Source organism: Megalobrama amblycephala, linkage group LG2 (assembly GCF_018812025.1).
Source record: "Megalobrama amblycephala isolate DHTTF-2021 linkage group LG2, ASM1881202v1, whole genome shotgun sequence".
NCBI classification, from domain to species: domain Eukaryota; kingdom Metazoa; phylum Chordata; class Actinopteri; order Cypriniformes; family Xenocyprididae; genus Megalobrama; species Megalobrama amblycephala.
In genome coordinates this window covers 43,114,848-43,259,026 of record NC_063045.1, presented here as the reverse complement: position 1 = coordinate 43,259,026, position 144,179 = coordinate 43,114,848, and the positions used below count along the sequence as shown (strand labels likewise).

The following is a 144,179-nucleotide window of genomic DNA, read 5'->3' as shown; positions in this document are numbered from 1 at the left end:
GACAATATGAGAGTCACACCAGTTTTGAGCCACAGCTCAAGATAGCCCAACATATCTGAATCAATTTTAATGTGAATACAATGTGTGGTTAGAGTTCAGGGGAAATTTTGTGCTAAGGACACCCTTTCTCTTAAGGTGCTGCTCACGGCAAGGTGAAGGTAATGCCTTCGGCGGCAGATAATACCCTGACACTGCACTCCCAACACTTTCCGTTACAACATCAAAGAGGTACAGATCATGTAAACACAGAGCACATTACATCAAAGCAGAAGACTTCATGTTTCTACCCCCTGACTCCCTCTTCCTCTCTCTTTCAAACACCATGGATTCCTGCATTTACTCTGCAAATAGGGCCAGCCATGCTTTTTTTTTGTTTTTCCACTCTCCTCGGCTCAGAAAACTGCGCTTGGCCTGCTGGGGAAATGTTTTCTTTGTTCCTAGCCAGAAGACAATGAAACTCCTCAGAGCACATTTGTGAATATTAACGCAAACATCCGACGGTACACACAATGTACATGAGGATGCCTGTGAAATACCACATGCACCTGGGAACACATGTACCATATATTAAAGTCTGAGATAAACATATGCCGCAAAGTTGGAGCTAGTGAATTCGTATATTATAAGGATGTTCCGGCAGTGAAATGGGATGATATCTTCAAAGCTGGTCTGGATTGACATTCAGCTACTTCTGAGAGTGTGTATGTGATAAGCTGGCAAATGAGACTGCGAGAGGCGTGCAATTCAGATGAAAACACGTACGCAAACTTGATAATCCGCAAAACTAGGTGTGATGTATTTGGAAAATACAACAGGGTAACAACGTATCAACAGCTGAGGATTTGTGGAAAGAGCCAATTGTTAACAACTAATTACAGACGTGCACCGCGATCATAAATTAATAGCGTTCCAAGGGGCAGAATTAATCCTAACGGAAAAAAGCAGCTTAAAATGATACCAAACCTAGAGAAATGTGCAAATAGACACCGTTTGCGCTAATCCACTCAAATCTGTAATATTGATTCAAAAGCATTTTTCTCTTCCTTTCCTTTTCTCTTTTTTTTGACAAACCATTTCATTAGACCACTGTATCATTAAGAGGCTTAATATGCTGTTTTCTTGCCGCCTGTCTTCTCTGTGTTTGGTGCGTGGGTAAAAAAATGAGCATGATAGACATTAAAGCAGAGCGCTATCACTGTTGGCCATGTCGGTTTGACAAGAGCCCCACCGCAGATCCACACAGATGTAATCCCACTAAACAACCCAATGGCAGATAGCCTAGAAGGTAGAAAACAAGCATCTGCTGGAGGAGTAAACAGCACGGCAGGGAAAGAGGTGAAACGTGGCTGGGAGCATGTACACAGACATTAAACATATCTCTGAGAATGCAAGAAGAGAGTGAGAACTCAAAATGAAGTAAGATGACTAATTTGTATACCAACCACTTTGGTTTGCAAGTGAAGACATGTTAGGACATGCCGTATTTTTCCTGTTTACTCAGTGGTAATTGCTGTGTAAATGACATGAGCAGTAGGCCTATGTGATGTGCAGGACTGCAGTGTTGGGGTAAAATTACTGTAGCTCAACTGCATAAAGTGCTACCAATACCCAAGTCATGGGTTCAGTTGCAAGGGAAAAGATATGAGCTGTTCACACAGAAGTTGTTGCAAAATAGACGCAGTAAAAACTTGTTGACCACACACTAATATGTGTCAAAAAGTGCATGTTTACCTAAGCCAACAATCCCGTGAGAATCATAAGTTGCTTTGGCAACCTGGGAGACAGGAGACAAAAAACAAAAAAAATAATTAAATCATAATATTTAAAGGGTTAGTTCACCCAAAAATGAAAATTTTATTTTATGAAGCGACGAAAATACTTTTTGTGCGCAAAAACAAAACAAAAATAACTTATTTAACTAAAAAATTATTCAACAATATCTTCTCTTTTGTGTCATTTTCATACGTTGTTTACATCCAGCACTTCCAGGATCTAAGTCAAAATGCTGACTTATTATTGGTCGGCTTCTGCGTCAGCATCACACGCATGCGTCGTGCTGCTCACGTGATCAGCTTTGGCCAATACTGAGTCAGCATTCGGACATAAACACAGAAGTTTTCACTGTGCTTACTGCGGCAACTATGTAAGGACAATGACAGGGAAGAGACGAGATTGTTGAATAAAGTCATTATTTTGGTTTTGTTTTTGCGCACTAAAAGTATTCTCATCACTTCATAAAATTAAAGGTGATAGAGAGGATTTTTCGTCGACTGAGAATCCAAAGACTGTTACTGAGTTTTTGAAATGAGCGCCTCCCAAAACTCGTGCACGAGTATTGGAACACGAGTGTTTACCACTGGCATTCGCTGTGTCGTGTTTGTGGATTCATTATGTCGGACTCACCGCAGGTAACTCATAATCTGCAGTTGTTACTCCTGTCTCCTGACAAAAACATTGCATGCGGAACGTCATGGCAGTGATTGACAAGCCAGAGGGCCAATCGTTTACGCGATGATCGCGTAAACGATTGGCTGATGTTTTTAAGGCCCTACCTCGTGCACAGATGATGTATATTAATATTATTACTTTCAGTGCACCTAATAAATAGTCTTTTATCAGTTAGTAAAGATATACATATATAATTGAATAACATTAACAAACAAACAAGAATAAATGAATGAATAAAAACCTCACTTCAAATTTGAATACCCATCACCTTCAAGCCAAATGTAACATTGCTGTTAAAGAATAATGTGACATTTTACTCCCAAAGTAACATTCTCCAACACTGGATGTTCGGGACACAGTGTAACTGAGGTTATTCTGTCTGCACTCATGTTCTTCTCAAAGCTGCTCGATGCCTAAAGCACAAAGTCACGACATACAGAATTCATAAGTCATCTCTTTCTAGTCTGATACTCTCCTGTCTGTCCAACAACCTACAATCAGCTTCTGCCCTGTTAGCCCCTCCAGAGGAACCAAGGTGGGTCATGTCCTGAATCCGGCCGGAGGAGGGTCAGGCCTTTGTTTGACACCCCAAGCACCAAAGCTGAAGTCCAAAAAACAAAACTACAACAAAAAAAAAAAAAAAAAAAAAACCACGAGAGATATTTCACACATATTTCACACAGTGGAACATAAATAATATAAAAAAGCCTGAATTTGTATTGAATTCACAGAACTTAAAGTTTATCCTGAAATGTCAGAATAGATGTCTGAGGGGGAAAAAAATGAATCTCCCTCTGTCTGTTTTTGCATGCCCTCTGTCTCTACTGACATGTTTTACCAACCTTTACAGGGCATATATGCTCTGACTACCCAGCTTACATCTAGACTAGCTCTTCTTTAATTAACTCACAGGATGTTCTGTTTGACCTGCTGTGCTAGAAGGGCTGACGGCTCATGTTGGTAATTGTCACCCAAAGAGGGGAAAAAAAAGGCTTATTCTTTGTTCTCTCTAAATTAAGTCATCTCTCTTTTTCTCCTAATTAATCAACTCCATCTAAAACCGACTGTACCTGGCCCCTCCCCCTCGTAACAAAACCCCTCCCTTTTACTCTATTCCTCATGCTCATTAAATTATAATGTGTTTTTAATCAGCTCATCACCTCTGGAATAGATCTGTGGAGATGATTTTCTCTGCCCAGAGGAAAACTGTATGGCTCAAAGGGTCTTTTTTTATAGCACACGAGACTTTAAACATGTGTTTCATATGAGTATCAACATTGGTGTTTCTCCTACAATTCTTTTGAGAAATACAATATCTGCACACTTGCCCCCATCTCCCATTGGCTGGCTAAACAGACAACCCTGTCACTACACTGAAAGTTAATGTGCATTTTAATATATTAAAAGATACACATTTCATCTTTAAAGGAATATTGTGTTCAATAAGAGCTCATTTGACAGCATTTGTGGCATAATGTTGATTATCACAAACATAATTTTGACTCATACCCTTTTCTTGGTTGGTAGACAAAATATTGTCAAAAATCTATCAGGCTTTTATGGCTCATATTGTATGATGTGAGAATATGGAGCTCACACTTAATCAAAGTCCCTTTCAAGGAAAGTCTGTTCACTCACAGGCTATATTTGCAATGCCTCCGGGCAGCTATTTCGGGCATCCAAGACCAAGTCCTATCTATTTGAATGGGGGAATCCTGAAATCTCAAAAACTGCTTGACAAACTCACAATTAAATAACATATTCCAAATCAGCAACAAAATCTGACATGCACTGTCCCATAAATGTTGTTTCTTATGCTCAAATAATGTTAAAAAAGCTTATTTTTCAAGCTAGACAAGCCAATGTGCATGTGCAGTCCTAAGTGCAAGTCTTCAGGTTTCTATGGGAACTCTATGAGCTTCTAACGGCAGCTGCAGTGATGCAATGACTTTATCAATCAGCGATTGGCTCTTTTACTTAGAAGGCAGGACGTATTCCGCCATATTGTGAGTTTGCAGTTTCTCCCATTCATAACTCTTTTTGTCTTTTTTCAAAGACTTGATTGATGAGGGAAAAAAAAAAAAAAAAACATTTTATTCAGAAGCCTAAACTGTGCAGAAATATGCAATTTGGTGCAGTTGCTGATATTTATGTCCAAAAAGATGAAATTCTGATAGCTTGTAATGTAAATCATTGAGATCTCACTGAGAGAGCAAACTATTTACATAAAATGCATATAAATATCAGTTGTCAAATATCTCCAAATAATATGTATTATATGACTGAGATAATTTACAAGCTTTAAATATTGACTGTTGTATTAGCGTGTCTGTCTTTGTCTTATTGTGTTGTATATAGTTTTTCCTTTCTTTCTTTTTATGTGTAACATCTACCTGCCAGGGGGTCTGCAGATGGAAATTAGCCTAAGGCTATAATCTGGCATATTTACATTTGTCTTAATGTTCATTAATATGCATTGTTCCCCCTTTTCTTAAATAAATAATAATAATAAAAAGATATACAAATAAACATTCCTCAAATGCCTGTGGTATCATATTTGATATGCACATTTTAACATGAATGTTTATAAAAAAATTATGTACATAATAGACAAAGTTGCTTTTGTGTATACAATATGATACAGTATGCTTTAGGGTTAAGATGTAAAGATGTGTAAATGATAATTTATACAGTCAAGTTCAGGGTTTATGGTGTTACGTGTCATGCCAACAAAGTTAGAAAAAGTTAATAATCATTTTTTACAATGTGTATCGTTTATGTCTTGGGTATGTTTATGAATTAGCCCCATTCACTTCTATTGTAAGAGCCTCGCTGTAACAAAGATTTTTTAAGGGACAAGTCGAAATTCATTTTTTGTGGTAATCAATATTATGTCAGATATGCTGGTGATTATATAACCCCTATATCTCTGAGCCTCTATTTCCTTTCCATTTAATCCCATTGCTGTCTAGGAGAAACAATTGAGATATTAAGATCCCATTTGTGATTTTTCTTTCCTACGGGCTGTTTTTCCTCCTGTGAGTTAAATAACCACTGTACACTGGCTGAGAAAATACAAGGCCAAACCTTTCTTCACTCTTTTTGACCAAACTTATATCCGGCCCATAAATGAAAGCACCCAGAGGCAGGAAGCGTAAATAAAGTAAATTGCTATAGGATGCCATAACATGAGGCTGTTTGAAATAGAGGGTGAAGTGACAGTCATTTAAAAGCTCATCTGGCTGGGCTGGCATGGTGTTACTCAACAAGACAAATGGCTGGAGTAGTCAGCTTGCTGTAGAGGCTTCACCAGCAGCCAGAGGAAACCTACTTAATAGATATTACAAAGCAGAGTGAGAAAGTTCTGCAATGCTCTGCTCACACAAGCTATTTCTTAAAGGCCGCCCCTGTTTCTTCCCCACAGTATCTCTCCTCTTTTAGCCATCACGGCATGCTGCGTTTTCTCTAAACCTTTCATCACCTCTCCTCCCCAGCTGCCTTCAGCATCGCCTACACACAGCTGCCTCGAGCATGACTTCCCGGGCAGATGCTTCCTCTGGACACTAGAATAGAGAGAGTATATAAGTTCAATGTACATGATACTGACAAGGACAGCGCTGTATATTTAACCGCAGTCAAGGAGGAGGAAAATATAGAGACTTCATCTATTATAAGGAAAGGTGTTTCTTCAGCTATGGGCACTTTGGCCCTGACTAAACTCTCTTAAAACAAATTTTTCACACTCTCGCTTGTTTAACTTGTCTAATAACAAAGTTCAACAGTAGATACCCTTATGGAACAAAAATATATGAGAATATACTGCAAAATATAATGCGATATATTACATAAAACATTTTCATACGTGGGAAACTAGTGCTTATGTTTTTCAATATACTGCAATATGAATTGACCATGCATGACTTCGCTTCAGTGTTACTTTTTAACACCCGGTAAGATGGACTCATATGTACACTTTGGGTGTTAATTTATCACTGGGGATTTTACTGTGTATATATTGATACATATATAAAAATGAAGACAAAAACAGCATTCCATGTAAAATTCATAGTTTTATCCTTTATCGTGTACATATATTGCACATACATGTTCCCATGTAAATGTGAATGTATTGTACACACATATACACATTCACCGAATGAGTTGCAACAGATTTCTAGTTCCCAGCATGCTTTGCTTTTGTGTGTTAAAGAAGAGTAAATGGTAAAATGAAATGTTCTTTCATGTGTTTTTGCTCGATATCAATATAGGGGGAGATCTTCTATTATTTTGAAATTTAAAAGGTTTGATATATGTTTTTGGGTTTACCATTGCGCTGAAGTTAACTAGCTTGTAACTTTTTGTTAATATTGTAAATATTGTTAACTAGCTTGAAAATATTAATCATTTATAATGTAAGTAATTATAAAATATAAGAAATATATTATTTCTCTATATATGTGTTTATACTGCATGAGTAAATATATCTGCAATATTTTACACACGCAATACCATATACAAATACAAAATTATATACATTATATTATATTAGTAAATATATTGTCACATATTTTTCAAAAGCAGCAATTCCTTATTTATTATTCAAAATATTGTACTCAATTAACACAATATATTATTCTGTATATTTTCACATATACCGTTAAATCATTTAATATATTGATCATTCATATAGGGAAATATATTTTCTTTGCATAAGTCTATTCATATATCGTAGGAGAATTCTGTGATTTTTTTTCCTTTCTTTTTTTAATCAAGAACATTACCACCATACCTCAAATTATCTATTGTGTTTAATATCATTCCGAGATGGAAATGATGATGGCAGAAATGAAATGTTAAAAAGGCCATATTACTTGATTTTGTTTTTTGGGGACTACTAGAATAGTTTTTTATGCTTGAATGTTCAAAAAACACAGTATTTTTCACATATTTTACATTGTTGCAGCACCTCTCTTCCCAGTCTGTCAGTAACGCTCTGTTTAGTTTCGGTCTCTATGAAGCTCCTCCTTCCGAAAAACGCATTGTGCTCTGATTGGTCGTCCTGACCAGTTGTGATTGGTCAATCGCTTTGAGCATGTTTCAGAAATGTCACGCCCCTTACCATAGTGAGTTTCAACACACTACTAACACAAATCAAGCAGGCCTCGCCTCTTTATTGTGCATATGCCTTGGGCATGAATTATTTGAATGAGGAATGTTGTGACGTGTTCGTTCCCCAAAGAAAGCTACAATCGATGTCTTTCAGGGAGTTCAGAAACAGTGTGCACTGATAAAGAGAATAACTCCCTTTGGAGTGACTTTGTGCTTTGTAACTTTGCAGACATTTTTCATGCTCAAACAGCAACATTACACATTAACAAGTTGTAAACAAAATGTAAAAAAAAAAGCATAACCTCTTTAAACATTTTTGTTGAACAAAATGACCAACTCCTTTGTCTTCCTAAGGCTAATGTCACAGCTAGCACATTATGTATCTGAAATACATGCAATGAAATAATATTTTCACTCTTTTTGCATAATTTGACAATTGCAGCTTGATTGGAAATGAATAAAACTTGTGAAATGTTCCTTGATTTCCCTTTGTTTTCTTCACATATTACATATCTCATATTTCTCCTCAAGCAAACTGCCACTGAAAGTTTTGTTTCCATGGTAACCAAGAACACTAACTTCTGAAAAAAACTTTATTGTGAACAAAATTGTTTGTTTTTGAAGAAATGGTGCAACAGGTGAGAGATAATTGTCATTTTTTTTTAAAAAATCATGTTTTACACACTTTCTTTAATCAAACTTCAAAAATGCATTAATTTTCTTATTATGTAGTCTATAAGCATAAACAATAATATCTATACATTAAAAGGTTTAAAAGTAGCAACATAAATCATGATGCATGGTAATTATGATCTAATTAGACAGCTGATCTTCATTTAACAAAAAAAAAAAAGAATAAAAATAATGTAGAAAGCATGCACTCAGTTTTTTATAAACAGATTCTATATAGATCTCTAGGGTACTTGACACATAAGATATATAAGGAGAAATGTTTTAAATGATTGCATAATACTTTCATGTTTAACAGGTCATTTATTTTTTTCTAGTGATAAAGTATGTTTACATGCTGTTTAATTCACAAAATTTAATTAAAATAAAAAAATGAATGAGAAAAAAATGGTTAATTATAACTAAATCCATAAAATGATCCTACACTGTAAAAAAAATCCCAGTAAAATTTACGGTAAAAAAACGGCAGCTGTGGTTGCCAGAACTTTACCGTAAAAAATACAGTAGCGACGTAAAAAAAAGAAAATCTGTTAAATTTACGGTAAAATAATGTATTTCATTAACTGATATAATGTTAATTTACCAACCTAATGAAGTACTAATATCTGTTTTGTACCTTTATAATACACTGACAGTCAACAAACACAGTGGTGATAAGAGTCACATGATGAATCAAAGTTCATCACAAGCAGCTTTTCCACAAGCTGAGAAGGTCAATACTAATATATAGAAGGTGCACACAGTGTCATTCACACACACACTAAACACCATCATGGTAACATGCATTAAATTTTAAAAATGCAATAAACCTTAATTTAACAACATTAGATGTAACATAAAACCCTAATGTACATAACTGATTAGAAAAAAAAATGAGAAAAACTAAGAAGAAACAGAGTTATTTCAACAAAAATATATCAAATGTGAAGTGTCACTCAGGGAAATGTGGGAATGTCAATTTACGGTTTTTCACTGTAAATTTTACAATGAATTGTTATTTTTCACTTCCAAAAACTGTGAATTGAACAGTATTTTACCGTAAAATTACATTAAATGTACCGTTAGATCGATTACAGTTATTCACCGTATATAGTACGGAAACTTTCTGTAAACCAATTGACAGTTTTTCACCGCAGCATTTTTACAGTCTTTTACTGTTAAAATCACGGTCATTTTTTACAGTGTATGATGGGAACCTCTAAACCCTTTAAGGTTCTATATAGAAGCTTTCTTTAAAAAGTGAAAAATAAAATGCCCAGATCCAGATGTCTGGGCATTGTTTACAGATTTACGAATCAAATCTGTGTATGTGTACAAGAGAAGAAGGGAGGTGAAGATGTGGAGGCTATTCGCGATAAGGGGGTTGACATCAGTTGATAACACTGTGTGTGAGGCAAAACACCAGACTCTTTGAGCTGTCACTCAGGTTTACACACAGACACAGATACACACACACACACACAACTCCCTCCTTCTTTCTCAAACCTATCTGAGATGTCAGATTGGATAGCCAATAGCCCCATCGATGTGGAAATAGCATCTCAAAGCAAATAAGATGCTGATGTCTCTCAAACAGGAAGAAAATCAATTACACACCGTTTTTAGTTTTGCTGCTCTGAGACGTAAAGGCCAAACACAATTATCAACAACACGAAAACAAATACAATATGAACTGACAGAATCACATGAGCAACTATCTAATAGATGTCAGTGGAGACTGACCAACAGAAAGCAATTATATTACATAAATCAAATACCACAACAATGTTGAAGGAACTGCAATCTTTCTTACCTCGGATGGAAACAGGTTTTGCTTATAACTTGTTTACGTTCAGAAGTTTTCATTTTACATGTAAAATGAGAGATAAGGTAAAAAAAAAAAAAAAAACTAAAATGAAGAAATTGAACAGTCTTTTCAAATTAAAGTCTTATCAATGCAGAGTTAATTTTGTGCAAGACAAATGTCTCTATACTTATTTATTTATTATATATCCATGGAGACATATAGCTTTAATTATCTTACATTGTATTTCGTTTTAAGCCAGATTAAATTGCACATTTTGTCATATACTCACACGGTCAATGGTGTGACATTGCTCCGCCTCCTAAGAACACTAATTGTATATTTCTTGTTAAAGTCTATTGTGCACTCAGCGCAAGGTATCGAATGTCTTTTTCCCCTTGAGACTCTCCATTTATCTTGTTCTTGTTTCTTTGATTGCGGTTTTTATTTTGACTAGAATGTTTAATTGTGCTTGCTGCCCTGTTGCCCTTATTTGATGTCATCCTGTATTTGAATACTGCAGCACTTGGTAACTTGGTGATTTGGGTTGTGCAGTGAAAATTTAGCACTTCTGATTCCATTGGGTTTGTGGTTAAATGCCTGAAATATGGTGTGTGGTGAAAACAAGCTCAAAATATTTTCATGTTTTATTCTACAACAAAATACATTTGTATCCCCTTCCCCCCCAACACCCACCTCCCTTGAAAATGGCGGCTGATGACAAGTGGCTAAATGGGACTAAACTAATCTAAACTAATCTACTCACTAGTCTGCTTTCACAGCCTCTTTGTGTTTATAATTGCACTCTCGTGAACTATTCCAACTCAGACTTCCAGGGAAAATGCTTTTTGAAAAAGAGTTGATGATGACGCTGAAGTCTTGCGACCATGGTGTCATTCGTTTAAAGCCTACATTTAGCTATTTACTTCCGGTGTAATTTTATTTAGGCTTCAAAATTCATACAAGTTGTGTTCATTTGTGAATATTATCATGATCAACAAAATGTGAAAGAATCATAAACTTTAGCAGGTCACAGAGCTTATTTTCTGCAATAATCCAAAGCCAACTGAAAAATCCTATTGGGACAAGTTGTGTTGGCCTACAAAAATACGCCATCACTGGAGCACTTTATTAAAGTCCCCCTGTAGTGAAAATCAAGTTTTTAATGTGGTTTATCTATGTGGTGTTTTTTAACATGCTTTAAGACAAACCATGTGCAAATTCATGTCAACACCATTGCTAAGTATTTTCTCTTTAAAATGGCAATGAACCAAAGACAGCCTCAAACCCGCGGTTTGAAATCAAACTACCTTGTAACCAATAATGTCAGCGTGTCGGCGGCTTTAGCATATCATTAACTCACCGTGCAAGGGAGTCTCAAAAGAAGGTTATCCCAGTATATTTTTCTGTTGATATGAAAAAAATCGGGTAGATTTAGCAATATGGCGGGTGTATGATGCATATTACGATGTTATGATGAACTATATACCTTTTTCCACTGACGTTCTGAGATGTTCAAAGTGTTTCTAAGGATGCTGATGGCAGCTGTCTGACTCGTGAATGTGATAATGGTTTGTGTATCATTAGCAACACATTAGCTGTTTGATAACATATCGAAGCAAAATGCTAATCATATTAATTGCCGTCATGTGTCCGACGTTGTAAAAAGTGATACCATTGTGCAGCGTTTGCCTCAGTAAGTTCACCGAGTGAATCTTGCCTGAGCTCGTGCGAGTGAGTGGAGGCGGGGCTAATTATCATATTCATAGATCTGTATATATTAAATGAGGCAAGGGTGTAGAGGTACATTCAAGCTATTTTAAGGCATTAAGATTTTTTTTTTTTTTTCACAGGAACATTTAAATATACAATTTTGGTGATCAAAGATGAGTTTTAAGGGATAAAATTATTGACTAAAGGGGGAATTTAAACATTGGTGCAATATAAACTTTTTCACAATATCTTTTCACATAGTGACATTGTATATACTAGCAATGCCCTGGTAACCACCCTATTAACACCTTACCATAGTGGTTTATGTAGACATCAAGAATACATCTGCAAGCATGATAACACAATAAAAGACATTATCTGATTTGGCCTAACATGTTCTTGGTACTCCTCCAACATTCAATTCTATTGTTTGGACATATCAATTATAAGACACTTTTGTTGCAATCAGTAGCACTTGCGATGCAAATGAGCTCCTCTGTTTTTAAGATCCCGTTGTGACCGAAACAAAGACAATGATGACAATAATGCATGTTGTTCCATCAATTTCTCTTGTGGTATTTTTGCTACAAGAATAGACGCATAATCACTCATCTCCAGTACACTATTGTTACTGTGAAATTTCTAATCGTTCCCATTACAGATTGTAGCCCACTGATTTACAATGGACATAGAAGCCAGTTATAATTACTCTGTGATATATGGGGGTTATTATACCATATTGAACACTATAATACGATAAAAGGCCTCCATGCCATCCACTTCTGTCACAATCTGTGGGGGCGTGCGCCTTAGAGCATTGAGGTGTGACAGACCTTTGATGAAGGACTTCATTTAGACCTGTTTGCGCAGTGGCTGGTCAGTCTGAGCTGAAAGAGACCTGCGGGGGATCACGTTAAGAGACCTCTCATTAGAGAGAGTGAGGCATTATGGAGTCTTCAAGCCCGCTCGATGACCACATATGGTTTCAGTGTTTGCTTTTGGAATTTCTGTCTCGCAGGGTTAGATCACAGAAAAGTGGCGGTTAGACATCAACAATATGGAGTCGAGGGGATTATGCCACCTGTTCATGCTGCCAAGACTCTTATTGGACAATGCTCAGTTTAAGTGAAGACAAATACTGGCCTCTGGCGAAACTGGCAAATTTAAATAGCACACTTGCCATGGGAGAAGATGGAGACTTCCAAACTGTTACATAAAAACGTATTAGGTACAAAAACATATTCAATCCAAGTCCTGAAGCTGATTCAATCTTTGGTTAGTATGTGGGAAAGGAAGGAGAAATTGTCTACAGTTTTGAGCAACATGATAATTGTGTGTAATTAAAGGGTTAGTTCACCCAAAACTGAAAATTCCAAACCCCTAAGACTTTCGTTCATCTTCAGAACACAAAAGATCTTTTTAATCTGAGAGCTTTCTTTTCCTCCATTGGCAGCCTACGCAAATACTTTCAAGCCCCAGAAAGGTAGTGAAGACATCATAAAAGTAGTCCATGTGACTTTAACCTGAGTGCTTTTTTTTTTGCGCAAAAAGCATAATTTACCACTTTATATACAAAGTATTAATCTCAAATGCGCATTTACGAGAGCATGCATGTGTGCTGTATTGATGCTGGAGCAGATGTTGCGTGAAAACGAGTTGGAGATTAATATTTTGTAAATATAGTGGTAAATTATGTTTGTTTTTTGTTTTTTTTTGCGCAAACAAAGCACTTGCGTCCGTTCATATGTTGTGATGTTTAAATTCACATGTAGAATTTAAAATGGTTTTAGCTTTTTCAGTGTTTTATTTGAAATTAATTTAGGCTTTAAATATCAGCCATAACACAAACAATAATTTTTAGCTTATTGGTGTCACTCCAAAGTTTAAGGTTGGTGCAGATCTCTTCCAGCATTCTTAAAAATAAAGGTTCTTTATTGGTATCTGTGGTTCCATGAAGAACCTCCATGGAAACTTTTCAGTGCACAAAAGGTTCTTCACAGTGTTTCTCAGATTATTTAATGATTGTTCACACTAATAAGGCCCCATTTACACTAGTGCAATTGTGTTTTAAAACCCATAAGTTTTGCTAAGGTTACGCCCGTTGTTTACACTATGCCGGTGGTTTTGAACCTCGAAAACGAAGACTTTCGAAAATGCTGCAGAGCCCGTTTTAGTTTGAAAACGCCGGGGTTGCGTTTCAGTATAAACAGACCAAAACTGAGACTTTTGAAAACGATGACGTGGCTGCCCACGTTTGCTCTGTGAATCCTTGACGACCGTGTAAACAATAACATGGAGACTGAGCTGCAATCTTTGCTGGCTTTGTTGTAATTGTTGTAAAGGATCATTTTCATTTTAAAATGCAAAGTTTTGTTAAAAACAAAAATGCACTTGTGTAAACGGGGCCTAAGAAATTAAGAACTGATTCTTTTGGGGAACCCAAAATGATTCTTCTATGGCATCACTGCAAAACCTCCCTTTTATTATTAGGATTGAAAGATATATTGAAGAATGAGACACCATTGTGTCCAGCATGAGGAAAGGGCATCATGTGTAGTCATTGTGATACTAGGGAAAGGAGAGAGACAGATAACACCAATATTTGTTTTCTAACAATGCTAACCACCAGTAGAAATATAATGCAACCAGTGCAGTTTCTTTTCCAAGCAGCATTGTCTGAGGCACTCTAATGAAAAATAATTATTTTAGCTTGTTCTCTAAGCGGGAATATGCAATTTTACATTGTGTTGGCTAATGTTCCTTTGGATGAACGCCATGCACATTAATCCTTGTCTTTGCATTTAACAAAGCTAAAGGTTTATAATCGTCATTACTATTTATTCATTTACATTTTTCAAGCATTGCTTCAGCAATTTGAGCTACTGTGAAAATTAGTCCTCCACTGAGGTAGCCAAGACATCAGCTCTGTTCCAAAACCTATGAGATGCTTCTGCAGAATTTTAAGGCATTATAGACACGCTCTCGACGTGAAGACTGTTCCAAAATGTAATTTATTAAACTTAAACTTAATTATGCTGGCTCCTAAGACACCTTCTTTTGCCCAAATTGAAAGGCAACATCATATATATCCTTCACAGAGAAAGTAATCCCAGAATGCACTGCAATGAACAAAGTTGATTATAAACAAGTTACTGTATGTTAAGCTATTATAAAAGGTATGTTTTTTTTGTTGTTGTTGTTTTTTAAAGGACTATCCCAATTGTCCTGTATGCAATGTATATTTACGCTAATTAAAGTACTGTGTCTTTCCATTCATGCTAATTTAAATCAATTGTGTGTTGAGTCTTGCGGTTCACTATTTGTATGACACAGTAAGTTGCTGCTTAAATTAGTCACTTATGAGGTTCCATTTCAATTAGAATGCTGCCTTTGAAGGCAGTATGTAGTTCATGTGAGTTTAATATTTTCGAAAACTCGCTATAATTTGCTCATGCGGTTATAGTATTTTTACATTGCTGTCAGTGATTTTTGTCTACTGTATGTGGCATAAAACTGTTCAGCACTCTGACACAGTGAAGCCATCAAGCCTGCACAGAGAAACAGCCAATGTCAGTGATTTTTCTAACATTATACAATCTCTATACTTTCAAGGCTTCAGATGATAGGGTATTTGATGGTATTGTAGGAAGTGTTATCTGTACTCTGTGAAGCTTCCTTCCATAAAGGCAGCCAGCTTGAAAAGAAAACTTGCTGAGTTTTCAATCATTATGCCTGCTCTGTTTTATTCAAAGTTTTCAGGTGCAGATCATAGGTTTAGCAGTCATGACAACTCACTGTGTGTTCTGTAGAAGTCTACAGAACATTACAGGGTGTATATGTATTCTGCAGAGTGTTTATTATTTAATATTGTAGAACAACATCTGCAGTCAGTAAAGGGGCCTTCACACTGACAGTGATTTACAGAGACGAAGCAACCAGAAGTCATTAATTTTCAATGAGAGTTGGTGATTTCTGTCAACGTGAGTAACGGCGGCAGTTGTGGGTGTGCCTAGTGATGTGACAAAGGTGACAAAAGTTTGACTTTATTCAAATGAACAGCAACTACCATAAGGTCTGAAAGCAATGTACAGTAGGCTAGCTCATGTGATCCGTCTATATATGAGAGATTTTACTGTTCCATATGATTTGTCTCTGCTCACATGGCATGATATAATTATGCATGGAAATTGTGTCAGAAAGTGTCAGCATTGAGTTTGATTCATGCATTGATAATTGTTCATCTTGTTCATGATACGATGAATTATGCACTGCTATAATTAATATACTAACATTTTCCCCTCCAGAATGAAATTTGAGCAGCAATAAAACAGATTTCTGTTGAAGTCCCCCTGTAGTCAATAATTTTATCCCTTAAAACTCATCTTTGATCACCAAAATGACATAATTTAACGTTTTTTCCTGTGAAAAAAAAAAAAAAATCTTCATGCCTTAAAATAGCTTGAGTGTAACTCTACACCCTTGCTTCATTTAGTATACCGGATCTATGAATATGCTAATTAGCCCCGCCTCCACTCACTCACATTAGCTCAGAGATCCACTCGGTCAACTTACTGAGGTAAACGCTGCATAATGGTATTGCTTTTTACAACGTCGGACACATGACGGTAATTAATGCGATTAGCCTTTTGCTTGACTACATTATCAAATAATAATGTGTTGCTAAGACAGCTGTCTTCTTAAAAAATCTGTTTCCTTTAGAAATGCTTTAAACAACTCAGAACGTCAGTGGAGAAAGGCATATAGTTCATCATAACATCGTAATATACATCAAACACCCGCTATCTAAATCTACCTGATTTTTCATATCAGCAGAAAAATATACTGGGATAACCTTCTTTTGAGACTCCCCTTCAGATCAGTCATAGTTAATGATATGCTTAAACCCCCTGGCATGATCACTTTTTATGATGAACAGATTTAATTTAGGCTTTTACTCACATATAAATCTTGATCAATGAACATGAACAGAATCTCAAACGAACCTGAATGACGCGTGAGAACAAACCTCTTGAATGAACCGCAGCACTTTTGAGCTTCCAGAAGAGGTTTGTTCTCGTGTTGTTTGTTTGTTATCTGCGTTGAATTTCTTTGAATTACAATTCCTCAGTTCTTGAATTCTGAATTTTGCACAACCCTGCTAGTTACACAGCCAACCAACAATGTTAGCGTATCCAGTGACCTCCAACAATAATATCGCTGTCAGTGTGAATGGGGCATTAAGTAATGTTTTTTTGGGGGGCTGACAGAGCTGAAAGTGGTTGGTCATCCAAAATATAGCTTTTACATAAGGTCAACAAACCCTCTGAATATAAATGTGCTCTTACATTCAGAGATTCAGTCAGCTAAAAGAGTTTGGCCTTTCTCTTAACATTACTCCCCTGTATCGTGTTCAAGGCTGGATCCACCGCTTCTTTTGAAAGATGCAACTTTAGCAGGTTCTTTGGGTGGGAATGTCTTGTTCTTCATGCACTGGCTCTGCGCTGTCAAAAAGCTGTTGACCCTGAAATGTGTAGAAATGGTTCCTGCCTGGTTTCGTTCCTAAGCCCAGTTAATTGTTCCCTGCGGTCTTGTCACGTGAGTCAGCCTCAGGGCTGAAGCATTAATTCACATGAGTTTCTCTGAAACAGAGTCGTTTTAATGTGTAAATGTTGGTTTCTGGAAACAGAAAAAATGGCCACACACATTATGCTTTTCCATTCCAGTACTTAATTCATCAGAGGGAAAGAGGGAAAAAAGAGAGTTTCAGCTGCAGAAGAACAATGCGTATGTCATCCGCATGCATATTGTGTGAAGTGACTGTGTGGAAATGTCAAAACCATCTCATGCTCTAAAGAGAGGAATAATCAAACTGCTTTGCTTGTGAAATAGAGCACTAACCAAAGCAACTCCTCTGCACCCCCTCTGAGTTTCCTATGCCATTATGCAGTTTTATCCCCTTTGAATATTTCTGAATATACTGATTGACAGTAGGGGGTGTCATTATGGCAAACTCTGTGAAGAATGAGTCACTGCTATTACACAATCAAAGAACAAAAGATGGGTGATTTTAAAGTCTCTCACCTTTCATTAGAACAGGTTTCAGGCTATACAACACCTGGATGTAGACTTTCTTTTGTGAGACAAGCTGCTTTTGTCTGGAATATTTAACAGAATTCTGTGAAAGATGTTTTTACTACTGTTTGGGTTTCTAACACTTCTTTAACAAGAAAAAAACTAACAATTAAACATGCTCTTTGTTACCTTTGTCTGTTGTTGTTATAATGCTTGTAAGTAGGGCTGCATGATTTGGGTAAAAAAAACGAATTACCATTTTTCTGATAAAAATGTGCTTTCAAAAAAAGAAGTTTGCTATACTTGTTTGTAGAGCTGCGTGATTTGACCAAAATTTTGTGATTATATATCAATATGGCTTTAAAATAATAATAACAACAATAGTAAAAATATTCATTAAAGGTCCCATTTTCCGTGGTTTTTGGAAGCTTTGATTGTGTTTATAGTGTGCAATATAACATGTGTTCATGTTTCGCGTGTAAAAAAACACAGTATTTTTCACATAATTGACTTATCTGTATACCGCTGTTTCCACTGTCATAAAAACGGGCTGATGACTTCCTTGTTCTATGAAGTCCCTCCTTCAGAAATACGTAACGAGTTCTGATTGTGCCAGCGGTTCCTGTGTTGTGATTCGACAGCAGCTTAGCGCTCCTTGCCCGGAAAGGTCACGCCTCTTACCATAACGTGGAGATGCACGCGCTCAGTGTTATTGTAAACATGTCTTTAATTTTACCCTATTAATTTGAGCCGGAATCAGACCCGGTGATTGGACTGCGGGATGAAAATAACAGCGTTTCGACGACATGGCGACAAACACACTCTACAAACGCAACTCTTGTGTATTCCTGTGGGCGGAGGTTAGTCAAAAAACTGTTTTAGTGACGTCATTAAAGAAGGAAGTAGAGGGATGTAGTCCAAACTGGCCATTCCATGTAGGCGACTTCTGTTAAATAAAATATCTCGCTTGGCATTGAACTTTGAGCTTTAAAATTTTACAGATTTTATTTATACTCTAACAACAACATTACACACTAACTAAAGTTTGAAACATGGGATCACGAAGAACGGGAGCTTTAATTACTATTACCATAAAATATACAAAAAAAAAATTCCACTGTAAAATAAACAAATTTAAAAAATAATTATAATTTATTTTACATTACAACTGAAAAATTACAATACTAATTTTTACGGCTGTCTTAATAAGAACACATTCAAACAGCACTTCACTCTGAATCATGCAGCACATATATTTATTTAATTAAAACGCAGCCTTCGCGGTTTGATAATCACACTAAGTCATATCCAGTGCTGAGGAAAGTTACTTTTAAAAGTGACACGTTACAATATTGCATTAGTCCCTAAAAAAGTAACTAATTGTGTTTCTTTTTGTGGAAAGTACTTTTTTTACGTTAGTTTTTCTACGCTGGTTGTTTGTTTTTTAATAATAATAAAAAATATATATTTATTTTTGGCAAATGTAAAGGCCCCTTTACACCAAAAGAAAAATGAAAAAGCCTCAGGCTGAAAGAATTTCATACCTGTGCAATAGAGGGCGTTCAACACTCAACAAAATAAAGATAATACAAAAAAAAAATAAACACAAATGTGATGTTTATCTAAAGCAATTTTTGCTTATGAGTAGGCCTATTGTTGAATTGGATCACCAAAGGTAAGCAGCAATGACACTGGTTAAATAAAGTGAGATTAAATACATAAAGTATATTTGTTAAATTTAACATTTAATTATTGCAGGTTTGTGTAATATTCTGGATTTGCATTTTACTGTTTTTATTTTCAGGAATACTGGATCTGTTTTTGTGCAAGTGAGATGAGTAAATGCACACTCACATTTATACACGACACCGTTTTCAAATAAAAACAGAAAACTTTTTATGCATTTTGGCCATTCATTTACACGACAACGGCATTTTGGTGGCCTGAAAACGTAAACTTTTGAAAACGGGTTTCAAAGTGCAAGTTTTTGAAGACGATCTCTGTGTAAACAATAAAAACGCAAACCTGTGAAAACGATGACGTTGTGCATTACACGTGCAGTCTATAGTGTTTCATCGCCATCTAATGGCCTGCCAGCAGAATACAGCGTTTTTGGTCATATTCACAGATTCATTTGAATCGTTCATTATCCTCATGTCACACTATGGGATCTCAGCCATCATATATGTCAGACTGTACGACAGTCAAAACACGTTAAAAATGGACGCGCATGAAAACTTGTCCAGAGTTTTACATCATCAACCCACACACATTCGGTAACAGTGAGCTGCATTACACACAGGACTAAAATGGTGGCTAACAAAGACATCTCTAGCGTTCATTTTGATCACGGCTTGTTTTGACAAATGAAGACAATTTGACATTCGTCGTAGGAGAAGTCACACTGCAGGACTGTGTGCCAAATCATCTGACACACTAGCGATCAAAGACTACAGATTTTAGCCTAGGATTATAGGAATCTTTTAGGATTCTCAAAATTTGTCTCAGACAACCAAATCGTTACTTTAATAGTTACTTAGAAAAGGTAATCTGATTAAGTAACTCGCATTATTTGTAATGCACCCAGGTCATATTGCGATTTTGGTTTCATTTCGATTAATTATGCAGCCCTACTCATCATACACAAAGATATAGCGAAAGACTGCCTTATACGCAGCTGACCTCTGACCTCCTCCCTGTTGCATGAAGGCGGGCACAGCGTGGGTAGAAGCCTCTCTTTGATTGGCTGGCGACAGGCTTGTGAATGATTGGCAGCTCTTAATGAGAGCCCAAGAGAGGTAACCCGACAGCTGTTTGTTTGCTGCTAATGAGAGACTGGTAGAGGAGAGAGAAAGGCTCACACACTGGAACTCTTTGAAAGAGGCAGTCTTCAGAGCGCCTGGCAGAAAAGAAGAAGTCCTACCTCTCCCTGAGGGCCAGGCTCGGGGTCTGCTGCAGTGAGCCGCTCTGGAAGCTCCTGGGTTCTGTCACCACTGTTCACCATGGATCGGATTTGATGTTTGCACAAAGACCAGGGAGATGTGGCTCGACAAAGCTTTGCTGTGTCTGTGATAATTAGGTTTAACAAGTTTGTATTGATCTTTCATAAAAGATGTCTATATAAAGACGACTTTATGAAAAGATGATGAACCATTTTTAGCATTTAGGTCAGACAAAAATTTGATTTTTGGAATGATGCGAGGTGGATGTGGTTATTGGCTCGGTTTTATCTATACAGAATCCAACTTCTATTGTTCTTCCCCTCTGAGCTTTTATAAACCCCCCACAGCATGGTGGAAATAATTAAACGTGTAGTTTCCAACCAAAAAAAAATCTTAAACGTCTGTTGCACTCTTTTCGAAGGACAAACTGCCTGCTGTCTTTCTTTCATACAGACCTCCCCTCGGCTGGTGGGAGCTGCGTGATTTTAACAGACAGCATCAGGTGGCATGCTGTTACACCCAGTGCAGGAAACATCTACCGTGTTGAAAACATACAGGGCTAAAAATATCGAGTTGAATCCTCAGTTTTGCAATGTAAACACTGAATTAAGCATAGCAGGTTCTACTTTCTACTCCGCTGGTCTCATGACAATCAATAAAGGCCTTGGCAGACTGGGTACTTAAAGGGATAGTTCTGCCAAAATTGAAAATTCTGTCATTGTTTACCCCCATTTGTGTTGTTCTAAACCTTTGAAACACCACAGAAGATGTTTAGCAAAATGTCCAAGCTGCTTTCTTCTGTACAGTGAAAGTGGATGGGGACAAGGAGCTGTTAAACTGCAATAAAAACCATAAAAGTAGTTCATACTTGTGTTCAAACCAAATTCAAATATCATACGGTAGCTTTGTGTGAAATCTTGCTTGACAGCTTCAGTTATTTTTCAGTTGTATTGTATGGAAAAGACCAACTTGGAAATTCTGCCATAAATAACACTTTTTGTGTCAAACGAAAGTTTTAAGAAGACACAAGTAAGGGGCCGTTCACACAGAACGCGTTTTTCTATTCCAATGCGCTATTTTCCCATTGTTTTTCTATGTAAACACGCGCTTGACGGACGTGCATGAATGACCGTTACGCTCGCGTCTCGCGTCTTTTGCAGCGCCTCTCACATGAGCGCCGCGTTTTTAAGACGCCGTGTCAAGTTAAAAGAATTTCAACTTTTACACGCAGCGCCGCTCATCAATGTCAGTTCCAAAACAATGGACCAATCAGAAGAACTCGGGGGCGGGGCGAACGTTGCAAGCTTCTGTTTACAGTAGCAAGTTGGCATGACAACTGTTTTATATAACGGCAACATGGCGGAGGAGGCGCTCATTATTATCTTATTTTCTTTTTTTCCATGTCAAAACTTGTACCAGTCAATTCTGCTGTTTACATATTTCTATTATTTCCGTTGTTGTCGTTATTGCCTCACGTCTCAAAAGCGAGTCTCGAGACACTCGCGTTCTACGCTGCGCTTTTTTAAAAACCACTTCTGAGCGCCGCGTCTCGCGTTTTTAGACGCAAAGACGCGATCTGTGTGAATGGCCCCTAAATGTGTCAGTTTTAGGTGAATGATAACTTTAAATGAAAGACAAATGAAGTATGAATGAAAGATCACAGGATCTTATGTTAATAATGAGATGAAGCTAAACTGTTTTGGCCTTGGCTTGCTATCTGTAATGAAGGACTTGAGCATGAAACATTATCCAAGCTCTAAATTGTCCTCCTGACTGCCTAAATACAGAACTTATAAAATAAATGCGTAGAAATACACAATTTATAATAGAAATGAATGAGCAGAATTACAGGTGGAGTTAATTCCAAGATGAGATAACTAAATTTCAGCATATAATCAGGACTACCAAATCACTGGTATTTGCATGACATTCTCATGGCTCTTAAATGATAATACAGCACTGATGCTAACAAAACACTGAGTTTTAGACACTATGTTTACATTAATCCTCCTCAATTGGAATTCAGATCTGATTTCAGATTCTGAAAGTTCTGTTTATTTAAACCCTAAACTTCAGAATCTGATTCACAGTCACTGAGTTCACAACCGGAGAAAACCACCAGAGTATAACTGTCATTTTTGTTTTGATGGCACATCTAAAAAGAAGCCTGACATTTACATCAGAAGACCTTTATATAGCAAATAAATATTAAAGCCAGTGAGTGCAATTTTGTAGAGGCTAGCAATAGAAGCTAGCTTTGAAAGCATAAGATCTCACCCTCCTAAGCCATGCCTCCTTCAAAACACATGGATGTGCTCAGCCAGAGCAGAGTCTGCAAATCGTCACAAGAGATGGTGTTAAATTACCTCATGTCTCAAAGCATGTAACATTACAATAATAATGAACGTAAACAACTTAAAGAGCTCTGAGGATGTGAATAGCTCAGAGTAGAACTTCACGAGCTAATATTTCATAATTATGATAATTACGACATGGCGTGAATGCAGCATAAGCTCAGTGTTTTGGTTCAAGAGGAACTGTAATAGGTGGCTGCTGTTTGTTTGCGGCACTCTGTGACTGTTGCTACGTTCAAAATTGCATACTGTATAGTAGGTACTACATTTGGCTTGAAACTTACTTCGTGACCGTTAAAAAGTACATTCTATATCGTATGAATATGTGTAATATAAATGAGATTTTGGCATAATATCGGTTCAGTTACGGATGTATTCTGGTGCTTTTCTGGCTGACATCTGGGGATTCTGGCACTGTTGTGGGCCAGTTATGGTTAATTTCTAGGACATGGAAGAAGTTATGGGTGAGTTTTGGTCTATTTCCGGTGTTGGTCTGCCTCACTTTCGGTAAGTAGCTTTTGAGCCAATCTTGGACTGTAATTCCATGCGGTATGTGGGCCAAACTCTCATCCGAAATTCAACTGGATTTGGCCCGACACAAATTTGCTATCTGGGTTTTGCCAAGCCTGCACAGAAGTGAGCTTTGCAGCTGACGTCTACCTGACAGTCAAAGCAGTGTTACGTGACAAAAGTGCGGAATCGAAGGAAGACCGTGATTGTTTAGGGTGCCATTTTGGACATGGTTAGCGCAGTTCAGTATCTTACCAGAAGTAGTAGGTCATCCAGGTACTTTTCGTCTGTTTTATGAATACTGTTAATTCATACTACTTGTGTGTCTTTAAACCTGCATGGCCTTATGGAACATGCTGATAATGTGTGACCTCTGCACAGAGGTATTTTTGGTCCTGAGACTTCCACAGAAGATATATGTACTTTTTTTTTTTTTTTTTTAATATTTAGACCACTTCTATTATTAATTGCTATCAGGATGTGAAGAAAGTGTCAGCAGTATGACAAAAAGTGTTTATGAAAAACATTGCCTACCCTTTTTAAGTCTCCTCCACTTCCCAGTTTGTGAGACAAAGGACAAAAATAAATATGGGAACAGTTGTAAGATCTAAAACATGTAAATATACAGATCACTGCACTGTGAATGTGTGCTTGCAAGGTGTTTTTGAATCTGATATTCAGGTTCGAGCATGTAGCCTACATGCTTATTTTTTTCCCTATTGATCAGATTATTTCAGGTCTACACCACCCATTTCAATCCAAACAAATTTTAAGTCAGATCAAGCCCAATTGGATCGATTGAAGTGTTTACATGAAGGCTTTCCAATTTGATTGAGCCAGTATTTGATTCATTTGGCTGCATGTAAACGCATGCAAGTTACCTCACCCACCCTAAAAGAAATAAATGTAGGCCTACATGATATAGATGCAGCAGTAGATGTTTCCTGTCTGTTGTTGGTGTCTTCATTCATGTTGCCTTACAGTGGATTTCAATGGCTACCAACAGATTGAAGGTCAAAATTACAGTTTCAGTGCAGCTTCAAGGGCTTTAAACGATACCAGATGAGTAATAAGGGTCTTATCTAGCGAATTGATCGGTCATTTTCGAAAAAAATACAACCGTTTATGCTTTATAAACAAAATATCGCCTTGAACGTACTTTCCGCTTCCGCATTCTTCATAACGCTTACGCTGAATGTCCTACGCCTTCCCTCTTCAAGTTACGGAAAAAAACTAAACTGGCGCCGCGTTCGTTCCGTAAGTAGAATAGGGAAGGCGTAGAACATTCAGCGTAAGCTTTATGAAGAATGCGGAAGCGGAAAGTACGTTCAAGGCGATATTTTGTTTATAAAGCATAAACGGTTGTATTTTTTTCGAAAATGACAGATCGATTCGCTAGATAAGACCCTTATTACTCATCTGGTATCGTTTAAAGTCCTTGAAGCTGCACTGAAACTGTAATTTTGACCTTAAATCTGTTGGTAGCCATTGAAATCCACTGTCAGGAGAATAATCCTGGAATGTTTTCCTCAAAAACCTTCATTTCTTTTCGACTGATGAAAGAAAGACATGAACATCTTGGATGACATGGGGGTGAGTAAATTTATCAGGAAAAGTGTATTTAAAAGTGGACTAATCCTTTAATTTCTAATGCTCTCATTTTTATGTAGGCTGTATTCATGGATGAGGTCTAGTCTTTCTCTTCACACAAACCGTTACACAATCTAGCATTCTGTTTTCAGCATGAGAACAACAACAGCGGCTCTGTGTGTGTGTGTGTGTGTGTGTGTGTGTGTGTGTGTGTGTGTGTGTGTGTGTGTGTATGCGTGGGCGTGGGCGATGGAGGAGTGGATTTATGGGGTAGATTAGAGGCAACGTGTACACGCTTTGCCAGCCGTGTGTACATGCCGCCCGTGGGTGGCGCCAAAAGAGCAAAGAGCGCTCAGCTCTTAACTGTTGAATGCATCAAACTGTATTTGTTCATTGGATGCGATTCCAACTCGATCAATACTCATCACATTTTACGACCCAATTGCTCAGGATTATGATCCACGCACGAGAAAGTAACGACACAACGAGCAGAGCTCCGTGAATGACCCTTGGAGGGGTCTGATGCTTAAAGACTCTGAAGCCACACACCCTTTAAATCTAATAACTCATTAAATGAAAACAGATGAAATGGTGATTTGACTCATCTCTACGTGAATCGTTTTCCCTGAACCGTACCGTTTCAAAGTACCGGTTCAAAGGCAATGCTAACGTGATCCTAACTTGTTCTCTAAAACGCCACTCTTTTTTTTTTTTTTTTTTTTTTTTGTTGTTGTTGTTGTTGTTTTTTTCATGTAATTTTATGTGTAGCTACCAGTTCAGTTTTTCTTACAGCCAAACATTTACAACACGAAGGCATTTGGCAATTTTCATTTGCATTTATCATTTTTGATTTAAGCAAGTACCTCATTTTAATTAGTCAAATTTTCAGTTTAGTCCAAAGACCACATGATTTCTCAGTTCGACAGAGAAGGCGTTGTTTTGGAAATGCCTGTTCAAAGTTCAATGACTCGTGAACTGCTCGAACCGATTCGGTCAGATTCTGGTTTTGTGAACCGGTTCAGACAATTCATTGAAATGTTCCGACTAAACAACAACAAAAACGCTAATAGGAAGCAATGAAACACAATTAAAACATACATGAGCCATATATTAGGCTATTAACAATTATACTATTTTCCTAACCTAAATGCTTTTTTTTTTCATCAAACAGCCTGTGGCGCGTGAGAGCCCCACCTCCTCTCGCTCTGCGCGTCCGCCTGCGCGCGCTTCTAGAGGGGAACAGCGCGCGGTGCTGAGAAATCTCTCCACTCACTCCCTCACATGCATAGAAATGCAGGATTAACCCTGTGCGGAGAAGATCCTTGTGCCAAAACTGCGTTGATAGTCTACTTCTGAGGAAAGCGAAGGGGAAAACCCGAATCCATACGTTCTGCCATGTACTGTTACATTTTTACATTATTTCCGGTAGATTATGCTATCATTCCGTAAAAATAACGAGGAGCACTATCAAATTTTGTGAAAAGCTGTACTCTCTTAAAATGGGTGTTTGAGGATTTATGGACTGAAACGGGGGAAGTTGCTCGTTTTAAAAGCGTTTCTGTGTTGAGAAACATCAGCAAAGACATTTGAACAGTCATCATCAGCCGTAATTTCTGATTCATTATCACTTAAATGAGTGCCGATGTTATCAAACTGACGCGGAGTCGTGGGAATGGCGTGGAAAATAGCTCGGCTACTTATGGATTGTTTTCCAACGGAAGGATTTTATGTTTTCTTGATGTCTGGATTCTTTAAATCAGGTGTTTAGGGGTCCGCGTAACCTCGAAGGAAACATCAGCTGTAGTTGATCCTCAGACAAGAAGCCTCGGTCTTGGCAGGAAAAAGTGATCGACGAAGGTAGGCAACGAACTTTACTGTCGCCACTGGAAAATGAATAAAGCTGAGAGGAAGGTTCGATATGTCGACGGGTCACATTTAAATATTCGATACACGGCGCCACTGTAGAAACTATAGGGGTTATGAAAGATTACGTATTGATGTCAGTGATTTGTGTGCGAGCCCTTATTATTTCGAGATTCTGACCACATTTGCATGGCGTTGATGTTTTCCTGAATCAATCGGGCTGTTTAGGTTTACATACAAATAACCAAATGGCACTTGTTTGTTACCGCTTAGCCCATTTAGTACGTCGCGAATTCAGGGAATGTCATTTTTATTATGCAGTAAACGGTTTGCAGGTCTTTTGCTACGCATTTTAAGGTGCAGAACATTTATTCGTAAGCCAGCTGCGATAAAGATAGTTGACGAACGACCAGTTGAATGTAGGCTACTGTTTGCTGCGCGCAACTGCAAGTCATGTATAACATTGTTATCGTTAAAACTCGCCATCTAGTCGCACAGGGTTAGATTTTATTCAACAGGACTGCAGATATAAAGGAAATCGCAGTGGAGCGCCCACCTGGGTTGGCTGGGTCAACAGCAGGATCAATGTTTGGTCAAATCCCTGTAAGGCTGATTACAGGATTCCCCCTTCCACCATCTCCACCCACAACCCTATCTGAGCTCAAAGGAAAGGGTGATGTGCATCTACAAAATGGGGTTTAAAATCCAAAACAATTGATTGATTGAATGAATAAATAAATATAGAATCACTTCGTACCCCCATGAAGAAGACAATAATACTAATTATTATCATTGTTGTTGTTGTTGTTTTCACCAAAAAAAAAAAAAAAAAAAAAAAAAAAAAAAAATATATATATATATATATATATATATATATATATATATATATATATATATATATATACACATACACACACATATATATATTGCAGTTATCAAATAGGAAAATATACTATTCTTAATGACGTTATGCAAAGGATATTTAAAAATCCTATGTTGGTCCAAAAAAAAAAAAAAAAAAAGAAGTATGGTCTTAAACAGCCAGTTGCCTGTGAAATTACTCTGCATTTGTCCATAGGGTGGACGAATATGGGTAACTGATTTAATTTGACTGAGCTGAAATGCTAAACCTGTTGAACCTGAATGAATGTGATAACAGATGATTTACAGCACTGCAGAAAAATAAAAGGTCACAATACTTCAGGGAAAATGAAATGTCTGCATGAACTATCAGTCAAAAATGACTTCAGAACTTGTTTAGGGTGGATTTCACCCATATTAATTTCTGAAATTGTTGCAGACATCTTGTGCAGTGTAAGCAAGGCTTGGCATTACAACTGAGGGTTCTGTCTGAAAATGCTTGTGCTGTAATTTCAACAGACCTCTGAATATTCTCAGCGCTGTGTGAGATTGATACACTGGCTGAATGTGGCTGGTTCGTTTAGATTGTCTATGTGTGCTAGCGTTCACCAGGGAGGCAGTCAGTCCATGGTGAGCATATGTTCTGTTCATTGCTTCTCCACAGCGTGTAACCAACTGATGTCTTTGAAACAGACTGTATATTTAATGCTTTCATCCACATTTTCCGGCTTACTCTTGAGTTCAGAGCTATTATAATAACCTTTTGTTCATGAGGCACTCTGAATAGTTGAAAAAATCAACAGCCCTTAAATAGTTTGCTGAGTGTTTGTAGACTCTTATCAGGATGAGATGAAGTGCTTATGCTCTTGGGGTGTTTGAAGAGTCTCTTATGTAAAGTGTGTTGCTGTGTTTTACATTTTTAATATTATTTTTATGATTTCCTGGATTCATGTATGAATCTGTGTCAATTTGTTGTAGCTGTTGAGGGAGTGAAAAAAAAAAAGAAAAGACAATTGTTTCTACAACCTGTCAGTGGTGGCCTGAAAAAAGTAAGCAAGCAAGTGAACCTCCCCTTTACACATTTCAACAAAATGTTCTCACTTCCCTGTGAACCACCCTACCAAGGCAAAATGCAATAACTGTCAGAGCTAGAACTGAGGAAATAGCTTCAAAGTTTTTTTGATTGATTTTTTTTTTTTTTAATACCCCGTTTTCTCTGAATCTGAGGAGAGTTCAGCCAAATCTGTCTGTTAGAGGACAGATCATAGACCCAATTTCGGTCATAACCCACTTTTAACAGATGTGTAGTTATTGTGCTTTGTCTTTGTAGGGCAGTGCAGTGTCAGTGGATTTCTATTCAGTTTGAATAGTGTGGTTACAAATAATTACATGCGCTAGCCAGTGATTTGCAGCAGCATACTTAAAGCCCTTAAGGTTTATAAATTCTCAAATGAAGAAAAAAACAAAGAAACATAATGCACAAAAAGCCACGAAATGGCATTTTCTCCACTGGGACATAATGAATGGGCCAACATATAACCGTTATGAGTATTTTCACACATCTACAGTATAGCAGTAGATCCAATGTTCCAGTCTTACCACATTACTAGGGTCCACCTTCCCACTGCCATGAGTGCAAGTTATTGCCTGGGCCTTCAGAGGCTGTGCTTTATGCCACAGTCCCTAATCATGTTTTTACCCTATACACTATCAGCACAGCTAAATCGACAGGAGGCTGCCCTGCAAATGCAAAAAGAGGACACATCAATACCTGGGCAATTAGTGCATCAATACACTGCACTCCCAATCTTAACAGATACGGAGGAATTGGATTTCTGATTGGATTTCTATGCATTCTTGTGTTTAGCTATTTTGTATAACACTTATTTACTTTCCTTTGGATCATGGTCACTTGCAAATCCTGTATTGATTCTGGTTTGACTTATGCTTCATTCTAGATGTTACATGAATGTTTTGCATAAAAACATACAGGGTCTTTAAAGACAGCAGCATTAAGTGCCACAGCTCAACAAACTGTCCACTGTCCTTTAAAGGCGCAACATCTTCTCACTTAGAAAATAATTAAACTCCAAAACCATTCGGTGCTTAAAAAGGAGAGAAACCTGGATCCAGGGGAATACAGATCAAAGCAGATGCTAAAATAGAGGATAGTGATTAATGAGGAAGCCTAGCAGGTTGAAAATCAAACATGAGCATTACAGTGTGTAAATTAGCCTGAAACTTTTGAGCCTTGATAGGACAGATATTTTTTCATCTGTCTTGAGTAAATCTGTACTGTGAGATAAGGGCTGGCCTTCAGGTGCTCTGTGACCTGGGAGTGCAGCGTCTTAATATACCGGTGTTTCACAGAGGGGAATCTTTCAGCCTACATTCTGTGATGCTGAATGGTTCCTTTGCTGTGTTAGCAGTCTTCTTCGTACCTTTTGTCTCATCAGCACTTTGCATTGAGAAACTGCCTATTTTACGTTATGGGCCAATCAAATGAGTGTAACCTTCATTAAAGGGAAGTCATCCAAAATAATAGCCCCATCACTGGCTGTGAATATGTATAGGATTAAGGTTATGTTGAGGAAATGCATTATAAACTGCATATAAGATGGTTTAATTTATGTTGTAAATAGTACAAAGCTTGCTGAGCTGTTGTTTTGAGCCTAACAGTAAACCATACCTTCTTATTAAAAAGCCCATTAAGAAGTGTCTTATTACGTGTTCTAAATCATTAATTTTCAAAAGCAGCTTAGCTTGGACAGGCACTCAAAAGGGTGCTAATTAACATTTTCCTGTGTGGTATTAATAGGGATGATTTAACTTCCAGATTTAAGCAAAGAAGCATTGTTGTAACAGTAATGCTACTAAATCATTGGCTGAAGTTGAAAACATTAACATGGTTTCAAACACCTTTGTGAACGACATTTTTACAGTAGGCCTTCTTTTCCATTCTTTACATACAAGTAATTGTCTGCTCAAAAATGAGGATGATAAATAATGTAAGATAATGAGAGAGGAGGCTTTTAGTGGTGTCGGGGGAAGAGGCATTTTCCGGAGAGCTTTTACAACTCTTAGCCTTGGATTTAGTGCTCACAATGTGTACACAAAACAGTGTGTGTGAATTCTTTTTCACCCTTGCCTAGTCCATCAACAGTAAAGTAAGTTAAAATAAAAAAATGAAGTTTGTTTTTCTATGTTTATTCAAAAGAGTACCGCACGGCACACTTGTTGATGATTTAACATGTTTTTCATGCTGTTTTGCAGACTGAGGTGTTACCTCTCCGAGGGCCCATGGATCTCCCTGTGGTGTTGTTTCTGCTGTGGGGACTGTTACTGGACTTGCTGAGTGGTGCGGTGGGAGGCATTCTATACCGCGTACATGAGGAACAGCCTCCAAGCACACTGATTGGCAGCCTGGCGGCTGACCAGGGGCTACCAGACACTGGACACCTGTACAAACTGGAGGTGGGCGCTCCCTATCTGCGGGTGGATGGCAAAACTGGAGATATCTTTACCACTGAGATCCCCATAGACAGAGAGACACTGAAGGATTGTCGTAATAAAGGCAAGCCCTGCTTCCTGGAGTTTGAGGTATCCGTCACAGACCTTATTCAAAATCAGAGTCCACGGCTGATAGAGGGAAGGATCGAGGTGCAGGATATCAATGATAATACACCACAATTCCCCTCACCTGTCCTTACCCTCTCAGTTCCAGAGAACACCCACATGGGGTCACTCTTTTCAATTCCACTGGCCACTGACAAAGATACAGAGAGGAATGGAGTAGCTGACTACACCTTAACGGCAGGACCAGAGGCTGTAGCACTCTTTGGTCTGCAAGTTGCAGAGGACCGAGGTGAAAAATTGCCTCAACTCATTGTGTTGGGAAGTCTTGATCGAGAGCTGAAAGACTCCTATGACCTCACCATCAAAGCTGTGGATGGAGGCAATCCACCTCGCTACAGCAGTGCCTTGCTGAGGGTTGTCATTGCTGATGCCAACGACAATGCACCCACGTTTGAAAAATCTTCCTACGAAGCAGAGGTTGCAGAGAACAGCCCAATCGGACATTCTGTGTTACAGGTAAAATGGCAAACATGCTAGGTCAACCTTTAGATCCAAGGCAAGATAAATTGTCTGTTGCATCATGTCTGAGTGTGAAATGTTAATGAGCACTGCTGTCCCAACCTCCCAGCTGTCTGTTCTTCACTTTGATGCTTTACACCAGTGAAGTATGGCCTGACTACTACATGCACTTTCTTAAATTATTAGAATAATCCATTTTGATCATCACATACACACACATTTGGATAAAAAATTAAACAAGTATAAATTAATTTAAATTTGAAAGAGATTATTGAGATGATCTGTATAGTTTGTTTTTAAGGAACCCCACTCTCTATAGATAGCCTATGCCCCAGAAATCCTGTTATGCAATACGTTGACTATGTTCCCAGTTTTGCACTATAAATAGGTTCCCTGTGTTCAAATACACAATATTTAATGCCCAATGTCTGATGAATGTTGTTTTGCAGTCTTGTCCTATTTTTGTAAATCGTCTTGTATATGTGTAAAATCTATTTTGTTTTTATTTTAGTGTTTTACATATTCATTTGTTTCAGTCCAATTTATTTTATTTTTTTATTGCAGGTGAAGGCTAATGATTCAGACATGGGTCCTAATGGCGAGATTGAATACACATTACATCAGGCCATTGATCCTGTGCCAAAACTGCTCCGGATAGACCGCTCATCAGGCATCATATATGTCAAAGGCCCATTGGATCGTGAGGAAATCAACAATTTGAAATTTTATGTCGTTGCACGAGATAAAGGCCCCTCACCCAAAAGTTCTAAAACGTATGTTTCTATTGATGTGACGGACCAGAATGACAATGCACCAGCAGTGGAGATTCGAGGCATTGGTCTTGTGACTCATAGTGATGGGGTAGCAAACATTTCAGAGGATATGCCAGTTGGCACTGCAGTGGCATTGGTACAGGTTTCAGACAAGGATGAGGGAGAGAATGCCGTGGTGACCTGTGTGGTTGCAGGTGATGTTCCTTTCCAGCTTCGGCCAGCCAGTGATTCATCAGTTGACAACAAGAGGAAGTACTTTCTGCAGACGACAACACCTCTGGACTATGAAAGAGTTAGGGACTACCGGGTGGAGATAGTGGCAGTGGATTCAGGCAATCCAGCTCTGTCCAGCACTAACTCGCTAAAAGTCCAAGTGACTGACACAAATGACAATTCCCCCATTTTCTCACCAACCCTGTTTGAAGTGGAGTTTGCTGAGGAGAACCAACCAGGAGAAAAGGTGGTAGATGTAGTTGCCTCAGATGCAGACAGTGGCACTAATGCAGAGCTTGTCTACAGCATTATTGCAGACTCTTCAACAAGGGGGCTTTTTGAGATTGACCCCAGCTCAGGCGAAGTACGTGCTCGAAGCCCTCTTGATCGTGAGCACAAGGAGCGCTATGAGTTCCGTGTTACTGCAGCTGATAAAGGGGTTCCCAGTCACAGGGGTACTGCCACAGTTGTAATCAAAGTACTTGATCGGAATGACAACGATCCTAAGTTCATGCTGAGTGGCTACAGCTTCTCAGTCTTGGAGAACATGCCACCTCTTAGCCCTGTTGGCATGGTAACCGTACAGGACATGGATGAGGGCGAGAATGCTCAAGTTCAACTTTCTGTGGAACCGGATGTGGGTAAATTTGTGATCCAGAATGGTACTGGCACTATTCTATCCAGTATCTCATTTGACAGAGAGAAGGAGAGCAGTTACACATTCCGGTTGAAAGCTGTAGATGGAGGGGACCCACCCAGGTCATCCTACGTTGGAGTGACAATCAATGTCCTCGATGAGAATGATAATGCACCTGTTGTCACCAAACCATCTAACTCATCCTTTATGCGTCTGTCTCCCATGGCTGCTCCAGACAGTGTTGTGGAAGTGGTTGAAGCAGAGGACATTGATTCTGGTTCCAATGCTGAACTAGTATACAGCATTGCTGGGGGAAATCCACATGACCTTTTTTACATCTCTCCATCTAATGGCGAGATCACACTTACCAAGGAACTAACTCGAAAACATAGTGGTCTGCATCGACTGGTGGTAAAAGTGAGTGACAGGGGCAAACCAACCCGTCATGCTATTGCCTTGGTACACATTTACGTAAATGAAACCATTGCTAATGTAAGTCATGTGGAAGCACTTGTGGGGCATAGCTTGTACACCCCGCTGGATATGGACATTGCAGGAGACCCAGATTATGGTTTGGCTGCCCAGAGGAGCAACATTGTATATGGCAGTTTAGCTGGAGTGGCGGGAGTGGTCACTGTGATTGTTGTGGTGGTCTTCATCAGGCATCGCCTTCAAAGAGAAGCTAAGAGTGGTTATCAGGCTGGCAAGAAGGAGACCAAAGATTTGTATGCCCCCAAGCAAGGGCCAAAAAGTGGCAAGGGGAGAAAGGGTAAAAAAGGTAAGCCACCAAAGTCACCTAAACCTCTTGGAGAGGATGAGGAAGTCAGCCTTCAAAAGAGTCTGAAATTTAACCTTGATGGGGTCAACGACAGCCCCAGGATCCATTTGCCTCTGACATATCCGCCTGGAAGCCCTGACCTAGGCAGGCACTACCGTTCCAATTCCCCATTGCCCTCCATCCAGCTCCAGGCCCAGTCCCCATCTGCCTCCCAAAAGCATCAGGCTGTCCAGGAGCTCCCTGCTGCCAACACCTTTGTGGGAACAGGCGGTGATGACAACTCCACCGGCTCAGACCAGTACTCGGATTACAGCTACAAGACCAATCAACCAAAATACAGCACAAAAACGGTACCAGTCTTTATTTCTGATTTTATATATATAATGTGGTGGAGGAAAAATGGATTTTGCTTGCAATTACTGATATAGGTCATTCCAATTTTGTTTAGAATGGTGTTGATATTTGAATATTTTACTATATATGTGCTAAATATTATTCTCATTTTAATACGTGTGTTGTGGCTGAATTCCTAGCATATAATATAAAAAAAGACCATCTTAGCATACAAGAATCTGTCTGTTTGAAAGATGTCAAAAATGGCTCTTGTATTACATCATGCTCCCTCTCTATACTTTGGTCACCAATTCACTGTCAGAAAATACACTTCAATTTACTTTGTGAATAGACAATTACAAAGGTCCAGGCAAGAAATGATTTCATAGTATTTTTGTAGCGTGGCAGAGTGTAAAATGGTCATATTTTCTAGAGTTCATGCTTTCTCGGATTGCTCATGTAATCTGATCTACCCAGTGAGAGGTGCCCATCTGACCTGCTGCTATTGAACAAGTCCAAAGTCACTTTCTTTGGCTTAGATGGAATTTCAGTCTGACCCATTCAGCATGATAATTTCAGATTGAATCCAAGGGGATTGAGGGGAAATGTAAGAAATTTAAAATTGAGTATAATGTCCAGTGAGAGTGGTAGTGAAGTTTACTGTGCAGAAGCTTAAGACGGAAAGCTAGGGCACATGGGTCCTGACTCCGTCAGTACCAGTCTGGTGTTTGATAAAGCCAGCAGATGCTAGATGACAGTCAGGGTGAGTGCAGGCCTTGCAGACTCACTGACTGGGGAGAACAGTTACCCACGGCAGCTCCCACACCGTGATGGACAGCATATGGCATGGAAGTGACAATAGACTCCAGCTATGGAGAGCGTGCTGCATTGGTGTGTATTGTTTGTGTGTGTGTGTGTGTGTGTGTGTGTGTGTGTGTGTGTGTGTACTTCTAGGTTTCTGCGTGCACTCATGTAATCCGTTTGTGTGAATGTGGGCTGAGGTTCCTGTGTGTGGACTGGCTTCAGCAATTCAGCCTATCTGATCAGATTCCCGCTTGACGACATGCGTTACATAAATGGATATTTGTATCTGTGAGAGTTGAATGATAGGCATATAAACAAGGGACAGATGTTGACTCATGTGACATCTCTTGGCAGATGTGAACTCGTGAGGGAACCCCCTCCATCCCATCTGAAACCCACATCAGGCTTAACAGATTGACCAAAATAAAAAATTAAAATCTCAGCCAAACTGAGTGACAGATGTGGAGAGTGGAGCGTGACGGAGCGAATGGTAATACGCTCACCGATGACTCAGTGCGTGTGGCAATGTGCTCAGGTGCGTGTGACAGCCTTGGCTCAAGCTCTCCCAGTTTAAGCTCTGATGAGTGTAAACACAGTGGCCTTGTTTGCCGTTTATTGCCAGTGAGGATTGAGCGTGATGACTGGCTTCACTGCTTTCCTTCCTGGTCCGTAAAAAAACTCATTAAGAGGAGTTTGTTTGTTCGGAAAGACTTATCCTGAGGTGTGAAAAAACCCTCAATGCTCAATTCACAGTGGCATGGCCTGACTCCGCGAGGAGAGATTTGTTTAAATGTGTTGCTGTGTGGTGTGTTTGTGCTCATGTCTTTCACAGTTCATGGATCTTCCCAAAACTCTCTCCCTATAACCTCCAAATGTGTTAGACTGTGTGACAGATACCGAGGGGACTGCATGGATTCATCAAGTACAGTGCTGATAATTAGCTTGGTCATGGCAAAGATCTAACACCTTTTTAGTGACTTGTTCCTCTCTTTCCGGAACAGCCTTGAGTGAGAGACAGTCAGGATTAAGGGAGAGACCTTCCCAGTTATTTTTAAATGGGCGTGATGAGAGCTTGCGAAGCTGTAAATCTGTACTTAAATTAAATCCATACAATTAAAATGCTTTATTAGATGGAGATAACACTCTGTTTTCCCCCATCTTTACCATGGGCTGCCCTTCATTTCCAACTGGGAGGCAGGGATTCAAGTCTCACATCTCTTAAATTTGCAAGAGCCAGTGTGTTAGAAGAACACTCATAAAAGCCTTATACTGGGAAGGTGATGGTATATATTGTGAGATGGTAGTAATGTTTCATCTGGCAAAGATTTTGATCTATACTTATTAGTAGGCATGACTGCTTTGTTTTTATTAATGAGGATGAAGTTGTTAAAAAAGGTTGCAATGTGAAGCACAGTTTAATTGTTTATGTTTTCCTATGTGTGTCACTACTTTCCAGTAGAATTGAACTAGATGCTGTCACAGTGTTGTACTGATAATATATTTTTTTAAATGTCAACAGAAATAACTGTTTTATACTTTAAACCCTGATCTCCTAAATAACACTATAAGTATAGCTTTCTAATAAAACATTGTGAAGACTTTATGCTTTTTTAAACAGAAAGAGTGTATTCACAACTGACTTACACATTCTAACTTGCAATTAATGCTAATGCACAAATTGACTAAGATGTTACATGCAGATGTTACAGCAGTTGTAATATTCTATTTATGCTGTGTATATATCTGATGTGTAGGATGCTTTTGGGTTTGAGTTAAATAAATTCAGTTTATCGATGTTCATTCTAGGGCTGGTTCGAATACCATTTTTTGAGCTTCGAAGCTTCGTTAGTAATCAACACCAAATATTCGAAGCTTCAGAGGGAGGGTGCTGAACATATTCTTCTCTAATAAAGGCAGTATAACGAGTAGAAATATGGTGTGCCCCTTTTAAGAGCTGCGCGCTCCCGGTTGAACTGTCTGCATTGTATGTGCGACTCGAGCACTGCATGTATGCAGGTTATTTCTGTTTTTCTGTTTCTCATTTAAAGTAAGTTTCTTTATTATGTAACACTGTAGATGGCATAACATTTGTGAAGGACAGTTACACGTGTTTCATGGGGAATAACGCGCCAGTTGTGAAATGTCAGTCGCCTCCGTAAAGTCTGTCTGGTATCAATAACTCAAGCTAAGTGAGCTAACGTATCCCTGTTTGCTCCATACACAACGCGTTACAGTAGTACAGTCTCTATCTGTCTGTTCACATTTTGATTATGTCAAGAACTGTTCATCCAATTGACTTCACTCGTGGCGGGTGTGTTGCTGCGGACCCAAGGGAGTGCAGTGTTGCATTTGCCGCAATATGGACAAGCGACACATTCAGAATGAATAAACTTTTGATAAACTACAGAACAGCGATACAAACTAGCTGAAAGTGGCGCGCCTCGTGTGGGCAGGGCTTATGCTTCGAGAACGGACACTGCACTAGTGATATAAAACACTGTCTGTTCAGAGCGATACTTTTAATAAGGTAGCCTAACGTTTTTCTAAAAAAACAAGGTTGGGTTCCTTCAACTGTACATCCTATTAAAAACGGCTAGGCTATACAAGATAATTGTAAAAAAGAGTATTGTATTTCGCGTTTTGAGCGCGAATGAGAACCTTTTCGCGAGGGGATGCCAGGTGTGCGGGAAAAAAATAAAAATATTCAAATCCCATAATTGAAAATCAAATACCAACCCACCGCCCTAGTTCATTCATTGGTCACAGCGTCAGCTTACACAACTCAAGTGGAGCAATCACAGGCATTAGTGACTAATAATTTACATAATGTGAATGATAGGAATTTATCCCTTGTGTTATTCAGACACAACTCCAAAAATAATGTTTGCCCTTAACAAGTTTAAAACACTCCCCCACTGGTTAAACAAATGGGTTAATTCTGTCCCAAACGTCGGGTTGCTTAAACAGATTGCAACTACGTGTGATGCAGCTAATGGTGCAGAAATATCACACTTCAACTTTAATTCACTAATCCATTTTTTACTTGATTTCCCAGCAAAAATAAGTATTGTGATACAGTCAGACAATACAGATAGCATGCTATACAAATTCCTCATACTATGATTTAAGATTTATAAGATTCATTTCACCCTTACTCTGTCAAGACTGTTTTGACCATCCAGGGTACGGCAAAACTAAGCAAAAGCAGTGAAGTGAAGGCTAGCAAAGCACTGAAGCTGAAAAATAGCTCCAAGCCAAGCATTTTCTTGCTATCTCCACTCCATCTCTCTATCTTCATATCTACCACACACGTCTCATATTCTCTGGCAAGCAAAGCTTTAAGATAAGAGGATCTACCATCAAAATGTTGCCTTTCTACAGAGCATTCTTCTGTTCTTTTCCTCTCCTTTTCTTTTTCACTTTAGTAAATTATGCACCCTATATAACGAATCCAACGTGGCTATAAATCAGCCCTGGCACCAAGATATTCAGTACCTTTAGAGCGCCCTGCTCTTTGTATGGCTCATCTCCTACTCACATATTCTCTATGTGAAGCAGCCCTGCCTTTATGGAGGCTGCCTCAAGGCCCTTCCCAGAATCCCACATTTCGAGCATCTGCTCAACCCAGCTCTGGCTAATATCCATAGCAGAATGCAGCCGTAAACCTCAAACCTGGCGCCCACCCTCTCAGATCTCCCCTCAGTGAATACAGCCCATAATACCCTCAGACTGCTCCTCATTAGAGCACAATACTGCCGGCACTCAGCTCCCTCTCGGTGGACCAATCTTCTGTCAGGTGCGAAGGCCTCACAGGCTCTTGCTCAGCGTGAAGACAACTGCTGCACTTACAGGAATTTGAGATTTCAAGGCACCCTCCCTTCCCCCAGCCTGCAGGAGCAAACAACTAAGCAATTATCAAGAAATACTTTGCAATGATATTCTACAGAGATCATTCATACTGAGGGAAATTAGCACAATAAGGCAGTGCATTTGTGTCAACATGGCAGATGCCATCAAGACAACAAGGAGGGTCAGATGCATTCTTGTTCATACAGAGTCTCGCTAGAGGTTCTCTCTGGGACTAACAAGTCTCTGCAGGCACTTATGGACTGACTGGTCTTGGCTGACACTTCAGAATCGATTGACCTGGACAAGTGCTCAGGGATTTAGTGCACTGGGCAGACATATTCCAAATGAGTAATCTTGTCCAGTAGTGATAAGACTGTATAACCACAAAGTTCTTTACAGTTCCTTCTTAGCCATTTTGTAGTCGAACCACATTTTGGCCAACAACCAATTTTAGTATGTTCAAGCCTGTTCTTCTGCCAAAATGATTTACTAGATATCACCACCCAGTTGGATCTCTACTTCAAATAAATGAGACTGACATGACATTTTGAGTTTGGGCTAATCGATTCTCGTGATCTTGACAAGCACACTGGGATGGGCCTTGCAGAACTGACACAGTAGAATTGGATCATCTCTCTTTGTCTCTCTCTCTCTCTCTCCCTCTCTCCCTTCATCTCAAAAGGACACAAACTCTTTCAGAAACTTGGGATTCGAGTAGTGGAGGGGCTTGCGTAAATCTTCTGGCCTCTGGTCCAGTCCTTATATGGTTTGTTGGCGATTTCAATCTAACATTCCAATGATTACCTGTTAAAAGGGATTACAGCCCCAACCCAGGAGGTGCTTCACTGGCAGGAGACCATTTCTCTGAGATGGCTGATTTTGTTGAGCTGTTCGACAGCAAGGCGCAGTGCACTGCAGCAGCACACAGATGTGCGAGTAATGATAGTGTCGTCGAAGACGAGGATGACAATAATGATAATGATTATGGTAATATGCAAGTGTTCACAGTCAGATTCATTTCCTCCCAAATATATTTCTGCACACAACCACAAGGAGCTTGATTTATGCGAATGTTGTCTTAGAACCATTTTTCTACATGGGTGTTTACGAAGCCATGTCACTGAGCCGGAGGCACAGCATCTCTGATTTCATCATATTACATTCTTGCTTATGATATGAGAAGAGAAAGCTACGATAAGGATGAATATAGATAGGGTGGGTTGACACAATTATGAATAATTGTTATACAAATAATAGCAATCATTTTAGTCCACTTATTTCTACGTTGGCTTTTATAAATTTGGATGGTAATATGTGATTGGAATTTAAAGTGCACAATAATCACAATCAGCTAATTATGTAATAATCATGACAAGCTTATAGACGGTGACGTTCTCCCTTCATCTCTCTAGCTGTTTTCCTGAGCAGATGAAAGGCAGTGGCAGTTGTATTCTGTGCCCTGTCTCATTTCACTGCTGACAGGAATGCGTTCTGTGAGCCGACGATGGTCAGAGTTGCACTTAATAAAAAATGAGAAGCTCCTTTAGGTAAAGCTATGTAGAGGCTCAGCTCCCTGATGGCAATTCCTTTAGCTCAAATATTTTATCACTACTCATTCCAGCCTCCTTTACCTTCCGCCAGGCAGATTAGTGCTTTTATCAATAAGCAGCTTAGCACCAATGCCTCTCTCAATAATGTGCAATGCCGTTTCTCTCCTGCTGCTGTAACTCTTAGATGCTTCTCTTTCTTTTGGTCTTCCTATATCCCGTCTGAGTGGTTTTACTTGTTTTCCTTTACATTGGTAGAAGTACACTGTAAAAAGGAATTGGTGAAAAAAAGTGCCGTTTTTAGGTTCTCTCAACACTAAAAGTTGTCTTTAAGTTTGTCCTTTGTTTAGCCAAAAACGCTCAACGTAAAACTATGTAAAGTCTCTAATTAAAGGAATAGTTAACCCAGCAAAGTATATTTTATATATTAGGGTCAGGAATTAGAAAAATGAATGCTGCATCAATTGTGTTAATTATTTTAATGCGTTAAACAGTCCATATTTATTGAAGAAATAAGCACATTCATACGTCCCCACATCTCTCTCTGTGTGTATTTTATATAAAACACTCTAACAAAAATTGTCACAGTGCCAACCATAATTTGGTGTTTTGTGGCTGTAAGGTTTTATTTAGACTTATTTTGTTGAGGCATTTTTCCAGACCTAGATGCTGGTTTTTATAACGAGATCTGGCAACATTGTCTCCGAGCACTGAGAAGAGAGAAACATCTCTGATGTGCAATTTTAACGCATCATTGACACTATTGTATGAAAGTCTTTGTGAATGCAACTTTATTTAGGCTAGTTGAGGCAACATTTGAGGGAATATTGTCAGTGTTTTAATGTAGGTTCAAAGAAATTCACACATTTTATTATCTGTGACTCAAAAAAGCACTGTACGCTAGATAAAATATAATTACTTTTTACAGTGTACTCTTGCTTCAGTTTTCATTCTGTCTTTTGTGTTCTGTTTCCCTGGCTTTCTCTCGCTTTATCTTTCACTATGCAAATATAAGTTATTTTGCTCATTCAAAGGCCAACAAGGCCAATCAGATTTCAGAGGTGTCAGTAATGAAGTGGCTCATTCTCTCAGTGTGAAAAATCAACTTTGCATGATGTAATTGTCTCGTCATGGGCTTTGCATGATAACTGTGAAGCACATTTTTCCATTCGATGTGTTGCCATGGAGAAATGAGCAACAGCTCTGCATTTGCTGAGGCTTATTTGGAAGTATTGATGATAGTAAAATTGAAGACGCTGTAAATAAAAAGGCAAACAGTCTCCCGAAGACTGACGCTTCCCTGAGTCTCATATTTCCATTTCTTTAATATGATTTTCATATTTGACAGACTGAGAATATCTTGTTTTGCCATCTCGCTAACAATAATTCATTTCAGCAGGCACTGAGGAAACCACCAGGCTTGCTGATAATATATGTTTTGGAAGTTGACCTCCCCACCAGGCTTCATAACTCGCTTGACCATCTAAACTAACCAGGTAGAGCAGCACAAAACCAGCATGAATCAACCTGAAGATTCATGCCAGACTAAGCTGGTTTTGTCAGAAAGGAGAAAACCTCTAAAATGGCAGCCACTTTACTGCATTTTCAAGAAACACCTTGCTTTTAAATTCCAACAGGAAACAGTTTAGTGGACACTAGCCTCAGTCTCGGCTGTGGGTCAGTGGGAAAGTTTCAAATGCGGAGAGTGAAACAAGGACAAAGTCCTCTCAGACATCTCACCCCATTAAAGTGGTAGAGATCTGAACACAATCCATTAAGTTCCATTAGAGAGGTATACATTCACACACACATTCACACCTTAACAGCCTTGCAGTGGTGTGTTGTTACACTTACAATCAAGTTTCATTATTCAGATGCTTCATTCATACATAATGCAAGTTACAAACTACCGAGAGAAAACGCGGTTTCATACGCATACGCGTGCCACAGCAGAAAAGATGCCTGGGGGCAGACTTGTTAGAGCTTTACTTTTATAAACCTACGTTAATATCACTTACTGCAAGCATACTCCTATCATGATAGCAATTGATAGCAATTTGCATTGGAAATCAACAGGACATGCTTTGTGTACAGGAAGAATGGCAGGAAATGAAGAAACCGTCCTGCAGCCATGACGTGATGCTCTAATTCTCTGGTTTTGAGCTGTCAGTGACTCAATCATGCATCACACCCTGGCACAAACAAACAAGAAAATACAACTAAATCAATTCTTCAAATCCAGCGTTCATCGTCAGAGGCTTGTCAGTCAAGCCCCTCGACAGCCCCAAGACGGCCTCGCTCGTACTGAGATGTCAACGAGCAGACTCAACTCCTGACCTTGTCAAAATACAAGTCCTAATAAGATCTTCTACTCTTTATCTGCACCCCTGAAGAGAACTGCTACATAGTGCAGTTTTGGAGAAACCGGCAAACCAATTATGTTGAAATTGTTCAACCCACATCTTCAGCGGCAAGCGTGTTTAAGGCCTAGTTTAATATCCGAAGCTTCAAAACTATGCGTAGTCATGATGGAAAACATTAATTTTCCTGTGTCCTGGATTGGAGAATAATCCACTTACCGGTAAAAAAAAAGTGCGAAACCACAAAAAAAAAGTGCAGAGGAGATATGCTGTTGCATAATTCTCTTTCCTGCTTTTGCTGGCTGACATGAGCAGTGATCATTATTTCTCTCACTGTCTTCACCCCACTGGGAAGGTAGGATATTAGAATATTTCATGAATATTGAGCTCTCCCTGGCTTTTTGGCAGTGGCAGAAATGATGTTCGCCCCTGTTTCATGTTGGCAGTAAAAAGGAACAAGGCTTAATTGCATAAGTCTATAAAATGGGGTGAGAAAGAAGAGCTTCTGACAATGTGAATTGTTCTGATGTGCCTCCTTGTATTAGTCTCAAAAGCAACAGCGTCAACCTGTATATATTCCAGGATGAGGGCGGGGGAAAGAAAGGAGCGTTGAATGCGTTCAGACACAAGCCGGCTCTTCAAATGTCCCGCAGAATCAGTCTTCGGTTGTAGTCGCCTGCGAGATAAACTTATGTTCAACTTGTCGATGAGGCGAAACATGTTCAAATCCCCCTGGGATCGAGGAATGGTACATTTGCAATTTTATATCGGTCTGTGTATGTGGTGTTGATTTCTATTTAAATGGATGATATTTCTTACAACATTGATTCCGGAAGCTTTTCCCCCACCCCCCTGTAGAAATGGTCACTGGTGTTGAATAACGTGGCTACACTTGATCCAGATCCAATATTTTCCACCATGTTGGAATCCCTTGTCTGACTAATAACTACGCACTGGTGTGAAAGAGAGCAAGAGAGAAAACGAGAGAAGAGAGCGTCCACTGCAGTCTAATCCTTTATTTCCCGTGGTAAGAGATTCTTCGGGTGAGTGCTTTAAAGCGTGTTCAGAGATGATTATTTGCATGGCAGTCTCACGCACTTATCTGGATAGAAGGCATGTTTAAACACAAAGGCCACTGAGAAGAGAGGCAGAGATAGCACTGGACAATGCACCAGTGATAATTATCTGTCCAAAAGCACTTGTCAGGATGATGAAATCCAATTAAAGTGCTTTAAAGAAAATAGGATAAAACCACGGAGTCAATGCACAGATGGTGGTCCTTTAGGGAAAAAAAGGAGTGTCATCATTAGCTCTGTCGTCTCGGACATGTTTTGCGTGAGATTTTCTTTCCCTCGCTTTCTCAAGCCACGAACCTCGGCAATACAACACAGACACGCAATTGCTGCACTGTCACCACAGATTAGACAAACATCCAATCTCTTTTACTCATGTTTTTCTGTTTCCATAATATGAGAAGATAATTGATGATAATAACACATCATTATCAGTGTTATTTCTATGACTGTAATCAGAATGCAGAGCAGATGCCCTTATCTGCAGTCCCTGACATGGCTCTCAGTTGTCCATTATGCGCTTGGATACACAGAAGAATTCAGGTTAATTATCTGGCTGCTGGAAAACACTCTATTCGATCCCAGTTGGGGTTTGAACCGGCAACCAGCATGTCACCTGCTTGACCGTGCACCATGAAAGAGAGGAAGAAAGGATTGTGTTATATTCAGAAATTGCTCTACATTTTGTTGGTAATATTTTAGTTTGGACAGTCACATCATTAAAGCTCCATTGGATGTGAATTTGAAAGACAGAGAGAGAGTTTACTGCAATAGCTGTGCTCTGCCATTCATTACACAGTGATGCTCTTTGAGTGGACACACAATACCAATAAACAAGTTTATCCAATTCTGCCGGCAGTGCATTCTGGACTGCTACCTCAGCTCTGGCCTTCCTCACATCCTACAGCCATATCAGTCCCAGCAGGATAGAGAAAGTTAGTGAGAAAACATAATAAGGAGAGAGTGAAAAAACTATTTTTCTAGTTGTTACCACCTCTGTAAAAAAAAAAAAAAAAACCTAGGCTTGTATATTGAAAATGTTTTAAAATCAACTAGTCGGTGGGTTGCTTGAACCAAAGAGGGTTATAAAACCTGGAGAGCTATCTGTTAGCATTCCCGTTCATCTCAGTTGCACCTGGTACGGGACCCCCTGGAAGTTCCCAGTTTGAAATATGCCATCTTTGCTCATGGGCTCAGTCCCAAACTCTTTACTAGTGACTAAGCTATGACATGAAAGGCAAGAAACAGTGAGGGGGAAAAAAAGCTCTTTCAAAAGCCCAGCAAAATAAAAATGTTCCTACTATAATAAGATGAAATATTTGTGATTTGAATGTAGCTTTTTTATTATTATTATTATTTTTTTTTTTTTTAACCAGAATACAAATATATTTTAATGGCCATCAATGGAAAAATAAAAATATTTTGTTACACTTTATTTTACAGTTCCTTAGTTACATTGTAATTACTCAAATAAGTACTGAGTACTATTAATTAACTACATGAACTTATTTTAGAGTTACAGTTAGGGTTAGGATTTGGTTTAGGGTTAGTCACTTGTAATTTACTGTTATTACTATACTAAGTACATGTAGTAACGTGTAACTACGGCACTGTAAAATAAAGTGTTACCATATATTTTATGCTTTTTGTGTATTTACGGCATCTACCAGCAGGGGGCTAACGGGGTCATGTTAACTAGTGGAATCTTGACCTTTTAGTCTGAATGGTTAATCCAATCTTTATGAAGTCCTGTAACAATTTTCTTACGGACATTTACAGTGCAGTTCAAAAGCAAGGACACATTAAATTGATCAAAATTGACAGACATTTACATATCAATTAAGTATTTGCATACATTTATATTTTAATGTTGTTGTTTTGAACTTTCAGTTCAAGGAGTTCTGAAAAAATGTATCAGTTTCTACAAAAATATGAAGCAGCACAACTGTTTTCAACATTGTTAATAATAATAATAAATGTTTCTTGAGCACCAAATCAGTACATTAAAATGATTTCTGAAGTATCATGAAGACAGAAGAATGATTCTGGAAATTCAGCTTTGAATTTAATTATTAAAATAAAAAATAAATAAATAAATAAATAATAATTAAAAAAAAATTATATATATATATATATATATATATATATATATATATATATATATATATATATATATATATACAATTTCACAATATACCTTTTTTGCTTTATCTTTGATCAAATATCAGCTAAAGCACTAACAATTAACAACAAAAATCTAGACAGTCAACCTCACTACCATTGCGGCCCAGCCCTAGTCCTGTACTTCCTCTACAGCATGACAGCTGTCCAGCTCACTATTTGTGAAATTAAGAGGTTTGTCCTCCATGTAAAACAAATATCTTTTCTATTTTATCGAGTTTAAATAAACTATTTAGCCATGATAAAGACAATCAAAAGAATCCTTGAGAAGCTCTGTAGAATAGGATAGAGGATATAAAGCCCATCTTCAGGCTAAGAGAGTGTATGTATATCTGTGTGTGTGCATGTGCGCATGCACACATGCCAGTGGGGGGACTTTGAAGGGGGTTTTAGGGGAAGGATTCATGCGTGCTGTTATGAGGAAAAGGCAAACCAATCGGACAGTGACAAATGAACCATAACCTTTTCTCCTCAAAGTGCTGTCCCCTGTTAACCCCCTCTTCTCCCTCTCTCACTCTTTCCCCTCTGTCTCCTGCTTATATTGTCTTTGTCTGCTTCTTTTGAAATGTCTTTGTGTTTAGCGTGTCTCTGAAGAAACGGCCCAAGGCAAGGTCTCATTGTGTGGCATGAGTAACACTAAACACTTAATTCAATAATAAATCTGAATCAGGGTTGTACACTATTCTGAAGTGGTATATTTAATAAAATGCCACCTCCATAAATGTGTACATGTAATATTATTATAGCTATATTTGTATTCATTTACTTAATTAAAATTTATTAAATCACTATTATCAATAATAATAATAATAATGCCCTTGATGCTCAAAAATTCTAATGTCTTAAACATGGAGCTAAGATACAAGAAACCTTTAATTCAGTTCAGATTCCAATTCATAAATGGGAGCCATATTGTACTACCAGTGTTGGGCATGTTACTTTAAAAAAGTAATTAGTTATAGTTACTAGTTACTTCTCACAAATAGTAACGGAGTTACATCATTATAAAAGTAACTAATTGCCAGGAAAAGTAACTATTGCGTTACTTTAAAAAAAAAAAAAGTCAAATAACTTGAATGCCCCCAATATTAAATATAAGTCTAAGAATAAATTATATTTGATCTGACTTGTGACTCATGATCCGCTCTTGCTTATGAAATGTCTCTGTACTGTACTGTACAATACGTATTGGTAGCCATTAAAGAAAATGTACTTTCATATTTATGTTTAAATAGTCCTGTGTTATGTTTTAAATTCATTTACTTGATTATGAAAAGTGAACAGCATGAGTAAGATGCATCATAAGATATGCAATATATCGGGAGACATGGAGTGGGTCAGACACGATTTTGACCACTTCATTAAGTTATGTTTTGTAGAAAGCCTTTCTTTAAAGTGAATTTCGTTTTGTAAAAATTCTATCTTAATTTTAATCAATGTTTTATCAACCAATTGCCTGGATTTAATAAGAAGCAAATATAGCAGACAATATAATCATGGATGCGCGGGCGCAATCACTGGCGCATGAACTGTAGCGCGAAATGAACCGAAACTCAGCAGCTGCTTGCCTCGCAGACATGAGAAATATATCTGCAGAAAGCTTGAAATATCTAAAAATGAAAAGAAATAGGCTACTCTGATTATGAAGCCTAATCCGAACGAAATGTGCATTCTCTCTCTAGGCGCGTCCAGTATGCGGAGATGATGAGAATCAGCAATGTCAACTTAATCTTCGCAGCCGACACTGATTCAGAAAACATTACTTTATTAATAAACAATTAAAATGTCTCCTTGCTGTGTTTTATCACATTCATAATTATTACTTTTGCCAGATCTTTATGGCAACCTTTATGCTTGCGCTTGAGTGCTATATAGGCTAGCCTATATTATAGATAAACGCTCATTATTATGGTTTATTCTCTCCAGTATTTAAGAAATTAAATGAATATAAATGTGATTAGTCAACTAATGGCTTAAATGAGTAACTACTAGTCGACTAGAAAAACTTATCTCACATATTCGATCAGGGCCGGATTGGGACTCATTTTCAGCCCTGGAGTTTCATGCCTTAGACCGGCCCACTTTAATTCACGACTGACTATATTAAAATAATGTAATTAAAACCTCAGTATATAAGTCTGCAATAGTGCACTGTTCTCTACAGCCTTGTAAATAATTGTATTTTTCAAAAATATCTTCAAATACCCATGATAGTACAAATGATAGTACAAAAAATGCTAAAATTTGATATAGAGTTATTTTTATAGTTATAATAATGATTTTATAATGTGCACCATTGATTAATTCTCTAGCCATCTAGTGGCTGTAGTTAAAAATTCATGTTATTTTAATTTTAATTTAATTAAGTGTTTGCTTTCCAGTAGATGGCAGTAATCGTCCACTAAACCCAGGCACATTTTTCACTATGAATGAAATTTAGAAATGTAGATCTTTATTAAAGTGGATTTAACATAAAATTTAGCTATTTTATATAAATGTATATACTTAAATTATTACAAATTGAGGCAAAAAATAACACAAAATACCATAAATCCTAGGCCATAGGCCATATTTTATTATTTGCCTACTATTATTATGATATGAGTAAGCTGCATACATGCCTTTATCTTTTTTATTTATTTACGTTACTTAAATCGGCCTCCGATGGCTTAGACCTTTTGCCTTACCATAATTTAGCGTTGATTTAGAACTTGTCCCGCTGTCCCTACAGATGTCACCTCATCCAGTTGTCTTCTTCGAGCGAACACTCCGAGTCCCTCCCGACCAGGTTCATTTACCCACCGAGTGACATGATATCATTGACGTTGCGTGCAAATGAGCGGTAAAAACCCGATCGCGCATTCGTTTGTTAGTTTTTTCTTGCGCGGGTGCCCTGTGCCGCCCTGGGCCATCCAGGCCTAAATCCATCACTGAATGGTTTTTAGGAAAAAGTTAGGCTTTGCCAGTAACGGTAACGGCGTTGTAACGGGAGAAAAAGTAATTTGTTTGATTACTCGTTACTGAAAAAAAAAGAAAAAAAAAACAGCGTTTATTTATAACGCCGTTATTCCCATCACTGTGTACTACATATTCTAATACCAGCAGTGACTTAAAATAATATAGTCCAGTCCATATGGGATTTTAGGGTAAGATGGTGGGTGAGAAAGCTCTTTTTTTATCTATAATTACCATACTTATAATAGAAAATTTTTACTTGAGTTTTGAATTGAAATGCCAGGCAAGGAGACTATTAATTGCTTGGCTACATCTGCATTTTTTTTCTCTCTCCCTCTCTCTCCCTCTCTTGCACTTTGTTTTTCCCTCCCTTTCTTTGCTTTTTTTTTTGGACAGCAAGCACTGCAGGCTGATAAGAAGAGAAGAGCAGGGCCACCCTGATGCTCACTGAGCCTGTCTATCTCCCCCTCTCCATGCTCACTGTGGTAACGCTAATGCGATAGGCCAGTCTGCTAAAGCCTCTACACTTCATAACCAGGAACACACGACTGCATCACACAGCTCAGCCGCTTTGCTTAGCAGCACACCAGTATCTGCTTCAAATTGTCAGGTTTGGTGTAGGGGATGAGGCCAGGACTCAAACACAGGAGATAATGGACTTCATTTAAATAGCAAAAAAATAAACAAAAACTACTCTGTAGGGGAAAACACAAGATCCACCAACACAGCAAGGCAGGACACGATAAGGAAACATCGGGGATATTCAACAACATCTAGCACAAGACAGAGAACTCTGGGGACAATAAATAGGGAAGCAAATGAGGAAGATAACGAGGGAGGACAAAGTGTGTATATTAACTAATAATCAGATAACAAGGAGGGTGGGGTCAAGACAGGGGACACAACGAACATGACAGAAGCCATGTGTTCACACAAAACACGACCATCCCAAACCATCACATTCTACACAAAACAAGGATACTTGGCCAATAAAACAGTTCACAAGTCAGGTACTCTATAAAAACACACAAGACCTGACAAGAGGAAACTGTGAGGGAATGAACACTTGCATGCTCACAACAAAAGACAAAACATTGAGAATGAATGTCCGGACACCGATACGGAACTGAACTATACAGGAGTTCCGGGATCTTGACACCACACTCCGCACACACGAGCGAGCACATGGCCCACACATTTGAAGCCGGACAAGACGATACATTAGTGTCAGGGTTCTGTCATCAAACCAAGAATAAGACCAACCGGAGTGAAAGAACCCTGACACAACAGTGTAGACTACTACAACAAAACTGCTACAGTAAGAGAGTGATATCTAAAGATAGCCTCTGGTATTGACACGATTGCAAAAAAAATAAATAAAAAATATTGGCTGTTTTCAACAGGATGATAGAAGGTAATTAACAATACCAAAATGCAGTACAGCATGAAATAGGAGAGTTTTAGAGATTGGATTTGGTCCCTTTGAGAGTAGTTTCAGTGAGCTTTTAAAATTATCTAGTGTTCACTGTAGCGTGCAATTATGTGTTAGATTGTTTGTAAGACTATCATGGTTCTTCAGCATTTATTGAAGCCCTTAAAGACCTTGGAGAGGCAGATGTTTTCATTACTTTGCTAATACATGAACACTTCAGACAAAATTGGTCTGAATTGCTATACTTATGTAATCAAGTTCTAAAAGCAGATGACTGTCTTTTGGTTTCTTATGATGCCAATCACAAGAGAAAAGCACAATCTCTAATCAAACTTTTACCCTTACCTTAATCTTCAGCTGCTACCCCATTCATATTTACAAAACACTGTATAGCACAAACTATTCTATTTTATGGACCAGCAGTACACAAAATATTCATGTCAAGTGAAATCTTGCTTCTGTGCAGCACATGCCTATTTTCTTTCCAAATCTGACATTTTTAAAGGCTTACCAGGAGATGAGGAACTACTCACACCGTAACTGGGTGGCAAACTTCCTAAGGCGTAATTGTAAGGTATGCGAAACAATGTCATACTCACACTCCAATTTCCATCTAAAAATATCAGACTAGAGAAAGCAGCACGGAGGCACGAGTCTCCAGAGCACCAGTCCTGAAAATAGACAGTCTATTTCCATTTGTTTTATTTACCAGTTTTTCATAGTCTCGTTATCCTTGTTTGCAATCACTCAGTCTTTCAGCAGTCATTTAGCTTTCTTTGCACTGAATACCTATTTAGAAATTCATATTCCCCCCCCCTCTTTCCCTTTTGGATTAATGTCAGAGTAAACAAAAGACCAGAAATGTGAAGTCCGAGCAGCAGCTCTGTGGGTTTTTGTGCTCACAACAAAAAGATTTGTGGAAACTGCAGGATCTCACCCAGGGATGGATTGTCTCTGATTAGCAGTCCATATGAAGTGTCAACCGGGATTTGACAAGTATTATATGAAGCAGGCAATCCCCGCTGGAGATTTCTCCTGATCTGAAACATATTGTCTGCTATTGTTCACCAAAGAGGGAGATGCGCCCTCTTAGACGACCCATGTCATTGTGTGATAAAGCTAATTATTAGCTTCGACTCGTTGATCGCTTTGGCCGTGTTTTCTAAAAACCTGTCTGTGCCAGTTTTTGTGGCTTTTGGGAAGAAGAAAATGTAGCATATCAGTGATGTATTGACAGAACACTGTTCTGCCCCACTTTTCTGTGTTTGAGCTTTGTTGTTCAAGATGGCATCATTATGGAGGCACAGATCGGCTCCAGTGTAGGGGAACCCTGTGCCCTCCATTTCAGTTTGCCGTACAAGATTAGGGAGACACATCTGTATTACCCCTCGGCTTTCTTTCTCCATCACAGCTGGGGTTTCACAAGGGTGTGTGCTGAACTGTCCTGTTTTCCGGCATCGCCCTGGTACCCAGCTGGGGTCCAAATGAAGTATGAACCGCTTTTGTCCTGCATTTGATTGTTGCCATTGCAGCACAGCTGGGATTCAAACCAGCCTGCCCTGGCTGTGTTCTACATTCCTCATCTCCATGGAAGCACAGCTGGGGAGGGATGCAGCCCCCTATACCACCTCTGCCAGAGCATCACAGCTTGAGCCTCCACAAGTCTTAGGGCAATCCGCCTGAATTGACTGTGACTGAGAACCTCAAACACAGCATATGAAATGAGCTTCCCTTCTTAATCTTTAAAGCGCTGCTCATGGAGGAAAAATCTTTATCTACAACTCTTGTTTTTCTTTACCGTCACCGAAATACTTTTTCAAAGTGATACTGCTATGTTTTGATGCTCACAGGGATGGTTGGAATTGGGGCTGGGTAGTGTAGACTATTTCATAATACAGTACACATTGCAATAAGTATTGGAAAGCAATACATTGCAATGCATTACGATATTACAATTGGATGGCAGTTGAACAGCGTTTCAATCTTTCTCACGCCAGTCTCAGAGATTGTGCTTATTCTAACAACCTGCTTCTTCAATGTTTATCTAAGATGGTGGTATATGCTGTCCTTAAAATCAATGTGCACTTACTTTTAGATTGTAACATATTTAGATATAAGTTTAGCAAGTGCAAGGTAATGATGTATCAGCCAATGTGTAAGGGAAATAGAAACATTTACAAATTTAGTTGTCATTTGCAATTGAACTTATTTTTATATATATGAGAAAAGTATCATGCTATATGATTTTGTTGACCCTCAGCCACCATTTGTTCTCTGTCCACTATAAGCAATTACTGGACCAACCAACCCCTCCTTAAAGGATTATTTCATTCAAATTTCCTGGTAATTTATTCAACCCCATGTCATCCAAGATGTTCTTCTTTCTTTCTTCAATCGAAAAGAAATTAAAGGTGCCATCGAATGTTTTTTTACAAGATGTAATATAAGTCTACGGTGTCCTGTGAATGTGTCTGTGAAGTTTCAGCTCAAAATACCCCATAGATTTTTTTTTATTAATTTTTTTAACTGCCTATTTTGGGGCATAATTAGAAATGCGCCGATTCAGGGCTGCTGGCCCTTTAATTGCTCGTGCTCTCCGCCCACGGAGCTCTCGCTTGCCTTTAACAGTGCATAAACAAAGTTTACACAGCTAATATAACCCTCAAAATGGATCTTTACAAAGTGTTCGTCATGCATACTGCATGCATGCATCGGATTATGTGAGTATTGTATTTATTTGGATGCTTACATTTGATTCTGAATGAATTTGAGGCTGTGATCCATGGCTAATGGCTAATGCTACACTGTTGGAGAGATTTATAAAGAATGAAGTTGTATTTATGAATTATACAGACTGCAAGTGTTTAATAATGAAAATAACGACTTGTCTTGTCTCCGTGAATACAGTAAGAAACGATGGTAACTTTAACCACATTTAACAGTACATTAGCAACATGCTAACAAAACATTTAGAAAGACAGTTTGCAAATATCACTAAAAATATCATGTAATCATGGATCATGTCAGTTATTATTGCTCCATCTGCCATTTTTCGCTATTGTCCTTGCTTGCTTACCTAGTCTGATGATTCAGCTGTGCACAGATCCAGACATTAATACTGGCTGCCCTTGTGTAATGCCTTTCATAATGTTGGGAACATGGGCTGGCATATGCAAATATTGTGGGCGTACATATTAATGATCCCAACTGTTACGTAACAGTCGGTGTTATGTTGAGATTCGCCTGTTCTTTGTAGGTCGTTTAAACAAATGAGATTTATATAAGAAGGAGGAAACAATGGAGTTTGAGACTCACTGTATGTCATTTCCGTGTACTGAACTCTTGTTATTCAACTATGCAGACGTAAATTCAATTTTTGAATCTAGGGCACCTTTAAGGTTTTTGAGGAAAACATTTCAGGATTGGTGGAAGGTCCAAATTGCAGTTTCAATGCAGCTGCAAAGGACTCAACACGATCCCAGACAAGGAATACAGGTTTTATCTAGCGAAACAATCGGTCATTTTCTAAAAAAAAATAAAAAATTTCTATACTTTTTAACCACAAATGCTTGTATAATCACATTTCAAAGGTCATGCGTGACGTAGGTGGAAGTAAAGATCCAGTGTTTACTAAGCGAACATGCAAAGGTTAAGCCAAACGCCCTTTACAAAAAAATGGTAAAACAATGATATCGGATGATTTTGAAGTTGGATGGGAAAATTAGATCAAGTTTTTCACCCTACCGCGGTACTTCTGCCTACGCCATGCGTGACCTTTCAACGTAAACATCTTGGATGACATTGGGGTGAGTAAATTATCAGGAAATTTTCATTCAGAAGTGAACTAATACTTTAACCCACCAAATTCAATCTCCCAATACAGTTTCAGTGGATGGTTAGTTGGTGAACTAATAATAAAGAAATGTTTAGTAATGGACTATATGTCTATGAAGATCATGCCAGTTTGTTTTTCTGAATTACATAATATGAGTTTGAAATGCTTTAATTGGTTGTTCTGTTTTCTCAAGTAAAAACTAAAAAGCTAACTCTTGGCTCTCTGTTTTTGAAAACAAAAGCAAATCAATTTGGCAAAAACAATATTGCTATTAAAAGTTATTGTGTATTTAATAATGACTTTAAATGTTTTAAAGTTCAGCCTGAATTTTTATAATAATTCCAACAGTTTTCTGAGTTCGGTAATTATGTGAATTTTTTCTGTGTTTTATTCTCAACCCGTCCTTTTTTTTTTTTTTTCTCCGGGGGGCGGGGGTTTGGGGGGGGGGGGTCTTTTCCTTGAAGTCTGTGTCTTTAGTCTCAGCAGCATGCGAATTTGTGTTAGATTTAAGGCGGCTGCTTATTGATAGAGCAAGTGTATTTAATCAGAGTGTTGATTTGGAAGTGATTCAGAGCTCATTTGATATGGCCTATATTAGCTGTGTGTAGGGGTGCTGTGTGATGAAGTCTGTCTGAATTGAATGTAATTTAATGCGAGCTCTTTGTGCATTTATCCATAATAGGGCAGAATGCACTTTCAAGCACTGCTGCAGGCTTATTTGGTTGCAGGCAGGCAGGCCATCCCTTGCCCCCTGCTGCCCGTGGTCACTGACTCAGAAACAATTACTTATGGGGAACTTTGATGATTTGAAAGTAATTCAGTTTATTCTCCTTGATTCCACTAGTAATAATGCTTGCTTGCCTGACAGTCAATCTTAGAAATGCATTCAAGAAAAGTGGAGGAATTTATAAGAATGCTACCATGTTGGTGAACATGATTTCACCAAGTACAACATGTTCCTGGATCAACACCATTCTTGGTCCTAGAACAACATTCCAATCAACCAATCAGAATTGAGGGAAAAGTTTACAGTTACTTTCATAATAAATGTTATTATACGTGACTCATTGGGTCATAATATTCTAAAGAAAAATGTATATTTTCATAAACATTTGCTTTCATCAAAATTTAATAAACTACTGCTGTGCAGTTGGGAAAAATAACCATTAATATAACAGCCTAGGGTCCAATCAAATCCTGCCTCGCATTATTTCCTTCTGTATTGTTCTTCAGAAATATGTCACATTATGAGTGGTAAATGCAGTGTGAATGCCATTTCATGTCTTTAAAGTCAACCAAATTCACCTTATTTACTTTCTTAATTAACATTTCTGGTAGAATTAAGTATGATTCATTGCATGTTGTTCCAAGGAAAGAAAAGATGTCTTCATTCTGCCTTCATCAAACTCTGAACTGGCTTTCCTTTTCAGCCTTGGGGGCTACTGGATAATGTTAACCAGTAGCTAAATTATTATTAAGACTATGAAAGAAATTTGCATTCAGATTTTGTGACTTTCTGGCATGTTATGCCCATTTTTCACAATCCAATCAATTCCCAGTAGATAAAATAAAGTCCTGCCATACTTTATTTCCTCACCCAATGTCATGTTTTACTCAGAAATGCCACGTTACAGAAGTTAAATGCATCTTGAATGGTGTTTCATGTTGTCTTTTAAAGAAACACTGGGGTCTGGATACATGTGGTGGTTCCAAGATCAGAGATTAACTATAGGGTGCCGTAGAAGGAGTAATAGTCGGAGATGGAGTGAGACGGTGTACGAAAGAAACAAGCAAACTGAAAAGAGAGGTTAGTGTAGCCTTGGATTGAGATGGTACAGAGAGAGTACTCATGCAAGAGATGGGGTCACATCCCAAACGCTGAATAGAGGTCAACTAGCGGAGGGGGTGGAGGGTAGAATAAAGGGGGATAAGTCATGCCGAGTGAAGATACGAGGGAGCCTCATGGGCCGAAGACAGCCGAGGTTGCTAGGAGACAGTGGGATGAGAAGAGATGTGCCGAGCACATACAGAGAGATAGTGTGCCAGTTTGAAGACGGCAAGCTTTGTGCCAGTGATTTCAGAAAGCTGCCGTTGTGGAGGCATCAGACTAAATGAGCACAAGATACACCAAAGTGAGATACTAAACTGGGATCTATCGGCACACCAGCGAGCACGGGCATCTGGATAAACCTTCCCTCCGACTGCAGGCGCGCTGGTCTCAACACAGCACGGTGTCAAAAGGGGAAAATCATTACACGGAGCAGCCCAGCCCTGTGTATGCATAATTTAGATGGAAGATGTATCAGTAATTGGCAGGGTTTAAACATCGTGAGCTGAGGTAATTGAACAGTCTTCCTACTAATGGAAGCATGTCAGACATGAGCTTCCACCCAGCCGACAGTGAGTGACAGGCACACTGCAGAGCCAAGAGAATGGAGAGAGAGATACAGACTTGGAGGAAGGAAGTGAGTCAAAGAGAGTGAAAGACAAGTCACTCTTCTCTTTGAGAGGCTGTTGAGATGAAGATGTCATGATGAGGAAAGAGAGTGTTTGGCTAGCTCGCTGCCACAAGGCTGCCCGGACAGATTCTGCCTCCTTAACGTGAGCTTTAGTCAGGGTTGTCATTTTGCTAAGCAGGCCGAGAGAGAAATAAGACAAACCTTCGAGTCCCTTCGGCCTCCCCGGCGGCACCCACTTTGGAAACGGTTCCACTTACTGTACGACAAAGGAGTCCATCTGTGTAGTAAGCACCAGAGACACTTGGATTACAAAAAAATGGATCCAAAACAGCTGTCACAAGCAGGAATTGTCTGGGACAAAGAGAAATGGAGAGGGGTGAACAATTCAAAACTATTATTACATTCCAAAACATTCCGAAGCATTGCTCTCTCAAGTTTGCAATCACTACGATTGTTTTTATGCTTTTGAAAGAAGTCTCTTATGCTCACCCAGACTGCATATGTTTGTCAAAAGTACAGTAAAAACAGCAATATTGTGAAATATTATTACAATTTAAAACAACTGTTTTTTTTTTTTTTTGTTGTTTTTTTATTAATATATTTTAAAATGTAATTTATTCATGTGATGGCAAAGCTGAATTTTCAGCAGTTACTCTATTTACTCCAGTCTTCAGTCTCACATGATCCTTCAGAAAGCAGCTGCTTTGCTGCTCAAGAAACCTTTTTATATATATATATATATATATATATATATATATATATATATATATATATATATATATATATACATATATATATACACACACACAGGTGCTGGTCATATAATTAGAATATCGTGAAAAAGTTAATTTTTTTATTGTAAATTATTTAAAAAAATGAAACTTTCATTTATACTAGATAGCCTACATGTAAAGTAAAACATTTCAAAAGTTTTTTTTTTCACCCTCCACAAAGAGAGTAAGTCACAGATGGTCATTACTGAATGTGGTGGCTGTTTACAGAGTGATGTATCAAAGCATATTAAATGCAAAGTTGATTAGAAGGAAGAAATTGGGTAGGCAAAGGTGCACAAGCAACAGGAATGACCACAAGCTTGAGAATACTGTCAAGTAAAGCCGATTCAAACACTTGGGAGAGCTTCACAATGAGTAGAATGAAGCCGGAGTCAGCGCATCAAGAGTCACCACACTCAGTCATCTTCAGGAAAAGGACTACCAAGCCACTTCTGAAACAGAAACAACGTCAGAAGCTTCTTACCTGGGCTAAGGAGAAAAAGAACTGGACAGCGAACAGTGGTTGAAAGTCCTCTTTTCAGATAAAAGTAAATTTTGCATTTCATGTTGAAATCATGGTCCCAGAGTCTAAAGGAAGACTGGAGAGGCACAGAATCCAAGCTGCTTGAAGTTTAGTGTGAAGTTTCTGAAGGTAGTAATGATTTGGGGGGCCGTGACATCTGCTGGTGTTGGTCCATTGTGTTTTATCAAGTGCAAATCAATGCAGCCATCTTCCAGGAGATTTTGGAGCACTTTATGCTTCCATCTGCTGACAAGCTTTATGGAGATGCTGATTTCCTTTTCCAGCAGGACTTTAGCACCTGCCCACAGTGCAAAAACCACTTCCAAGTGGTTTGCTGACCATGATATTACTGTGCTTTATTGGCCAGCCAACATGCCTGACCCCTGAATCTATGGGATATTTTCAAGAGAAAGATGAGAAACAGTTGATCCAACAATATCCATATGATCTGAAGGCTCAATAGTGCCTCAGCAGTGCCACAGGCTGATCACTTCCATGCCACACTTCACTGATGCTGTAATTTGTGCTAGGAGCAAGTCATTTGCTGTAATATGTGCTGCCGACCAAGTATTGAGTGTACAAATGAACATACTTTAAAAAACTTGAACTTTTCTGTTTTGAAAATCCATTTTTTGATTGATCTTAGGAAATATTCTAATATTTTGAGATACTGGATTTTGGACTTTCATGAGCTGTACGCTCTAATCATCAAAATTAAAAAAAAAAAAAAAAAACTTTTGAAATGTTTTACTTTACATGTAGGGAATCTAGAATATATGAAAGTTTCATTTTTTAAAATAATTTACAATAAATAAAAAAAATAACTTTTTCACGATATTCTAATTATATGACCAGCACCTATGTATATATATATATATGTGTGTGTGTGTGTGTTTTTTTTTTCAGAATTCTTTGATGAATACAAAATTCAAAAGAACATAATTAAAAAAAAAAAAAAAAAACTATTTTAACCTTATAAATGTCTTTTACTGTCAGTTTTGATCAATTTAATGCTGAATAAAGTATTCTTTTTTTTCATATTACCCCAAAAGTTTTAAATGGTATTATAGTTTCCACAAAAATATTAAGCAGCACAATTGTTTTCAACATTAATAATAAAAAGAAATGTTTCTTTCTCCAAATCAGCATATTAGAATGATTTCTGAAGGATCATGTGACACTGAAGACTGCAGTAATGATGCTGAAAATCCAGCTTTGACATCACAGGAATAAATTACATTTTCAAATATATTAAAATCGAAAACAGTTTTTTTTTTTTAAATAATATTTCACAATATTACTATTTTTACTGTATTATTGATCAAATAAATGAATCTTTGGTGAGCATAAAGAAACTTCTATTAAAAAAAAAAACAATTAAAAAATTATAATTTTCCAAACTTTTGAACTGTAATACACAAATATATGGGGTGATTCTCTGATTGGTGCACATTTCTCTTCAGGATTTGTGAATGGTGTTCTTAACCTGGAATATGGCTATTAAATGCAATGTTTTAAAAAATAAGGTTGACTGATGGCTTTAATAGAATCATATAACATCAATTATAATAACCTTAAAGCTCATGGTGGTCTGTCTTGAAAGGTTTATACAGAACAGTTAAAAAATCAGTATCTATGGAGAAAGTTAAGGTGATTTTTACTTCCAGAATCTGACTGTTGCACTCTGTTGAATTTTTGATGGAGTTTACATGCACACTAAAGAGTGTGCATGTATATTAAAGGGTTAGTTCACCCAAAAATGAAATTTCTGTCATTAAGTACTCACCCTCATGTCGTGCCAAAGCCGTAAGACCTTCGTTCATCTTCAGAACACAAATTATATCAGAAAAATAGTTTTGATGAAATTCGTTCTGCAATATGTCTTCAACGCAATGAAGACTGACAGGGTAGAGAGGACATTGTTGAATAAAGTCGTTACTTTTGTTTTGTTTTTGCTCACAAAAAGTACTCTCATCGCTTCATAAAATTAAGTTTGGATCACTGTAGTCCAAACTTAATTTGGTGGTAATTTCGTTGCTTTCTATGGGAGAAAAAAAAACACTCAGATTTCATCAAAAATATCTTAATTTTTGTTCCAAAGATGAACGAATGTCTTGTGGGTTTGGAACGACACGAGGGTGAGTAATTAATGACAGAATTTTTGGGTGACCTATAGGTGCATTCACGCGGCCTCATAATTCCTGTAGTTACGAGATTTTAGCTTGTAAAACACGTTCACGTCCTCATAGAGCTCGTAATTACAGCTTGTAAGCTGGGAGTTTTCTGAGAGCTCCCACATGTACCACGTGGCCGCTGTACCACCTGACCGCTGTAGATTCATTTAGGTGTTGATTGTGGTGCCATGGAAACACATAATTCCCAATCCAAGGACCAAAAGGACGTGAACAGCTCCAAATATAACGTCACGTGTTGTTATCTCAAGATTCCAGTAAATACGAGGTGACGTGAACGCAGCATAACCCTTTAACTGTACCAGCCTGAACAATACCTTTTTTTTTTTTTTTTTTGCATGATTTGAGCTGAAGAGATTTATGATACTATTGTTGTCAAATTTTATTGTTGTTTTGAAATATATTCTTGTCACATAGTTTTGAAAAATTTGGGAGATTTTCCCACATTCAGTTGTCCCACATTTAAGCTGATAGCTGCACTTTCATGCCAACCAAAAGGAACTCACCAAAAGCACCAAAAGCCCCAAAGCATCATCAGGTGAGAAAACTCTCATACCTGAATTGGCCGTGTGTAGTGCGAGCAATGAGCTGGCAAGTAGTTTCCGGAGTGGCTTACGATGCACACTCCTCTCTTCTGCTCTTCTTTCCTCTCTCCCTTCCATTCATGAATCAGAGCCATGAGAGCACCAGCAGCCCTCATAAATAAAGCAAGAAGGGAGGAAGGAATCCTCTCTCTTTAACTCTCTCTCTCTCTTCTTCCTCTCTCCTTTCTAAGTCACACGGCATCGCTCGATCCCATTACGTAACCATTGAAAACAAGCCCAGCAAAAACCATTCGCTGAGGCCCGAGGAGCATCCTAAGTGAACCTGTACCGAATTATTAGCCCCCACTTTATTTTCACACACGATCAGAATGCATTAGGTAGATACAAAGAGTGCAAATGGAACCTTATGCATCACAATCGATCAGATCTTCTTAGAAGTCTTTTTTTACATTCTTTCTCCGTCATCAGCCAACTGAAGACCAAGCATTGATATTGATCTTTGATGTTTGGCATAACTATAAATGCACACAGAGAAGAGGGAGTTTTATCTCTATTGGATTTCTCCTCCCCTCTCTCCTGGGACCCTTCACGCACTCACATCAAAATGCCACTAAAATGCCAGCAGGGAAATGGAAGCATTATTCACTGGACCACCATTCATTGCAGGAAGATGCTGGCAGTTGCAGCCCTTCTTCACATCCTCTTCATTATCTACCTCACCTGAAAATGCCACTGCCTTTCATGTGACTTATCCCCACATCACACGTCCATGCAAATTAAAAAAAAACCGAGCCAGATTCGGAGGGGGAAAAAAGCATTTCTTTCTTTATCGGTTTGGAACCTTTTTTTCCTTTTTTTTTTTTTCCAGGATTGTCATTTAAACAATGCAGAAAGCGCAGGCTCAATATAGATAGACAGCATGCAAGGGAGAGTGGAAGAGAGGGAACGACACGCTCTATATTTGATGAAGTGGATCAAAGCACTGCCACGCTAGCTGCCACCACTGGCGTCTCTGCCTTTTTATTTAAATTCAATACATTATTTATTTTTAGCTTGACAAGTTAATGTGGGGTTCTTTGATAGGAACTCTGGTAAAGCACAAGGGGCTGTGTCTTTTCATATGTTTTCCTTATATGTTCATGGAGAGCATTGCGAAAAGAAAGCCTGTCAGATAGACACTGATGAAAGCAGCTCTGAAAATGTCACCGAGCCGCCGGAGGTGAGGTGGGTCCGCAGACATGTGACATCTTTAACTGGAATGACACAGATCACCAAAAACAAAGTGGAAATTAAATCAAGCCTCACAATTTCTCATGGCAATGAGGAGAGACAGGCAGGCAAACGCGACTCACACACTCTCCTTGAAACACCTTTAGTCAGCCGAGTAGATCGCAAATAGGTCCAGGGAGATTCGCCGGGCTATCTCGCCATCCCCGTAAAGATACCGCGGCGGCAGGCCAAATGACGGAGGAGATTTATGGAGAATTCAGGCAGCTTCAGTTCTGCTAAATTGCTCTGCGTTGTTCTACAGAGCACAAAAAAATGCGATGTTATTAAGAGAGAGTTTGGTGCACATGCCAGGCAGGCCTCATTAATCTGATGTTAGGAGCTGCGTTATTGAACGCGGTCTTGGGGGAAGGACTTCGCCGGGTTATATCCGAGAAGATGTTGTGTCTGCACTGTTGGAGGGTTAAAGATAATGGCCCACACTCATTTCTTTTTCAGATGCTCCAGAGACACCAAAGTGCAGTCATGTGATATGATTGTGTGCTCCCTGCTTTCCAGAAATGCGGCGCATTCGTGCATTTACACTCAAACACTCCCACTCACCCACGTTCAAGGCCGAAGGAACTCTCTCTGGATGGCTCTCAAACACGAGAAATCCATCTGCTAAGCGTCATTGCAATGAGTTTCCTACCACAGCTGGTTTAGGCTAATGAAACGTGTCCGCTGGGGACGGTGGGGAAAACAGAGTGAAAAAATAGAGACGTGTCGACACATTCTCTAGCCTTAAAGCCAAACTCTTTTTCATGGATTACCTGCTCACTCAGAGAATGATCAGGTAATTGAAGATAACACCACTTCAGCTTCCAAATAGTACCGTGTCAGTGCTAATACCAAGTTGGCATTACAAGTGGGTCTCAGATTGTCAGGGCGCATTTAGGACTTCATAGAGCACCGGTATTCCTTTCTAATGCCTACTGAGAGCTAAGGCTGAGGCGGAACACAGCAAACATCTTCTTTATTCTTGCATTTGAAGTTGAATATAGCAAATCGGCACTGAAAAATAAGAAAGCGAGGCCAGACTTGGGTGGAGCGAGGAAGCGGGTCCACAATGGGGCTTGTTTATTTTTGGCTACCTAGATTTAACAACCCTGCAGCGCTTACAAAGGCTTGTTTGAAAACTAATAATGAATATCAATAGCATAATTACTGCACTGATGAAATAAAAGAGGACGGACACCACGCGCTATTTTCCATGAAAAGGAGAAATGGACGAGAGCTCCGTCCATCAGTGTTAATTACGTGGAGTTTTATTCAGCTCATGAACTAATTAATGTCTTTTTTGAGGGGAAATCTAATGGACCACCTGGTCATTTCATTAGACGCCAAAGGCCTTTATGGGTTTAAGAGCCAATAAAGCTTGTTCAGGAGCATTCTAATCCAAACCTTCATTACAAACGAATAAAAGATACACTCATGAATATGGATGTGTTAGCTATATACGTAAAACCTGATAATGAGGCCTTTTGTGAACACTGATGCATTTCTCTCCGTCCCTGATGGACAGTGATAATAAGTGATGATAATGAAGCTTTATAGATTTATGTGAGCTTTCAGAAGTTTGAACTAAAGATCTCAATGCTTGTCAGTTTGGTTTTCATTGGCTCTACAGCAGTTTATACTGGCAGGTAAGACAGCACATCACTTTCAGCTTGATATTACACAAGCCTAGTAACACAGATACAATCTACACACTGGCAGCACATTGTGTATATGTGTGTGTTTGTGCGTATGAAAGGGAGAGAGATCACGGTCTGTCAGAAGCATGTCTGTCTGAGGCCTTCCAATAGTGCGAGCTAATGCTGTTTGATGTATTAACTATGAAGATGGGGGCAGTGGGTGTGTGTCGGCATATGTGAGTGTATGTGTGGGAGAGAAACAGAGAAAATGAATTGTTTTGCCTTTGTGTGCAGTTGAATGAAAGGGGAGGAGTGTTGAAGTCGTTTGATGTTTTAATAATGTTTCAGCCTGATTGAATGTCTCTTTGGTAGGTGGTTTCAAGTTTCAATCAATCTTTCATTTCGACCAATGAGTAAACACTTTCACAGAAATATGAACAGAAGTCACTTAAATGTGACGGCTTTGATATGAGTATGTGTGTGTATGTAGAGTTGCAAGGCATATCATTACTAAAAAGTACCGCAGTACCAAAAATGTTCTGTGATTATTATCATTTTGCAAGTTTCGGCACCTGAGGCGGATGACAATTCAGCAGTGGAAGCACAGTTCAGCAGTGCAGGAAGTGTGGCGTTGAAGCGTATGTTAATGTGATTACCCATGAGATTCATTAAATGTGTTTTTATGCACTAGCGGATTTGACATTATCACTGCTTCATTCTGTAATTTATCTATGAATCAAATCCAGATGGGATGTTTAGAAAAGTGAAATCATTTGCACTCTTTGTATGGTGGAATTTGATTATCATCAATGCTCAAGTACGAAATATATTTTTGTAAAACATTAAGACGCCAGCATCATACAGCAGCAGCAGCAGCAAAAACGATTCTTTGTTACATAAGTGTGGTAAAAGTTGTTATATTACTTAATTAGAGCCGATTTGCTCTAATAGTGTTTGCATTTCCTGTGCGGTTTAATGAAATAGAAATATTCCGCTATGTTTGTCATCCAGATTAATTGCTTGGAGGTTTTTTTTTTTTTTTTTTTTTTCTTTAAAAAGTAACTGAAGACAGTAGAAAAATTCTGAGATTAATCTTGAATTATTTACATTTGACTGAATCTATTTAATTCTAGTTTAAAATCTAAAATCTAGTTTAATTTCATCAGTTGCCCAAGGCTGTTTATTTGTTGCATAAAGTATTGATTTAGTATCAGTACTGTGGAAACAGAGGCTGGTATAGTAATGAAGCCAAAATGTTGGTGTCGATCCAACTTTAGTGTATGCAAATGTTTATGTGCGTAGGGTGAGTATGAACATACTGGATTGTTGCCAGCATAAAGATTGTGATTTATCTCCAAGTTGGCATAGATGTATCTTTAATCAAAGCCTGTTTTGTTGTTATGCACTTTAACAGTATGTGTGTGCCTTCATCACAAGTCAGAATGAATTTCAATTATTGAAAAGGTTTGAGTTATAACGGCCACTCATAATGTTCCCAGAGCTGCCTATTGCTTTAGTTGATGTCTGGGGTTCAAAGGAGCAATGGCTACAGCAGAAAGTTAATGCATTATAATGGATTAACGGACAATGTGAATGTGTGATCAAAGAGAGTGTTCTTTAGGAACCAGCACACTCAGTTACAGTACTGCAAAAAAAGGTGCTAACAGTGTCCACTGAAAACTAGCACTGAATAATTTATTTTCACAAGGATCTTTAACCTTGTGTTTCAATAGATGTTAGAAAATCTTAGTATCTGTAAATTATTTACACTACACTGGGTTCATACTGTTGTGGAAAACCTTCATATCAGGGATTTTAAAAAATATGATGGAAATTCCATGAACGTAATTCAATCATGACAATTCTCGGAATTAATTTAACCAGCATTTATTAATAAACATGGAATGTACATATAGGCTTTGTCTTGGTGGACTAGATCTGCTATGCTTCTGCTGCTGCTGAGTGTGGATACATCTAAAATGCAAATGAAAACGGTGAATTGGATGAAGGAAACATAGGGAGAAGCAGCAGATCTAAGCAGGTGGTGTTGGGGAAGGTGGAGGGCAAGCAAAATCCATGGTGTGCAATGAACTGATCTGCAATACTGAACTATTTATAAGAGATTATGTACATTACACATCTTATATGTCTCTATGTTTAAAAAAAAAAAAAATCTGAATGTGTGATAACTAGATAAGATAATAAATAAAAATATATACAATATTATTATTATATTACTTAAGATGTAAATGTAATGTGTAAATTATCTCTTATAATTTAACCCTTAAACAAGTAAGAGTGAAAAAGTAATTTTTATGTCACTTTTTACATCATCTAGACTAGTAAAAGAAATTCAAAGGACTTTTTGATATATTTTGGATTTTATGAGTTTTATCTCCCAGGATACATTGCACTATTAAGGTATAAAAAATATTTCTATGTTTTATGTGATGCAAAAAATGTGTAATATGCAAGACATGCTCCATATATCACATCTCTAAATGTCCTTAAATTAAGGCATTTACATTTATTGTGTTTTTGCACTGCTAAACGTTCATCTTCAACCTTAGAGCTGGTCAACTCTGGCTTGAGGGCTACTGTCCTGCAGAATTTAGCTCTAATCCTAATCAAACACACATCCATGTAATTTACAAGTAAATCTGAAGACTTTTACAGGTTTTCGAGTGTTTGATTGGGGTTGGAGCTAATCTCTGCCGGATGGTAGCCCTCCAGGAACAGGGTTGGCTACTCCTGCTCTACCCTGCAAGAAAATATATAGTTGAAAATGCAAAGATGTAGTCAACTAAATATAAAATCAGTATAAAATGTACATTTTTTAGCTTGACAGAGAATGTCTCGATACTCTTTCACTGAATGAAAAACAGCAGTTTGGACATTCTTAAAAGCATCTCCTTTTGTGTTACACAGAAGATAGTAAGTCATATAGGTTTGGGACAACATGAGGTTGAGTAAATGATGACAAAATTTTCATTTTTGGCTGAAAAAAAAATGTAATTGTTGATCCGTATTAGCTGGAAGTGGTAATAACACATACTGTTGCCCAGGTTTTCAGAGTGGAAAATGTGGCATGGCCTGCATGTGTCCGCAGGGATCGAGACCATGTGTCAGGTCCTTTTTATGTTTTTGTTCCGTTCTGTTTTTTTTTTTTTTCTTTCTTTCTTTTTCCAAGCCAATTGTGAATGTCTATCCCAGTTACAGTTGGACTGTGAGTCTGTGGATGTTTTAGAAGAGTTGAAAGTGCTCTGTTTATTTGACACGATCACTGCGCTGATAAGGTCCCTGGAGCTTTATAGCCACGGAAGTGCTGTGTTACATACAGACTAAGGGCGGACTCTGCTCCCAGTCTGCCTCTGAGTTTGTGGTCAGAAATGTACTGAAATGAGTTGCTTTAACATGGGACTAATGGGTATCTCTGTCTCTCTCTCACTATTTCTTTTAATGTCCTGCAGTAGTGTAATGGAGGTCAATGTGTGCTGCAGAATATCACCTCTGGGTCCCGATTAGTCCACTGACCTACAAAACCCCCTATAAAGCCCAGTAAAGCCAGTGTCTCAAATCCAAGCATACTGATTGGCTGAAAACATTTCTAATAAAACTAATGCAGATATAAGTTTGCAGCTTGGAGAAACCTCCTTTCCCTCCCATCTGCTATTCTAATCCCCATCTAGCTGACTCACTTGATTTCCATGAGAAACGACGAGCTATCTTTGAACCAAATCCAAAAGAAAAAAAAATTGGAGTTGAGTTGCTCTGCAAAAGAAAACACTGGTCCCCAGAATGTTGGTACATTTCAGTCCCTGTCTTATGCACTGTTTAAGGAGTTCGCTGTTCTGTTCCCTTGTTGAATAAAGTTCCTATTTGCGTAGAAGTCCGTTTATGACTCATCCCTGCTTCAGCAACACGGATTGTAACAGAAGAACGGACCCAACCGCAGGACTTCTACAGGATGGGAATTTTCTTGATCCAAAGCTCTCCTGTGCCTCCCAGCAAGGTAATATCAGCGACAGACCGACTGCGGGATCTTCGGCAGGACGGTCGCCCCCTGGAGAGGTATGTGGAGGAATTTTCTGAGCTCTCTTATTTGTTGAACTGGCCATATGCCCCACTTACTGCATGCTTTCTGATGGGCCTGGACGAGGACATGATTCGTTATAGTGAACCTGCCTGTTTTGTTTTTTTTCCCTAGTCGAGTCTATGAATCTGATTCTCTTTTTAAATGGTTCCAAGTTCGAAATCGAAGAGGTTCAAGATCGAACGTTTCTTCCTCGTTCAGTCCCCTCAAAAAAGCACACGGCCTGGTCAGTTCAACCACAGCCAGTTTCCTCCACGTATCCCTCCAGTGGGTCTGCCCCTTTTGTCCTGCCTGTCCCTAAGCCGAAACGGCCAAAGAAAACAGCCGCCACCTCAAAGGCCCGCCAGGAAATGGTCACCGCCGAGCTGCCCAAGCTTCCAGTGAAGCTTGTCGTCGAGCTGCCAGAGCCTCCGGTGTGTGGTGAAAGCTGTCCTCAACCTCCCCAGTGTATCGACGATCACTGGCTCATAGACTTTTGGACGGAGCCAGTAGCTCCAGTTGCCCCCGAGCCAGGCCGCCCACGGCCCCTGACCCACCATGGCATCCCACGGCCCCTGACGCGTCATGGCATCCTGAGGCTCCTGACCCACCATGACTGCCCGAGCTCCTAGACCCGCCCTGGAGACCCATCTGCACCTCCCCCCGCACCTGTGTGTAGGTCTCCAGGACGCCCACCCCCACTCCCCCGTTGTTCCATCTTAGGCGCAAGGACGCGCCTACCGGGGAGGGGGAGGTAATGTTACAACCACGCCTGTCCCGGACTCCGTTTCCCAGTATCCTCCCTGTTCCTCACCTGAACTCACTTCCCTCATCAGCTTTCCCGCTCTCCCTGGATTCCCTGCACCTGTCCATCGTCATCAGTACACCCTTTATGTTGGACTCACTCCTTGCACTCCCTGTCCCTTCTTGTTGTTTGTATGTTGGTTAAACGTGTTCGCTGTTCTGTTCCCTTGTTGAATAAAGTTCCTATTTGCATAGAAGTCCGTGTATGACTCATCCCTGCTTCAGCAACATGGATTGTAACACTGCCAACCTTCTCACACTTTTTGTGCCAATTATGGGAGAAAATCTGTGGATTTATATCCTGCAATAATTAAATATTAAATAACACAAATATACTTTATGTATTTAATCTCACTTTTTTGACTAACGTCTTTACTGCTGGCCTTTGATCCATTTCAGACACAGAGCAGCCTTAACTTGGCTGTAAGTCTACTAAATCAGCTTGATGCATACAATTTTGATAGCCATTTGAATTCCGTTGAAATCTGAGTACATTTTGGAGGAATTTTGTGGTTGCACATTCCATGCATGTGTGCTCTTGTATGTGTTAACTGCTGCCACAAACTGACTCCATTCATTGCACGGTACAGTGTAAAACTTTGGTTCGCTTGTTTTAGTTTCAATTCAGATACCTGACAAGTCATAATTCGTAATGATGCCAAACTGAATTTCCTGTCACTGTGTATATATACACACAGTTGTGCTCAAAATTATTCATACCCTTTGTAAATATGACTAAAGAAACCTGTGAAAATAAATCTGCATTGTTAATCCTATTGATCTTTTATTTAAAAAATTTACAAAAATCCAACCATTCATTGGAGAATAGTAATTTTAAATGGGGGGGAAATCTCATTATGAAATAAATGTTTTTCTCTAATACACATTGCTCACAATTAATCATACATAATTTATTCAATACTTTTTTGCAACCTCCTTTTGGCAAGATAACAGCTCTGAGTCGTCTTCTATAATGCCTGGTGGGATTGGAGAACACCTGAGAAGAGATCAGAGACCATTCCTTCATACAAAATCTCTCCAGATCCTTCAGATTCCCAGCTCCTTGTTGGTGCTTCTTCTCTTCAGTTCACCCCACTCATTTTCTTTAGGGTTCAGGTCAGGCGACTGAGATTGTCATGGCAAAAGCTTGGTTTTGTGTTGAGTGACCAATTTTTGTGTTTATTTTGATGTTTGTTTTTGGATCACTGCCCTGATGGAAGATCCAAACATGGCCCATTATAAGATTTCTAGCAGAGATGGTCAGGTTTTCAATTTAGCCAAAAACTATTGAATGAACACATATACAAAAGACAGAAAATTCAGTTTGACATCATTATGAATTATGACTTGTCAGGTAGCTAGCACTAGTCAATAAAGTCAATAAAGAAGACTATGCATTTTTCTATCAACTTTTCATACACCACTACTGAATAATTATCCTACTGATAGTTCAAGTGTGCAAACAAGTGAAATTAACAAAATATACCATATAGTATATAACTATATGGTATACACATAGACATGTACACATTCAAGCATTTCATACAGTGGGCTTAAACAGCTTACCCTTTTACAGCAGATTTAGTTTACAAATCTCTGACAGTCGTGTCCTAAATATGATTTTCATATACAATAATATCCTTAAATTTTGCATTCGCGCATGCTCACTACAAGGATCTCTCGTTCTTGGCTCATTTTGAGATAGACTTGTGAATTCAGTGAATTGTTAACTGGAGACTCGCTCTCACCGAATCATTTGAATCAGTGAGTTGTTGACTCGAGAACAGATGCAGAATGAATCGTTCAATGTTATATACGAACCTCCCTGCGTTCCATTCGGAAGGGCTCATCCCTATGCCCTAATCCCTTCATAGGGTTTACCCTCCGGAGTGAGAGCTTCGAAGGGATGAAGGGTGTAGGGGTAAAAAAAACTCTTTTTTTGGAACGCACTTCTGCGTCACCTTAACGAGACAATCAAGGAGCCGCCTTCGTCGCACATTTTGTACACTGGTTGACCCCCAAAAACACACTCTGAATAATGAGTAGATTGTGCAAACTACTTCTTTTGTTTAATGTTAATTTATTTTTTTATTAATTTTTGGTTTATTGCACCATATTGTATATTGTGTCTATGTATTTTAAAGATTTGAATGGACTGATAAAGGGAGCTGTACAGTATTTTTGTTGAAGTACAATGTCATTTTGACCATAATAATGTACAAAATCTAACTCGTATAAATATGACAGTTGTATAGAAAAATACTATACATGCGTTTAGAGGTAAAATCGAACTCCAAGCCTCCTGTACCCATTCTGTGACATCAAACAACTTCCCTATGCAAAGGATCATGGGGGGCCCGAAGTGTCCATCAGTTGTACCTTTCGAAATCCTTCATTCCGAAGGGCCCTTTGAAGTGGCCAGCTTTGAGCACTTCGGTTTGGAACGACCCTTCAATATGGCGGCCATGATTGTTTTCACTCCAAAGTGCACTTCAGAGGGCGATGTATCCGGACACCACTATCACGTCTCGGAGCCATGACGATTTCTTCAAAATAATATGTTTTTATGTTTTATATTTTTTATTTACAATTTCAGAAAATAAAATTGCAATGTGACTTCCATTTAGATTTTAGAGTTAGAACTAATGCCTAATTTACACTGCAAAGGTGGCACAGAAGTGCTTCTGAAATGGCATTTAGGTGCTTAGACTGTTTAATGCTGCTCAGAGGTGGCATAAATAAATTTTCACAGCAATTATAACCAGCAGTGTTGGGGGTAACGCATTACAAGTAATGTGAGTTACGTAATCAGATTACTTTTTTCAAGTATTTTGTAATTTCAAGTATTTTGACAACAAAATATCCAAGTTACTTTTTCAAATAAGTAACACAAATTACTTTGTTTTCCCTTTTATTGACTGACAAATTGGGAGTAAGATGCAGAGGCATTGTGTGTGTTGTGTAAACATGATGGTTATTGTAGTCCTAGACTGAATGTGAGCATGCATTTACTCATCTCACTTGCACAAAAACAGATTCAGTATTCCTTAAAATGAATAAAAACAGTGAAATACAAACTCAGAATAAAACGCAAACCTGCAATAATTAAATATTAAATAACACAAATATACTTTATGTATTTAATCTCACTTTTTTGACTAATGTCTTTACTGCTGGCCTTTGATCCAATTCAGACACAGAGCAGCCTTAACTCGGCTGTAAGTCTACTAAATCAGCTTGATGCATACAATTTTGATAGCCATTTGAATTCTGTTGAAATCTGAGTACGTTTTGGAGGAATTCTGTGGTTGCACATTCCATGCATGTGTGCTCTTGTATGTGTTAACTGCTGCTACAAGCTGACTCCATTCATTGCACGGTACAGTGTAAAACTTTGGTTCGCTTGTTTTAGTTTGAATTCAGATAATGCACAGAAACGGGTGGGGGGGGTTAGCGAGAGAATGTCTTGACTTTCAAGCCATTATCACACCACACTAAGCACAGACAAACACTTTGCCTTGCACGCACACGCATGAATGCGTAATCACAAACTCCTCAACTCTACATGCGTCCTCACTTAATTGGAAATGTCGGATCAATGCTTTCTGATTACCAGTCTTCACAAGATAGTTTGTTTCTGGCTTACGGCAGTGGTTTTTTTATTCCGCTCTTCTTTACAGACTTACCTCTCTCACTCTCTCTCTCCTTCCCTCAGCTCACTTGCAGGCCCAGCTGTAGCCAGAGCTATACTCACCCATCTGTAATCAGCTTTTAATTCATTAAGAGGACAGAGGTTTGAATTCATCAGCTCTCCGCCGTGTGTTTCACCCACTGGCTAAAGTGGGCGAAGGATGAGATGTGAGCAGAATCATCTACTCCATCAATTCCTTTGATATTTGCAAACAGAACTCCATACAAGACATCCTTCTGATTTCAGAAGCGAAGGGAGAAATCACATGAGTGAGCCGGCCTCGCTGCGGATAAAGAATTTTCTAAGAGTCATTTTTACGTCTGGTTGAACACAGTTAGGCAGCTGCCAAACCACGGGTTTGCTCAAATGGATCAATAAAGGAATTTTGTCCTAGTTCCATTGCCATGTCATAGAGCTCTGAGCAAGAGATGAAAGAGCTCTCTGGCTTCTAATTAAACATTATTCTTTAATATAGTCTCTCTTATTTTATATGTTGAGGAAATTCTGAGTGTGGTTAGTCATTTCTTTTAAGTAAGAATGTAGAGGAAGCACAGATAAAAAGTCTATCTACAGTAGTGGTGCTCAATTTTGGTCCAAGCCCTATCACGGTGTCAGTCTGTGACTACGCATGGACTGAATACACACATACACATTGCACATGCAAATACATGGATGTTATGTTAACATGGTCTGTACACAATCATGTATACATGGTCTGTGTAAAGTTTGAGTGTATTGTGTGTTTAATTTTCCAGAGTGTATATGAAGTATATGTATGAGTCAGCAGCTGTAACATATATCAGATATTGTATCATAACAGAATTGTTTATCTTTTCATTATTAATAGAAATAATCACACCACCTGTCACGTAAGGCTGCAAAGAAGTGCACAACGCAGGAGATTCGGTGAAATAAACTATAATATATCCACAGAGAATACTCAGGAGAACACAACCATAAAATATAGATGATACCGGACAATGAACTGAAAGAACTAGGGAACACAGGCAGTTTACAATCAAAACTGTGTAAATAAACAGACAGAAAATACATCACCATGTTCACCTGGTCCATATCATATGTTAAGAACAGTGCCATAAATGTTACAAATGTTACGAGTCATTTACCAAACTTGTGCAGTTAAAAACCTGTCTCATTTATACAGTGTATTCGCGCCATCTGAGCATTCATGTTGCATGTGACGACATGCCTGGAGGTTCCATCTGCTGTATCTGTTTAAAAAAAAAAAATTATATATACTTCAAATCCATTAACATATTTATTGACATATCACTTTTAGACTTACTGATTTTATCTTACCGTATAATATGTCTTTAAATGCAAGATATTTAAAGTGTACCTAAAGTATACTTCACTCTAAAAGATAGCTGTAAAAAAAATGAAACCAATTTACACAGTAAAATACCGTTTTCCATTGAAACAGTAATATACCGTAAAAAAAATAATTCTGGGTAATATTTCAGTCAGGACCACTTAAGTCAAAAATTTCAAGAGACAAACTTTAGTCAATTTTTTATTGGCATATTTTTCTAAAGTTACAATTTGGCGGCATGGCTTTGTTCTAAATTCCCTGTCCTTTTCATGAGCTCCATGAAAGCCAAGACCGGGAACAGCAGCAGCTTCTGGGGACAACCTCCCATTTTTTAACTGAGAGAGCAGCACAAAACCCCCCTACTGAGAACAGAGCATGCATCAAAGGCAACAGAATAACACTGATTAAGTTAGACACAAGTTTAAGGAGGAGCTGGGGAAGAGGTGGGTTGCTAGCAGCGTGCAGTGGAAGCAGCCAAGCAAGCAGAGACGGAAGCTGCGTTTAAGTAATGCGCCTTATTTTAGAGTTGCCAATGGAGTCCATAGAAATCAGATCAGCTGATATGGCTGGGGTTGGAATTTGTGAATCAGCTAATAGCAGAGCTTGACTACGAGGCCTGCCTGAACTAAAGCAGAATGCTTGATTTGTCTTTTTGTATAGGCTACATTCTTGAAAATGACAAATATTACTCAGAATGCATTGTTTTTATGGTATATTACTGGATAATATTTGTCTTTGTATAGGCTACTTTCTCAAAAATAATGTTAATGGAAAACACTGTTTTACTGTGTAAATTTGTTTAGCTTTTTTACAGTTATATTTTAAGAGTGTTGCAGTAAATCCGTTTTAGCACAATCAAATATTCTTAAGTATATCTTTAGTTGGACCTCAGCACTACTTCCTCACAATTAAAGTGCATTAAGTTCAAAAATTGTTCCAATTTGGTAGACTTTAAGTATACCAGTTTAGTATTCCAAAAGTACAATTGCAGGGTGTTTTTATTTAGTACAGAAATATGTAAATGAATTGGTAGTATACTTAGCACAAAATAAACGTATTTCAAATACATTACAGGTGCTGGTCATATAATTAGAATATCATCAAAAAGTTGATTTTATTTTACTAATTCCATTCAAAAAGTGAAACTTGTATATTATATTCATTCATTACACACAGACTGATATATTTCAAATGTTTATTTCTTTTAATTTTGATGATTATAACTGACAACTAAGGAAAATCCCAAATTCAGTATCTCAGAAAATTAGAATATTACTTAAGACCAATATAAAGAAAGGTTTTTTAGAAATCTTGGCCAACTGAAAAGTATGAACATGAAAAGTATGAGCATGTACAGCACTCAATACTTAGTTGGGGCTCCTTTTGCCTGAATTACTGCAGCAATGCGGCGTGGCATGGATTCGATCAGTTTGTGGCACTGCTCAGGTGTTATGAGAGCCCAGGTTTCTCTGATAGTGGCCTACAGCTCTTCTGCATTGTTGGGTCTGGCGTATCACATCTTCCTCTTCAAAATACCCCATAGATTTTCTATTGAGAGTTTGCTGGCCAATTAAGAACAGGGATACCATGGTCCTTAAACCAGGTACTGGTAGCTTTGGCACTGTGTGCAGGTGCTAAGTTCTGTTGGAAAATGAAATCTGCATCTCCATAAAGTTGGTCAGCAGCAGGAAGCATGAAGTGCTCTAAAACTTCCTGGTATACGGCTGTGTTGACCTTGGACCTCAGAAAACACAGTGGACCAACACCAGCAGATGACATGGCACCCCAAACCATCACTGACTGTGGAAACTTTACACTGGACCTCAAGCAACGTGGATTGTGTGCCTCTCCTCTCTTCCTCCAGACTCTGGGACCCTGATTTCCAAAGGAAATGCAAAATTTACTTTCATCAGAGAACATAACTTTGGACCACTCAGCAGCAGTCCAGTCCTTTTTGTCTTTAGCCCAGGCGAGACGCTTCTGACACTGTCTGTTGTTCAAGAGTGGCTTGACACAAGGAATGCGACAGCTGAATGTCTTGCATACGTCTGTGCGTAGTGGTTCTTGAAGCACTGACTCCAGCTGCAGTCCACTCTTTATGAATCTCCCCCACATTTTTGAATGGGTTTTGTTTCACAATCCTCTCCAGGGTGCGGTTATCCCTATTGCTTGTACACTTTTTTCTACCACATCTTTTCCTTCCCTTCGCCTCTCTATTAATGTGCTTGGACACAGAGTGGACACAGAGCTCTATGAACAGCCAGCCTCTTTTGCAATGACCTTTTGTGTCTTGCCCTCATTGTGCAAGGTGTCAATGGTCGTCTTTTGGACAACTGTCAAGTCAGCAGTCTTCCCCATGATTGTGTAGCCTACAGAACTAAACTGAGAGACCATTTAAAGGCCTTTGCAGGTGTTTTGAGTTAATTCAGAAACAGTAGTGTGTTGGAGTAGTGGGAAGTGCTGTTTGTAGTACGTGGTGCTTGAGCTTGCTATATACACAGATCAGATCTTTGGATTTAGCTGATCTTGCTATATATTGTAAATATTGTACAGTTTTTTTTGTTTTGTTTATTTAATTTTTTATTGCACATTTATTGTGGTACTTTCACTGTGTGGTACATATAAATCACCCTCAAACCTTACTCAGCGGTTTCCCTCATCACTGCTGGCCTTCATCCTCCAGTCCAATCTTAACACCCCCTTTAAAACAAGAAAAGGTCATGTAATTTACATATGTTTTCTTAGCTTAAAAACTTACAAATGAGAACAAACAAGCAATTTAGCATAAAGGAGCCAAGTTATGTTTAAATAAAATATTTACAAACTACTGTGGGGAAAAATATTTAGTTACACTGCATTTATTTTCAGCTTTGAAAAAAAATTAAATTGTGAAAATTGAATATTTTCTTTCAGTTTTCACCGTTTTGTTGAAAAATGTCTAAATTAACTGTCTCTAGGCCTCTAGTTTTGTTATTTTCTGTTTTGCAAAAGAAAAAGAAAAAAGAAAAAATACAAAATAGGTTATATATGGATTATAGGTACTAGGGCTACACAATTAACCGAATTTCGAATCACGATTACGATTACAGATGCCACAATTTCGTAATCGTTCAAAGGCGCGATTACATCAATAAATATCCACTTACATTATTCTGCATGCTTAATAGGTGTATTTAGAGCATGTTACGTTGTGAGAGGTGAATCATGACTACTTCAGAGTGTAAATGTCTAACCCAGCACAAAAGGTACTACCAGTGACATAAGTGTACGCTGATTTGTCGAACAAATGCGTAACACCAGCACGTGCCGTTTTTAAAAAGCCGTGTACACAGCCTATATATTTACTCCACTAACTAGCTCTACAAACATGGAAAAAAGTGATAGACCTCTCAACCTTACACTAAGAAGAAAATCCAGCGCGACTTTGAGCGGACCAAGCGAAATATGATTATGTATTTCTGCCCAGTTATAGTGACATTGAGCATCAACCACAGCAAAAGGTAATATTTTTTCTTATACTGTCCACTTTCTTTGTATAACAGTTCTAGCTAACAACATATTAGACAGGACTGCTAAACAGATTGTAAACTAATGAAGATGGAGAATGCAAGCACTGAGAGATTGAGAGATAACCAGTACAAATAAACATTCCTCAAATGCCTGATGTATCATATTTGATACTCACATTTTAACTTGACTTTTAAGAAACTGATGTACTATGGATAATCAAATCTTTGTTGATTCAGTCCAGTAAAGGCCCCGATATACTTCAAACGAAGTTATTATTCGTTTAGGAGTAAAACATGACCAGCGATATACTGTAATCGAACATCTGACGCCGCCCACACTGCTGAGAGCGACGGTTAGATGAATATGTAAAACTGCAAGCATTTTTATAGAAAGCATAAGAAAAGTGTCTGATCATAACAACATTGGTATGTTAGTTAGCACGAGCTCTGCAAATTAGCACTCCAGTCACATTTATTTTTATAGCACTTCATTCAATAGATTGCTTAAAAGCAAGCAGCTTTACAGTATCAAACATGAAAAACAGTGTCAGTGCCTCATTTCATCTGAAGCACAACTTCATTTTGTACTATAAAGCGGCTATCCAGTGTGTTCATGTTTTCACCAGCGGAGCTCTTACCTTAACAAACTCTACAGACGAAATGAGTCTGAGATTAGTTCCACGCAAATGAATTCGAAGCCTTGGCGCACACCTCCTATTACATTATCGTCACGGACCAATGGTAGTACGAAGGTGTTTTGCAGCTGGAGCGAACTTTCCCTGAAAGTTAACTTTGGCAAGCCGTTTCGAACTTCCAAAAAGAACACAAAACGAACTTCGTTTTGGCCTGATTTTGTTCAAAGTGACATCACATCAGTTCTTTCTTCGATTTTGTTTGAAATATACCGGGGCCTGAAGTGTTTATATTAATATATCACTAAGAATATAAAAATGATTCAAACGCTTACTTTATAAAAAATCATTAAAGACTTCACAGCAAAAAAGAAACGTGTACACGATTTTTACAATGATAATAAAGGCCCGTTTACTTGCTAAACAAGTATAAACTTCCAAGAGATGTAATACATTGTGTACAACAGGTTTTTCAGCAAAGTTTTGATCAAGTTGATAATTTAGAGGCTTTAGAAATGTTAGTATCAAATATAGTACAGTAGTCTTTATAGAGTTAATGACACATACTAGAACGTCTTTGTTTACATAAGCATTGCAACACCATAAAAGAAGGAGAAACCGTGCCCTTTTTTCATTGGTTCTCATGTGTATCGTCAATGCGACAGATTTAAATGTATAAAAATGATTTGAGAACTAGGGCAGTCTCCCACACCACCTTTACAGAACTTCTACAATACTCGTCCCACACCTTGAGACCACTGTTATACAGTAACTGTCTTTAGTAGTATAATTTTTAACTGTGAACTATCTTCCAAGCTATTCCATCATAGTCTATTAATAGTGATGCAAAAAACAATTCCAGAGGGAGCTCCTAAAGTCTAGCGCACGCTTGAGAGCTTTGTCATCTCTCCCCACAATCCCATTATATATCAGGTCCTTAAAGCAATTTGAGGCTGAGCTCCATGCATGCCTTCCAGCCAGGAGCTTTAGGGACTGAGATATTAACTCTGAAATGGAGGTTTAAGAAGGAAAAAGGTGTCCACTTGGGAGTGGATACTGAGGATTAATTTCTCAAGTGCTTTTCTTTCTTTCTTTTTTTTTTTTTTTTTTTTGTGTGTGTGCCTCTCTCCTTTCCCTTCCACCTCCACATCACAGCTTAATATTCCAACTGCCTCTCCCACTGTCACTCAATATTTTCAAAACAAGGACTTTCAGAACACAGCACAAATGAAATGCAATTTAGGACACAGAGCCCAAGTGTTTGCCTACCTCTAAATGCAAACACTTGCATTGTGGCTGACCAGTGCATCCCTTTGTATAAAGACTTTTTGCAGAAATACACCTGGATTAAATGGTAATATTCAGAAAACTTGACACTTACGCGCCACTGACACAGCTCCACTTTCTAATGTTGTAAAAGAGACCTATGTTATTATTTTATGTTATGCTGTGAAGGATGCGTACTCTTCTCACAGGAAGTCATATTTTTCACGTTGAAAATCGCAGGTATATACCTCTCATATGTTATGAAATGGGTTTTTCTCCCCAGCCTTAAAAGAATCGGCAGATGTCTCGGGTGCCCTCTGATATGAAAAATTCAATTTAAAAGGATGAGAGAGAGAATGGTGCCTGGGCCTATTTTCATTCTCTCACACGAAGAGATATGAGAATGATGTTCTATTGTGAGGGGGAAATGATGCCAATCGAACTGCAGAGAAATTCCTTCATAATTCAATTCAATTTCCTCCAAATCCCAATGGCGGCCTACAGTTCCAGAGAGGTGGGGTGGGGGAGAGATGGAGAGATTGTGAGGGAGGCAGAGAGGGAGTGACAGATGCCAGGTGAGAAAAGGGAGGAGAGAAAGGTAAAATATAGAGGGTGTGAAGGAACTGGGAGTAGAGAAAGGTTAAAATTTAGATGGTGTGAAGAAAGTAAAGGTGAGATGGAGAGGTGTTGTAAGAAGTGTAGATTAGAGTGTTTGTTTCGCATCTCGTCTCTCTGATGGACAGGAAGCCGAAGAGTTTGAAAGGTTATGGGTTCACAGCAAGGTCAACAATGACAGCCATTGTGACAGTCAAGTGAATGTCAAAGCTGGTCTAGACCAGTGCTTTTAAAATTTGCAAATTCCTCACACAGACTCTTTCATCTTAGGCCCCCCAATATAAATGTATTCATTTTAGAACAATTTAAAGGGTTAGTTCATCCAAAAATTTAAATTAATTACTCACCATCATGTTGTTCCAAACCCATAAGACCTTAGTTCATCTTTGGAACACAAATTAAGATATTTTTTATGAAATCCGAGAGCTTTCTGACCTTCGATATAGATGGCAATGTTATTCCCACTTTCAAGGCCCAGAAAGGTAGTAAAGACTTTGTTAAAATAGTCCATGTGACTACAGTGGTTCAACCTTAATGTTATGAAGCGACGAGAATAATGAGAACCCGGAAGTGCTGCACTGTGTTTATTATGTCACCTGCATGGGAGACTGACATGGAAGAGAAGAAATTGTTGAAAAAGTTCTTATTTTTGTTTGTTTGTTGCACACAAAAAGTATTCTCGTCACTTCATAACATTAAGGTTGAACCAATGCAGTCTCATTGAATATTTTAAGAGGCCAGAAAGCTCACAGATTTCATCAAAAATATGTTAATTTGTGTTCCGAAGATGAACAAAGGTCTTACGGGTTTTGAATGACATGGGGGTGAGTAATTAATGACAGAATTTTCATTTTTGGGTGAACTAACCCTTTAATTAAGACATTACTACATTATATGTTTTATAGCTTTTTACTTTTTGACATAAATATCCTTTAAAAAATATTTTCTTTCTAAATATTTTTCTTCAAAAACATTTCTAGTCCATTAATATCTTGCAATTTTTTTTCAAGTCATATTTTTATCAACAGTATTTTTATATTAAAATAGTTTAATTGTCATGTTGTCATTGGTATTTATGTAATTAAAAAAAAAAAAAATCAGGAAAATTCCCTAAGAATGCATTGTGCTTGTTTTTAGTGCCATTTAATTGGCCATGCTGTCTTTTTTTTTTTTTTGGTCAATTCACTAAAGAATTATGTAAATCATACACGCGTCCTTCTCTTTATAATGTGATCATCATCATTTGATTAATAACTGCTGCCATGATCAATAGAAAATGTGCACAAACATCTCTTTGTCATAAAATTATGTCTCCTACCTGCCTTTCTGTGGGTGATAATTGCGCAGGAGGCAAATAGCGCTAAATTTTGTGAATAAGGCTAGACACAAGCAAGAAGTGTGTTCACATTCATACTATTTCAGCACATTTACCCGGACGTTCTTCAAAATATCTTCTTTTGTGTTCTGCAGAATACATACAGATTTGGAATAACATGAGAGTGAGTAAATGATATGCAGAATTTTTATTTTTCAAACTACAAACTAACTCTTTACCTGAATTGTGAGTGGTCATGTTGAAATAAAAAAAAAATTGCTGTGCACAAATGGATTATACTATATATTAGGGGTGTGCTGTATCTGTGACAATGTCAAAATTATTAAAGGGTTACTTCAGGATTTAGCATTAAGCTTTGTATTAGTAGAATACCACTAGTATTTTCGAATTACCGTGCTTTCCCCCTTCATATCAGCCCGAGATGAGAGATTTATGCATTTTTATTCTGTAAAAAAGCCTCCGATGACGCAAAAATCGTCATTTTGCATCATCTGAGACTTTTTTGGCCAGAGGCTTAAAACTACAGCCAGTAATAGTAGGTAGTTCCGCATTTTTCACCACGCCCATACATATGCGCGTTTGAGGTTACTCACGGACATAGATCAAAGATTTTATCAAAAGTTAATTATATTTTTAAGCTTACAGTAATTAACTTTATTTTGTCTGCACTACATCAGTGGTTCATCTCGCAAATTTATCGGTCTCTGCAGTCATCTCAACCAATACAGCAACAGGCTGTTGTGATAACGTTAGCATAAATAGATAAATAGACTAACTCAGTTTTACAGAACAGTGGCTTTACTTTGATAACAGTCAACTTATATGCAACTTATATGTAATTGTCTATCTAACGTTACTTTGCTAAGTTTGCAGTTTTAATGCTACCTACAACACTACATATAGGCTACTGTGTTATCAGTCTAGAATCAGCGAGTCTTACCTCTAGGCGAATACGCTTAGTACCAGATGCCCAGGCTGTTCGTCCTCTGGGAAAGTGAATATCGATGGTATCGCGGTGTCCTTCAGAATGGTTCTCTTCATTGCAAGGATATTTGATTCGTAGTCCTCGTGCTTGAAATGGAGACTACATATTCTGCGTTTTTTTTAGGTTTTCTATAACGGTGTCATCTCCAAACTTCGGGTGTTTGATGGCCCGCAGCCACTGTTTACATCGCTCCAAATCTTTAACTTAATCGGAAAATGATGGAAACTTACTTGTCCTTTCCTGGTTTTGGGTGTACATCCAGGTACAAAGCAATTTAGCACCATTTCGCTGTAAATGTATGAACTAGCTCACGATTTATAGAATTAATATGTAACAAAGCAAGCCTAGTTGTTTGAATTTTCCTGGTAATGCCGCCTGTAACCGATAGGCGTGGTTTGGGCGTGGCCTCGCAAGGGCAGCAAAACAAGTGCATTCTGGGAGTTGTTGTCTTTCGTCCACATTAGTCAAAAATACATTTTCTGCCTTTTCTCAGTCTAGAAAGCTCCAAAATTCAAAAATAATTTCACATTTCTACTACATAAATGACCAATTTTAAATACACATTCATCTTTCCAGGGGTGAAGTACCCCTTTAATATCAGTATTCAGTTAAAACCGTGAGTGGCCGTGGTTTTAACTGGAAGTTTGTACTTGAAGACCTTTTTAAATGTAATTCTGTTCCCTTCATAGTTATCATTTAACAAATATGCCTTACCTAACTCAGAATAATTATTTTTTATTATAATTATAACACTTATTTAAATATCTTCTAATTGTCAGAGCCGATAGCCTCATAGTGCTTCAAGATGTAGTGCAGTCATGCTTCAGGCAACCCGAGTTCTTTGGGACCTTTCTCAATCCCAATAAATAAATTCATATTTAAATATGTTCTAATTAAAACAATAATACTAGATGTTAAATAAAAGAAAACAAAAACTTTATTTATTTATTTTTTTCCAGAACAACTTTGTGGACAGAGTTATTCACAAACTAAAGAGGAGTCAAACTCTATAGAAAAACAGCTAAGAACATGGAAGTTGAAAGAAAATGTGTATGATTCAGTATCTTGATATTACTCTTGACATTGAGCTGGTTTCTGAGAGATGCACAGAGATAGCAATGCGGCTTTTTGATTTGCGATCTTGCTGTGCTTATTTCATTCATTCGTCAATCATATCGTTCAAGGTTTAAATCATTTAAATAGACATATCAAATAGTAGAAATATGTAAGATGTAGTATTTTAGTTTATATTTCTCTTGCCAAGCTCTAATTTCTGTAAGACACATAGAGACGGCAACGTGGCTATTTGATTTGTGACTTTAGAGGTTTATGTATACCATTGTGTTATCTCCTGGCTCACCTGTTATCCAGCAACCACAAGGAATGACTGTGTCTGCCGAATATTTTTTCTATTATTCGGTATAATAGTGGTCCCTGGTTTAACCCCTTAGCATTCCTGTAAAATTTGCCTAAATACCTAAAAAAGGCATACCCAAAGTCAATTGCATACTGTTCTTGAACCTTTTGGAGTATATGCATGGTTTTGGTCTCTTTTGAAAGGTATGTGTGCCATGGGCAGTACAGTGGAACGCTAACAGGTTAAAACTTTTGCCCTAGACCATTGGAGTGAAGTATGTCTGTTTTTATTTGACTTTTTACTTCTTTTTTTTAGGCATTAAAACCAACAACTTGTATAGACTTTTCAGTGATGTGTCTGGAAAGGTCTGTTGTTTTGTCTGCTGTGATATATTATGTGGTAGATATTGAAGGTTGTTTTCTCAGCTGCTGTCCTATGGTTAATTTAGAGATCTTTCCTGCCCTTGTGCACCCACACTGAGTAGGAGATGTAGTGTGAACCTCTGTGCTCTCGCTTGGTTAAAGTCGGTGGGTGAACTCTTGCCGCCATGCGTTAGTCAAAGGGGATCTGAGCGAGCGTTCAGGCTGCAGGGCTGCAGGCGTGTGCGAGGATCAATGAGCCGCTGCTTCAGAAGGCATGTAGAGCAGAGGAAAAATGAGCTGCGCAAACAAACATGACAATGAAGGAGTGCACCTCGGAAGAGATGCAGCCAGCATAAAATCACACAGAGCTGGGGGGGTGGGGGTTGTTAGGCATATACGGATCCGTTCTTATTTTCCATCTGACTCTCACCTCCTCGGCTCTTTCCTCTTCCATCCTTTAGAGTTGAGTTTCTTCTTTTTTTGTAGGTGCAATAGCTTGGAGGCAAGAAGTGTGACACTAGGGTCTTCAAAGAGTCCAGATTTATCAAAGAGACACAGGGAGGAAGAAATGGGGAGTTGGGGAGGAGGCACTCTGGGGATGTGTTTGGTGAAAGAAACAGAATGGAGGGGGTAGTCACGAAAAAGAGGAGAAAGTGAAGACATGAAACAAGAAAAAGAAGAAGAGCAGGTGATTGAAATGAGAGAAGGCAGGAGAAAGCTATTGTCAGACCTGTTTAGCATTCGCTAGTGGCTAATTGCACCAGCAAAGCTCGGTAGATACAAACCCCTCTGTGTATGAGAGAATGCATGAGAGCTTCTCCCTCGATAGATCTCCCTCCCTGCCTAGAAAGCCGCACTCCTAAAGCAGAATGTTTAAAACTGGTACAGGGTTTGAGGCTGCAGCAGCACTGACACAGTAAAAGCCTGCATTGGCCGTACGCAGAGTACAGGGGATCGAGCTGCCACTTCTAATGACAAATCTCATAGTTCACGCCATTTGGTATGACAGCATGCAGGAGTAATGGGCTGAATGAATCACTGGTAGGAAAAGCTCAGCCTCGCCGCCCTGCCTGCAGCTTAAACCACCCTGTGTATCGGCTATCCATTTGTGGAGTATTTCACCTCAAACCACACCTTATGCATGATGAATAGAACAGCACTCCATTATCTGCTCAGAGGCACAACACCCAAGCCCCCCCACCATGTCTCTGTTGATGGGACTTCATCTTGATGCCATATCTGTGGGGAATTATTTCTGTCAATTGAAGTGCTCTTGCATATTCAGTTCTGCATGTTTTTATTACACTGATCCGATAAGTTGCGGTAACTCAAACCATTTGAAGAAACCGATTTCCTTAAACCATTTAAGTTTTAAAACCAATAATAATGAGTACTGTAAACTCATATACATTAAGTTGAATTCACTTATATTTTAGTGTTCGTTTAGTCAACAATTAGAGTAAACTCAACTTAAAGACTTACGTTTATTCCAGTTTATTAAAATGAAATAAAAGCAGATCATCAGTCATACAGCGCTATTGTGGCTGTGGTGTGTCACGTAACAAGCGATGACGCGTCACCATGGAAACAATAAAGCTATACGTTCTAAATAATGGTCACCTTGAAAAACTCACGCTGGGGGCTCAGCCAGAATATTTTAAACTTACGTGTGAAAGGGTTAAACGGTTTGAGGAAACCGATTGCCTTAAATGATTTAAGTTCATCAGACTCAAAGTAATAAAGTTACATAAGACTAAGCAGAAACTAACATTGGTACAAAGCAATGATGACAGAACAGGAGCACTGTAAAACTCAATAACTTCAGAATACTCAAAACATTTGAGGAAACGTATTACCTCAAAACATTTAAGTAAACTAACTCATTTTTTAAGTTAGTAGAACTTAACATTTTTGTGACAAGTCGGGCGGGGCCGAGAGCCATGGAAGCGGAGCAAGGCCAGTGTGGTGCACACACTCTAAAAAATGCTGGGTTAAATATGGACAAAACCAGGGATTGGGTTGTTTTTACCCAGCCATTTTTTTCAACCAATTTTGGATTTATTTTTTTAGCCAGCAATATAGTGATATAGTAAAAGGCATGTTTTTGCTCACTCCCAAATAGGGGAAAATTTGTGGGGTATTTTAAGCTGAAACTTTACCAGACCAGAGACTTATATTACATCTTGTGAAAGAGGGCATAATAGGTGCCCTTTAACCCAACCTGCTGGGTTTGTCCATATTTAACAAAACTTGGGTTGTTTTTAACCCAGCATTTTTTAGAGTGCAGGTGTCTCTCATTAACAATCACGTCACCGGCATCTCTTCACTCCCACAGTTCTCAGCCTCGCCCCACTCATCCTAATGTTAATTGCATTCAGTTCATTTACATAAACATCACATTCAGATCTTGGTTAAATGTTAGATAGCAAAGAACACATGCTATTATAACTATCAAAGAAACTGTCATTATATACTTGCATGTTTATAATCAAACAACATACAGTATGTGTGGTCTTAAAAGTTCTGAGTCTTCAACCTAACCACAGGCTCTACTCTTCATCACAGTGGTAACCCTACAAAACTAACATAACAGAACACAGAACATTTTTTTTTCTATTAAGTACAATGAACTTTCATTATTATTTGAGTGAAACAAACTCATTTCATTTAATAAATTTCACTGTTCTGTTTTACAGCGTTGTCCATGTTCTGTTTAGTTTTACTCAGATTCCTTCAGGGCCTCGTTGTCTTTACAAAAGGTAATTGAACCTTTCTTTTGTTTCAAGCCCATTTGAACTGCCAAACCCAGTAACCCTTTAACAGTTCTCCATTTCTGTCCTGGAGACAGCAGATTAACACTCACCCTCTCCAGTCCAAGTCTCTCTACAATCTAAGTCTCAGTCTCCAGTCCAAGACCCTCTCCAATCCAATGCTCCCTGCCTAGTTCTAGCCTCTGTCTGCAAAAGAAGGCTGTATGCCTGTTCCAAACCACTCTCTCCAATCCAAGACTCCCTGCCTAGGTCTAGGCTGTCTCTCCAAAGCAAGACTCTCTGCCTGGTACAAGTCTCTCTCTCTCCAATCCAGGACCCTCTCCAATCCAAGATTCTCTGACCCATCCAGAATTCTCTGCCCAGTCCAAGGCACTCTCCAGTTCAAGACACTCTTCGATCCAAGACTCTGTTCACTCCAGGTCCCTCTAAAATCTTAAAATTCTCTCACCGGCTCTTCTCCCAATCTAAGACTCTATCATGAGACTCCTCTCTCTCCAAAGTACCAAACTCCAGTTATCCAATTCACAGTCATCAAAATCCATGCAGGTCGATTCTAATCAGGGATCACTTTATTCCAGGCATCAGTGCAGAACCTAAGCCAGCAAGAATGCAGACTGGCCCTCTTACATTGAGAGCCAAGGCCCTGTTCCTTTATCTTGGTCCTGCTTTGATGCGACCCCCACTACAACATCCTCCATCTGCAGTGCTCCCCCTGGAGGGAGAGAGAGAGAGAGACTGGACTTGGTGCTGAGACTCTATCCCATTTGCAAGAACTGCAGAGCTGCAGCTTCCAGCGCTATTGGGGGGATAAAAGTGCTGACTCTCCAGCAATGCCTGTAGGAGCAGTTTAAGCAAGAATCCATATTTAAATAACTAAATGCCTCTCTTAGGTTTAAATAGCAACGTGTCTGAAGTACAATTCTAGTCGCTGAGAATGCCATTATTTCAGGAAGGTACCTGGGATGGCAATGATATTAGCAATTAAAATATCATAACCGCAATAATGCGCTTTCCCTAATAAAACCGCACTTAAGGATTTTTCTTTTCAAAGTCCTTTACTGTAGATCAAACACTACAATTTGCATACTACATGTGGCCTTGTAATCACTACATCCTTTTACAGTGATCAAGCAGTGCCATTTGCATTTTCTACAAAGCATGATAAGCACATTTTACAAAAGATAAAACAGTGACTAAAACGTGCGCCACCCGAAGAATGGTGTGCATGCAGTCCCTTGCACATCAAAGACTACAAATTAATAAGAAAATTAAAAAAGGAAATACATTAAAAAGTGTCTGCCCCAAGACAAAAAGCCCTGTGGTTCTCCCTTGTATCTCTTTCTCTCTTCCACACAGGCACACACTCCTTGTATGAAAGCTTTGACAACAGAGGGACTCGTGCTGCGAGTCCATGTCTGAGTTTGCTAAGGAAGTCGATGTAATTACTTTCCAGTGAGAATGTTCGTCTACGCACTTCAGTGCCTCACTAACCGTAAATACCAGGGCACAAGGGAGCACATGAAGAACAGGCATACAACTCATATAAGCATGAGAGAGTAAAGAGTGAGCACAAAGTACAAATGTTTTGTAAAAGTGTATGTATGAGAAATAAGGGGATGTGTATAAGTAAATAGATTTGGGATGGGCAGAATGACCAAGATCTTATATTACGGTACATGTAATTTTATATCATGGTAACAGTATACAGCATATCACAATATAGTTAATGATGCTGGAAAATCAACCCCTATATACTGTATATATTAAAATATATATTACAATGTTAATACATGGTTATTTAATATATAAAACATTTTTAGTTTCCAGCAACATGCACTTTATTGTGATATAATAAATCAATAATCCATAAGAAGCCGTGCTTTTCAGTGAATTTATAACAGCTAAGGGGTGTTGTTAAAACCCCCTTAGCTGTTATAAATTCATTATAAACCACGGCTTCACAGGGCTTATTGCTTTTATAAAACGGTTACCACACATTACAAATGTTAACAGCAAAAAAATATGTATCAATGCAACTTTAATGAAGTAAAATCATTAAAAGGCTTCCTTCTGCTGGAAAAAAAATAGTCCCTGACCGTGAACAGCAACAGAAGTCACATTATTATGGCATTAGATGGTGGCAAAGATTGTCTTTAAGAGCGAGGCACTCAGTCACAAAGACTTTTATATTGAAACTTGTTGTGAATGTCAGTGTCAGCAGGGGACCGTGAAACCTACTAACTGTTATAAGGACAAGATCGCTGCGGACATTCAAACAGATTTTTTATTATGAACATAGGACTGACCTGAAGGAAAATGCTAAATCTGAATGCAGGTAATACTCGGTCACTCAATATCTCTCTCACAATACTCTTCTACATAATGCAGTAAGCTTCAATGAACAAAATCAATAGAGAACAAACATATGTTTACGTTGCTAAGAGTGGTTGCTAAGACCGACACAGCAACATATTCATTCAGTGGTGCAGTGACACTTATGTAATGCGGTCAGCTGTATGTTTTCGGGAATTTTACAACAACTTCAAACGCGGCTTAATCAGAATCAAGGGCTGGAGTTTTAAAAAATTAAAAAAAATACTGTATACTGTTCTCTATACACGCACACATAAATTTATATCATGCATGTATACAGTGTGCATTCACACATTGGTTGAATTCTATAGTGCTACAAGTTACAATATTGCAGGACAATCTACAGTTACACTGGATGCACACAGCTCATTGCAACGCGTCAAAACAAAATCGCTCACATTATAATTAACAAAGCTGTCTTGAAATGAACATCTGTGACACTGTTTGGAGAGCATGCTGTCGTTTTCCTCTTGGTGCTGGATTTTTAGAATTGTGCTGCAGATATACTGTGCAGCCCTAGCATGAATGTAAATGAGCAATACGTTGCATGACTAGCTACGCAAATGTACAGATTAATAATATTTGTATGTGCACTGCATTTCTAAACAATTTGGTGCATTAAATTTTCGTAAGTCAAGAAAATAATGTGCATACAAATTGATGAATGAGCTTATAAATAAACATGCTGAATTAGAAGGGGAAAAGAAAGCCTTGCGACTTTAGGATGGTGAAGTACGTAGCCTTAATGGCCTCTCTATATGTTTTAAATGGCCGTGTTAATGGGCTTTTTATATGAACTGAAATTGCTCTCTTAATGGCCCTAATTCCTACTCTAAAATGGTTCTGTTTGCCAGTCTGTGTGTGTGTTTGTACGTGTGTGTGCAGCCTGGCACTATCGATCCCTCCCTGCAGTCGACGAGCTTTGAGCTCACACAGAATAGGGAATGGAGGCTTTTCTGCAGGATTCTGTGATTTCCACTATTTTATGAGCTCTGCGCCTCTGTATTTCAGCATGAGTGTTTGCCCTCATTGGCCTTGTGAAAAACAATGTGGTCACCTAAGCAGTGATATCAAAGGAGAATTATATTGCTTTCCCCCTCTGCCGAGAGATGCTCTCATAAGTGATTCCCTCTTTACCATTTCCCCTCAATTTGAACAAAATGTTTCCTCATTAGCCGCCCCTCTGGAAATTACATATTGAAAATGCCCGTCTGCTGAAGTGTGATATTACAAATTTAGTGGTCAATTAGCCTAGTTTTGGGGCCTAAAGTTATAATTAGATTGTTGTGTGACTGGAGGTCCCTTTTTCCTCTCGATTGCAGCTCCCGCATCGCAGAGTGACGTTCTCCACAGCCAATCCTGTGCAAGATCAGCAGGACTCCTCTCAGCAAAGTTACTATGACAGTGGCTTGGAGGAGTCCGAGACCCCCAGCAGCAAGAGCTCTTCGGGACCCCGTATCGGCCCCCTCGCCCTGCCCGAGGACCACTACGAACGGACCACCCCTGATGGCAGCATCGGAGAGATGGAACACCCAGAAACTGGTAAGAGCTTTAGACTTCTGTTACATCTCATTTGGCAGGGTATCACTGGATCCAATGCAAAGTCCGACTGTGATTTTTTTGTCAACACTGCTTTGTTTTGGCCGTAGCTAGATCTATGCATTTAGGGTCAGAAGCAGACTCAGCATGGTCTGTGTCTTGCCCATCAGCAAGCCCTCAATCACAACAGCAAATCATTCTTAATGACCCTCTCACACAAGCGTGCTAATTAAAAACTCAGACTAATGGAGCTTTTGGTCTCCAAATAAATCTGCACTTTGACGTCTGCCCAGACAACAGTGTGCTGATCGTAAACAGCTTCTTTGCTCAAGCCAAACTGCTCGCACAGCAGCTGCTGGAGTCATAAAACAATAAGACGGAAAACGAAACACAAAAAGAAAATACAAGGACTAAGCAGGATAGTCTAACGTCAATTCCGTTCAGCCATTACTAAATTCCGCCGGAGACGTACTAGCCATTCTTTCTGTAATTCATTTATATTGTCGTTCTCATAACCAGAAACATCCTCGCAGCAGCTGCCATTTCTAATGTTGCCCTCGCAAATTTGTCTCTGTTCAATTTAATCTCTATTACTACAGCATTGCTTCCATAATACCACTTTTTCGCACCTATCTCCTTCTGAATTTTTCTCCATTAGTGCTGTTGTGCTGAATTACCATGCTGATATCCCTCTGGATGTGTCTGTGAGCTTGTGTTAATATTTTAGCTGTGAAATATACCTTAGTCTTCTCACGTCAGTGTTTTAACATGCTCCGTGAAACACAGGGTCGTGTTGATTTCACACTGGGAACCTGCGCCACGTGTGGGGTGTGTCTGCCAGCCCCACAGACGTGCATCGGATTCTAGGGGAACCATTTAGGAAGTGAAATGTCAGCACTGCATGTGACTGGCTCTGTGTTCTGCAGAGAAAATCCTACGGCAAATGAACACATGACCTTCTGTTGGTACATTGCCTTGTGGGTCTCACCTATGTCTGATGTGTGATATCTTCAGGAAACCTTGAATAGAGGGCCTTTGAGAGGAATATTCCACCGCCAAAAAATATCAGAATATTAATAATAAAATACAAAAATATAGATTATTCTCTCACCCTCATGTTGTTCAAAACCTGTATTCTGGTATTTTTATCATGGTTTGATGCGGCGTCATGGCTAGATGTATCGTCTCGTTCCACTCTCAGGGAACCGGGTTACATACATAACCTAAGACATTTTTTTATAAGGATGTCAACCTCTAAAAAGAACTAAAAGTACCATAAAACTTATCCATAAAACTAGTCTTCTGAAGCCATGCAATAGGTTTATATGATGAACAGAAATGTAAGTCATTATTCACTGATAATCTTCATCTACACTGTGGTTCTCAAATATGATGCCAATGTATTATCAGTCAGGAATGCAAACCCATTAGAGATGCAAAAAGTGAAAAAGATGTGATCTCTAGAGCTTTAAAATGTGGATTTACAATCAATTTTTGCTTGAGGATACTGAAAATTCACCCAAGACTCTATCCCCCGGTTCCACAGACAAGGCTTAAGATAGTCCCAGACTAAAATGCATGTTTGAGCTGTTTGAATTTAAAGCAACTTGTACTGACATATCTTAAAATATGTCAGTGCCATTGTTCTGGTGCCATCTTCAGTGCCATTGTTAACTCAATATGATCACCAGTAATGTTTTTTTCAAGTGTACGTTTATAAAAGCTACTTAAATATCCTAATTGAACTAAGATATAATCCTGGCTTAGGCTAAGCCCTGTCTGTGAAACCGGGCCTAAATGTTTAAACAATCTCAGTTTCTCAGGCTACTTTTTAATGGAACCCATTTAATAGGATTATACAACAATAATAATAATGATAAATATTATAGAAATATATTATCATAATAATTAGAGATGCACTGAATTTCGGCCACTGAAAATTATCGGCAGAATTTATTTTATTTAATTATATTTTAATATATTTTCTGTCTAATTTTGGTGTGTTACATTAAATAAAAGTGTGGTTATTTTATTTTATTGGCTTGCATTTTTTTTATTTTGACTCATTAAAATTTAATTAAGAAGTCTAATATTAATACAATTATACAAAAAGAAAAATTGATTTAAAATAAGAAATAATTCATTATTAAAAAAAAGAGAGTAATTTTTCGGTTTTGGTTTCGACCCAGAATTTTCATTTTGGTGCATCACTAATAATAATAGTATTGTACTATAAAATAAACAAAGAGTATTTAATAATAATAATTATACGTGACCCAAACTCACAGCGCATGTGGAGATGAAGCATAAATGAACAAGTCTGACTTAAACTAACTTTGGTCTTTAAAACTTTTATAGTGGTTTTGTTTGTCCTATTGAAGTCTACCAATATTTTTGTGTGTATTCTGTGGAAAAAACAACAAAAGCATTAGGGTAAGTAAAAAAAATAAATTAAAAAAAATAAAAAAATGTTCATGTTTTAGTGAACTTCTTTAAAGACTAAAGCCCTGGGTATACTTTAGCCAGCCGCGTTCGTGCACCGTCCGCATGACGTAATTTTCGTAATGCGGAGGGCTCGCGGCCAGCCACACACCCCGTCTGCGTGCAGCCCAAATTTCAAGACCGCGTGGACGGTGCACATGCAACAGCGCATGCGCAAGCAGGAAAGAAGAGTCCACTAGGTGGCAATACGCACAGTACTGAGAACAATGTGCAGTCGTCGAAGAAGAGTGTGTAAAGAGCAATTCAAAAATAAGACGAGTAAACTCAAAAGCATGCCTTCTCCATCGTTTTTGATTCATGTTCTCTTGGTGTATCTTCTGAACTATGTTGCAATGGTGGCTGCACTATTTTTCTTCTCCAATCCTGCCCAGCGAATGTCCGGTTGTCTGGTAATAGTATAGAAAAAAATGCACTGTGCATGTGTCGAACTCTGTCATCCGTGCGCATCCTTGGTTTAGTATACTTTGAAAGATGCGCGGACGCAACTGCGCGCGTGACGCGTCCGGGCGCAGAAAGTGAAGTATACCCGGGGCTTAACGTGGCACAAACTGGCTTTTTGTTTTGGGGAGTGTCACAAGAGTGAGAAGACTGAGGATTGTTGGCATCTTTGATTTGATCCAGTTTGATCTGAGAGTGAGTGAGTCTGACAGCACTGGCGGGTGGGCACGTACACTGATCAGGCAGGGAGGGGAACTGTTAACCAGAGGTAGACCTAATTAAAATATGATTCTCACCTCAGGGAGATTATACAGAAATCCCTCATTGAGAAACGGAGGAGAAAATGATTTTAAAAAGGCTGTTGTCCCCACTCCCCCACCCCTCAAGCCATCTACCATACGGTGCTGCTTCCTGCCCCCTATTTATTTTTGCGGTGGGATTTGAGTGACAGGGTGACAAGCAGGGCTGGTGGAGGGTTTTGTTCGCTGCCGTTGGGCTGATTGACAGGTGGGGGGTGGGGAGTGCTCGGTGTGTCACTCCGTTTAAGCTGGATGAAAAGCAATATGTGAACTTCACACACACCATTCCTGTGCGTCTGTGGCCCACAGCAGAAATGACACCGTGGATCCCCGAAGCTGTTTGGCCTTTGGTTATGAAAAGTCTCCTTTTTTTATGTTGCTGATGTTGGCCCCTTCGTGCAGGAAACGATGGTGTTTTATGATTTGCTCTGACCTTTGTTACCACCCCTGCAGATTCTCGATTCTCAATGACAGTGCTGGAACACAATGCATTGTTCTCTTGCCTATTTTATTTATACAGTGAACACCTGCAGCCTGTGACTGATTCAGTGACCAACTGCAACACTAAACCAATCATTTCTTCAGCCCTGGACGACGTGTCAAATATCGTCCATCTCTCAGGCTGAGCAAATGGCAGATGTAATATTTCACATGCCCTTCACGGGATATTTGACACAACAACCATTGTTAGCCGCTATCAATACAGAGCACAATATACATGATACCTCTAATCCATCCATAAGACCGCAAACTGACGTACCAAGAGCTCCGCTAATGTTTCAGCCTGTCACTATACCTCTCCTTTGTCAATCGACTAATGATTGATTGGTGTCATCTTGACAGTGTTACGCAGTACATAGGAGAGCCTAGTGATTTATAATATGCATATATTGCTTTTACCACACCAGCCGCAAACTGTTGATCACACAGTTTGACATTATTCGTCTACATATTTTTTATACCAAGAGTGGGGTGGCCAGTATATACACTCTTAAATAAAGGTTCTTTATTGGCATTGATGGTACCATGAAGAACCTTTAACATCCATGGAACCTTTCAATTGGACAAGAGGTTCTTTATAGTGGAAAAAGGTTCTTTAGGTTATAAAAATGTTCTTCACGCTGGTTCTTTAAAGAACCGTTAAGTAAAAGGTTCTTTGGGGAAACAAAAATGGTTCTTCTATGGGATCACAGCCAGTTGTTATCTCAGAATAAACCCGACAGGATGATCAGGACCCCGACTTGAAGCAGAGGGTTCTTGCATTAGCCTGAAGGGGTTTATTCTGAGATAACAACCGGCTTGCTGTACATTATCCCGCTTATTACACAGCTACTTGGCAAAAAAGTAAATAATTAGACAAAAAATTTTGATATGAGTCAAAATATTTATTAGCTCTTTAAACGCAAAGCTTCCACGGAGAGAGCAGTTGCTAGCGCAGCAAGTTCAAACTAGATGGACATTTAAGGGATACGGTACAGTCATGCCACATAAATATTTATGGAGAAAAGGGATATTGATCTGAGATGAAACTTTTAAAATCATACCTGTTTGTTATCTTATAATCCAACAGTGTACAAAACAGTAGTCGCAAAATGGCAGCAGCTGCATTTGTATAAAACGAGAGAGCGAGTTCACGATACTGGATGGCATAATTAAATAACTGTACACAAAATATTGATTTTCACTGAGTTTTAATATTTTATTAGCTCACCAAATGCAAAACTTCGACTAAAAAAAAAACGTTCTTATCAAGCGTATAGCGCTGCTGACTTCAGGTTGTTATCGGGGAATAACATACCACTGGATGGTGCGATTGACCAATCAGAATCAAGTATTCCTTAGAGCCGTGTAATAAGTCACTGATAATCAGCCAATCGGAAGCAATGATCAGATTTTACGCGTAATTTCACATTATCATATATCCTCCATATAATCACTAATCGACATGATCCAAAGCAAAATATATAATATTAGAATATATTATATATAATTAAAAAAAAATTATTTTTATATATGTTGTTGATATAAAGACTTATTTAACATAATTGATCACATAACTCATTTAAGCTATAACATTCTTTTAATGCAGTATCCAAAAAATTACAGATTATAAAACAGATAGTTCCGGTCCTTGATTATGAGCCACGTTCAAAGCCTTTGTAAATTACTCTACAAACACACACCTGTGACCAGTACATTACATTAGTATCACTACATCACTACATAACATTACATTAGTATCACTACACTACTGTGTCTCCAATCCACTCCACGTCGTGCCTATCAGTACCTCTTAGCTGTTCTAAATTCACTGTAAACCACTGCTTCACAGGGCTTTAATAAACAATAGGTGTCATTTATGCAGTTTCCATTTTGTTTTGTCTTTTCCACTTTCCTAGCAATGCTGCTTTTGAATGTCTCCACAACTTTATAAAAGCTTGTGGCAGATATCTATCTAACACATCTCGAATTACTTCAGTATGGATTTGTTTGGTTAGTGTCTGTTAAAATGAGTGACCATACAGTGCTGGAATTTGTTATTTTTACTGCTTTATGTTGGTTGTGGTTGTTATCAGTTGTGGAAAATGACAGCGGCATTTTCTGTCCAGCATACACCTCTCAGACTTGCACTCTAATTTGTTGCTTTTCAGTGACTTACTATCCGTTCTAGTGACATTACAAAACAAAATGCAAACAAATGTCAACCCAGTCCCAATATCAGAACCTGTATTAGAACAAATTAGAACTCAAAGCGATAATGTTAATACTAGACCATCAAGTCACAGTTATTGTTCAATTGCTGATCCTGCAAAATCCCAGGAATGACAGTGGTAGATCAGATTAAATATGTGGCGAGGTGAGTGGACCACTTCAGAACAGTACAAGATTATGTTAAATTGTTTGTGCCTAACCTAATTTATATTCATGAGACAAGCCTGCGCCATTTTGTGACGTCACAACTAGCACTTGTGTGAATTCTAACTGTGACACCCATGCTAATCAAGTCTTTTTTTTGTGCTACAGAAAACACACTTCTCTCTAACATCAATGTAATGTAAATTTACACTTTTGACATTTCTCATTATGCAGTTTGCAGCAGCGTTATATCGTTCTATCAGTAAATATCAAATTTGAGCTCAGGCAGTTGTCAGACATATTCTTATTCTTAAGAAGTCAACAAAACCCACCATCTCTTCTGTGCGAACACCAGTCAGTTGCAGGGGTTTACACTGGATGCTGGAAGAGAAAGTCTTTGAAGTGTGTTTCCATGGCACCCGTGCGATTCCCCTTTGATCCTGGATCAGATTGAAGTGTATGATGTAATTTGGTGGTATATGGTGGGGGAGAGAAGGGGCGGTGGTCTTAAATTCTAGGATTCAATGATTTAGTGGAAGGAAAATGTTTTCTGTTTTGTGCTCTCTTCCTCCCCCTCTCCCTTCCCTTCCCTTCCCTTTTTCTGTCTGTCTACCTGTCTCGCTGAGTCTTTGTATCTTCTTCTGTCTCTCTATCTCTCTCTATTGCTCTGTCTTCCCCCTGTTGTCGGATCTCATTTTTGTCTCTCTTCTTTTTCAATCTGTCTCTCTCTCTCTCTCTTACTCAAGGCTTTTCTCCTTAGAGAAAAGGCTCAGACAGGCTTCCTGAGATCTGTGATACACAATTTGATTTTCATGTAACATGATCTGTTACTATTGATTTCTATAGTTCTCATTTTGGTGTTAACATTAGCTCTGGTTTTTGGTTTGCTCTTGCTTTTTGTTCTGTACTGTTTCCCTGATCTTCCTTTGTATATTAAAGTACTGTGATACAAATGCACAAAACACTTTTCTGCACAGTGTTTAAGTGCAAAAACCTGCATTAACCACCAGCAATCCAGGGGTGAGTTTCCCGAAAGCATCGTTAGTGAACCATGGTCGTTAGTCCCATTGAACTCTATTGGTAACGACGGAACTTGCGACCATAGTTCGCTTTGGGAAACGCACCCCAGTTCATCTTGGCGCTAAATGCATTAAAGTACCACTGCACTGTGTTTAAATTAAGAAATGTACTTTTCTTTTTTTTCCCCCCAATGTAAACACCTCATTTCTATTTAAATATAGCTTATAATAGATTAGCTTACACTTTACTTTAAGGTGTCCTTGTTACAGTGTAATTATACATTCAAACACTGAACAATATTAATTAACAATGTGTACTAGGGTTAGGTTTTTAGGGTTTGGTTTAGGGTTAGTGGCATATAATTATGCATAATATACTGTTGTAAATATTATAGTAAGTACATGTAATGTGTAACAAGGACCTTATTCCTTATTTACAAAACTACTTGCCTGGCACAATTAATGTCATTACTGTCTGTGGAATTGTAGCAGAGGCCAGCTAGTAAGAGCTGTGCAAGTAAACCTCACTTCCCTGGCCTCAAGAGGCGCACTGGTGACTGACACTAGAGACTGTGGTCTTTAGCGGCCCTTGTTAGCGCGCCTGCCTCTCATGATGGAAACACCAGTTCAATTCCCGCTTGTTGTGGACGGTGCAAGTAGAACTGGAGGGGTTATGTTGGTGCCGTGACCCGGGCGGGAGTGAGGTGAGTGTAACAGAGGCCAGCTAGTAAAAGCTATGTGAATAAACCTCATTCCGCTGGCCTCAAGAGGCATGCTAGCGACTGACGCAATAGGCTGCAGTCTTTAACATTCCTTGGTAGCGTGCCTGCCTCCCATGATGGAAACATCAGTTCAAATCCTGCTTGTTGCGAACGGCGCAAGTAGAACCGAAAGGGGTTATATTGGTGCCATGACCCAGATGGGAGTGAGGTGAGTGTAATGGAGGCCAGCTAGTAAGAGCTATGTGAATAAACCTCACTCCCCTGGTCTCGAGGCACACTAGCCACTGACGCCAGAGGCTGCAGTCTTTAGCGTTCTTGTTAGTGCGCCTGCTTCCCATGATGGAAACGCCAGTTCAAATCCCGCTTGTTGCGAACGGCGCAAGTAGAACCAAAGGGGTTATATTGGTGCTGTGACCCAGGTGGGAGTGAGGTGAGTGTAACGGAGGCCAGCTAGTAAGAGCTGTGCGACTAAACCTCACTCCCCTGGCCTCAAGAGGCACGCTAGAGACTGACGCCAGAGGCTGCAGTCTTTAGCGGTCCTTGTTAGCATGCCTGCCTCCTATGATGTAAACGTCAGTTCAAATCTCTCTTGTTGCGGACGGCACAAGTAGAACCAACAGGGTAATGTTGGTGCCGTGACCCGGATGGGAGAGAGGTGAGTGTAACTGAGGCCAGCTAGTAAGAGCTATGCGACTAAACCTCACTCCCCTGGCCTCAAGAGGCACACTAGCCACTGACTCTCGAGGCTGCAGTCTTTAATGGTCCTTATTAGTGCACCTGCCTCCCATGATGGAAACGCCAGTTCAAATTCCGCTTGTTGCGGATGGCGCAAGTAGAACCAAAGAGGTTATAATGGTGCTGTGACCCGGATGGGAGAGAGGTGAGTGTAATGAAGGCCAGCTAGTAAGAGTTGTGTGAATAAACATCTCTCCCCTGGCCTCAAGAGGCACACTAGTGACTGACGCTAGAGGCTGCAGTCTTTAGCTTCCTTGTTTGCGCGCCTGCCTCCCATGGCGGAAACACCGGATCGAATTCCACTCGTTTGGACGGTGCAAGTAGAACCGTAGGAGTTACAGAAGGCAAATGGTAAGGGCAATATCATTTAAAAGAGATGTTTGCATACATTTGCAATTGATCACAGCAACAGTTTTTAACATTTTAAAGAGTCCCTTGAAGTACACTGAAAAAAAATTGGTGTAGAATTTAATTTGAAACAATTTGCATTTAGAAGTTGCAAAGTTGCTGCAACCAGCGGTTACAGAAGAACTGACCTAATAATGGATCTAGCAGCAGTGGAAATTTTCCTCCTCTCCCAGGGGGATCTGACCCTCGAGGCCCACACACAGAGGTATTTGGATTTGGTACCTTTTGTTCATTATGATGGCACCAGCCTCTGTGTGTTTTTCCGGGCAGGTCTCAATGCTGAGACCAGAGAACGCCTACCCATAGATGGGCCTTGGGGGAACTTCCAGGATTTAGTTGAGTGGGTACTTGTCCACAACGGATCCCCCTTGACCATCGTGGAGAGTGAGGAGGAAACCAAAGCCCCCACCTGCGAGCTTGGTCGCAAGATGGTCGCCAGCACACCTGAGCACTCAGGCGAGATGGCCGCCGCCACGCCCCGGATCCAGTCCCTGACCTTAGTCCGGTGATGGTTTCCATGCCCTACCCAGCCTCCCGAACTACTGGCACCTCCCTGGTCCCCCAAACTGCAGACACCACCCTGGCACCCCGAACTGCCGGCGTCACGATGGCCCCCCGAATTACCGGCACCACCCTGGCCCCCCGAACTGCCGGCGCCGCCCTGGAGGCTTCCTGTCCTGATTAGTCACGCCCTTGCCAGCCTCCAGAACGCCCACCCTCCTACCCCTGTTGATAATATACGCCACGGCACGCGCCTTCCGGGAGGGCGGGGTACTGTCACAGTTTGAGTTGTGTTTTGTCCTGTTAAGTTGCATATGTCTAGAGTTCGTTTTTCTTTGTTCCCCTTTGTTCTCAGTTTCCCGTCACTTGTTTGTTTCTATGGTTTCTGATTTGATTAGTGTTTGAGTTCAGCTGTGTCTTGTTAATTAGTATTGTTAGATCTTCTGTTCTCTGTGTATTTAAGCCCTGTGTTTGTTCAGTTCCTTTGTCAGTTCTCTGTTGCATTTACCCGGTTGTTCTGTTTGGTTTTCCCTATTCAAGAGTGTTCTGTTTTTGTTTAAGTTATTGTAAATAAACCTCACTGCTTGCAATTAGATCCTACACACAATTGTCCACTGAATCCTCCACAACCTAACACTCAACCAACAAAATAGAGAAATGCAGTGTAAAATTTCCATTCAGTCATTACCTGATTTACATAATTCAAATAGTGAATTGGATGCCAAAAAAAAAAAAAAAGTGCCCTGCTTCAGAGCCTGGCTAAAGACTTCCCATAAACCAAATTTGTAGAAAAGCATTGATTTTGTTAAATGAACGTTTGCCCAAGCAGCCATACATATTTATGTAGTGATGAGTAATTTGCATTGCTACATCACCATATGTAGGCAGATAAATGATACAGCGCTGTATAATAATTAGATTAATGTTAATTACAAATCATTTTAGACTTCATAGTTAATAAACAGGAAAAAGTCATTGCTTCCCTTGGACTGAATGATTGTCAGCCTTTTTAGTTGTATTGAATGCAGTCTTTCAATAAATCTGTCATCATCTTGGACATTATTAGAATTGATGAGCATCATTAGTTTAAGTGCTGGCTAATGCTTATTAGTATCAAATTAGCATTACGATGAAAAATGAACTTAAAATCAAAAGTCTACAGTATACGGCGGGACACTTTTTCTTGCAGATCTCATCAGTGGTTGTTTTCAGCTGTTAGTGTGTTCGTATGTGGCCTCATCAGCTTGAGTTACAGTAAATGCATTACAAATGAACTCGCCTGTATATAGAAACTACAGTGGGGACAACAATATACTCTAACAGCTTGTGCTTTACTCTAGATGCTATTCTGTATTCTTAGTACAGCAATGTGGAGGCCACCCAAAATAGAGATTTCTAGGCTAATGCATATGGGCGCACCCAGTTTTGAAAGATTTGATTATGATTTTTCGAGACAGACAGCGCTAGCGATGAGAACGTCTGCCATAACAGGTTCGGAGTTTTAATCTTCTCTCTTAATTGGACTCGTTTGATTGGACGAGCCAGGTGTACAGAACTCATTTATGTAGGCAATCTGAGTGACAGCCAGCGAACAATGACATGCTCGCAAATGCTGATTTTCTCTTTATTGCGTCTTCCAATTTACTTCCTCCACTCGAGAGAGAAGGAAAAAGAGGAGGGATTGACGCTGATGAATCATTCCTTCCTGATAAGTGGTTGTTTGACTCTGATTAGGGCTGCTAATTTTGATTTATGAAGGAACTATCAAGCATGTTTTTTTTGTATCGAACATCACAGTTTTCTAACGACAATCCAGTCTTGCGTGCGTCTGGAATAATTTGACTCTCAGAAACGCTTTTAAAGGCTCATTAGACACGATTGTCGGAACTGTTGGTCTCTAAGGCACCGATATTGGGTCCTACTCGTGTTAGATTGCTTTTGTACTCTTTAAGACAAGCACTCACTCGCCAAGTGTACGGTCCCAGAGGGAGAGGAAAGTGCACAGGTTTCCTCCCAGAGAGCTCGCTGGGAGTTTTACACAGGTCAGCGGTGACGTTTGACCACATCTCAGAGCCCACAGCACGTCGAAGCTCCCCGCCTGCGTACGGCGATCAGGTTGGGTTGTTTGATCCCCAGATGGGGGTATTTGCATGTGGCCTGGCTGAGCCTCCTTTTGAAGCCCCAACATGAGCCACAGCACATATGGCCAGAGTGGAAAAAGAGACAGAGATAAAATGGAATAAAATGGCATTTGCATAATGATGAGGAACTTTAGCAATGCTGTGTGATTTTTTTTCTTTCTTTCTTTCTTCGTTCCTGTGATGTTTCAGTGCCTTATGAAGTCCTAATAATGTAGCACGTCTTTTGAACTCTGCTGACAGCTTCTCTCTTAGTTTCAAGCTCAGGGTTTTAATGAAATCATTTTTCATTGTGTCCCGAGCTCATTTTTGTACGTTCAATTCAGATCTCGCTCCGCTGTGGCGGTCGGTCTTGTTTGTGAGTGATTTGTGTTTGTGTGTGATTGTTCGCTAGTTTGTTGGGTGTACCAAAGATGACATGTCTTTGTTTGTTCTGTATGTGACAATGCATGTGTTGAAAGAGAGGAAGTGAGAGGGACAGACTGAAGAACAGAGTGTTAGTCTGAGGGGGCTTGTTTGTCTTGTGGGTGCCAGCTTGGGCTGTTGCCCGGGTGCCAGCGTGGCGTGACGACGCGGGGCATGGCTCTGTTCAGACAGATGGCGTTGGGCCTTGTCAGAGTCCCTGCCTGTTAGTAGAATTGATTGCAGAGGCCCGAGCCAGCCTCTCTGCTCTCTGCTCTCTGCTCAACCTTCCCCACAAGAGAGATGCGCATGTGATGCTCTGGATTTTTCGGACAGTATTTCTTTCTTTTTTTTTCCCCTGGTAGTTGTTTCAGGTGGAGGGGGAGGAGTGAAACAATGTGTCCTGGTTCTGTTTACCCTCCAGAGGTGAGCTGTCAGTGGCTTGCTGGCCTTAATGCCAGTAGGTTCCAGCACAGCTATTGTGCTCATTGTGCTATCATTCATTTTCTACCGTCTTTATTGTTCTGTACTGCGCCGTTTACAGTTACAGTGCTGTGGCAGGGGGAAAAAAATATATATATCCAACCAGGGATCAGATGTGTTGCAGAGTTTTGGATGAATGCAAACAGACTGCAGAAAAAAAAACAAGAGAGTAGGTCACGGTTTAAAGGAGTGCTCCACTTAAAAAAATAATTTCAACCCATCTCTTAGTTTTTTTGTTTGTTTGTTTTAAGGAATATATATATAATGAAAATAAATGAGGAGGTGGGTAATTAAAGGCAGAAATGTGTTTGCTGAGACTGAGACTGCTGTTCTAGGCAGATCTAGTTATTTTTATGTAAGGATTTTTCTTTGCGTAAAGTCCTTGTATAGTATCCTTGAACTAAAAGTTGTAACTATAATGATAGCAATATTAGCTTCCACACCAACACTTAATAACATTTTGTTTGTTCTAAGAATGCACCACATACATCTGCCACTTTAAATGCTCTTTAAAATTTGGTGGATTTAAGTTCGCATACAATGGTGTCAATGCAGGCAGATCAAAAACATATCAAAACGATAATCATTTACGATAATTTTGAGCTGCTGGTACAATACTTGGACATTTCCAATCTGGCAACACTGGACAGTAGACTTTAATATGGAGGCTTTTATTACATGTAAATTAAGTCAGATATATTTGGGTGTCTGTAACTATAAGACTGAAAAGTCTTTTGCAGATATGCACATTCACTTACCATTGCTTGTTTTCACTGCAATTTTCTTTTAGTTTATTTTATTAGTTTATTTTACATGTAGGTGGAATCATTTGAAGAGTAAAATAGACAAAAACTTTTTGACTTTAAGTATATCTCTAAGAAATGTTTGCTTTATTTAATCAGTTTTCCTCTTCCAAAAGTTTTTATTCTGAAAGCTCAAAACATTAAAATAGACAATAACTTTTTGACTTTAAGTATATAAGAAATGTTTGCTTCATTTACTCAGTTTTCCTCTTCCAAAAGGTTTTATTCAGAAAGCTCAAAGCATTAAAAACCAAACCAAAGGGCATCTTCCAGCTCAATGCAGCTCTTTCTGCTTGCTTCTTTTTGTCACACTTTTACAGTATTTGGCCTCTCATACAGCTCGTAACTGAATAAAACAGGCTGTGTGCCGCTAAAGGAAGAGGTAGATACGAATGACTTCAACAAAGTAATTCATTTAAATTTTATTTGGCTGTTTATTTTTTAAAATAAACAGTGAGCATCTGTGGTCCAATCTGATTTATGTTTTATCCAGGTGCATCTACTCTCTTCCTCCTCTCCAAGCGTCCGTTTTTGACTCGGCCCTCTCTTCACACATCGCTCCGATGTTTACCCAGGATTGTCTATAATGACTGCGAGGCGATCTGGCCCAAGTGGTGCAGATAACATCTGTCATTAGGACAAAGTGGATCACTCAAAGTACAGCAGCGGGTTCAGGGCTTGACGGGGTCTCGGCAATGTGAGCTGATCATAGATAAAAATTAGATGATTATCGCCTTCACGGAACGTCAACATCAGCCATCGTTTTGCGCCTCAATGAAACTGATTATACCCTCATCATGTCACATTACAATAAAGCACAAATAAGCCCTTTCAGACCTCTCGTCTGCTCCTCGCTTATTTTCCAGCAAATAACGCCCAATTTTTCCTCAAGAAACATCATGTGGACTGACAGGCTTGGCTGTATGTTGTATATCAAACTATGGTGTTACAAAGCACACCTTCAGTGCGGCAAGATTCCTCATCTTCATACTACATATAATTCATGTCTGATCCAAATGTTATCTTGATCTGCTCATGTGGCCCAGCTAGAAGTTGTTTAATCTAGCTTGAAATTCAATAATATATCATTCTGTTATAATTTATTTAATGGGTGTGAGATACTATTTAATTCATAAACACCAGTAAAGCTGAAACGTTGGTGCTTCAATAGATTTTTTTTTCAGTGAGTTTCAATAGATTCAATATTCTTTTTGTGAGCGGTCGACTTGAGCGTGCTCTCTGGGAACATTAAGATGTATTCTTGTAAATGTGTGTGTGCATGTATGCTAATCAGAAGCAAAACCCTTTATACTGCCATGTGGATTGCTCACACAATAAACACCTTTGATGGTCTGACAGATGGAGAACATTACAATACACATAGCACAACATAACCCAATAAATAACATGCAAAGTTGAGGAAGTTGACATTATAGGATTAAGTTAGAAGAGTGAGGGGAACCGTTAGACATTATAGAGACGCGGGGGATAATTTTAAAAAGCACATAAAAAATACTCAACAGTGTTCGTATGCGCAGTTGTAGAGGACTGATGTTGCAGAACTCTGGCTGATGGGATGTGATGAGGCAAAGCCGGACAGAGGATTAGCTCAAAACAAAGAGGAAAGAACAACATATCTGTGCTCTGCAGTCGCTGTAAGGGGGTTCCTGAGCAAAGCCAACACACCACGGGCCGATGGACTCTTTTCACAGACTGTGATGATGCATTTCCACAGTTAATAACCTTGTAAATCTATCAATTTCATTAAAAATAATAATAATAATAATAATCTACATTTATAACACTATACTTTGTGCTCTATTATCTTGGATTTAAAGGGATAGTTCACGCAAAAATAAATAATTGTCGTCATTGACTTGCTCTCATGTCGTCACAAACCTATAAGTCTTATGTTAATCTTTTAGACAAAAATTAAGATATTTTTAATAAAAACTAATACATTTCCGTACCTTTACGTATACTTTTCATTGACATAATGGTTTTTATACTGTACAAACTGTATACTATATAGGGGATATTCTATCCCCTAACCCTAACTTTAACCCTAAACATACCCATTACAGAAAACTTTGCATTTTTACATTTAAAAAAAAAAAAAAAAAAAAAAACATCACTTGGTATGATTTATACAGCCCAGGCTCATTAGAAAAACGTACTTGTGTCAACATCTGTATCAAAAAATATGTTGTGTTGCGCATGTTTCACAACAGTTTCAAAGTTAAATGTCCAGTGAGTGGCACTAAAAGCATGTTTAGTTTTTTCCAGAACAAATTAAGGTAAAAATGGTAACGTTTTATTATGTTGGAGTTTGTACGTATCATCGCAGTTCTGAATTGAAATGTCCAGTGAGTGGCACTAAAAGCATAGACCTTTACTAAACCATAAACCTACCCGATAGTGTTAACAAAAGCAAATGTGACATAAAAACACAATCGTAACCATGGCATTTTAGCTTGTTTTTGAACTCTTTGGGCTCTTTTACCATGACGTGTCTTTCACAGGATTCGTACCCAAGCTCTTCACATTGCAAGTACAATTCTGTACCAGCTGAGCTACCGAGAAAGCTTGTTACATTAGTAAAACTGAACATCTGGAGCTGGGTAAGTGATGCAAACTCCAGAATATATTCATTTACAAATCATGCACTATGGTAAAAAGTGTTTTGAAGTCATAACATCATTGTGCAAGGAGCTGCATGAAAACAAGTCTTTATTAATCCATAATCTGGCCCTGTAATCATAATTGTGTGTGAAAACGATTAAAAGTGCTTGCTGTTTTACTGCCTCTAGTGTTCATTTCTGTTAGAAACTGCAGTGATATGTATGTATTGGTACGTATTTTGCGTTTTGCCAAAATGTTGACACAGGTGTGTTATTTCAATGAGCCTGTGTTGGATTTATAAGTTGTTTTCCTCATGGGGCCCGACCAAATGGCCCCGTAATGTCAAACTTTTCATATTTTACTATATTTGTGAAGACATTTGGTCCTCTCGATTTAGGTGAAACAAGAACACACACACACATATATATATGAATGAAATCTGTTCATCATATAAAGCGATCATATCGTTTTACAAGACTTTGATTAAACCTCTCAATTCATATGTATTCGTTTCACGATACCTGTATGACCTTTTTGGGTCTTTGGAAGGTTTGGTTACCTGAAGGAGTGAGAGAACTGTTTCATTAAAAGTATCTTAATTTGTGTTTAGAAGATTAACCAAAGTCTTATGAGTTTGGAACGATGTGATTACAGTCATTTTTGGGTGAATTATCCCTTTAAATTACAGAAAAATGGTTAATGCTGTTGCGTGAGTTTTCTACAATGCTGAGGGTGTGATGGCAAATTTGACGTCTTTTTCTCTTCTGACCAAAGCAATCAGTCTCTCAATATTTTATTTTCCTCTTTTGTAAATCATAGAAACGCTATCTTGGATTTTTTTTTTTTTTTTTTTTTTTTTTTTTCTATTGCTATTTGAGCAAATAGGTACTCAAAAAATATATTTGCAGTAGCTTCAGTTCACCACCATATAAGTTTACCCAACTATGATGTTTTCTGCTTTTGAGAACCCTGGAAATGTGAAAAGGGTCCATTAGATCAGTGCTTCTCAAACCTGTCCTGGGCACCCGCCACCACTGCACATTTTATATGTCTCCCTCATCTAACACACCTGATTCACCTCATTAGTACAGACTGCAAGACTTGAATTGGGTGTGTCTGATGAGGGAGACATCCAAAATGTGCAATGTGTAGTGGCTTCTCAAACCCAGGACAGGTTTGAGAAGCACTGCATTAGATGATCAAGGAGGGGTTATGTGCCACCGAAACCCATGCGCCACCTCTGCACTGCAATGCCTTGCTCAGAAATGCTCTCTTAGAACAGGTAGAGCAAAGGGCACTTTTGAGAGACTGCTGGCTTGCGGCCAAATCCACTTCCACCCCAGTTGGGCTGCTCATACAGGCAAAAAAAGGCCCTGGGGCTCATACCTCCATCTCACACACACACATATACGGAGAGCCAGCGAAGCGCTCTCTAACTACTGAACTGGCCTGCCATGATGGATGACACTAGAGGGAGCGGAGCTGTGTGGCTCTGACATGTACTTCCTTATTTTCAGCAGTGCTGAGAGGAGCAAGTCCACTGCGGCCGCTCTCCATCTTCACCAGCAAGCCGAAGGCAACACAGTCCTTGCAGTCAAACATGTGTCGTAAATCCAGAAGAAAAAAAACATGCTCACGTTCCCTCGCACGTATTGATGTGGCCATACACACCAATGCCCATTCGCTCCATGCTCTAATGCTTTGTGATTATACAGTCACACACCAGAAAGCCAGACTTTAATTGTTACCCCATAATCCAACAGCAAACTGATAGTGCCAAAGTGGGCTGCATCAAAGCCAGATACGACCATACAAGTGCCAGCAATCACCATAATAAAACCCAGGACATGCTACAGCCAAGCAGCGCCGCTCCGGCGCCAAAAGGAAAATGATCCCTAGCCCAAAAATTGCTGCCCATCAGGAGTACTTGGCAGAGGCGAGTTGCTAATCAGTTCATCAAAATGGCCGCACCACCTCCCAACCCTTCTCTCTCTCTCCACTCTTGGAGGATCTTCTAGAAGAATCTTCTCATCCATTCCACTCATTCACAAACATAAAGGCTTGTCACAGGAAAACAGAGACAGAAGACAACTGCAACCTGAACGCCCAGAGCTGCAATCAACACACAAGTACAAAAATAGAGTAGTGCTGTGTTCAATAATGAATCAAATCTTCCTTGAAATCTTTTTTGCACTTTCTGGAGTGAAAAATTTAGAGGCCGAGATTAGCTTAACAAAAGCCCCACGCTGAGGCACTAGAGATTGAAGGGTGGGTAGACATGATCAGTTAGTTGAAATGCTACTTCTTGTGCCCTCAAAAGCACCTCTCGCTCCAATATATACGAAGAGTTGTTTAACTGAGAAATGACCTACCTTCATAGAGCAACGGAAATGTCCTCGCACTGAAACAACATGGGATAGACATCCATAATATTTCAGCACCTGAAAATTTTCCATCATGCCTTTGCCATTATGTGAAAGATTCCAAGATCAGTCTTATTTTGTGTTATTTTCTCGGTTGATTTCTCTCATTTTCTTTGTCTTTCCTGGTTGCTCCAGAGAGGAACATGATGTACTCAGCAGTGCCAGCTTGTTAGTGGAGCTTCTGTGTCTGATAATAACCTCAGCATGTCAGGCAAAACCAAGCTGTGTCATTTTCCCTCTGCAAGAAGACGGCTGCCACAAATTATTACAGAAATACAGACATCATTGTTTCTTTCGTGGTTAACCACAGGGCACCTGATTTCTGATAATAGATTCTTATAATTATGTGAGCATTTTGCACATTTGATTAAAACCGTGGACAAATGAGGAGTCAGATTCTTTTCGTCTGCCGTGCTTTTCCGTGAACTGGACTGTAATTTCCAGCTGATTAGAGCACAGCGGCGCACTCAGAAGCAGCAGGTAGATGGAAAAAGATAGAGGGAGGGTAACGAAAGGAGAGAAAAAAGTGGCATATTGGAAAGAAAGTAAAAGAGGAAGAGAATGAGTGGAAGAATGAAAGGAGAAAACCAAGGTGGAGAGAGTCATTCGGAAGAAGCACTACAAAAAAGAGGATCAGAGAGACAGAGAGAGGGCAAAAGGCTGAGGGTATGTTAGAAAGTGTGCATGCTGGATCAAACAGGAGGTGTTCTGTGAAATCTCAGGAAGAGCAACATGCCCGTTTCCCCTCCCCACTACCCCTCGGCTGGAGATCAGACAGAGAGGAAACATGCCACAGATCCACGAGGCCAGTCCTCCCACTGGTTCCCTGATGCAAGAACACTGCAAACCCATCCTAACATGTCTTAAAATGAAGGACGGGCAGGTTTTGCATGCTAAGGTGGTCACGGCAAAGCGCCTTTAGCACGCAGTTTACCTTTTTTGTGCTCTTTCATCTTTCCTTTTTTTCTGTTTTTCCTTTGGTCTCTTCCAGGTTGTGTGCTGTGATTAAGGCGGAAAACCGGAATGGTTTTAAGCTTTTGTTGTATAGAGAGAACACTAAAGTGCAGTCCAAACCCCCATACACAGTGCCAACCACAGTAAACACACCCCTTTAAGATGTGAAATGGCATTTATGGATGCAGTAAGCTACTCAAAGCTGTGCATTACAGTAAATACACTTTGAAGGGCAGTTATACTCGAGCAGTCATCATTTGACAATTAATGTCAAAGCCAAGTTGCAATCGCGTTATCTATGTCTGTGAGTTGGACTTCACAAAAATGTCGCAATTTCAGTCGGACTAAAGCATTTACTTGACATTTTAAAAAGATTAATTATTGCTTTAGTCCAGCTGAATAAAACCTGTAAAGAGTATGTAAATATCCTTCTGATCTTCTGTATCATAAGCAGGCGCGCCGTTGACACGGGGGACAAGGGGGGTCAGGACCCCCGCAGTTTTGAAAAGACAGAAATCGACCCCCGCACTTTTGATAAGGGCTGCTTCAATCAGTCACAATATATCATCTTTTAGCTTAGGATATCTTCTTTTAAATGAGACCATTTTCACGTTTCTGTGAGCTTTCGTTCGTAAATAATCAACTGTTTTGTCGCGGATGTGAACAGGAAATGCGCTCTCGAACGGAGAAACACGCGATCTCCAAGTAATCGATCACAGCGTGCTAACGTTTTAGGACAGTTACCGTCGAACGTTAGCGTTTGTCAATCAAGCCAAACCGTCCATTCAGAGACCGGGAAATTTGACACTTTAAGGTAAGGAGGCTGATCACTCTGGTTGATGCGCGAGCTGGCTTGACTGAAGTTTTCGTGAGGATATAGTTTATGAACTGTTTTGATTTCGATAATTACATCTAGAAAGGTAAAAGCATTGATGGCATCTATAAAAGAGATATATGAAGCGAAAGTGATTATTGCCTCGACCAGCGACGCAGTGGGGAGGGCGCACGAGAGGAGACCTGCGCGTTTAATTGGTATGTGTATACATAATACATAATACTAATCAGTTGCATGCACTTTGATCGCGAACGCCAAATCTGTGGTGTAGACCTGAAATATTCTGATCAACAGAAAAAAATTAAGCATGTAAATGTTTGAATCCAACTATTTTCTCAATCAGATTAAATAAATTCTTTGCACATGATGCATGTTTACATTTACATTTTGCTTCTTACAAACGTGTACATTTATTTACGTCTCATGCCTTACAAGTCAGTGGAGGAGAATGAGTATTTGCTAAAAAAAAATAAAGCTCTTCTGACAAATATGTCTGCTTTTTCTTTTTAGATGTGTCACTAAAGCAAAAACAACAATTATAGTCACGGCAGCTCCTGTGCAGCATTTTAATAAGACTTCAAATGTGGTGGTAACACTTTAAAATATGGAACCACTAGTCTGTCAGATTAATAGGTTAAGTATATGAATTGCTATTAATTAGATGTAAGTGTTGCCAATGTGGCTCATCCGATCAGAACTTAGAGTCATAACTACAGCATTTTCTTTAATTTGACATTTTCCAAATGAACGCAAGAAGGGTGGGACTTTTATTTATTAGACTCTGATTGGATCATGAAATGTTAGGGTGTGATATATTGGTTGTTTTTCCCTGTCAACATGGCTTTAGTTGCATCTGCCATTTTGAAGGAAGATAAAGCTATTTTGCTGAAATAGTATGAGAATTGTCTTTAAAAATGTGTATTGATCAATCATACACAATAGACCAATTTAGAGCAGACGTCACAGTTATGTCACTTGCAGCTATGCGCGCATAGTGGTGGCAGAAAAATAGCGGTAACAAGTGGGCAAAATCCACAGAATAATTGTTGTGCCTTTGTATGTCAGAATCGGAATGCAAAAAATATAGCCTTTTTATCCCACATGGAAAAAACGTCTCGGGTTACGAGTGTAACCCTTGTTCCCTGAGTAAGGGAACGAGACGCTACGTCGGATGACGTGATGGGAACCCTCTGTATTTTGTGTTCGTGAAGCACCTCTGTATCCAACCAATGAAAAGACGCGACGTCAGAGGCGGGTGACGTCACGGATCAGGAAGCTATAAAGCACACCTGAACACAAAGCACGCCAGCTTCTGTAGGTTGTCTGAAGCAAGCGCACCAGGTATGCAGGAGATACGGCCACGTGACGTAGCGTCTCGTTCCCTTACTCAGGGAACAAGGGTTACACTCGTAACCCGAGACGTTCCCTTTCGTGGGAACTATCGACGCTACGTCGGATGACGTGATGGGAACGCAATCCCAACTACGCCGTCTCTCCAAGTGCCTGGCTGCTATCGTGTAGCACCCTGGCCCCCGGAGTGATATTAAGGTGAAGATTGTAAAATCTGATAAAGGTGTGCTGGGATGACCATCCAGCCGCACCGCAAATGTCGTCCATAGAGACACCAGACAGAAGAGCTCTGGACGCGGCCATACCTCTCGTGGAGTGAGCCCGCACCATCAAAGGACACGGGCGCCCCACCGTCTCATACGCAAGTGAGATGGCCTCGACCACCCACTTGCTCATCCGCTGTTTAGATGCTGGGCTCCCCTTCTTAGGGGACCCGTAACACACAGACAATTGTTCTGTTTTTCTCCACAGGGCAGCTCTGTGGACATACGCATCTAATGCTCTTACAGGGCAAAGCAGATTCTTCCTTTCCTGATCCAAGTTTGCGAAAGGAGGCGGGCAGAAAGCCTCAAGTACAATGGGGCCTGGGACCCTCGTCGGAACCTTTGGAACATAGCCCGGCCTGGTATGCAGAAAGGCTTTCACCATACCAGGCGCAAACTCAAGACAAGATGGAGCAACTGACAGCGCTTGTAAATCACCAATTCTCTTCAAAGAAGAGACGGCCAAGAGAAAGATAGTTTTGAGTGTCAAGAACTTGTCTGACACCTCCTCTATTGGCTCGAAGGGAGCCTCAGCCAGCCCTTGGAGCACAATAGTGAGGTCCCAGGTCGGGGTCTTTGTGCGCACCACAGGCCTCAACCTGAGTGCACCACGGAGGAAGCGTACCTTTTCCAGAACTCCCGGTAGCATTGAGACTGGGGGGAATGCATACAGACGTAGCCTCGGCCACGTCTGTAGCATGGCATCCAGCCCTAGAGGTGCTGGGTGCTGAAGTGAGTACCACAGAGGGCACTGAGCTGACTCCTCTGTGGCAAAGAGATCGACTTGAGCTCGACCGAAAGTTTTCCATATCAACTCCACCACCTCGGTGTGGAGTTTCCATTCCCCCGGTCTCGCGCCCTGCCTCGACAGGGCGTCCGCTCCCACATTCAACCGCCCGGGGATGTAAGCTGCTCTCAGCGAGAGGAGCTTTCCCTGGGACCAGAGGAGGATGCGACTGGCCAACTTTGATAATGGGCGAGACCGCAAACCCCCCTGATGGTTGATATACGAGACCACCGTAGTGTTGTCCGTACGGACCAGCACATGATGGTCTCTCAGGTCGGGGAGGAAGTGTTTTAGTGCAAGGAACACCGCCATCATCTCCAGCCGATTTATGTGCCAGGAGCGCTGATGGTCCTCCCACAGACCCTGAGCTGAGCGGCCACTCATGACCGCTCCCCAGCCCGTGAGGGAAGCATCTGTCGTAAGCATTACACGACGACCAGAAGTCCCCAGCACGGGTCCCTGGGTTAGGAACCAAGGCTTCTTCCACATGACCAGAGCACGAAGGCATCGCCGCGTGACTTTGATCATGCGAAAAGGATTTCCCCTCGGGGAAAACCCCTTGGTCCTGAGCCACCACTGTAGGGGTCTCATGTGCAGAAGGCCAAAAGTAATAACGTTGGACGCAGCTGCCATCAGACCCACCAGTCTCTGAAACTGTTTTACAGTGAGTGACTGGCCTAACTTCACCCCTTCCACGGCCCCAAGAATGGAACTCACACGAGCAGGGGACAACTGCGCCTGCATCGTGGTGGAATCCCAGATTACACCTAAGTAGTTTGCAACCTGACTCGGGACCAGCACACTCTTTTTGGCGTTGAGCCTCAGCCCAAGCCTCTTCATGTGCGACAGAACAACATCTCGATGTTGAACTGCCAATTGTTCTGTTTGAGCTAATATCAACCAATCGTCGATATAGTTCAGCACGCGGATGCCCTGGAGTCTCAGCGGAGCCAGCGCTGCATCCACGCACTTCGTGAATGTGCGGGGTGAGAGGGATAGGCCGAACGGAAGAACCTGTATTGGTAAGCTTCGCCCCCGAAAGCAAACCTGAGGAACTTCCTGTGTGAAGGATGGATGGATACATGAAAGTATGCGTCTTTCAGATCTATCGCTACAAACCAGTCCTCTGACCTGATCTGAGGGATGATCTGTCTGAGTGTAAGCATTTTGAACTTCAGCTTCTTTACGGATCGATTTAGCACACGTAAATCTATGATCGGACGCAACCCTCCATCCTTCTTCGGGACAATGAAGTAGCGGCTGTAAAAGCCCGACATTTTGCTGGGAGGGGAAACCCTTTCTATAGCCCCTTTTTGCAAAAGCGTCGTTACTTCTCGCTCCATCACCAGAGACTGCTCTGGGGTTACCACCGTAGGAAGCACCCCGTTGAACCTGGGCGGTCGTGAACCGAACTGAATTCTGTAGCCCTGTTCTATCATGAGCAGCACCCACTTCGAAACATTCGGGAGATTCTTCCACTCTTCCAAATATTCTACTAAGGGAACCAGTCTCTCGAGACTGGTCTCTGGTGTTTTTTGAGCACTTGGCTCGTCCATCTGACGTGGCGCACCGGCAGACAGGCGAATCACGTGCTGACCGACCCCCCTCGGAGGATCGGTGGAGACCGCTGCGCCCTGACTCACACTTGGTGGCAGGGTTGGCAGAACGGTCCCCTGAGGGCACCGAGGAGGACCCGATATCCGAATCCTCCCGGAGGGGGCTGCCCTCGAGAAATCAGGACTTCTTCTTTGAAGCCTTCCGAGAGATAATGACGGTCCTCAGATCCGCCCTACCTCCAGAAGGCTTCGCCTGTGCCGCCCGTCCCGGTCCCCAGGCACTGCGTGGGGGAGTACGGGAGGCGACACTGGCTTTTTGTTGCGCTCTGTGCGCAGATGTTGCTGAGGAGCTGGCTGTCGGCCGAGGCTGCTCCCGCCCAGCAGCCTCGGGGGGATGAGCGCGGCGGGGAATGATCTTAGAAAACGCTGCCGTTTGTTTGCGTGACTCCTGGAACCTGTCGACGACTGTTGACATTGCGTCGCCGAACAGGCCACCAGGAGACAGCGGCGCGTCCATGAGCGTGTTTTTGTCACGTTCTTTAATGTCGGACAGATTCAACCATAGGTGCCTCTCCGTGGCCACCAGGGCTGCCATAGAACGGCCGATGGATTTGGCCGTTTCCTTGGTGGCCCGGAGAGCTAAATCTGTGGCTTTGCGCAGCTCGTGAATCGCCTCGAAGGACGCTTCCCCGCTCTGATCAATTTCCCCCAGCAGGTCGGCTTGATATGCCTGGAGGATGGACATGGTGTGAAGGCATGCCGCCGCCTGACCTGCTGCCGAGTAAGCCTTGCCCACCAAGCTGGATGTAGTTTTCAGAGGCTTGGTGGGCAGCGCCGGGGTGTTAAGGGACGACGCGGTCTCGGGCGAGAGATAGCTCGCAAGCGTCTCCTCTACCCAAGGCATCGCCCCATAGCCATGATTTTTTAGGCCAACAATATTGCTGTACAGCGATGTCTGCGGGCTGTACAGCCGATACTGCACGGGTCTCTTCCACGACCTCGACACCTCGGCATGGAGGTCGGGAAAGAACGGGAGACCCCGGCGCTGAGGCAGTGACCGAGGGGGAAGAAAGCGTTCATCCAGTTTGCTTTTAACTCTGGACTCGGCTTTCTCCACAGGCCATTCGATGTTTAACTTTTCAACAGCCCTGGTCACTACCTCTAATAGCTCCTCATATGCTGGTAAAGTTGATGGCGGTACATCATCGACACTCTCTACAGCAACCTCCTCGGAGGAAGATATATTGAGCATCGGTGCCTCTCTTCGGGGGGAAGAAACCGCTACGCGTGCTTCCGCCACCAAAGGAGAGACACTGGGTCTAGCGGGTAAGGGAAGCGATAAGGCAGAGCCCGTCTCTTCCCCCTCCGCTAGATCCATCTGTGAACCCCACGAGTGCAGCCTGCGCTGTGCCTCGGCAGCAGCGGGACCGGACCCGCGGGGAACACTCGCCTCGGCGCCCTCCTCGAAGAGCGCTCGACGCGAACGCAGCACTCTGAGGGTGAGCCGCTCACAGTGCACACAGACGGCTCCCTCGAGAGCCACCTGTGCGTGCTCAACCCCCAGGCATTTAACACACATATCGTGTGTATCCCCTTCCACAATGAAGCGTGGGCAGGGAGGAACACACTTTCTGAACTGCTGCTTTTCCGCCATAATATATATATGTCTTTTTATATTGTGCTTTGAAACTCTTGTCCTCGGACGAAGAGATCACTGTGTGAATGTATCAGACAGACAACAATAAATAAGACAAACAAGATACAGAGAGCGCTTGCTGTAGACAACAGAAGCTGGCGTGCTTTGTGTTCAGGTGTGCTTTATAGCTTCCTGATCCGTGACGTCACCCGCCTCTGACGTCGCGTCTTTTCATTGGTTGGATACAGAGGTGCTTCACGAACACAAAATACAGAGGGTTCCCATCACGTCATCCGACGTAGCGTCGATAGTTCCCACGAAAGGGAACCTATATAAACATATATGTTTCAATATAGGTTTTGAAATAGGTTTTACATATATGTGACATATATAAAATTGGCCGTTTTCCTATATTATATGTACATATATGTACATATATGCACACATATATGTACACATATATGCACACATATATGTACACATATATGCACACATATATGTACACATATATGCACACATATATGTACACATATATGCACACATATATGTACACATATATGTACACATATATGTACACATATATATATACACATATATGTACATATATGTACACATAATATAGGAAAACGGCCAATTTTATATATGTCACATATATTAAAAACCTATATCAAACCTATATTGAAACATATATGTTTATATAGGTTTTTTCCATGTGGGACCAATTTCATGTGTTCGTGTAGCGGTGTGTTTTCTGCGTTGTGTCGTAATCAAAGACAGACTGCGAAAAATCTTGCCATCAGGTCCTCACTTTATTCTGTATAACACAAATGGCAATATATGAGGACTTGTGCAGCATACAAACAGCATGCGGCAGCAACGCACAACGCTGAGAAAGAGAGATATTAAAAGTAACTTAAGTAAAGAAAAATAATCAACGAAACATCTGAATGTACATCACAGAGGGGTTTTGGATTACAATCATACAAATATATCATGTGAATTCAGCTGTTACATGAAACATGGCCTTAATTGAATCACCGCAAAAACTTTGTGCGACCTACCGCTGTGATGTCTCATGCAGACTGGGAAGCAGCAAAGTGCGTCAACACCCCAAGTCAGCATGGCGGCAGGAAACCCCAAATATGGTCATGGCAAGTGGAATCACAAAATAATTGTCTAAATACATAACTGCTACATTCGCACATACATAAGTTCTTGCATAATTTTTTTCGTTAATTCTTAGTTTTTGCCTTGATAATAGAAAATATGAGCTAGGCATCATGTATGACAGTCAAAAATGAGATATGAGCTACAAAATGACCAGATCCTGCCATTAGCTATATAGAAGACATATCTTGTATGTATAGGGCATATATATGGATATGAAGAAGCAATACAGGAGACCTATATTTCCTGTATATGCACATATATGCACCTCAATTTTGCCTATATGTGGCATATATACACATATATGCAGCATATATATAGCATATATGCAGTATATATGCGCATATATGCAGCATATATATAGCATATATGCAGTATATATGCGCATATATGCAGCATATATATTATCATATATGTGCATATATGCAGCATATATGTACATATACACTGCATATAGGTTTCATATATGCGCATATATCCACATATAGGTTCTTTCCATGTGGGATAGAATACCGTAACTGAAGATGGCTTTTGAAGCTAAACGCAGATGTTTATGTTGCAAGTCAAAGATTGGACTGCAACGATTAGTCTACTATTAAAGCATGAATTTGATGTAAACAGTAAGTCTACATAATATTCACATATATGCAGTTCACAAGGAACATACATACATAGCAGTTACAGCGTGAAATCATATTTAAACCTATAACATTCTACATAGATAACTTTTAAACATAGCCTATAATATTTTTATCTCACAATTCTGACTCTTTTTCTTGCATTTGCATGTTTATATCTCCCAGTTTGGACTTTATAACTCACAATTCTGAGGGGAAAAAGTCATAATTCTAGGATATAAACTCGTAATTCTAAGAAAAAAGACAAAATAATGAGTATATCTCACAATTATTATTTTTTTTTTTTCCTTTTAAGAATTGTGAGATATAAACTCGGACTTGCGAGAAAAAAAAAAAAAAAACTGCTACTGCAGAACTGTAATTTCCTGCCACCAGGTAGGTTCCGCCCACAAAAACATCATATAACACAAAATAGGTCTATAAGAAAATATGTATTTAGGAAAGTTTTGATTCAAAGTTGTCTACTCACATCGACCATAAATCCATGCTTTCTTTTCCAGTTTTCAGAACTACACAATTACAGAACAATTTGAAAACAAATCTGCATTTATAAACTAATGATTGGCTATTCTTCAATCTAAGAATTGGAAGAAATTAGATGAAATGTAAAAAAAAATAAAAAAATGTTTTCACACCTGCCTACATAGAGCAAAAAGAATATCACACACACACATTTAAACCCTCCAAGTGCCTCACCTTTCAAACACCATCTGTAGCACACACATCTCTCTTGCACAAACATGTGCACACACACAAACATTTTACTTCACAAACACAGACAGTAGCGGCATCTAACACACATGCACACGATCCTACGCATATCCTATCCCTCACATACGCACACACACACATTGCGCCTCTAACGCGCACACTCAATTATTCTCCGAGTTCACCACACACTTTTTCTCCCACATGCTCCAGTCCTCACACACACACAAACAGGACTGCAGGACTCTAATGTGTTTGTTCCAGAGGGGCGAGTTGATCTATTCCGCTTGGTGAGATATAAAGCCTCTTTCCTCCTCCAGTAAACGCCCTCTTTTACACTATTCCAGACCTCTTTGATGTATTGACCATGTCGGTTCCTGCTTATTGGGAGTTTTTTGAAGCCTACGTTTGTGCGGCACACTCTGTTTGGTGGGGTCAGTGCTGTGTTTTCGTGTGGAGAGAACTGTCAGTTATGTTGTGCCTGTGGAGCCTTACAGAGCTCTTTTTAATGAGTGCATTAAAGCTGCATGGATGTTCAAGGCCAGTGGAGGTACGTCCCCTGGGCCCTGGCGTCTGCCTCAGGGCTGCCATCTGTAGATCTCTTGCACATTTAAGGGTCTCCACTACTTTTCTCTTCATTTTCTCTGTCTCTGGAAGATGAAGTAGTTTGGAGCTGTGGCGAGAATCGAAAGTGGAGAGAAAGGTAACATGGCAGGCAGAGTGATCAAAAGTTCTCAACGTTCCGCAACCTGTTTTTTTAGGATCTAAAATATATTGCGAGTAGGCATGGATAAATAATTTAACGAGTCTTCTCAAGGATTCTGCTTCCATAAACGATAAATAATTGTAAATAAATAAGAAATGCAATTTGATTCCCAATTGATGATAATGAATACATTTATACGCACTTCAGAATTTTAGAGTTTTCACTTTTTAGGGGTGTTGTAAATGCAATTCTATAATTGACCTTAACTATAGGATACAACATGGTTAAAGGTGGATTAAAGTAAAAAGCACATTTTAATTTTATTCTATTGCGTTTTTACATCTGTTTACATACATTCCCCCCCCCCCCCCAGGTCTTAATGCATTGTGTTTCCTTCTGGAGCATCAGTGAATGTTTGCAGCTTTTTAATAGTTGTGTTTGAGTCCCTCAATTGTCCTCAGTGTGAAAAGATGGATCTCAAAATTATTCATTCTGGACTTGCTGGACTTCAAAATATGCTAATACTGTTGGGTTCAAATATGCAGAAAAAATGCTTGAAAACCAAAGAATCTGCAGGACCTGGAGGATTTTTCTGAAGAACTGTTCAGGACAAACAATGGAACTCAAGAACAACCATTACAAAACAAAACAAAAAAACAGTTGTAGTTCATCCAGGTAATGACACACAGTATTAAGAAACAATCGTTCATCTTTTTGAACAGGATCATTTGAATATATATATATACCTGTATATATATATATATATATATATATATATATATATATATATATATATATATATATATAATTTTTTTTTTTTCTCTAGTTCATGTTGGCCACAATTATTGGCACCCAATTATTGCAATGTCCTTTTCCCAAGATAACAGCTCTGAGTCTTCTTCTATAATGCCTAATGAGTTTGGAGAACACCTGAGGAGAGATCAGAGACCATTCCTCCATACAGAATCTCTCCAGATCCTTCAGATTCCAGCTCCATGTTGGTGCTTCTTCTCTTCAGTTCACTCCACTCATTTTCTTTAGGTTTCAGGTCAGGGAACTGGGATGGCCATGGCAGAAGCTTCATTTTGTGCTCAGTGACACATTTTTGTGTTGGTTTTGATGTTTGTTTTGGATCATTGTCCTGATGGACGATCCAACCACTGCCCATTATTGGATTTCTAGTAGAAGCGGTCAGGTTTTGATTTTTTATCTGTTAGTATTTGATAGAATCCATGATGCCATGTATCTGAACAAGATGTCCAGGACCTCCAGCAGAAAAATAGGCTCACAGCATTAAAGATCCAGCAGTATATTTAACCGTGGGCATGGGGTACTTTTTATCCATGTGTGCACCAAACCCATCTGGTGGGTTTGCTGCCAAAAAGCTATTTTTTTTTTTTCTTGAAACCCTGCCGAACAACTTGTGGGGATGTAGGTGCTGTTTGGTAATTTTTTTTAGGCTTTCTGAGACTCAGCTAATTTCTGCAATTCTCCAGCTGTGATCCTTAAAGAGTCTTTGGCCACTCAAACTTTCCTCCTCACTGCGCATTAGGACGATTTAGACACACGTCCTCTTCCAGGCAGATTTGTAACATCTTTAGTTGATTGAAACTTCTTAATTATTGAAATCATTTATGGTGGAAATGGGGATTTTCAATGCTTTAGCTTTTTTCTTATACCCATTTTCTATTTTGTGAAGCTCAACAATCTTTTGCTGCACATCAGAACTATATTATTTGTTTTTTCTCATTGTGATGAATGATTAAGGGGATTTGGCCTTTGTGTTTACATATATTTGTAATCCTGTGGAACAGGAAGTCATGGCTGCACAATTTCATGCTCCTAGTCACCCTGGTGTGCTAAAAAATGTAAATGTGAATGGGAATATACTTCAGAGATATTTTACTCAGAAAAATTTCTAGGGATGCCAATAATTGTGGCAAACATGTATTGGAGAAAAACATTTATTTCATAATGAGCTTTTTCCCCCATTTTCAATTCTTTTCCTTCAATGAAAGGTTAGAATTTTGTGAATTTTTTGAATGAAAGATCAAAAAGATAAACAATGCAGATTTTTTTTCACAGCCACCTTTGCTCATATTTACTAAGGGTGCCAATATTTGTGGAGGGCACTGTATATATATATATATATATATATATATATATATATATATATATATATATATATATATATATATATGTGATATATATATCACACGAGCAGCCGTGCGATATGGCTGTATATCAGTACGGCTGTGATTTGTCTGTAGGTAAAAAATTGTTTTCTTTAAAGCGTTTTCTTTACTCAAAAAAACACTATAAAGTTTAATGTTTTACATATTTGAAGAGCAGAGAAGAGTCTTTGTCTGATATGTCCCGTCTAGTTAGTTGTAGCCAATATGCTACATAAAGGATGTAAGGTAACGTTTATTATTATCAAATCTAACATAGCACAATTCGACTTGCTCTGGAACAAATAATAGATTAATAAGACCAAAGATTGCCCGTTCTATGTACTCAAATTGAATTATGTCTCATGTTTAACCACTATAACAGCCAGCGGTAAATCCCCTGAAGCACTGGCTGAGATGAAGCTGTTCTCGGCGCTTACACGAGCACTGAACATCCGCTGAAGCCCTGGAGCTCGCATCTCCCAAAACGTCAAAACAAATTGTAAAATAGGAACTATTATTAAATATGAGTCACATATTTCAGGCCTAAACAACTACATTCTCGTCTAAAAAACTATTAAAACTACAAATCGTGGTACAACAAGTAGTATTCTCAAAAATTACGGTGGATTTGATCGGCCGCCATGACGCACTTCTAGCGGAGTGATACAAACGGTGAAAAGGTAGGAGTGCTGTTATCACTGAAATATTCCACGGCTATCAGCCAATCAGATTCGAGAACCAGACAGAACTGTTGTATGTATATATATATATATATATATATATATATATATATATATATATATATATATATTTATATATTTATATATATGTACAGTACAGTCCAAAAGTTTGGAACCACCAAGATTTTTAATGTTTTTAAAAGAAGTTTCGTCTGCTCACCAAGGCTACATTTATTTAATTAAAAATACAGTAAAAAACAGTAATATTGTGAAATATTATTACAATTTAAAATAACTATGTACTATTTAAATATATTTGACAAAGTAATTTATTCCTGTGATGCAAAGCTGAATTTTCAGCATCGTTACTCCAGTCTTCAGTGTCACATGATCCTTCAGAAATCATTCTAATATGCTGATTTGCTGCTCAATAAACATTTATGATTATTTTCATTGTTGAAAACAGTTGTGTACTTTTTTTTTCAGGATTCCTTGATGAATAGAAAGTTCAAAAGAACAGCATTTATCTGAAATACAAAGCTTCTGTAGCATTATACACTACCGTTCAAAAGTTTGGGGTCAGTAAGAATTTTTATTTTTATTTTTTTGAAAAGAAATTAAAGAAATGAATTCCTTTATTCAGCAAGGATGCATTAAATCAATCAAAAGTGGCAGTAAAGACATTTATAATGTTACAAAAGATTAGATTTCAGATAAACACTGTTCTTTTGAACTTTCTATTCATCAAATAATCCTGAAAAAAAATATTGTACACAAATATTTTGTACAATTGTACACATTAAATGTTTCTTGAGCAGCAGATCAGCATATTACAATGATTTCTGAAGGATCATGTGACACTGAAGACTGAAGTAATGATTCTGAAAATTCAGCTTTGCCATCACAGGAATAAATTACTTTGTGAAATATATTCAAATATATTCAAATAGAAAACAATTTTTATTTTATTTTAAATTGTAACAATATTTCACAATATTACTGTTTTTACTGTATTTTTAATTAAATAAATGTAGCCTTGGTGAGCAGATGAAACTTCTTTTAAAAACATTAAAAATCTTAGTGGTTCCAAACTTTTGGACTGTACTGTATATACACATACACAGTTGCAAGACTGTGAAATATATATATATACACACACACACACTATTTTGCCAAAAGTTTTGGGACACCTGCCTTTACGTGCACTTGAACTTAAATGACATCCCATTCTTAATCCGTAGGGTTTAATATGGAGTTGGCCCACCCTTTGCAGCTATAACAGCCTCAACTCTTCTGGGAAGGCTTTCCACAAGGTTTAGGAGTGTGTTTATGGGAATTTTTAACCATTCTTCTAGAAGCGCAGACGAGAAGGCCTGGCTTGCAATCTCCGGTCTAATTCATCCCAAAGGTGTTGAGGTCAGGACTCTGTGCAGGCCAGTCAAGTTCCTCCACACCAAACTCGCTCATCCATGTCTTTATGGACCTTGCTTTGTGCACTGGTGCACAGTCATGTTGGAACAGGAAGGGGCCATCTCCAAACTGCTTCCACAAAGTTGGGAGCATGAAATTGTCCAAAATGTCTTGGTATCCTGAAGCATTAAGAGTTCATTTCACTGGAACTAAGTGGCCAAGCCCAACCCCTGAAAAACAACCCCACATCATAATCCCCCTCCACCAAATCTTACACTTGGCACAATGCAGTCAGGCAAGTACCGTTCTCCTGGCAACTGCCAAACCCAAACTCGTCTATCGGATTTCCAGACAGAGAAGCGTGATTCGTCACTCCAGAGAACACGTCTCCACTGCTCTAGAGTCCAGTGCCGGAGTGCTTTACACCACTGCATCCGATGCTTATTTGCATTGCACTTGGTGATGTAAGGTTTGGATGCCAATTCCATGAAGCTCTCTACGCACTGTTCTTGAGCTAATCTGAAGGCCACATGAAGTTTGGAGGTCTGTAGCATTGACTCTGCAGAAAGTTGGTGACTTCTGCACACTGTGCACCTCAGCATGCGCTGATCCCACTCTGTGATTTTATGTGGCCTACCACTTCGTGGCTAAGTTGCTGTTGTTCCCAATTGCTTCCACTTATGATACCACTAAAAGTTGACCGTGGAATATTTATTAGTGAGGAAATTTAAAAAAAAAGGATTTATTGCACAGGTGGCAACCTATCACGGTACCACGTTTGAATTCACTGAGCTCCTGAGAGCGACCCATTTTTCACAAATGTTTGTAGAAGCTGTCTGCATGCCTAGGTGCTTGATTTTGATCCCAATACTTTTGGCAATATAGTGTGTGTGTGTGTGTATATATATGTATGTGTGTGTGTGTGTGTGTGTGTGTAGTGACACGCTTTATTCGTGAATATTTATATTACTAATGACAAAATGCATGGATTTCTTCAAAGTGCCACTACTGCCCCATCTTTAATAGATAAGCATTTTGTAAATCCCATTTACACCTTACAGAGATTTGAGAATCAATTGTAAAAAGGTTATACTGCTGTTATATCTCTGTGGTAATTTTAACCACTGACTCTTCACATCCTCATCCTCAATCCTCAAAGAGAATTTGCTTTTGCAGAGCAGAAAACAACATCTTTTTGACATGTACACAACACAAACCTGGTACTGTGTTTGAGGGCGTGTCAAAGTAGATGTTGTTCACGGGCAGCCAATGAAGACCATAGCGGGCATTATGCAAATGTGTTACCACGGTACCTACGCAGGTCAATGAAATGAGACTGGAATTCCTGACAACTAGTTTAGGTGGTTCGGAGTCCATTTCTTTTTTCTTTTTCTTTATCTTTTTTTGGAGACAATAACTTTTATTGTGCACTTTTGATTTTACAACTTTGCAGACCGTTTACATTCACATACAGCTATATTACACACTGCATGAAAGGTAATATTCGAAAAAGCATAATGGGGCACTTTAACTTGATGTTGTCATTTGAACAACCACTCAGTAACTCCATTGATTTAAAGGGATTAGTTCATTCAAAAATGACAATTCTGTCATTTATTACTCACCCTCGTGTCATTCCGCATCCATAAGATCTTCATTCATCTTCGTAAAAAGACATTATTAAAGTACTCTATGTGACTCCAGTGGCTTAAACTCAATTTTATGAAGCAACATGAGTGCTTTGTTTGTGAAAAAAAAAAAAACGTAATTTACCAAAGCACTCACATCGCTTCATACAATTAAGTTTAAGCCACTAGAGTCACATGGAGTACTTTAATGATGTCTTTTTCCTACCTTTCTGGACCTTGGAGTGGTAGCTGTGTTGGATCTCAATGGAGAGACAGAAACCTCTCAGACATAAAAAAGAACTTAATTTGTGTTCTGAAGATGAACAAAGATCTTATGGATGTGGAACGACGCGAGGGTGAGTAATAAATGACAGAATGTTCATTTTTGGGTGAACTAACCCTTTAAGTCTCACCATTGTATGTATTTGATTCACTGAAAAATGACTCAGATTGACCCTGTAAAAAGACTGTTTGCATCTGCTTCTGTTGCGGTGCCGCTGAAAAAGTAGTTCTGTCCGCATCTGTAGAAAAACGCACATGCAAGAATTTTTAATAGAACTATGTCAATTTGGTCTTTGATTAAAAACCTTACCTATGTCATAGAATTAAGATATCTTGTTATTTTACTGTTTGTTCCCCCCCATTATTATTCACTTTTTATGCGTCAGAGAAACAAGCACACAACCATCCTTAGAATGTTGTCCTTGAACTTCCGATTTTACGATAGCTCTGTGTATTTCTTTGGCATCACTTGTGAAGAGTAATAAGCTGGTGAAGTGGATTTATTTATTGTAGAATTAACAAAAGTTATCATGAGTATTGTAATGTTTGAAGCGAATATCATAAATGTAAGTAGACTAGGAAGATTTTAAAATGAGCTGTTCATTCATAAATCCATAAGATCTTACCTTCATGATGTGGAAATATAAACTAGAAGACAGAACACAACTAGCGCAGCACTGAAAAGGGGCGGAGCTACATAAGGTCTATATAGCTATAAAAATTCTGCTCAAAATATGCCATGAATATGAAATTTACCACGACCTCATCCGTATCTCCAGCAACCCCACGTGGGTTTGTGACTGTGAGGTTGAGAACCTCTGGTGTGAAAGCACAGGGGTGAGGAACGTGGTACACGGAGTGAACGGCTCCTGAGAAAAAGCGCATGTGGTTGGTGGATTACAGGGAGTGTGTGTTAATGTAGCTGTCTGTGTGGCTCTGTCGGAATGGGGTCACTGGGTCTCAGCCCTATTTAATTAATTAGGGAACACTGGAATGGAAAATGAATAGCAATCAGAGGCTCACTAATTTCAGACCTGCCAATCAATAAGCCTTAGCACTGAATTCTCCTTCAGGGGCCTTAGTGGGTCTCATTTAGTGTTGAAATAGGATACCAAATGGGGGTGTGCCTGTATGTGTACATGTACATAAATATTCAAGACATGTATATCGAGAGTATGCAGACCAAGGGTTGTAAATGTGGTGAAAAGTTAATTGCACTTTCGCCCTTTTGCCACCAAACCTCCAATATAATATGTGGGCAAGCAGATAATCGAATCACTGCACCTATAGCAACTGTCAATCGACATAAAAACACTATGAAGAAACCATTTCAATTCACATCAACCCAGAAGAATCTGACCCACAGTAGCCACTGAAGAAATCCCAGTGTGCAGTACATAACAACAGCACTGTGCATAGCAACAACTGTCTCTCACATAGCAACCACACCACAGTGCATAGCAACCACTGGCAGCTCTTTGTGTATTCCCTGTTAGTTGCTTGCATTTGACGCTAGGTGAACTGCAGTGTCTTCTGTGACTCACCCGGTAGAGATTAACTCAAGTGTATCAAAACAAGTTTTGATTTGTTTTGTTTTTTAATTTCACTTACTGTAATCATTAAAGACTGCTTTTTTGTGTGCCTTCCTCTTGCAGATATTCGCTCATTGCCTGATGTTGCCATGACGGGAAACTGCAGCCAGGAGTGCAGCGAGCTTGGTCATTCAGATGCCTGTTGGATGCCCGGTCAGCCTTCGCCCGTCCGCAAGACCCGCAACCCCCCTAAACTGTCCACGTTTGTGCCTTATCAGGAGAGGGGGAGCCTGGGACGCCTGGCCAATGGGAGCGTGAGGCTGGGAGGAGAGGAGAACAGGCCACGCCTCCCACCTTCCCGTAGTGCCTACTCCAGTAGTGACCACACCCCCAGTGACCACGCCCCACTAGAGGAGGTGCCTCTAAGCGTGACATCAGAGTTCCCGCCTACCAGCCCCCCTTCCAATCACGCCTCAAAAAGAGAGATATACCTGTGAGATAACCACACCCACCATCTTTGATTGACACACATCAGAAGTTACAGAGACACGGTTGCGAAAAGAGAACATCGAATCTGCGACAAGATAAAATATCATTTGAATAGTGGCAAAATACACTATTGTCATCAGAGTAGATTTATTTATTTTATTTATTTATTCATTCATTCGTTCATACATCTATTTATTATCACTTTTAACACGTTATTTCTTTGAAACTATTTGTATACCATCAAAAACAACCGATAAATTCTTTCATGTGACTAACCGACTTTTAGCTTCACTAGCCTACAGAATGTTCATGGGTTCTTTTACTAGATTACCAAGTGCTGTAGTGGGCAGGAGATACTGCTGTAAAAGGGTCTTGAGCCACACACAGAGTGTCTAACACTCTTAACTTGATCCTGTCCTCAGAGGAGAGCAGTCTTTATACATGTAAAACGCTGTAAATACATTTGTATGGTGTATATATGAATATTACTATCCGGCTTGAGTTGAAAAATAGTAAAAAAATAAATAAAAAAAAAATAAGGTCAAAAGTTACATCTAAATCAGCCTGAACACCTGAAGTGTGTGTTGGTACTGCTGCTTTTGAGGGTCTGAACTTTTGTAATGGCCAGATGGGAACGTAACTAGACGAGCTGGAGTGAAGGTGGAAGATTTCCTGACGGTGCTCCGTGACCCTCGCTGTGCCCGTCTAGGGCCCAGATCCTCACCTGCTGTGCTCTATGTCCATGTGCACACTGAAACCGGTGTATAGTTTGTGTGTAGGTGTGCGTTTGGCGAGGGAGGGCGGTGGGTTTAACAGCGATTAACTCGCTATGACAGACCTTAACATATGCCGGTGTGTGCGTTTGTGCGTCAGGGGACCTACTGTCACGAAAAGTAACACATGTGGCTTCTGGCACATTAACACGCTATTCAACAGATGAGAATGTGCGTGCATACTTTTGTGTCATGTGGCAGAACTTGTGTTTTTTGGCACTGTGAATCTCTCCTGAACTCCCACGGTGTAGTGCAAACGCTGCCTGGCACTCGCAAAGACGCCTACGGCTCACACAGCACAGCCTCAGTGAGGAGGAGACCACCTGCCTACCCTCAAATTATCAGAATAGTTTCGTCCACAGACGCGCCTCATCTCCATCAAATGTTTTTTGCCACAACCATATTCACAGTCCTGTTTTCTTGGTTTACATCGTTTTTACGGTTTTAAATGACATCTTTGGGTCCTATTTAGACTTTGTTTGAAGAACAAATGTATTAATGCCTTAAAACAGTTGTATATAACAATCACAATGGACAAATTAGACTGATAATCCTGTCTTGTCTTTCGCATGTCAATTGTGCATGTTTTTCTTTTCCACGATCAAAAAATGACAAATGTTACAAACGATCACATCACCATATTTTGCCTATTTTCCACCACTTTTTTACATAAATGTTCTGTCCTCCATCAATATTTCTTCGGGTTGGTTGCTTTGTTTTCTTTTTTCTTTGACACTGTGCTGACTATCTAACCTTCTCTAAAGCTGTGTCTCCCGCCATGTTTGAGAGAATCTCTGGGGGACCATTTTGACAATGACTATCTAGTGTGCTCAAGGACCATATATCTGATGGACATTATCATTACTACTGCATCACCTCGATATCTCTACTTTTCCCGCACCTGCTGCAGCACAGTACCTGCCCAGATCCCGGTGCTTGGGCGAGCGCGTGTGTCTGCCGGGGGGTTGACGAGGTGTTCTGCAATGGGCATTTCCTTAATTAGGGTGAGTAATGAGTGTGGTGCAGTTGGCATATGCGAATACTCCAGCCCCCAAAGGAAGCACAGATTACGGAAAAGATCCCAGTCCGAACGCTTCAATTGTTTAGCGAGTCGCATTTTTCACTGCACTTACCTCACCGAATCGCGACTGCCTTCAGCACCTCTCGCCGAATAATTAAGGCTGAAACGTATGGAAATTACTGGACGTAGCCATGATTAAAGAAGGCGAATGATTATCCCACCCTAAGGAAAGAAAGCACATTATGCTGTTTTCGAAGCCATTTAGTGACTCTGATAGGGGGGGAAAAAATCCAGCGAGAGTCATGATCTAGTGTAATTAGCCCAGCTCGCTTTCCCTCCTCTCCACTGCAACCACGCTCTGCCCAGGCGAACGTGTGAGATCGCTGACCTGGACTTAACACGGCTAAAAGATAGAGATGACCACAAAACTCTACCACCACTTAAAGGCTTTCATCTATTCAAACTCTGAGTGAAGCAGGCTTTGACCTTCCTCCACTCTGATGCCAGCCTGAGTCAGATAGTCTGAATTGCAGGTTTCGACTCCTCTGGCTTCATCTCAGCTGTTTTATTCCTAGTAATTCTAAGGCTAGTCTCCTAGAGTCCTTGTGGCCAAAATGCCAGAGGACTGACGGAGGAATGTCCACTTCTCGTGGTTGTTTTTTAAACTGGTGTTTAGATTTGTGCTCTTTCGCTGTTAGATGTCTGGATGTGACGAGACGACCGTAACGAACGAGGGAGTCTTTTCTTCGTCCTTAGAGCGAGACTTTTCTTCATAGAATAACGAAAACTGGTGTTTGTGGTAAACATCTCTTAAAATGCGTTCTGTACATAGCTCTCCACATCCCCCGTGCGTGGTGTCAAGCAGGCGACGAGTTGAGCATGAATTCCAAAGATAATTGGTAGAAACCGTTTACTGTTCTTGCTGAAATGTTAGTGCCGGTTCAAAAACCTTTTCTTGAGAACAAAAGCAACGTTCACTGCACAAAACTCATCTTCACCGTTCACCCCAAACTGAAGACAGCTGCCTTGAAAGTATGTCTTTTGCAGGAGAGTTCAAAACTTGTTATCCTTAATTGTTGGTTATATTTATATAGGAATAAAAATGCTTGTGATGATCTGTTTTTGTACAGTTTTATGTACATGCAAGTGAAGCTTTTTAAATCTTACAACAAAAGCCGATGGCATATAAAAATCGTAAAGTGTTTATTGAGATGTGCACATCTTGCCTTGGATGGATCGATCTTTTTTGCAGAGTCAGTGTGAATGTGGCCGTCGTATGCCTGCACCGTAGTCATTCACTGGCTCCTGTCACAGAGGGCTTTATCAGATTTTATGTTTATTGTGAACAGTGGATTGTCCGATCCGACTTGTTTGTTTGATTCCCATGTGTTTTGTTTCGTTCTGTTTCCGCATGTTGAAAACAAACCCCTTGTAATAAGTCCTTGCAAAGTTTGTAATAAAATGAGTGAAGAAAAAAATCAACAAAGAAATACATTTGCTTGGTGAGTCATTGTTTAAGAATGAATCTAGGGACTGTGATCTCTCCATAAAGCTTTTTCATTAATAAAGCAAATTGATCTGACAAAGATATAAGACTCTTTTTTTTTCTCTCTCTCTCTCTCACGTTCTGGGTCTCTTCGCCTGTGTAAACAGAGAAAGAGGAAAAGGTTACAGTTCCGCCAGACTGACAGGAACTTAATAGAACAGAATAGCGAATGTGAGATCTAGTAATGTGAAGCTTTCACTTCACAAAAGCTGTCCATCAATATTAATGATCAAAAAACTCCAGACCCTGAATTTTCTCAGTCTCTGAAACCTAATTCTCTCCTCTACAAGAAGTTAAACCATTACACCCAAGACCTCCCAGTACTCGACAGCACAATAAAGACGAAGCCATAAAGATGATAACGCTGAGATGAAAGACAATAAATCAATCCAGCTTTCATTTGGTGCGCTGTCTTTATAGATATGCCACGACGTAATTCGCGCACCTCTGAAATGATAGCTTTCACAGATAAAAATAAATGGATGTGAGCCAGTGAACAAACGCTGGGAAAAGCGAGAACCATAAACAAGTTAAAAAGAATATCAAACGTACATGATGGAAAGTGAGGTAGATACTCAGAGCAAGTATGTGCGTAAAGAGACAAAATGTGAGAAATGCACGTTACACTGTCAAGCGTAAGATCAGGATAACGTTAGTTTAGAAGGCCAAACTGCCCTCTAATGGTCTTCAGGAGAACTACAACCGCCAAAAAAAAAAACGCCAGCACCAAGGCGAGGGATTAGTGTTTAATACCTGATACTCAACAGTCAGGATTAATGAATCAGATAGCCTTCCTTTCTGCTGGTGTTCTTCATCTTCTTGTTGACATCACCTACAGCGTACGCGTTCCCGCGGATGGCAGATGAAATGAGTGAAGCTGCATGAATAATAATTGAGATCTGGATGATAGTGGTTCTGGACCACATAGAAGCACATTTCGCAGACAGGGATGCTCGTAGCGGCTTATTTAACCGAGGCTGCGATGGGAGGACCCACTGAGTTTTTTTCATTAATCTCCTTCTAATGGATAGGTTTTCGCTTCACCTCGCACTCTGCGGGCTGAGCTTTAAAAGGAGCTCTTTCGCTGGTGTTTTGTTTACGTGCGGCTGGGGCATTTGTTTCTTGTTGCAGAGGGAGCCTAAGTAGAGAGGGTCTTTCTTCAAGATGAAACTACCCCCTCGGCTACAGCCTACTGTTGATCTGCCGTTGCCGTGGAAACCTGGCCCCTCTCTCTTTCTGTTCCTCACGCTCTCCCTCACCCACGCTCGTTCTCGCTCGCTTCGTTAAGCGCGGCGCTGCTGGCAATTAGAAGCAAAGCCAGCGGCGGGGACGGCTGCCTCTCAAATGTACTCTCCAATTAAACACTGTCAAATAACGGCGTTTCTCAAACCGCCGCCTCCCGCCGTCCCCTCCTATCACACTACACATTTGCACCTCTAAAAGAAAGATGGTTACAATCGTGCCAAAATAAGCAGGCGTGGAGATCGATGGGCACACAAATTCACGGCCTTTTCCGGCCGCATTTGTAATGATGCTAAAGGCGTCTTGTTTTTCCTGTAGCCACAAGGCGCAAAAAACGTGATTATTTTTTCATTCAGCAGAAAATGCATGTAACTGCAAGCCTTAAAAAGGTTTTCTCCACAGTATTGATTGCACATTTTTCAGGAAAGTGAGGTGTTTTACAGATCGTGGGCACTTAAGACTCATAGAAAATTGCTGGACTAAAGCCCTCTCATATTCAGCTATTTGTACTGCTGTCCTACATATCGACTCTCATACACTATAGACGTAATTGGTGCATTAAAATCAATGGCGCAATTTAAACAGCATCATCATTAAAAAGGTTTATGTGCAAAGTCAATAAGCACAGTGGAGATGTTTGGGAAACATCGCACATAAAAAAAAACTGCTCTCGGATCATACATGCATATCACACACTTACACTCCATTTTTGTTTGCACAAGATATACACTCCTTTGTTGCCTATTGTGTCAATAAAACGTCTCTTTGTCTCATTTAACACCTGATTACGTCCTACCTGAACTCAATCTTCCAATCATCTATGATCCCGAAACAGCCTAGAGCCATCCATCAGCCCTGACAAACACAGCGACCGTACGCCACACCTCATGGTAGTGCCTCCTCACCCGTTCATTGGGCCTAAACGCCCCCTTTCCACAGTTGCTTAGGCCTCAGGAGGCTTCTCCTGTATGTTCAAGTGGAAAATCACTTTTTGAATAACTACTTGTCCTTCTCACACTCGTTCACTGCCTCTTCTGTGGCATTCTGCTTGATAAAAATGGGGAGAGAGTTATAGTGTACTATAACAGTCACATTTGCCTAGTAGTCAAACAGGAGCTACAATTAAAAGTTATTTTATTAACCTGCGCTGTGCTTGTTTGTTAGGTTGTTGAAACGGGATTATTGAAATTTCAAAGACATGGCAGAGAGAGTCGAATCAACGGTGGCGTCAAGAGAGAGGTAGCTCAATACGTCCCACCTGCTGAGCACCAACACACACCTAGAGACTCGTTTGAATTCATTTTCTAATCCTGGAAACATGACACTTTAACATTAATCTAATTTACTGCAAGTCTCTGCCCAAATGGAATTAAAACAGCTTTTCAAACCACTGGCATACATGCATTCAACAATGTCTGAGTCACTTGCTGTATGTATTTTTATGCATGTGTGAATATTTATGTTCTGTACCTCAAGGTTTCATCTTTTATTTATATATATGAAAAGAATATTTCTGTGTAGAAAGTCACAGATTACTTAAACTAAAATTACAATTATTCTCATTTGTCATCTGTGTGCGACATCACACAAAAGGTACATTTTATAATGCATTATATACTGTTAAGGAACGTTATTATAAAATGATACTGATAGTTTATAGTGAAGAAATATAGGTTGTTACTAGACAAAGTTTCTACTTCATTCAGTAGCCTATTTAAATATGTCAGATGTGCAACACAATATAAAAACAATTCTGTTCCAATTAACATCCTAAAATGTTTTGTATATAAATGTGCAATATCACACGAGTAGCCGTGCGATATGGCTGTATATCAGCACTTCTGTGATTCGGCCGTAGGTAATCACAGTGTGCTGATATACAGCCATATCGCACAGCTACGAGTGTGATATTGCATTTATTCAACAGTTTGATGGCATGAGTGTGTAAATAAATAAGAAATAACAACGGAGTGTCTTTAAAACCCTCTTTTGTGCAGCACTACTTCCTTCTGCCACGGATTCAAATCTCAAGTTGTTAGTTTGACTAAGCCTCTTTTACTAATTCTAAGACGTCACTTTAGAACTAGTAACGAAGAAATGTTGAGTCCCTCCATTGAAACTCATTGAATTTTGTACAGTATGAGAGAGAGAGACAGAGAGCGAGCATTACCTGTGTCTGATATAACATTCATTCTTCAGGTCGATGTCCATAATATTATATCCATTATAAAAATTCGTTTGAATGTCTACTGAGGAAAGTGATCTCTATATTTTTTGTCCTTTTTACAGCTAAGGGAAAGTTCCTGTCAATTTAAAAGTCTCTTGCAACTGATTCATTGAATGAGTCTCATTCACTTGTAAAGTTTTGCCGCCATCTATTGGCATATTAATTTGAACTTTCACTTAGTCTCAGCCTCAGACGTCATGCCTGAATATCTGATGCATATGGCACACTTATCTGGAAACACTTTAGGAGTTTCTACAGGAGATGTGTGTGTTCTTTAACAGTCCACCTGGAAACAAATGCCGTGATGCCAAACCCCCTCATAGAAGAAGAACGTGGTCATGTTTACAACTGTGATAATGAGTGCATATCAGGGTCAACTATACGCTGGATTTTCAAAAGTATGTGAAGTTCGTAGCTCCATTGTTGCAGTAAACTTGCAAAACATTCTTGAATTAATAATTTATAGATGCACACCGGTCTGTTATTGTAGGGACATCGACTTTACACTTTCACGCCCCTAAATATGCCGCAGAACAAAACGAACTGTGATCGGTTGCATTACATGTCAGTCAAGCGTCCTCTTGGGCGGTCCTTGGCCAATGAAAGCTGCAATATAGTCCAGGGGCCTCATTTATAAAATGTTGCAGAGAAACCATTCTAAATTTGATCTTAGACCATTTCTCAGATGTGCGTACATGTGATTCATAGAATAAACGTACACACAGAAAACGAGCATACGCGTCTTTTTCAGATGTGAAATCTATAAATCGCAAATGATCTGGAACTTGAGTGCAGCTGAATGGTTTCAGTTCTCAGCATTGTAAACGACACCTAATTAATGTCATTTACATACAAACGATCACCAGTCATTGTCTAAATCCTTTCATTTAGAATGGTGACCTGCAAGAACAGCTTAGATTTCCAAAAACCTGCAGTAATCTGACAAGGAAAAGTGTGTACGTCTGCTCAGACCCTGATGTGGCGCTAAGCACTTTTCCATGTCAAAAAATGTTTTTATGAATATGAGCGTTGAAGTGGATTTAAGCGTACGCACATTCTAAAATAAAATCTGTGCACACGCATGCTTTATAAAGCAGTCAGTTTGAAGGTCTGGCTATGCGAGACTAATTTTCATTCAATCCATATTACACACTTATGGACCCTTTCTCAATACCAAATACAACATATTTATATAAAATAATATTTATGGAACAATAATATTTAAATTAACAACAATAGCCATTATAAATGACAAAAGAAAATAAACACAATTGTACAATTCAGTCAAATGTATAAAGTGTGCCATGGATAATAACCAAATGCCAAAAAATAAATAAATTAAATAAAATAAATGCTACAGTTAAGAATATATCGTTGGTGTCAGGTGGAAATCTTGTATCTCTATATGTCCTCATTATTGTTTTATTTCTTTTTTTTTTTTTTTTTAAATCAATACTATTGGTCACCCTTTATGTCTGTATGTGGGTTTTAGAAATATTTAATGAATGAAAAGGGTTTTAAAGACATTGTGACAAAACCTAATAACTCCATTGGATCTTCAATTTAATTCAGTTCATATTGCTTTATTGGCATGACATACTTAGGTACATATTGCCAAAGCATTGCATAAAGCAAAACAAGAACAAAATACATTATATATATATATATATATATATATATATATATATATATATATATATATATATATATATATATATATATATTGTATACATATTAATAGTATTATAATGTGGATGTGTTCACTCAGTACCTCTTGGTTTGTGGCATTTACAAATATGATGTGCTACTAAAGAGGAAGAAGGTCCTTCACCAAGTGATATTTTCAGTTTGTCAGTTTCATGGAGTGACTGGAACTCATAAATAATCTGCTGTTTTTGACTGTACAGTGAGTCTCTAAAGGATGTGTATTTGTCACAGTGGAGAATAAAGTGTGCCTCCATCTCAACTGCTCCTGATCTACATTCATTACAGATTCACTCTTCTTTAGGTAACCATACCTTCTTATGTTGTCCTCTTTCTATCACCAGCTGGTGGTCACTAAGTCTGTACTTAGTTAAGTAGTTAAGTACTGCTGGCCATTTTAAGGACTGTCTCAATGGCGGAATCCTACCAGTGCACTAAAACGTTTGCTACCTAAAAGGTCCCACAATGCACCGTGAAAACCAGGGAGCATCGGAAGTTCTGAAGTGCAAAACATAAATCACATGAGCCAGCTCACTACACTTAATGGCACACGATAGATGTTTTATTTATTTTAAAACAAAGCATTATTTAATTATATTTCAGCATAAACATACAGACAGGTCATGAACATAATCTAGCTAATATTTATAATTTATTTATGGCTAAGATGTTGCACACATGTAACAAGCAGAGTATTTAATGTAGCCACTTTAAATAACATTAAAAAATAATGCCAGAAAGATATCAGTTCTGCTGTTGTTCATAAATACCAGTAGTGATGTTGTACAATCAGAACATTGTCAAGTCAAAGTCAGTGTCCCAATGTGTAGTGAGACAGGGTCTTTACTATCCTTACTAGTGCCCGATTTCATGTACATGATATACTAATTCACGACCTAGGAAGCTATGGAGATGATTGAGACGCACCCTGGGTCCTTGTCACATCACTGTGGTTATCTTCAGGCTTTGTGCGATGCCTCAAAGTAATTCAAATCTAATGACACCAGCTGGGGGCAACACGGTCAGTTATGGAAGTGATGTCTGTGTGTGTGAGCTACCATAATTTGTGTCAAATTCTGTGCTTGTCCTAATCCACATATAATGATGGAAATCCACATAAGCCCAAATCTCCAACAATCTTTTGGCATTTTAACCAAAGGTTAAAGGCAAAGGTTAAAGGTTTGGCTTATTAGCATGGCTTGTTAGCCCCTGCTGGTAGACATTGTAACTACACCATCTGGCTGCATTGATTTCCCTTCTCCATTAAGGCTCCCGGAAACTATCATGGCACTTTCAATCACCTCGCAGTGCAGCCATATTAATTATTCCACTCCAGCTGATCATTATGATTTAGACCATAATGTACAGTAGTATGATGTTGTTTTATCACATGAGTGAAGTTTTGCTCTCATACATCTGGTTAGTGTCTTAAAAGCCTTGACACCCTGTAGAAAAGAAAAAAACAAACAAACACTGAGCTATACCAATAAACACATTTTTAATGTGTGGCAGAAAATAATTTTAATTATCCTGCAATTTAGACAGGTTAGTAAATTTCAATTTCATGTTTCTGTATCACATGACACATCGCATTAAGCATGGCAAAAAATTAGGTTGTTCTTTGCCGACAGGTGTTAATTAATGTTAATAAATCACTATTTACACCCTGGCTTTTATTTGCAAACTGATGATTTATATATATATATATATATATATATATATATATATATATATATATATATATATATATATATATATATATATATATATATATATATATCCACTTTTAATACTATATGGCACCATTTTTTTTTTTTTTTTTAGTGTACATCATTACCTCCCCCCAGATATTTTTAGCCATTTTTGTGGAAAATTCCATTACAGATTCCACTAATCTGAAGAAAAAAACTCATATCTCAGAGGACATTTCCTTTTTATTTAAGAAATCATTTAGACAAGTGTGTGTTTGATAATACCTTTCAGCTCCAGTAGCACATTGTGTATTTCTGCATCTGTGAATCCTCCGTTACATCTACACTTGTGGGCAGCCGTTGTTTTGTTTTTTCTCTCTAGTCCTATGGGAAAGAGGTCCAGACAGGCTATAAAGTTTCTTTTTTTTTCAGTATTAACTGTAGCCTAAAAGGAAAGTTAGATAAACTTCTTAAATCAAGAAAAGATTCGATATTGCAACGAGAAGATTCTCCCGTGAGAAACTCACTTAGCAACCTCAGACAAAGTGGATAGAAGCAGATGCTCATGAGGTAGATAGTAAAGGCAAGAAAATGGAGAGCAAAGAAAAGATGGATCTTTTGTTGTAAACACAGGGGGTGCAATTAAACATCATGTGTACATCTGCTCTGAACGATTTTATTGAAGGCCATACGGAGTTAGTACAAAACATGCCGCTAATGGTAGAGAGAAGTGGTTTATTTGGGAAGGAGATCAGTTGAGAGCCTAATCAGAGCTGCTTTTACATATTTATCTTGTGTGAGTAGGGCCGGATTATTTCAACACCGTTATGTGTAGAAACATTGTTTGCATTTATTCTAGAGGTTTTCAGATATTGTAATGCACCTGAATAAGCTATAGTGCTTCCTCTGCCTCTAAGGGTGCAGAGGCGGCTCTCCTGCACTTGCTTTAAGGCTTTGTAAAGACAGTCAGGGTACAGTTGGAAAACACAGCGTTTTGTTGAGAAATGTTGTAGCTGCTGGGGAGAGCAGAACTGGCAGTTCCCAGAAAAGAAGAGACAGGCTACATGATGGAGTGGGGAAGGGGGCTCTCATTTAGAAGATGAATACTGACAGGCAGTCTCCCGCCGGACCTGCTCCTTCTGTCCGACGTGAAACCTAAAGGAGAAGCTCTCTTGATTAAGCACACACCTGGGCGGCTGAGTGGCATCAGCTGATCTCAGCCGTGGGAGCCTCTTATCAACCCCAGTCACTCATTTTCTGCTCTTTCAATCCTTCCGTATCAAAGTATAATTGCCGTGCTGTTGGACTAAGTCTGCGGTTATATCTCAGGCATTGGGGAACGGTCTCACCTGTTTGCCAACTGCTGAGGTTGGGTGCACGTGATTAGGGAGAAAAGCGAGCTCGTCTCGGTGGATAATGCAAAGCGCTTTTGATTTACTCCACCAATGTAGCCTTGAAATGTTTTGTTTGTGAAGCGCACTCTGTGAATTTTTTTTTTTTTTATCTTCTCCGATCCACCACAACTCGAGTTCCAGCATGTGCATCTTGGCCTATAGTGAAAGAGAAATAAAATACATTACCGCTTTAATGATAGGCACAGCCATTAATGACAGGCACTTCCCAGTGTCGCTTACCGTCTACCTTGGATAAAAAACATACAATCCTCCCTCTCGCTCAAGCTCTGATCTTGTAGTCTCATTAAAGCTCACATTTTTCCTCCACTCTCCCTTCTGAATAAAACTTTCTTCCTTTCGCAATCAATTCCCTTCTAATTAAATCTACCCTTTCTTTTGTCCGTCATCTAATTAAGAGGCTCCCATTCACTTTTCTATATGTCGATCCACTTAGCAGCACATAAAAAATCTCACCTTTTTCTCTATTCGCAGCTCTCTCTGGAAAGTTTCAGCCTCTACAACCCGAAGCTCTCCTCTGAAGACAATTCTTTCGTCCTTCCTCTTCTCATGTCCGCTGTAAATTGGACTGAGAGTTGTTGGTAATTGAAGATCATTGTCTCCCTCCTCAGGCAGCGAGGCTTCGCCGTAGCCCTAACAATACACCTCTCTCCCTCGGCATCCAGCCAATTTCAGCCCATCCACTTTGTTGCTTCCCAGACTGGATCTTCTAAAGCCATGTGGAATTGGAGGTTCCATCTCACACCCAGAGTGCAGAGTCACTTTTTTTGGCTGGTTTTCTTCCACCATCCTCTGTGCCGGACCCGTATCTCCCAGGAGAAGTATCTCTCCCAGTTCACTAACTCACAGACCTGACTTACTGTGTTTTCAGACAAGAACTACACACACCAGGCCTGGCTGTCCAATTACGATAGTGCAGATTGTGCCTCAAAACAACAACACATTGAATTCAAGATAATGGCGAGTTTCAAAGCCATTATTCAGCGCATGATGTGTTTTTGAAGAAACGGTTGAGGGGCTTTGAATAGTCTCGGTAAAAAAAATAAAGCATATGTTTTGGGTGCCACATGCTGTCACATTTCTTCTCTTCCACTCTCCATAAATTTGTTCTTTTGTTGCCAGGAGACAGAAAGTCTTTTGTTCTGGGGAGGAAATTGGGGAAAAGTGAGACTTGATAACCTCTCAGCTGAACTCCCAAAGATTTCATGATGGAATGGAGAATATTCTCCAGAGGATGTGTTGACTTCATAAAGAGTTTTAAAGTGTGAAAATGAGCCATTTTTTTTTTCGAGCAACACTAATCATGTAATGTAAAAGTGCTCTATTGTCGGAGAGAAGCAGGAAGTCAAATGCATTTTAAATTTATTTCTTACACTAAAACTGACATGTTTCACTTTTATAATGAGTACTCCCTTCACACTTGACTAAACTTGTATTTCCTTTTTGTTCTTGTGAGATGGAGGATGCCAGCGGAGCTCTCCTCTCTCTCTTTCTCATCACTGTGAATGTGTCTGAAGTAAAGCTGACGAGTGCGGTCAAGTTTCTCAGACATAGTCAGAAAATTAAAATGAATAAAGCAGCTACATCCAAAGTCAATTATTCCAGAGCTGTTGTTTGTGTTAGTATAATTCTGTAAGAAAAAAACAGAGGTTGTGACAGAGAACAAGATAATACATGAGTAGCAATGGACCTTATTCAGGAGAGACACCCTATTTCATTTCCGCAAATGAAAACAATACAGTGAAGGATAGACGTACAGTCTGTTCAATGGGTTGTACTGTTGTGTCGATCAGCGACGGTCTTGCCGTAGAAGACAACAGGATGGAGGTTAAATTATGAGCTTGTATACAAATTTTCACAACAGGGAGAATACTTACATATTTTGTCTATACACAGCAAAATCCCCAGAGTTAAATCAACTCTGCTCAGAATACATATGGTCCCTCTCTAAATAGTGTTAAAATAACACTAAAGCAGAGTTAAATTTAATGAGATTATTAAGCAATTAATGAAATAATGATTGTGCATTAGTGATGAACACCTGCTGTTAACAAGAATCGCTGAATAAATAAGAAAAAACACAAGAACTACAAATGACATAAGTCACAGCCTTATTAATTGCTTAATTATCTCATTAACTTTAACTCTGCTTCAGTGTTACTTTAACACTATTTATTTACATATGTACTTTGAGCAGAGTTGATTTTGCTGTGTATTATGTATATATTATATATTTTTATATACATTTTTAGAAGTATACAATAAATGGCCATGTACAAGATCTATGTCTAATACAACTCTGTGTTTTCGGCAATGTAAAATTATGAATATTTCTATCCAGTACGTGTGTGACCACAAATGATTTTGCCAAGCCTCCTAAAAGCATGGAGGCAAGGAGAAATGAAACAGAAGTAAAAAATTAACATATATAATTATATTTCCTGTGTATCAGGGATGGCCTGCTGGCCAGTGTGTAATTATAATAACTGTGTAATTTCCAGCTATTATCGAAGATTTTATTTGTAAAGTACACTAATTTGTGCTAAAAAGCATTTATTTGTGTGAAAACTGTATAATAATAAATAATATTTGTAGATAATTAAAAACAAATATTTATATAGATAAACATAGAATTAGATTTTTAAAATTATAAATTTAAATTCATAAAAAAAAACTTTATATGTACATATATGTACAATTTATTCTTTTATTTTTTTTAAAAATCGATTATGTACACACATATATACACACATAGCCTATATATTTACAAACTTTTATGTTAGATGTGATTAATCGATTTGACAGCAATATTATACATACATACTATTTTAGAGATTGAAACAACTCAAAATAGGCTACCCAAAATGTTTGGTGGTCCAGAGCTGATGCTGATCATTCAACTGACACAATGTGAGAAAAATACCATGAAAATCAGGCAGTATAAGACAGTAGAACAAGATCAAACATGGCATACCTTGAATGAGACCATATTGCTGAAAGGTTTCAGTTATGCAAGGCAGAAGACTCTCTCACCTCTATTCCTCAGAAGGTGGTGTAATCTCTCTTCATGGTGAGGTAACTTTAATGGCCTGTTGTGGTTTAGGCTGTTTTGTGGCGGTTTCGGGGCGTTTACTCGCAGAAGCGGGTGACAAATAGCATGCGTTCCTCGCGTCAGTCGTGCGATAGGGCCACTCATGCAAAGCAATGTTTCCGGCTGCTTCAAATGAGATTCATATCATGAACGAACACTCTCTTACCTTACAGCACAGAGAGAAAATGGTCCAGTGCTAACCCTCTCCCAGCGGCTTTATAAAGAGGTGATCTTGAGGGAAAAAAAACCCACTTAAGCTTCGGGTTTGGGGATGAGATGAATTCATCATTTTATAGGCCTGCATAAATGAAAGGATTTCTGTGAGATAACCTGCTTCGTCTATTTTCACCCATAAAATTCAAACCTAAAAATGAATTATGAACGGAGTCTATTACTCTCCATATTGCAAATACAGAGCCTCAATCATCCTATGACCAGATCAAATGTTCAAAGATGCCATCATTTTAATATATGCCTATAATTCTTTCAGAAGACAGTCACTAGTTTTGAAGAAAAAAAGTATATGCATAGATATAATAAGGCATTCTTATATAAATGTTTAACCTCATGCTAAAAAGTCTATATTTAAGCATATACATCTTGGGCCGTTGTCTAGGGCACTATCTTGCAACCGTCTATTTACCAAGCCATTTTAATACAGTCCGGGCATATGAATGATCTGAAGATAGGTTCAGATTCTAGGTTCAGATTCATCTAGGTTCTAGATGAAACCCCCCCCATCTAGTCTTAAATCTCCCTTAAAAAAATAAAAAAATAAAAAAAAGTAAAGTTACCATGAAATCAAAATTGACAATTCCCACAAATCACAAATCCCACCTTGCATTTTCCTCATTCCAGAAGCCGTTTCACTCAGATATACGTCACAACAGAGAAGAAAAAACTGTCATAACTTCTGTTTCATGGCGACTTTAAAAGGCTACTAAGAAGAAACATTAATACGGGATGTAATTTGAAATTTAAAATTATGCTAAAGTTACTTAAATGTAAAATGTTATGATCTATTTAACAACATTAACTTACAATAGTCAAAGATGACTGCTCTTATTGCTCACATTTTCACTAGAGCAGACCGCATATATCATGTCAGCGTCTGCCACATTATGCAACAAAAGCTGTTGGGCTCATGAATATTAATCACGTTGTCTGCATTCATCCAAAGTGATTTGCTGAAATCAAAATGCAGATGGTGAAAAGTGAGCACTAGCCAATGGGATATCACTTCTGCGTTATTCCCGCCCACTGCCGAAGCAACCAGCTGGCTGAAGCTTCTACATTTAGAATTCCCTCAAGTTGTTTGCGATTACACAAAGTAAACTTTCCTCAGAAAGTAAGAGGACCTGAGAAACAGTTTCCCCTCACAATATTTCAGCAATGACTTGCCCGTTTCTAGAGAAGGGTCTGTTTGGATCCTCCAGTACTAAAAACTACACCCCTACAAGTTACACCTACTAATACAAGTTACGCA

At 39.3% G+C, this 144,179-nt stretch overlaps 1 protein-coding gene and 1 long non-coding RNA gene across 6 annotated transcripts; one reads left to right on the top strand and one right to left on the bottom strand.

The window, feature by feature from the left end:
- Nucleotides 1-26,405: 26,405 nt before the first annotated feature.
- pcdh1a (protocadherin 1a) lies at nt 26,406-131,362 on the top strand. Of its 5 annotated transcripts, XM_048177023.1 has the most exons (6): nt 26,408-27,068; nt 31,209-32,027; nt 32,595-34,781; nt 90,624-90,843; nt 106,669-106,767; nt 127,621-127,747. In XM_048177023.1, the coding sequence occupies exons 2-5, from the start codon at nt 31,236-31,238 to the stop codon at nt 106,716-106,718; spliced, it is 3,249 nt and encodes a 1,082-aa protein (XP_048032980.1). In that variant the 5' UTR covers nt 26,408-27,068; nt 31,209-31,235; the 3' UTR covers nt 106,719-106,767; nt 127,621-127,747. The 5 variants fall into 5 exon arrangements, with proteins under 5 accessions (XP_048032987.1, XP_048032980.1, XP_048032972.1 ...); XM_048177015.1 differs by lacking the exon at nt 106,669-106,767 and having other exon boundaries at nt 26,413-26,608; nt 127,621-131,362; XM_048176999.1 differs by lacking the exon at nt 106,669-106,767 and having other exon boundaries at nt 26,414-27,068; nt 127,621-131,362.
- A 26-nt stretch (nt 131,363-131,388) lies between these two features.
- Nucleotides 131,389-134,030, bottom strand: LOC125259406. The gene is made up of 2 exons (XR_007182792.1): nt 132,080-134,030; nt 131,389-131,421 (listed from the first exon to the last, which is right to left on the bottom strand). It is a non-coding gene; the product is annotated as an uncharacterized LOC125259406 (long non-coding RNA).
- Between the last annotated feature and the right edge of the window lie 10,149 nt (nt 134,031-144,179).

Excerpts from the sequence above, each read along its gene's own strand:
- pcdh1a (XM_048177015.1), top strand. The coding sequence starts at position 31,236 with ATGGATCTCCCTGTGGTGTTGTTTCTGCTGTGGGGACTGTTACTGGAC. Across the intron at positions 34,782-90,623 it reads CAAAATACAGCACAAAAACG|CTCCCGCATCGCAGAGTGAC; the intron begins GTACCAGTCTTT and ends TCTCGATTGCAG. Across the intron at positions 90,844-127,620 it reads GATGGAACACCCAGAAACTG|ATATTCGCTCATTGCCTGAT; the intron begins GTAAGAGCTTTA and ends TTCCTCTTGCAG.